General features: G+C 35.1%; 1 protein-coding gene across 5 annotated transcripts; it reads left to right on the top strand.

Moving 5' to 3' along the window:
• Positions 1-19,396: 19,396 nt before the first annotated feature.
• Positions 19,397-108,178, top strand: ANKRD13C (ankyrin repeat domain 13C). Of its 5 annotated transcripts, XM_027613640.1 has the most exons (15): positions 19,397-20,154; positions 38,764-38,805; positions 54,467-54,571; positions 59,849-59,934; positions 62,244-62,289; positions 62,770-62,805; positions 67,021-67,087; positions 70,637-70,781; positions 73,105-73,110; positions 75,720-75,851; positions 79,524-79,685; positions 94,043-94,122; positions 95,556-95,654; positions 98,587-98,687; positions 105,925-108,178. In XM_027613640.1, exons 1-15 carry the CDS (start codon positions 19,710-19,712, stop codon positions 106,053-106,055), a joined length of 1,683 nt encoding a protein of 560 aa, XP_027469441.1. In that variant the 5' UTR covers positions 19,397-19,709; the 3' UTR covers positions 106,056-108,178. The 5 variants fall into 5 exon arrangements, with proteins under 5 accessions (XP_027469441.1, XP_027469456.1, XP_027469448.1 ...); XM_027613655.1 differs by lacking the exon at positions 62,770-62,805; XM_027613647.1 differs by lacking the exon at positions 73,105-73,110.
• Positions 108,179-110,430: the final 2,252 nt, after the last annotated feature.

Genomic DNA, 110,430 nt, shown 5'->3' with positions numbered 1-110,430 from the left:
AATATTTAGAAAATCAGAGGGACCAGGGTAGGGTCTAGAGGCTGTGTATTAAGAAACTGATTCCTTAGTGTTTATCTCCTACTTGTTTGTACTAGGAGTTAGTAGGAAATTATACATGTTGAAAATCACATGTGAGTCAGTTTCATTAGTTACTGGAATAGCTGTTTACCTCATTCCTTTTTAGGTATATGTTGAGTGATTGCCCAACAGAAGCTGGCCTCTCTCCAGTCTGGAAACAGAGCTACAGACCAATGCTCCCTTTTTACTTTCTCATTTTCTCCAGCACTTTAGTCAGTAATCAGTGGTTGGCATAATACCTTTGACCCGTTTCCATCTTTATCCAAAGCATACTAGGAATAAAGGGCCACACTTTCAAAAAAGTGGCAGATCCTTGGACTAAACTGAACGAATGGTAAGACTTTCAGAGGTCCTTTGTGGTTATCTAGCGTAATTCATCAGGGGATTAGAATATAAAGAGGAATGATTGCTAATGGGTACAGGGTTTCTTTTTGGGGTGATAAAATATTCTAAAATTGATTTTGGTGATGGTAGCACATTTCTGTAAATATGCTAAAAAACATTGTGTGAACTGTATGGTATATGAATTATATCTCAATAAAGATGTTATTTTATTTTTTTGAAAGATTTTATTTATTTATTTGACAGAGAGAGACACAGCAAGAGAGGGAACACAAGCAGGGGGAGTGGGAGAGGGAGAGGCAGGCCTCCCGCTGAGCGGGGAGCCCTATGCGGGGCTCGATCCTAGGACCCTGGGATCACGACCCAAGACGAAGGCAGACGCTTAACGATTGAGCCACCCAGGTGTCCCTAAAGGTGTTATTTTAAAAAGAAGGGTGGAAAAAAAATAAAAAGAAGAATGGGACAGAGTTAAGAAGATACAACCTTAGCTTCCCAGTGATCAAAATCCAACTCTGACTTTGCAGTGACTTCAGTGTTGATCCTCCTTCAGTTATTAGGAGGCAGTTTTGAAAATATGATCTTAATTACTATAAAATAATGATCCAGCAAAATTTATTTATAGCCTTTAGAAACAAATGCTTAGAAATCTGAATCTTTATGCACTGTTTGAGCAAAGAAAGAAATTAACATTCATTCAGTGTCAGGTATTTTTCAGGCACTTCGACATATATTATTTGTTTAATTTTTGTAGAATTCTGTAGAATTATTCCTGCTTTAAAGTAACAAAGCAAGTGATAGAGTCTAGATTTAAACCTAAGTTGTCCAATTATAGGTCTAGTGTCCCTTCTATACTATCATAAAGGTACCATACAATTTGCTTAGCTGTCATATTTGGGTACCTTAAACAACCTTGTTAATTGTCTTTTTAATGTATATATTATCCATCCCTTAGTGATTTTAAGCACCTTACTGGCAGAAATAATTTTTTTTGATAGCTTTCATATCACCTTTTATTCCAAACATCTGGTCTAGTGCTGTGACCACATAAATGTTTATGATGATGAAAATGCTAGACCTGGGATGATAACAGTAATTTTGGAGTGATGATTAATTCAGGATATTTGGATTAATGCTATAACCTTATGTTTTGTATATGCCACTACAACCCTCACAATCTGCAATATTATGAAATAAAAATAACAACATTGGATTGAGGCAGACCACTCAAAACCTGTGCAATTCTATGGCCAAAATGATATTAAGAAAATAATTGGTACTTCAGAAGAAACTTTGGACAGCCTAGTCAGGCAGCTCAATATGTCTAGAAGCTACTTTAGGTAATAATAAATATGCCAAAAAGCAATAGAGTAGAAATGTCGGTGTGAAGACAATGAAAATGAAGAATTGCTTTGAACTAATAGGGTTGCTATTTCTCCAAGATGGAGAAAGACCCCCTAAAGGGGAAAACTTTGAAGGGCATCTCAATGGCTTTAAAAATGACACTTATCCTCAGTTGATAATTAGTATCGGAATTAGGGGTGGCGGTTTGCTATCCACTGAGTCAAAACTGGAATTTATTCCATAAGGTGTTGTCTTTGCTTACCAAATACTATCTAAGGTTGCAATAACCTTACCACATTCCTCCTTCCTTCCTGCACTGCCAAACTCCCTTCCCTCAAAAACCTACCAGTTGAGGTCACATGATTTGGGTTGTTGACGAATTGATTCTTGGTCAGGATATGGAATTTCATTGTATAGCTCAAGGGAACTCATACCTAATACTTGATTATTAGGCTGAAGCCCTTTTAAAAACAAATTTCCACATGTCACCATAATGGAACTTGCACGTATACATCTTTCATGCCAATTTTAGTTTTTTGCAAAATGTTTTTTTTTTAGAAATTACAATAATTAACACTTACTGAGTAATGATTATGTTTAAGGCACTGTTCTAAGTGTTTCACATGTATTCACTCTTTAATCCTCATAATGACTATTGAGATGGAAACTGTTATAACTCTCATTTTATTTTTATTTTATTTTTTTAAAGATTTTATTTATTTATTTGACAGAGAGAGACACAGCGAGAGAGGGAACACAGCAGGGGGAGTGGGAGAGGGAGAAGCAGGCTTCCCGCGGAGCAGGGAGCCCGATGTGGGGCTCGATCCCAGGACCCTGGGATCATGACCTGAGCCGAAGGCAGATGCTTAACGACTGAGCCACCCAGGCGCCCCATAACTCTCATTTTATAGATAAGGAAATTGAGGCACAGAAAGATCAAATAACTTGCCTAAAGTAACTTATCTTGAGCCCAAGCAGACTGGCTCCAGGGTTCCTATTCATAATCAACAAACCACCTACTATCTGAGATGATGCCATGTGATATTACTGGATTTGATCTGATGCAAATATTGGTCACTTTGTAAGTCATATCAGAATCTTATTTATAATTCACTGAGTAGGGTCATCTAAAGTACTTCTAAAGGTTTTATTTATCAGAAGATGAGAGATTAACTTTTTAGTTAATTCTTATATTTGGGATAGTTGGTTATTTTATTATTGTGGAACACATTGTTGAATCCTTTTTGAAGTGCTTATTATATATGACCTCTGGTGCTAATCAACTACTGGATGCACTTTCTGTTGGCTAACCTGTATTACCAAAGGGATTGATTAGCCCATTCAATTCTGGCTCAGTACCTATTTTTTTCTGGAAGCGTTTGGCTCACTTTGAGTTCTCTCTCTCTATATATATATATCTTGCTTATACAGAAAAAAGTACCTATTTATAGTTTTAGAAATATAGAAATTTAGAAATATTATAGAAAAAATTACCTATTTATATTTTTACAGACACACACTTATGGAATTAACAAAATGCACCTATATATTAATGTCCCCTATTTATATTTAAATCACTAAAACTTGTACATCTATTACATTCATTCTTTTATATTGAAAATACCATTTTGCACATAGTATATTAACCTTTCTTTTTTCAATATCATAACCAAATTCATGGGCTTTTTATACTCAACTTGTTTTAGTTAGCAAAATAAAGATTCTGATGCTCCAATTGTTACAACCTGGTGGCTGGAAATCCCCTAATGATGGCACTTTGTCCTTAAATACTACCCCTGACATTCTTAAAATTCTCTTTTCTGTCTAATAATAATAGACAAATAAAAAACAGATTTTAAAACAATTTCTTTCAATATCCTACAGATGGGGGATGTTGACAATGGGGGAGGCTGTGCATGTGTGAGGCAGGAGTATATGGGAAATTTTTGTATCTTCCTCTTATTTTTGTGGTGAACCTAAAATTTCTCTTAAAAAAAAGTCCTTAAAAAAAAGAAAAAGAAATGATATAAAATTTCTGACTTTATGTAGAAAACAAAGATTGTTAGCCTTTGTTATATTTAGGACTTATACGGTTATTTGGTAATAGTGTTTAAAAACTACTGGGTCTTACTGCAATGGTGTATATTGCATAAGAATATAATTTATACTATGATAAGAAAGTAAGACAGGATTTATTACCAGGAACCACAAAGACCAATATTTGTTATTTTTTTACTGTGTTTTTTTTTTTGTTTTTAGTTTTTGTTTTTGTTCTAGATTTTATTTATTTATTTGACAGAGAGAGAGCATGAGAGAGCACAAGCAGGGGGAGCTGCAAAGGGAGAGGGAGAAGCAGGCTCCCCGCTGAGAACCCCGGAACCCCGGGATCATGACCTAAGCCTAAGGCAGCCGCTTAACTGACGGAGCCACCCAGGAGCACTTTTTTACTGTGTATGCAGCTATTTTATGTTGAAAAGACTGAAAGTTTAAACATCACAGCAAATAATCAATATGTATTTTTAAAGTTTTTATTTAAATTTCAGTTAGTTAACAACAGTGTAATCTTTCAAGTGTATAATATAGTGATACAACACTTCCGTACAATATCCAGTGCTCGTCATAGGTGCCCTCCTTATTACCCATCACCTATTTAACCCATCCCCCCACCCACCTCCCATCTAATAACCATCAGTTTGTTCTCTATGGTTAAGAATCCGTTTCTTGGTTTGCCTCTTTCTCTCTCTTTTATTTTTCCCCTTGCTCATTTGTTTTGTTTCTTATATTCCACATGATTGAAATCATATGGTATTTTTCTTTCTCTGACAGATATGTTTTGCTTAGCATAATACTCTCTAGCTCCACCCACATCCTAGCAAATGGAAAGATTTCATTCTTTTTGATGGCTGAGTAATATTCCATTAAAATTATATGTGTGTGTGTGTGTATAGAGGTTACATAAAGGATATATAAAGGAGATATATATATATATATATATATATATATATATATATATATACCTCTTCTTTATCCATTCATCAATGGGCATTTGGGTTCTTACCATAATTTGGCTATTGTTGATAACGCTGCTATAAACATCAGGGTGCATGTATCCTTTGAATTGGTGTTTTTGTATCCTTTGGGTAAATACCTAGTAGTTCAGTTGCTGGATCATAGGGTAGTTCTATTTTTAAGTTTTTGAGGAACATCCATACTGTTTTCCAGAGTGGCTGTACCAGTTTGCATCCCCACCAACAGTGTAAGAGGGTTCTTTTTCTCTACATCCTCACTTATACCAGTTGTTTTTTTCCTGTATTGTTAATTTTAGCCATTCTGACAGATGTGAGGCAATATCTCATTGTAGTTTTGATTTGTATTTTCCTGATGATGAGTGATGCTGAGCATCTTTTCATGTGTCTGTTGGCCATCTGGATGTTTTCTTTGGAAAAATGTCTATTCATGTCTTCTGTCCATTTGTTAACTGGATTATTTGTTTTTTGGGTGTCCAGTTTTATATGTTCTTTATATATTTTGGATACTAACCCTTTATCAGATATGTCATTTGAAAATATCTTCTCCCATTCCATAGGTTGCCTTTTAGTTCTGTTGATTATTTCCTTTGCTGTGCAGAAGCTTTTTATTTTGATGAAGTAAAAAATAAGTTCATTTTTGCTTTTGTTTCCCTTGCCTCAGGAGACATATCTAGAAAGAAGTTGCCAGCCAATGTCAAAGAGGTTGCTGCCTCTGTTCTCTTCTAGGATTTTGATGGTTTCAGGTCTCACATTTAGGTCTTTCATCCATTTTGAATTTATTTTTTATTTTTGTATATGGTGTAAGAAGGTGGTCCAGTCTCATTCTTCTGCATGTTGCTGTCCAGTTTTCCCAACACCATTTGTTAAATGTCTTTTTTTCCATTGGATATTCTTTCCTGCTTTGTTGAAGATTAGTTGACCATATAGTTGTGTGTTCATTTCTGGGTTTTATATTCTGTTCCATTGATCTATATGTCTGTTTTTGTGCCAGTACCTTACTGTTTTGATCACTGCAGCTTTGTAATATAACTTAAGGTCCAAAATTGTGATGCCTCCAGCTTTGCTTTCCTTTCTCAATGTTGTTTTGGCTATTTGTAGCCCTTTGTGATTCCACCCAGACCTTAGGATTGTTTGTTCTAGCTCTGTAAAAAATGCCGTTGATATTTTGATAAGGATTGCATTAAGTATGTAGATCACTTTAAGTAGTATAGACATTTTAATAATATTTGTTTTTCCAATCTAAGAGCATGGAATGTCTTTCCATTTCTTTGTGTCATCTTCAATTTCCTTCATTAGTGTATTATAGTTTTTAGAGTAGAGGTCTTTCACCTCTTTGGTTAGGTTTATTCCTAGCTATCTTCTGATTTTGAGTACAATTGTAAATGGGATTGATTCCTTGATTTCTCTTTCTGCTACTTCATTATTGGTGTATAGACATGCAACAGATTTCTATACATTGAATTTGTATCCTGAGACTTTACTTAGTTCATGTATCAGTTCTGGCGATTTTTTTTTAAAGATTTTATTTATTTATTTGACAGAGAGAGACAGTGAGAGCAGGAATACAAGCAGGGGGAGTGGGAGAGGGAGACGCAGGCTTCCCGCTGAGCAGGGAGCCCGATGTGGGACTCGATCCCAGGACCCTGGGATCATGACCTGAGCCAAAGGCAGATGCTTAACAACTAACTGAGCCACCCAGGCGTCCAGTTCTAGCGATTTTTTTGGTGAACTCTTTTGGGTTTTCTATGTAGAGTATCATGTCATCTGCAAATCGTGAAGGTTTGACTTCTTCCTTGCTGATTTTGGATGCCTTTTATTTCTTTTTGTTGTCTGATTGCTGAGGCTAAGACTTCCAGTACTATATTAAATAACAGTGATGAGAGTGGACATCCCTGTTTTGTTTCTGACAGTAGAGGGAAAACTCTCAGTTTTTCCCCACTGAGGATGATATTAGCTGTTTTTTTTTCATACATGGGCTTTATTGTTATTATTATGATGGGTTTTATATCTAAACCCACTTTGTTGAGGGTCTTTATCATGAATGGATGTTGTGTTTTGTCAAATGTCTTTTCTCTATCCATTGAGAGGATCATATGGTTCTTATCCTTTCGTTTATTAATGTGGTGTTATCACATTGATTGACTCACCCTTGCAACCCAGGAATAAATCCCACTTTATCATGGTGAATGATTTTTTTCAATGTATTTTTGGATTTAGTTTGCTAGTATTGTATTGAGAATTTTTGCATACATGTTCATCAAGGATATTGACCCATAAAGTTCTCTTTTTTAGTGGAGTCTTTATCTGGTTTTGGTAACACGGTAATGCTGGCCTCATTGAATGAATTTGGAATTTTTCCTTCCATTTCTATTTTTTGGAATAGCTTGAAAAGAATAGGTATATACTTAAATTTTTTGCCAACATTGAGATACTGTGTATATGGAATGACTCAGTTTTTAATAAGCAAATTTGTTATACCAATAAAAAAGATTATCGTAATTGTAGGACTGAACTATACCCAATCAAAAGATTTTAATTACAAAGTGGTGACTCAGAGAACATATGTACTTGATAAAATCTGCGAGTAAAGGATCTTGGAAAATAAAGAGATGCTTCAGTGAAGTAACTTATGTTACATAAGTAAATTATGTTATGAAATAACATAAATTGGACATTAAAAATATAGGTATAGAAAACAACATGTATGATAAATAGCCATGGCATCAAACTGAAATTATATTCAAAATGAAATAATCTTTGTACAATGAACAGTAGAGCATTGAAAGGAACAAAAGCATATATCTAGGACTCGTTGAAAATACAGGAAACAGAATAATAGGAAATGCCTGCAGTATGAAAGGGCACTTGGAAAGATGATGTTTAAAAATTACATACTGATTTGTCAAAATGAAGCTGTGAATGTCATAATAAGTTTTGCTTAAGATTAATCTGAATGTGATTAATTCAGATTAAAACTAATCTGAATTCTTCTTTTCCTTCTGCTTCTCGTCCTCCTCTCCTTCCTCTTCCTTTTTAAATGATTCATCGTTACTTAAGAACTAATTAGGAAAAGCTTTAAGAACTAAGAATAATTGTCCTGTATTGTGTGTGTGTGTGTGTGTGTGTGTGTGTGTGTGTGTGTGTGCGCGCGCGCGCACGTGCGCGCGAGCGGGCATGCACATGGGCACCCATGCACATGCAAAAGGGTTGTTTAAAAAGTTTAACAAATATTTTTTTAAAAGATGCTATTATTTATTTATTTATTTATTTATTTATCTATGTATTTAGAGAAGGCAAAGGGAGGGAGAGATTTTCAAGCAGACCCTGAACTGAGCTTGGAGCCCAACAGGGTGGTTGATCTTATGACCCTGGGATCATGACCTGAGCTGAAATCCAGAGGTCAGTGCTTGACCAACTGAGCCACTGAGGCACCCCTAACAAATACTTCAATTGGTTAATCACATTTGTTAGTAATTTTTCTAATTCCTACTTCCTGAGATGAAACATTACAAATATTTTGCTTTTTGGGGCGCCTGGGTGGTTCAGTCCGTTAAGCATCTGCCTTCAGCTCAGGTCATGATCCCAGGGTCCTGGGATCAAGCCCCACACCGGAATCCCTCCTCAGCCAGAAGCCTGCTTCTCCCTTGCCCTCTGCCTGCTGCTCTGCCTACTTGTCCTCTCTCTCTCTCTCTGTGTGTCAAATAAATAATCTTTAAAAAAAATTTTTTTTGCTTTTTATTTTATATGTTATCAGTATATACACATGACAGTGAAAAGCCTCCCCAAAACATAAAAATAAGGGAAATAGTTATTTGATTTAAAATTAGAAATGATCACAGCATAATGTATAGACTTGTTGAATCACTTTGTTGTACAAGTAAACTAGTGCAACACTGTGTCAACTGTATTTCAATAAAAATAAGCAAACAAATAATTAATATATCATTAAAAGATATAATGAAATATAATTATATAAAGTAAAAAAAGTTGAAATCATCACATAAAATATTTGAGTGAAGATATGCAAAGTCATCTAGAGAAATATAATGGCTTCCTGGATCAGACTTGGTAATAATCACAGGGAATGTTTTTGTTTGTTTGTTTGTGTGTTTGTTTCTCTATTATAGTATAGTTCACACACAATGTTATATTAGTTTCAGGTGTACAACATAGTGATTTGACAACTCTAAACCTTATGTTATGCTACTGGTGTAGCTACCATCTATCACTATACAACGCTATTACAATACCATTGACTATATTCCCTGTGCTATACCTTTCATCCTGGTGATTTATTCATTCCATAATTAGAAACATGTGTCTCCCACTCCCCTTCACCCATTTTGCTTATACCCTTGCCCCATCCCCTCTGACAACCACCAGTTTGTTCTCTGGTATTATGGGTCTGTTTCTGCTTTTTTTGTTTGTTTGTTCATTTGTTTTGTTTTTTAGGTTCCATATATAAATGAAATCATATAGTATTTGTCTTTCTCTGACTTATTACACTTAATACCCTCTAGGTCCATTCATGTTGTTGCAAATGGCAAGATCTCACTCTTTTTTATGGCTGAATAATATCCCAGTATGTGTGTGTGTGTGTGTGTGTGTGTGTGTGTGTGTGTGTGTGTGTGTATCACATCTTTATCCATTCATTTATTGATGGACACAGGTTACTTCTATATCTTAGCTAATTAATGTTGTTTTCTTTGGATAAACAGTAGTGGAATTACTGGATTGTATGGTATTTCCTTTTTTAATTTTTTGAGGGATTTCCATCCTAGTCTCGACATGGCTGCACCAATTTATATCCCCTCAAATACTACACATGGATTTCTTTCTCTCCACATCCTCACCAAAGCTTGTTATTTCTGATCTTTTTGACTCTCGCCATCCTGACAGGTGTAAGACGGTATCTCATTGTGGCTTTGATTTACATTTTCCTGATGATTAGTAATGTTTAGCATGTTTTCATGTATCTGTTGGCCATCTGTATGTCTTCTTTGGAAATATGTCTAATGTAGTTCTCTGCCCATTTTTTAGTCAGATTTTTTTTTTTTTTTTTTGGTTTTGAGTTGTATAAATTCTTAATTATTTTGGACATTAACCCTTTATTGGATATATCATTTGCAAATATCTTCTCCCATTCAGTAGGTTGCCTTTTGTTTTGTCAATGGTTTCCTTCACTGTACAAAAGCTTTTTATTTTGGTGTAGTCCCAATAGTTTAATTTTGCTTTTGTTTCCCTTGCCTTAGGAGATACAGCTAGAAATATGTTGCTAAGGCCGTGTCCAAGAGATTACTCCCTGTGTTTTCTTCTAGGAGTTTTATGGTTTGAGGTCTCATGGAATGTTTTAATATATCTAAAGAGTTTTTTAAAAGGAACAAGTAGATGCACATGAGATTAAGGGATGGAAGTGTTAGTCATCCAGGAATGCAAAGAAAAATGAGTCACAGAAGCACAAGTTGGCCCTGACCATCAGAAAGCGTCATGTGCTGGTGAGGAGTGGATTATTACTCCTCCAGTCTTGTGAGTCTCCATCTGCCTCACAGACAGAATTTCATTCTTGTGGAAGAGTGCACATCAGCCTCTCAAAATGCAATGCCATTAAACATTAGAATCAAATACCTGACTCCTCTTATTCTGATTCCATGCTCACCAAACAGCCTTCTGCTTATTAGGCTTTGTATGCAGTTTGTCTATAGCAGGATGTGCTGATGGATAATTCTAGTACACTCAATCATTAATTTTAGATTGGAATTCTGATATATTAGTCTTTTATCCTTGACTCTCTCAAGTCATTCCTTGGAAAATGGACTCACTCTCAGGGAGCTGACAAAATTAGATTTCTTTACTTGTCATACTGATGACAAGCTCACAGACTATGGTGAATCCATCATAGTAAGTGCTACTAAAGAAAGCTCTTGACCGTCAGCCAACATTCTGCAAACAATAGCTCTTTGCATTCCCTGGGCCAAGTGTTCCTAACAGTCAAGGAACCAAAGTAGATTTAAATTTTAGCAATATGGGTCCTCAATAATTATATGATCACTTGACTTATTTTTCTTATTTTTCTACTCTTGAAGAGTAGAGTCTAGAGGCAATACATAGGAGAAGTACCTATGTAGAGGAAGTACATAGGAGAAGTACCTAACCCAGATATAAACAATACTATTTTGGAAGTTGCAAAGGTAGAATGTGAGAATAAGAGTTACCTGAGTGCTGGAATTAGAGAGTTTGAGAAATGGAAATAAATAAAGAGGGTGCAGTTGGAGTAAGGATGGCATCCTTATAATATCATACTTATGATACCAGTTTCACATACTTTCTACCATGTTCAACATGTTCTAGACTCAACTCTTCACTGGTATCCGTCTTTTCTTCTGTTAATGAAAATGAGGAAATGCTGAGGAGCAAACACTCTAAGAAACATCTTGAAATCAGGTAAATTTCTTTCTGCTATTTGGAGGAAGAGTGTTGTAAAATTAATAATGGTATCTAGAAAACTGATAAACAGGGGAGAAAAAGCTCAAGGAAGCAAACCCAAAGAAGTAAAGGAAAGTTTTATTCTTTTATTAAGGTAGAAATGCATTGATGTTTACTTATGGGGTTCAGAGTTGTTAGCAAATCACGATCTTTAGTTAGCAGCACATGGACTTTAAGGAAAATGAAGGAAAAGAATATACTGAGAAGAAAATACAGGTAACAATGAAATTTTCATTAGATTCCATAAATGCAAGTGCTAAGTACCAATGCATAATACCTACCATATAATGTCATAATGCCTACTATATTTATCAAATTTGAATTTATTGATATACAAAGCAATTTTGTGAAACTTGACATGTAAGGTTAAGTGTGGTTTGTGCAAGCTGAGGAACACTTGCTATGTATTTATTCTAAATAACAAAAGCAAGACCTAATTTAGGTGACAGGTGATGTTGAAACCAAACTTGCAGTATGAATGACAGAAGAGAACTTTATTCCAGGTAATGATTTCTAGTTTACACACTATGAGGTGGTAAGATTTATGATTTCACCTAGATATTGATTATAAAATAGGGTTCATGTTAAAAGTAAAATTATAAAATACTTCAAGAATGTTAAATAAACCAGCCCATCATTCATTAATCAATTCCCACAACAAATATTTATTGAGGGTCCATTGGTGTCAGGCACTGGGTGGGTGCCATAGATGTTACAGTGAATACAACTTAGTCTCTATACTTTTAGATTTTGTATTCTAATGGGAGACACAGACAAGTAAGTCAGCAATTACACTTGGTGAAAATAAATGTAAAGTGCTGAATTCCCTGGCAGTACATAGGAGAAATACCTAACCCAGATATAGATAAGGTGCCAGTGAAGTACTGACAGCTAATTTGAGATTTAAGGACAAGAGGGAAGAGTATGGATGACCTTTTGAGGAAGATTTTCAGGACAAACAGACTGTTGTGTACAAACTGAAAGTGCCAAGGTAAGAGAGGTGAATAGAGTCAATGAACCCATGATGATGTTTGTAATCCACATTCAGCTCTTTGGACTTTATCTAGAGCTATTAAACATTTTAAAAATATTTATTATAAATATTTGACACACACAAAAAGCATAGTAATATAAAAATCTGTATGTACACCAATAAGCTTAAGAAAGGAAACATAAATACCCTTCAAAAGGGGGGGAAATAAAAGCAAAAATTAAAAATACATGTTTAATACAAATACAACTACGATGGAATTTCCTTATGGATACTTAACTGAAGGGACTTTCTTCCTTCATGCTCCATAGATACCACTATCCTGAATTTGGTGTTATTATTCTGATACTTTTGGATTTGTACTTTAACTACATATACAACTCTAAATAACACAAACAAATGAGAGGTAAGTTTGCCAGATAAAATACAAGACAACCAGTTAAATTTGAGTTTCAGATAAAAATAAATAACCTTTTAGTATAAGTACGTTTCAAATATTGAATGGATATTTGCAATATTTCCCATGCAATATTTGGGACATACTTAAATCAAAAATCCCAACTTTGGCCAGTGGGATTGCTGATGGAAATAAGCTCTACATTGGACATGGTGAGTTGGATTTTCTCTTGAGGAATATTTAGGTTAATTGATACAGTATGTAGTTGGATGTATTCTAGGCAATAAAACAGAACCAGGAAGCCATAGACACAAACTTTATCCATCTATTCCATTTAATCTTTTACATACCTACTTATTTTATCTGAATCTCTTTCACTGAAAAACCCGCTCCTATCTCTATTCTCTTGTTACAAGCCTTTGTTGGTGATCTAAAAATAACTTCACTTATAAATGTTGCAATGTATCTTTTCACGTTCAGTTCATATTGACTTGTTTTCTCATTATGCTCTTGGCATCTTTCCTCTCTCCCCTGCATAAGTCTGTGTGTTTAATCTGTCTCGGAGGAATTCTTTCCTTCCTTCTGGAACTTCCACAGCTATTGGCTCTGGTTTCCTTGGCAACCTCTCCCTCTCTGATTTTTTTTTCCTGATTATTTAAGAGAAATATGACTAAATCACTAATAGTCGCTAGTCAGAAAGAGTAGAAAAAAAAGGAAAGTGCCCAACATTGCCTTGGAGAAAGGAAGTGGGAAGATTTAGAGGAAACAGGAAAATACTGAGACTTAGACAGATGTAAAATGTGTGAAGAAGGTATTGATCTACATGGTTTGTTATTTTCATTTTCAGTGCACTGTTAGGAATGTTGTTAGGGGATGCTCAAGACAATAACCTCATTAACCAGGCAGCTGTATCATCCACCCAACCAAAATTCTCCCAGAACTAGCTCAACCAATATGGAGTGTAGGAAATTATATTTTAGATTATTGTAAGAATATGAAATACAAGCCTTCAGGAAGGAGGGAAAAAAGATGTGGACGAAACTTGCTTTAATGTTTACATTAGAAATATATTAGTATACAGAGTAAGGAGGATTGAGTAAGATTAGTTAGCTACCAATTTTAGTTGTAGGTCTGTTGACGCCTTTATAAAATACAACCAGTGAGATTTTATTATTGTGTACAGGGCATTCTGTATTTCACACTGTGATATGATTGCTTTTATTAAATGAAGACGCCATGATGGGGATTAGGTGCTTTGTCTAAAGCTAATACAGATACATCCATTTCTGCTAAAATTCAGAAATATTCATTCTGAGAATAAGGCTTAATCCTCTAGTCATTGTTGGGTGTCAGTGAATTGACCAATATTCGGATTCTTAGCCACACCAGGAGGGAAATTAAGAAGAGGTAGTCTGTAGGACCAGAGTATTATCTAGTAAACTGGATAGTTGAGTTACAAATTCGAATTGTTGGATTGAATTCTATCTTGGTAACATTTGAACAAAAAGTAAATTTGTTGTTGAAGTTACTCATTACCTATTGATATTATTGATAATCACAACATATTTCATCATATTTTGTCCATGACACTGTGACAAGAGGCAAGTATTTTTTTTTTTTCCGAGTAAAATCTCACTTTAAGTCTGAGTGTGGTACTTTTGCTGACTACTCTTCTTTGTCTCCTTATCATCTTTCCCACCTATTTCCCATTATGAAATAGTTTTTGCAGTTTGAGAGGGTTTATCCCCAACTTGCTGGGTTCAGAGATGAGTACTGATTGGGCAAAACTAATTAGGGTAACCATCTCCCCCAGAGGAATTTGTTTAGGTAACCCAGGCCTGAGCCAATCAACACTCTTCTGGATACAGGGATTAGAAAGGGTCCTTTTTTGAATGTCAAGGGCCAGATGTCTGTGGTTGTGGGCCCTCCCTCCAGACCTGAAGGAGGGAGCACGTGGCCCTTGTTACTGCGGGCAGGCATCTTGTCCTTGGGGGAAGCTGGCCTTTGGAGGACACTCCAAACAGGAAGAGGCACACTGAAAGTCACCTAAAAACTGACATGTGGTTTAGACTGGGCCACTCTTAAAGACATATCTCTGCCCCTTTCCGTTATGTAAGTCAATAAACCCATTTAGTTTAAGCCAGTTTCAAGTGAATTTACTGTTATTTGTAAATGAAAAAAAAATCCAAAATGAAATATTTACTCTTGGGTCTTACATAAGAATTCAAGAGATTAGTAGTCAACTTCAGTGTTGTCAGATTGGGATTATTTATTTATTTAGCATCTCATCACTTAGTTTACAATTGTCGTGGTACATTGTAGATACTTTGCAGTTTTAGATTCTGACTGATTAATTCAACAGCTGTTTAATATTAATATTAACCATTCACTATTTAATTATCTGAAAGGCACTGTGCATACAGCAGTGATAAACATAGTTTTAGTACTCAGAGAGCTCAGAGGACTGGTTGAGGAAGCAGACAAGATATATCCGAGAGGCATGCAAAAGTTAAAATGGGAAATCAGAAAGAAGGCAAAGGAGGGACTCCTAATTCAGAATGGTGGGGTATTGGATAGGAAAGGAGAGGGAAGGTGTCATTAAAGAGTCCTAAGAAGGAGTTACTTTTTAAAATTTTTTTTTATTATTGAAGTGTAGATGACATGCCATGTTATATTAACTTCAGGTATACAGCATAGTGATTCAACAGTTCTATACATTTACTGAGTGCTCACCATAATAAGTGTAGTAACCATTTGTCATACACTATTATAATGTTTTTGACTATATTCCCATGCTGTAATTTTCATCTCTGCGACTTATTTATTTTATAACTAGAAGTTTGCACTAACTTTTCTTTTTGTGCTATGGACCTCTTCATCAGTATGGTGAAGCATAGAGACCCATTTTCAGAATGATGTTTTTAAATGCATAAAATACTTCAGATTGCAAAAGAAATAGCTATTAAAATATTTTTAAAAACAGAAATTTGATATAGTAACTGTATGTGAATCTTTATTAACTCATTAAAGAATAAGATCCAGTAGTGGACATAATTATTAACATAAGTTTGAGGTAGCGATGAGTGCAAATGATATTTTGAGATATCTGTGGCAATTGTAATGTGATACAGAAATATCTGTTTTCTTGTAATTGCAAAGGCACAAGTACTGCTAATACTTTTGTGGTTTGTGACCTACATTCACAATAGAAAGGCATGCTAAATTTTATTTAGAGGTTTAGTTCGATGTAATTTCCTGGACCCCTGGATTCTATGCCAAGTTAAACAACAACAACAACAACAAAAACCTTGTGCTAAGAAGAGAGAAAATCTAACTTTTGACAGGCTGAAGGAGGTATCTAGGTGAATGAAATCGAAATGGGCTTGGGACATATGGAACATCGTGTGCACAGGCATGGAAACATGAGAGAGAATGAAGGACTGTCAGCAGATTGTTTTGGTTAGAATGAGGAATGAGTTTGGCAACGCGGTAGGAGGCAAAGCTGGAAAGTTTGGCAGAGTCTCCTATCTTTGGAATGTGGGTTGATTATACATTATGGTGATTAAATGTGATCCTGTATTTACTGTGTTTGAAATCCTTTACAAATTCACCACTGCCTAGTAAATATAGTCCAAATGTCTTACAATTGCTCTTTGTAATCCAGCCCCAGCTTTCCTTTCTAGTCTTATTTGCCACCACTCTTCTTGTCACATATTATGCTCCAGTGACTGTCAAATATAATGCTGCATTTATACATACTATTCTATTTACCTCTACTAATCAGCTGGATGATCATTTTCTGTGCCTCAGTTGCCTCATCTGTAAAATGGGGACAGTAAGTACCTCATAGAGTTGTTGTCAGATTAAATAAAATAGTTGTTGAAACTTGCTTGAAGAAATGCCTGACACATCATAAGCTCTCAGTAAATGATAGTTATTATTATTATAATTATTATTATTACCTCTCTTTTTCCCTGTGCCCAATTAGCCAACTTCATACATTCTTTCATTTCAGACAATTACTTCCTTCAGAAAGATTTCCTGATCACCTGACTTTCATTTCCTCCAGGGAGAATTAATAACTTCCTCTTCTGTGTCATGTCAGGATCTCATATAATTTCAATTCTTGTATTTTTCACGATGTGTTGTACTCTTATATTTCTATATCATTTTTCACTAATTATACTGTTGAACCCTTAAAAATAAGGGCTGAATATTATTTTTTGATGCAGTGTTTGATTTTACTAGGGGAACACTTAGAGCTTTCACATCTATCCACAGGTGGCAACCACTAATAAGGTACTTTTAAATTCTGGATCCAGGGCGCCTGGGTGGCTCAGTTGGTTAAGCAACTGCCTTTGGCTCAGGTCATGATCCTGGAGTCCTGGGATCGAGTCCCACATCGGGCTCCCTGCTCAGCAGGAAGTCTGCTTCGCCCTCTGACCCTCTTCCCTCTTGTGCTCTCTATCTCTCATTCTCTCTCTCTCAAATAAATAAGTAAAATCTTTAAAAAAAAATTCTGGATCCAGTGATAAGACGCTTCTCAGATATAATGGTAGACTATTTGGTGTAGGTTTTAATAATAACAGGGTACTAGCCACTGTTTTTATACACATCCTTTATATGTTTGTGTTTTATTCTAAACTGGACCTTAATTTCTTACACTACACATTCTTCCTTGGGGAACTCAAAGACTTCTGTGGTATCCATTACTGTGTAATGATAATTCCTGAATTTTAACCCAGATATCTGCCTCCTAGGGTCATTTCAATATATTCAAAATGTATACCATCTAACTTCTTCTGGGTGAGCAACAAGAAGCTTCAATTCAATATGCCAAAACTGAACTAATTTTTTAAACTCTTACCTCCTCTAGCATCACTCTTACTAACTTGGTTCATGCTCTCCTAATTTCTCATCATCTGAATTACTGCATACTTCTTTAAAAAATAATTTTTTTCTGATTAATAAAAACAAATACTTCTCTGTAAAAAATTATTCAAGTAATGTAAGAAATATGTGATTTAGCAATCTCATCTTCCAAAGATAACCACTGTTCTCTCTGTGTGATGTATATATTCTGCCAGACTTTTACATGCATATACTAACACACTTATTTTTTGATTTATGCAGTGGTCTGTCAGTTTCCGTGCCTCCAGAATAGCCCCGCTGTAATTTATTCTTGATACATACTTTTTAAAGTATGGGAGAGTGAGTGACTTTTCTAAAAGGCAAATCTCATCATGCTATTTCCCTATTCAACATCGCCAAAAGGCTATCCATTTTTGTGCAATAAAGTCTAAATTTTTAAGAAGACATAAAAGTCCTGCATGACCTGGCCCTTTCCTACCTCTCTAGCTCTAGAATCAGGCTGGATTGTGCTACATACCATTTTGAAGCATTGGGCTGGTTTTTCAACTGCCGAGGGAAGATTAAAAATAGTATCACATGGAGATAACAGCATATAAAGTGCCAAGCATACTGCTTGCCTTAGAGTTAATAAATATTGGCTGTTGTGGAAGAACAAAATGTTTTTGCATGTATGTGTTCAGTCTCTCTTGCTTTCTGAGTAGGATCCTTTGAGGTGCTGATTAGGTAATGCTTGAACATAATTGGAACAACCCTCACCCCCCCCACACACACACAAAAGAAAAAAGAAAAGAAAGAAGGGCAGAAATAGTTTGATTTGAATAGATTTGAGAGAAGATGGGAAGTGAAAATCTGAGTGGCAGGGAAGGATGAAGAGAGGCCAGTTGCCAGTTCCCACAAGTTATTTATTTACTTGCGGGGGGGGGGTGGAGGTGGCAATAAAGTTTAAGAAAGAAGAGTTTTGACAGAAGCAACTGTCAGTGTAAGTAGGGCTTTGGAGAGAGAAATGGGTGAAAGAAGACCTTTAGGATATCTCGCTAACTCTCCTCCCTTCTAGTTCCCCACAGCTTTAGTTATTTGGTCCAGACTTTAGGGATGTTAGATTTAGGCTACTTTAGAATTTGACGATGGGTCCAGTTTGGCCAGGAACTAGCCCAGTGATATCCCAGTTACACAATTATTTGCCATCCTTTAATGTCCATACCCCTGCTTGAAACTCTGACACCTGCTTGAAATTCATTTATCTAACAAAACTTTGAGCGACCTCCCTTCTCCCCATTTGCTGAATAGCCTGTTTTCCACGGTCAGCCCCTAAACTACGGTGACTTTTCTGACACCCCAACACTAAAATTTGTCCCTATTTTGTGTGTGTGTGTGTGTGTGCAGTCCAGCTCCCCACATTCGTCGCGCAGTTGAAATACTGTACACCCAACTGTCTTGCCTCCTCTGCTGAGCTCTTTGGAGCCAGGAGTGGCGTTCTATAAAATTCCTAGCTCAGTATATGGCACAGAGTAGATGCTTAGTAAAATGGTTAGTGAACGAGTGTCTTGTGCATCATCTCCCTGACATCATATCCTGTGTGCAGTGGCGTCAGTTTGCACTACTCTGCAGGAGGCCCAGAGGTCCGAAGGTTTAAGTCATCGTTTATAACGTGCATCGAGTATCTCAAACGCAGGTTAAAAGTTTCAGACTGCACAGAAAAAGCACGGCCACCGCGATTATCACGTCCTTAGCTTGGGGCGGAAACACGGTGCCTGGGAGGAGCCGGCTCTGGGTTGCTCTCTGTGAGTGGAAGGTGCAAGGGAGGGAGCAGGCAGCTCACTTATCGCGGTGTTTCCTCCGTCCTCCCGAGGCAGCTCTCGCGAGAGAAGTCAGGGTAAGATGGCTGTGCCCTGTTTTTCCGTGTGAGGCAGGCGGCTGCGGCAGCAGGGACAAGGATCCTGGTGTCGTGGGCACCTGAGCTCTAGCTCCCCCCAGCGAGCGCGCGTCCCTTAGTGCCTAGGCGAGAGCCGGCTCTTCTTTCTCCAGGAGATGCGTTTGTCCCGGCCTCGGGGGCGCTCTGAGAGTTCATGCTGCGCTGGAGGCGCCTGGCCACCGCTCTAATCGCCTTGCGCCGCTGCAGCGCCAGCTCCGTCGCGGGCGGTGACCCTCCCGGATCCCCTTTCTGCCCCTGGCGGCGATGACCGGGGAGAAGATCCGCTCACTGCGGAGAGACCACAAGCCCAGCAAAGAAGAGGGGGACCTGCTGGAGCCCGGGGATGAGGAAGCGGCGGCTACCCTCGGCGGCACCTTTACGGGAGGCAGGATTGGGACAGGCGGCAGCGGCAAGGGCGGCAAAGCCTGTCATAAGATCTTCAGTAACCATCACCACCGGCTGCAGCTGAAGACAGCTCCGGCCTCCTCCAATCCCCCTGGCGTCCCGGCCCTGCCGCTGCACAGTTCCTCCGTGACTACCACCTCCCAGTCCCCGGCTCTTCTAGCGGGCACCAACCCCATTGCTGTCGTCGCAGATGGAGGCAATTGCCCCGCACACTACCCAGTACACGAGTGCGTCTTCAAGGGGGATGTGAGGAGACTGTCTTCTCTCATCCGCACGCACAATATCGGACAGAAAGATAATCACGGTGAGGAGTGCTCGTCCCTCTCTCCACCTCTCCTTTCCCGAACCCAGCCTGTGCCTCCCCAGGCCAGTGGAATCCTAGGCTTCTCTCCAGCCGACCTTTCTTTCCTTTCCTTTGCCCATCATCCGGGCCAAATGCCTGTAAATCATGACCGTTTCAGTAATAGCATGCCAGTGGTCAGGGGATTGGTTCTTGTGGGTGCGAAGGAATGTTTCCTCCTTGCCCACTTCAGAGTTTCCTCTGAGAAGCTGTTTATCTTTGAGACAGGCCTTCAACGTTTTGATTTTTGACAAAGAAATTTTAAATTGCCTCTTATCCAACCTGGCCTTCTTCCTTTGTTTATGGAACTGTTTCTTTTCTTTCTTTCCCCCTCTCCCACCTTGGGATCTCGAATTTTGAACATATAAATGGCCCACCTCCCTTCATTACTCAGGTACAGATTCCAACTTGACTGCAACTGGTTGTGATTCCTACCTGCCATCGGGTTGTCTGTTTCTTTTTCTCTGCTTTCATGAAACTTAGTTTGATACAAAGTGTCTACACTATACTTTTGAGATGGAATATAGAATGCTTTGGTTTCTGAAAGCCACAAGGTAGAAATTTGTTGGCATTTGATACCTAGAGCAAGTAAGTGACTTGAGTAGCTAAAATTTTGTTGGAGTTTTGAGTGTTTTGCTTGTTTTACGTAATTGCTAATAATGTTTCATCTTGATGACTGTGACTAAAAATAGTACTATGATTTTTCATAGTAACTTCATCATAGCCTATATGACAAAATAGAGTATCATTTATTATTCAAGGACTGTATTTCTACTTTCTTCCTTGACTAATTAGCTGAATTTTTTGTTTCTTTAGTTTTAAAAACATAATGTGATTGAGTTGACATATAAGCAGCAGTACATTTATTAATGAAAACTAAACACATATTTTCAACATTTAATAAGCCATTTTAAATTGGGTAATTGACAGATATAGCTCTGCTTTTAACTGAACATGACTGTTGTATACATTCAATTAGAACACACTCAACTCTGTGTTCAAAATAATATATAACATTAATGAAATGCTCGCCTGAGGAATAAGCTCCCTTAATTCCATTGGACTCCAGGCTTCTTATCTAAAATTAGGGCAAAAATTGAGATAAAAAAATAAGATTTCTATTGGTTGTATAATTCTCTAACAGCTGCACTTGTATCTGAATTTACAATATTGTAATAATATCACTGTCATTTATCATAATTCAAATCCTCAAAAAAGTACCTGAAAGCTGCACCCAGTTTTTCATTCCTACACTTATTTAATCATTTTACTGTTGTTGCAACAAACATAATCTTGTTTGTTGATGGTAATTATATTCTAACCCTTTGGGAAACAGTTTGTATTAGGAGCTGTGTTGTAGTTTCAGGTTATTCGTTGTTTATTAGGAAGTTTTTCAGAGTTGGCCTTCATAGTGGGTGTATGTATATATGTAGGTATGTGTGTATATATATATATATATATATATTTTCATAGGGTCATTACCTTTAAAATATTTACCTTGAAATATCTGTGAAAACAGATAAAAGTTTCTTTTTGAGAGTTAATTTCCTTTGAAAGAAGAGATAGATGAATATGACTGACAAGGTACAATAGGATAGTATTTTACAATTGATCCTCTTGGTTAATCACAGAAGGTACTGAATTATAGGATTATTGGGCTTCCATATTCTGTAATCCAACATTTTGGAGTTGGTTTATTAAAATACTCATTCTGTTCAAAGTAAATAGAATCCTAAATCTCTTCAACGCTTGTCCTTTATCCACTCAACTTCACTTTTTAAATTGCCTTGACATACCAAATGTTTGCATTTACTTAGCTGCCCTTGTACTGTTGATACCTCTGATGACTGTAACCAGTAGTTCACATACCTCTGGAAAGTGTCCTTGTTTTTTTTCTCTGCCATATATTCTCACCTCATGCTGTGAAGTCCCCCAGCAAGAGTAGGTTGTATTTAATGTGCTACTTCTTTAGTCCCTTTTTTTCTGTAGCTGCATAATTTCCCCATTACGTTCCTTTATTTCCTGATATTTTCCTAACCTGGGTACTTTATTTAGATTTTAAGAATATTTTTTCCTTCACATTACAAAAGATAAATGCCTTTTAAGTCACCAAACAAATTAAAGCTGTGTACTTGGATTGTTATGACAGGATAAGTGCATAGCAGATTCATACACTCATACAGGTGCATCGCAAGGCCATACAGTCATACCACATCATACCACATAGTTAGTTTTATATTCACCAGAGGGCGTACTTCTAGAACATGATGATGATGATGATGATACGATTTACTGAGTGTGTCAGCACCGTGTTAAATGTTACTTACATTATTACATTTAATTCTCACAATAACCTTGCAAAGCAGATTGTTTTATCCTTATTTTAAAGGTGAGGAAAGTGAAACCTAGAGATGTAAGGAAACTTTGCTAAAGTTGCATACTTGGTATAAATTGCAAAGCTGGAAACTGAACTAATAGCTGGGACTCAAGTCAGTGGTCAACCTCTGTAAATATTTCTATTGATTAGGACCCACTATACTGCACAGAAGTAAATTCTAATGTGTACTGTGGTAACTTACAACAAAGTTTTTTAATATATATTTTCCCATTTAGTCCTTATAGTAGCTTTTTTTTAAAGAGTTTATTTATTTATTTGACAGAGAGCAGAAGCAGGGAGAGCAGCAGGCAGATGGAGAGGGAGACCCATGCGGGGCTTGATCCCAAGACCCTGTAATCATGACCTGAGCCAAAGGCAGATGCTTAACTGACTGAGCCACCCAGGCGGCCCCTTGTAGTAGCCTTATGGAGAGATTTTGCCATTTACAACTTTTCAGAATTTTTCTGTAGAGTCCAAATCTCTGACTCTTCTTTGTTCTTTGGCTGTTTCTTTTTTTATGTAATGGCACAAATAAATGGGCTACCTCATCCACATGATAGCTCTTTAGATATTTGACAAGAGTTATCATGTACTTAACTTTAGGTTAAACATTCCTAACTTCTGTATCCATTCGTTGTACGACTTGGTTTATAAACTGCTTAGATGGCCCCTGAAATAGTAAAGACTATATAATTATGTTAAATAAGTAAATGAAAATTTTAATCATCTTCTTTCAATGAAACTCAGTTTGTTAATTCTTCCCTTTGAGGATGGTGCTCAAGACTAACCTTATAAGTAAAGACAAAAAGGAGACTCTATTGCTCTAAGCAATATACGTTTAGTAATTTATATTACTAAAAAGCACACACTAAATAATACAGTGCGAGAATATGTTAATTTTTTAATACTGCTTTTTCTCAAGTGATTGGCTATCTCTCCATTTTCTCTCTTCTTGCAGTTATTTTTTTAACCTAAAACAGGACTTTACATTTATTAAATTTTATCTTGTTAGTTTTGATCCTTTATTCTACCTAGCTGGAAAGCTTATTGAACCTTAATTTGGTCACTGTTTAGCTCACTATTCATTAGCTCTTTGAGTTTCCAGTGATCTCTGATTCGATAAACTTTTTTTGGAGTGCGTATGTAATGTATATTTACAAATTACTGACTTGAATAGGAGCAAGGATCAAGCTTTTTCTTTTGTGGTAAAATGTTGGTTGAGTATGATTTGCCTTTTCTGAGTCATCAGTTATTTTGAGGAATACTGTATTTGGATCCAAATGTATCTTTGAAATGTAAGTTAAATACAGTAATAGGTATAACGTCATGAATATACTATGTTCAGATATGCCAAATGATTATGACTCATTGTATATTTAGTAAAAGCATTTTTTTGGGGGGGTGGGGGAAAAGATACATTAAATGTACACAAATTTTATTAAACTTTATATCTTTAGTGTATTTTTAGTTCTATATTATTTTTTTCTTTAGTATAGAATTAAAGTTTAAGTCTAAGCCTCTCTTCACATTGTAAAAATTTTTCTGAATCACTTTTTGCCATTGGTAGTTAAAGTATCATGGTGACATGCTGGTTTTTTTTTTTTTTTTTTAATAATTCCCATGGTAATGAGTTTTACTTCTTTAGCACCTTTAAAATTGAGAGTGCTTATGAAGCATATAGAACACTTTCTTGGTTTTGACTGCAATTCCTATTTGTTAAACTTGTAATTTTGTTTTTTCCCTTGAGTTAAATATCCTTAGACGTAAAGTACTTTGCCTTGGACATTCGTCAGAAACTTTTAGATACCAGAGTGATGAAAGTCCTTGATACATGAGTTGCTTAAACCAGCCTTTCCTAGATGTGAGAAATTTCTGATGTGTTCTGAGAGATTTGGCAGTTTCTACAGCCTTTAATTACATTGCCTGGCATGTGACAAGCCATCTTCTCCATACAGTTAATTTTTATTTTTACTGAGTTGTAGCATAATCTTTGTGTAGCTAATTTTTATTTTTACTGAGTTGTAGCATAATCTTTGTATAGCTATTTCACAAGGTGATTACGAATTTCAAATGTGAGTTAAATTTCAGTTGAGAATATTGCTGCCAATGTTGGTAACTCAAGGGAATGGTAATGAAATGGTTAATACGTATAGCCTCTCTGCCTGGTGGCTGGCAGATTTCTTCAGACAGGGATTTTAAAACATCTTAATTTCAGAATGATTAAAAATATATGTTTGAGAATTGAGGCATTAGGATAATCTGTTTGGTGCCTATGTGGTAGGTTTATTTTGGCTTATTCTATATACATCTTTAAATTTCCTTTTGATATTATTTTCTCTGCTTTGTGTTTGTCACTAAAATCTTTATGATGGGTGGTGCAAGAAAATAATGCATCTTACGTCTGTTTGAGAAGTGACTATAAAGTTAGACTTTCCATGGCAAAAAAAAAAAAAAAAAAAAATTCTTGAATTAAGCCTTAGGTGAACAGTTTTGGCCAGGGAGGTTAAAATGATGGCACATCTTTTAAAAGAACAGTAATAGTTTTGTATTTTTCTCCTCTTTTTTTTTTTTTTTTTTTTTTTGGTCTTTTCTGGACTTTGTTTTTGAAAGGCAGACCTCAGTTTGTCTTAGAAAAAAAGTGAAGTAGTTTCTGGAGGCTTAAGATAATCCATTAAAGTGTCCTGCACCTTCACTTAGTATGAGGGTGTTTTGGCAGTGAAATCTGTCACTTCACTGATCTATCAGGGTTGATTCAGTTGATCTTTATGACAATGTGAATATGACCTTCCTCTCATCTTTTCCTCCATGTGCCTCTCCTAACAGAGTAGGGCTGTCCTTGCGTTAAGTGGATATGTTTCCTGATGGCATTACTATAAGTATTAGAATGTTTCTTCACACTTAGAATTGTGATGTGAACACATCTGCAGAGCTACCTCAGAAGAGGGTGGGGGGGGAATCCTCTTCTCTCCTTTCTGTACTGAGCTATAATAGGAGCAGGAATTCTGACCTTTTAACTTTGGCAAAAAAGGAAGCAGAAATGAACAGTTATTGACCATGTTCTGTTTTTTGCATCCTCAATAAGGTAGGAGAATTCTGGAGAACTTGAATAACAGAATTCTAGGCAGTCTGTCCCAAGTTAATGTCATTCTTGAGTCATAGAGATCTAATGCATAGTACAGTGTAATAGGATGCTTTGGGTTCTAGAAAATGAGCATAGTTCCTCAAAACTTGAGTGGGGGCTGGGCAGACCAAACAGTGGGTTCCTGTTCACATACTATTTATTTCATTGGGGGATAGATGGAAGATCAGTTTTAGAGCAATACTGAAGCATGTAAAATGGGGTAGGGAAAAGAGAAAAGGTCTTTTTCCTGTCTGAAAATTATGAATGGTGTTTGTTATCAGGATGTATGAGGTTTAACTGTGTGGCTTGGTTGAACTTCATCTATTCTTGAGCCTGTTACTCTTGTTGAAATTCCAAAGATTATCTGCCAAACTAGAAGGCTGTCTCTGTATTTGGACTTAGATCTAACTTTGAGACCATGCTTCTATACAAACTGGTTTTTATGAAATTATACTGTTTACTTAACTACTGAAATAAGTAGATATAATAATATCTACTTTGTGGGGCATTATAGTCTCAATTGGGAGACTGCAATTGAAACTATTTTAACTCCAAAGGCTAATATAATAGTAATATCCACAGATACCAGTATCGTACTCTCACTTGTGCTGTTAAGTACCTTTCAGCAGAAGACATTCTTGTTCTTGAGGTTTAGATAGTACTTCAGTTGCGGTTTTATCTGATACTTTAATTTATACTGCCTGTCAGTGTGCTAAAGGGTTAGGTTTATTTGACTCTCCTACAAGTCATCTTTAATCTACTGGTTTGACTTGGTTTAGAGTATTTGGATTCTTGGCTGTAGATATTTATCAGGCATGTTAATGCATGTGCTGTCTTACTCAGCACTATACTGAATTCTATAAAAGCACCTATGCTGTGTTGAATATCCTCTTAAGCATATATATCCTTTGGTTGGCTTTCATAGAGAATCATGTGGAGACCTGCCTGGGTCCGGGCTGGAATGCTTTTTGGAGAGTATAAACAGATTTTAACACTATTCTAATGGTTCTTTATAGTTATTTTTTTCTTTTCTTTGCTCATTCATTCCTTCATTTAACCGATACATACTGAACTAATATGTGACAAGTGTTTAGGATGCTGGGGTTACAGCAATGAACAAAGTGGCCAAAGTCTCTGCTCTCATGGAGCTTACATTCTAATGGGGGAAGATAAACTAATAAATAATGTGGTATGACTGATAATGATAAATATCATGGAGTGAAATAAAGCAGGGTAAGGAGAATAGAGAGGTCTGGGTGTACGGGGGGGAGGAAGTAGTAAGTATTTCATTGAGGCCAGGGTCAGGGAAGACATCAGGGATAAGAGAAATTTAAAGTCACCTAAAGAAAATTAAGGAACAGCTATCTGGCAGAACAGAGTTTCAGACAGAGAATAACAAATGTAATGGTACCATGTTCAAGGGGTAGAAGGAAGGCCAAGTGTGGCTGGTCCAAGAGGAAGAGTGGTAGGAGATAGGAGATTTGAGAGGTAGCTGTGGGTATAAGGTTGTAGAACTTTTATAGACCGTTGTTGAGAATTTTGGCTTTTACTCTGAGCAAAATAGGAAGTGAGGATTTTGAGCAGAGGAGTAACACGATCTGATTTTAAAAGACTCAGTCTGGCTGCTATATGAAGCAGAAACTTGGATGGGCAAAGGTCAGTTTAACATGCTATTAAAAGTGGGGGTAGCTTTGAAAATAATGAGAAGATAGAGCTGGTTAGGAGTCTATGATGGATGTAATATTATATGTGTATGTGGGTTTTAGTAGTATAGTACTGTTTATGAGAGAAAATACAAAAATTCTCCCTTTTTTACCTCTTGCTTGGATGGGGCTTGAAGGTGTCTGTAGAAGCTGGAGCTATGTTGGTTCTAATACTTAGAATTTCCTGTTTTCTCCCTAGTTAGGGCACAGGTGAAATCAAAACTATTTCTATAATAATATAAAGTCATTGCTTGCCTTTTTCACTATGCTGACATTTTTGCCGATGGCACAAAAGCAGTGGTGGGTAAAGTTTTTGGAACCTGAGTACGAATCAAGGCACCGAAACTGCTAGTATTTATTGCGTATTCACTGCCACATACTTGTAGTTAAAAGAAAAAAAAAAGCCAATTTCACTTAATGTCTTTGATGAGGCTATAGAAATGATTAATTTTATTAAGTCTTAATCTCAAGTACTTATCTTTTTGATACTTTTTGTGACATAATGTAGATTTTGCATGATGTTCTTCTGCATAATGAAGGGAAAATAAGGGAAAACATTTGTATAGTTGTTTGAGTGGTAAGCCAAACTAGCAGCTTTTGTCATGGAACACCGTTTTTACTTGAAAGAAAGGCTTACAGACAAACTATGGTTATTCCAATTTGGATACTTGGCAGAAATTTTCTGGAAAAAAGAATGAAGTGAGCCTGTGACTTCACAGAAAATAATTGGTAGCATTTGTTGCCAATTGAAAAATTCAAGCTTTGAATCAAAAATTAGAATTTGGGAAATTCGTCTTTGTCACACTAAGGTTGATAGTTTCTCTCACTAAGTTTGACAGCTTCCCAGTATTTAAAGACTTCTCTGGTCAGATTGGTGATATTACCAAATGTGTTTTTTTTTTTTTTTGTATAAAGAAATGTGTTGACATTTGGAAGATCTGTATAACTCAGTCAACTTGCATTTTTCAGATGATCAGTGCATGATGTTTCAAAATCATGCATCAGTAAAAGATCCATTTAAAGTGCAAGAGAAACGAATGGATTTCAGTGTAACTCAATAGAAAAAGTTTATTGATATGGTTTTGGATTTAATATTGCAGCTAACCTTTAAGAAATCACCACTTACTGAGTTTTGGTGTAGTTGCAAAGAACATCTACAATTATTTAAAAAGGCTATTAAAATACTTTTTTTTTTCAACTGTGTATCTTCTGAATCTAGATTTTCTTCATATACTTCAAACCAAAGCAAATTTCCACGATTCAGTGCAGAAATAATTATAAAAATCTAGCTGTGTATTAAGCCAGACATTAAAGAAATTTATTTTAATTTTTAAAGAGTTTAAAATAGCACACTCCTGTCATTTATTTTTGTTTTAGAGAAGTTTTTTTTTCATAAAAAAATTATATTGATATGTAATGGAGTTATTGTAAATGTAAAATTAATAAAGTTTTACAACATTTAATTACTAATATAGTAAATATCAACAGATTTGTCCATATAAATAATTAATCCATATAAAAGATCTTTAATAATTCTTAAGAGTATAAAAGGGGTGTTGAGACCAAAAAGTTTGAAAACTATTGGTCCAATAAAGATTTTAGAGTCATGACACACATTTCTAGATATATAATTTTAGGAAGTTACCTAGCTATTATTAGCTTTATTTTTCTTACCTGTGAAATAGGAATAGAATTTGTCTCACAGGGTGTCAGGGTAAGATAAGGTTTATAAAGTATATAGCATAGTGTAAGGCACATATAATAGATGTCCTGTAAATCTAGGCTTTTGGTTGATTTGCATACTTTAGCATTGCAGTGGTCTTAATGTTACTGGAATATTTTTTTATTCATTTGACAGAACAGAATTCAGTTTATTTACCAAATTAGAACCAAGGCATCTGATTTCAGATTTGTGGAAAGTTGGCAGAAGGTTATTTTAAGTTTTTAGTATCTTTTATGTAACAAATTAGCTGAAGCAGCAGGTTGAGGTCTTAGAAAATTGAGGGAATAGTAGAAGAGGATTAACTGGGACATTTGAGCACTTAGTTTCATGGTATTCTTGGCCAGTAAAGAAAATCCAGTGTTGGCTAGAGTGGGAGGGGGGTGAGGATGAAGAAAATAATGATGATTTGCATTTAAAATATTGAAATCAAAGCATGATATTTGGTATCCTTAATTATAATATGTATTTCTGATTATGTACTTACCTGTAAAATGAGAGGGATTGGATAGTTGAACACAAAATCATTTCTAGTTCATAAATCTTTTGAAAATGTGATTAATTTTGACTGGTTATAGTAATTTTAATTTGTTACTTCAGTAGGTACCGATGATTTTACCCTTTTTCCCCCCCAATTTTATTTTTTTAGAAGGGGGAGGGGCAAAAAGAAGGAGAGAGAGAATCTGAAGCAGACTCCATGCTGAGCACAGAGCCTGACTTGGGGCTCGATCTCACAACTGTGAGGTCATGACCTGAGCTGAAATCAAGAGTTAGACAGTTAACTGACTGAGCCACCCAGGCACCCCACCCTTCCATCTATGTATTCCTTGAGGGTTTAAGAAAACAGTAATAATCTAGGTGTATAAAGGCCTGCTTTCTTTACCTAGGTGCTCTGTCTAGACTTTGGTGGATTCTCCTTAATTTGTGTAATTTTTTGAAAAGTTACTATATTCACATGCTACAAAGTTATAAAAAGATATGAAACATACATTATAAAAATAGTTTCCTTCCTGGGGTGCCTGGGTGGCTCAGTTGGTTAAGCTTCCCACTGTTGATCTCAGCTCAGGTCTTGATCTTAAGGTCCTGAGTTCTGGCCCCCAGTTGGGTTCCACGCTGGGTATGGACCCTACTTAAAAAAAAAAAAAAAAAAAAGATTCCCTCCCATTCATCTTTACCCACTCAGTTATCCTTCTTGACAGCAACTGGTGTTATCAGTTCCTTGTTTTCTTCTTGTCACCGTTGTCAGCATTCAGAATATGGTCCTTTTTTCTTTTCTCCTGGAAAATAGAGAAGTGAAGAAAGGTAACTATTACTACCTTTTCTACTTTAGAGAAAAAAATGGGTATTCACAAATTTATGTGTTTGATTTTAAATGTCTTTTTCTTTTTTTAAAAGATTTTATTTATTTATTTGACAAAGAGAGACACAGCGGGAGAGAGGGCACACAAGCAGGGGGAGTGGGAGAGGGAGAAGCAGGCTTCCCGCGGAGCAGGGAGCCCAATGTGGGGCTCAATCCCAGGACCCTGGGGCCATGACCTGAGCCAAAGGCAGAAGCTTAACGACTGAGCCACTCAGGTGCCCCAGATGTCTTTTTTTTTTTAAATGTCAGATTTATATCTCTAATCTAGACTTCTCCCTGAAGTTCGCAGATTCTGTAATCATCTCTGCTTGGGAATCTTAGATATTTCAAAATTTACTTGTTTAAAATGTTATTATTTTCTACCTTATCCCCTCCCATCTGTCCACCCAGTCATTTATTAAATCACATCATTAATTATCTGGTTGCTCAAGCCTCAGTCATTGGGGTCATTTTTCTCACCTCCTCCTCCTGGCATACATATCTAACAGGTTATTTTGAATCATCCTACTTTCCGTCTCCACTGATTGGGCTCCATCGCCACTTTGAGACCAATTTTTATTTTTTCTGTGGAATACTGCACCAACTCATATCTAATCTCTTAATGTCCCCTTCCATTCCATTCTCTATATGGTAACAAGGGTGATCTTGAAATGTAATTTGTATCACGTCATGTCCCTGTTCAAGATCCTTTAATGCCTCTCCACTTAAAAGTAAGTTCATATTTCTTTTTAAAAAAAAATATTTATTTGACAGACAGAGACAGCACAAGCAGGGGGAGCAGCAGGCAGAGGGAGAAGCTGGCTTCCTGCTGAGTAAGGAGCCTGATGCGGGGCTCCATCCCAGGACCCTGGGATCATGACCTGAGCTGAAGGCAGATGCTTTACCCACTGAGCTACCCAGGCATCCCTAAGTTCGTATTTCTTACCATAGTTATAGAGCACCGCATGATCTGGCCCCTGCCTGCTTCTCTGATATAATCTTGTACAAATCTCTTTTTTTTCTATGTTCTGGCCATACTTGTTTTCTTCCAGTTCCTTGAATCTGTTGGGTTATTTCTGGTCTCTGACTGTAATGCTTTTTTTCTCATTCTTTGAGTTCTTAGTTCCTACTCCTTTAAGAGCTCATTTTAAACATTATCTCATAGAGAGATTTTCCTTCCTGAAAAATCAGAAGGTTATGTCTTTCATTATTATTTTTGATCTTAACTTTTTGTTATCTTTCTGAACACCTATCACAATCTATTTTGTTTCATTTTGATTTTTTTTCTCTTTTGTGACTGTAACCTCTGTGAGGACAAGAATTATTTCTAGCTTGTTAATGGTTGAATCTTTCATATCTAGCACTATGCCTAGAACATAGTAATGCTCAGTAAGTATTTATTAAGTGAGAGTGAATGGATTTTACTTCCAGGTAAAATTTTGGAAAGATAGCAGAACCTTTGAACTTCTCTTCGAATTATACATTGAAACAAAACAGTGACTCTAGAATCAAGTAAACTAAATTATGAGAGATGTTAATAACAGTAATGTGTGATTATGTATAGCAATTATATTGACTGACAGGTGTTCTATCCTGGAAGCAATGCACTATGACATGAAACCCTTACTGATTATAGCAGGGGTCTACAAACATAATTAAAGGGAAAGATAGTTACAGAGTTGTTGAATCACTATGTTATACACCTGAAACTAATGCAACATTGTGTGTTAACTGTACTTCAATTAAAAAATTTTTTTTTAAAAAGGGCAAGATAGTAAATATAGGCTTGCAGGTTGTACCATCTGTTGCATGAAAGTTGCCATCAACAATTGATAAACAATCAACACGTGGTTATGTTCTAGTAAAATTTTATTTATGTCATGTCTCTGAATTAGAGGATGAGAATGTGTCTAATATGGGAAACAGTTGGGTGCCTGGGTGGTTCAGTTGGTTGAGTGTCAGACTCTTGGTTTCAGCTTGGGTCGTGATCTTGGGGTGGTGGGATTGAGCCCCGCATCAGGCTCGGCGTTGGGCATGGAGCCTACTTGGGATTCTCTCTCTCCCTCTGCCTCTCCCTGCCCCTCTCACTCTCTCTCTTTCTGAAAGATATATATGGGAAACAGATGGCAGGAGCAAGTTTGTGCCCTACAGCAAGCCAGCTCCTTCCTTTTGCCTTCATTTACTGCTATCCTTAGGATTATAGCAGTAGCTAAATGAATAAATATAAATAAATAAATAAATAAATAAATAAATAAAGCTATTTCTAATACCTTATTGAATAGAAAAATTCATACCAAAGAAGCAAGTGGGCAAGAAAGCCTGTTTTAATCCACAGCTGGACTAACCTGGGTGATGATTTTTTTTAAGTTTATTTATTTTTTAGTGATCTCTACACCCAGTGTGGGGCTTGAACTCACAACCCCGAGATCAAGAGTCATATGCTCTTCTGACTGAGCCAGCCAGGTGCCCCTACCTGGGTAATGATTATTAAGGCAAAATAAGATATCCAGTACAAAGGCTTTTATAAGGAAGAAATTATTAGGAACATGAATAAATAGTTGCTGCAATTTTAGCAACTTTACTTATCCCCCACTTACCTTCTATTTATTTATTTTAAACAGCTTTATTGTGATATAATTCACATATCAAAAAACATTTGATCCATTTAAACTGTACAGTTAAATGGCTTTTGGTATATTCAAAGTTGTGTAGTCATCACCACAATTAAAAAGAAATCCTGTACCCTTTAGCTTTCACTTCCAGCCCCACTCCCCATTTCCCTCAGCCCTAGATAGCCACTAGTCTACTTTCTCTAGACATTCCATGTAAGTGGAATCAAACAGTATGTGGTCTTTATGACTGGCTTCTTTCACTTAGCACATTGTTTTCAAGGTTCATCCATGTTGTGACATATATCAGAATTTCGTTCCTTTCTATTGCCAAATAATATTCCATTGTACAGATGTACCTCATTTTATTTGTATAGTCATCAATTAATGGACGTTTGAGTTGTTTCTACTTTTTGACTATTATGAATAATGCTGCTGTGAACATTGGTATGTAAGTTTTTGTGTGGACATGTTTTCATTTTGTTGGGTATATACCTTTTGCTGGGTCATGTGGTAACTCTATTTACCATTTTGAGGAACTGCCACACTGTTTTCCAAAGTGGCTACAGTATTTTACTTTGTATGAGGATTTATTTCGGTTTCTCTTCCTTGCCAACACTTTTTTTGTTTTTTTGTTTTGTTTTGTTTTGTTTTGTTTTAGACATCCTAGTGAGTATGAAGTAGTATCTCATTGTGGTTTTGACTTGTATTTCCTAATGGCTAATGATTTTGAGCATCTTTTCATGTACTTACTGGCCATTTGTATATCTTCTTTAGAGAAAAAGCTATTCAAATCCTTTCCTATTTTTAAATTGGGATTTTAAAGTATTTTGTTGTAAGAGTTCTTTATATATTCTGGATATTATCAAGCATATAATGTGTAAAATATTTTCCCCTCTGAGTTATCTTTTCACTTTCCTGATGTCATTCTTTGCAGCACATTTTAATTTTGATGAAGGCCAGTTTAGTTTTGCTTTTGTGCTTTTGTGCTGTGCTTTTGGTGTATCTGAGAAATTATTACCTATTCCAAGGTCACAAAGATTTCCTCTTTTTTGTCCAAAGAGTCTTATAGTTTTAATTCATATATTTAGGTCCATGATTTATTTTGAATTAATTTTTATGTGTAATGTGATTGATCCGTTGATATATAGGTCTGTCTTTACACAAGTACATACTGTGTTGATTACTGTGGTTTTGTAGTAAGTTTTGAAATGGGATGTGTAAATCTTCCAGCTTTGATGTTCTTTTTCAAGATTGTTTTAGATAGTCTTAAGTACTTTGTATTTTTATATGACTTTTAGGCTCAGCTTGTCAGTTTCTTCAAAAAAGCTAGTTGGGATTTTGATGGAGATCATTTTGAAATTATAGACCATTATGTCAACTTACCAATATTTAATCCTTGAACTCAGGATGTCTTTCCATTTATTCAGGTATTATTTAATTTCTTTCAACAACGTTTTGTAGTTTTAGGAGTATGTCTTGCACCATTTTCCTTTTCTTTGTTTCCCATGCAGCAGCTATCTCTCAACTATTTGATTCTCTTTGTTTTATCTAGAATTTAGAATAGAGTCTCACAGGAAAAAGCTTAAATATCAGCTTGTTCTTTTAGCTTCAGAGTTTAGAAGGGCCTTCTGCTGTTCATTTTTTGAATGAATTGAGAGGAGTGGGGGCAGTCTGATTGTCCTTTCCCATACTAGATTTGAATAAATCTTCATTTCAGGATGGATGAGCAGCAAAAAAGTCATTTGATAGTCTTTGAAAAATATTCATTATAAAAGAAGTGTCATTATAAGTATCCTGAAGATACTGTTAAATAAAGTCTTGACAGTATAGAAAATTGAATGAAAAATGTAAAAAATTCATTTGAGAAAAAGCCTAAAGGAAGAGGAGAAAAATTTGAAGAATGAGGGATAAGCTATAGTTCCAGCAGCAAAAGACAGTCTTCCCTACCAGTTCTAGTAAAAAAGAAGGAAAGAAAGAAAGAAAAGAAAAAAAAATTGCAGAAAAGAACTTGACCCAGGTGGGAATTGTGCCCTTTCCTGAAAGAGTTTTCTAGTTGAGTATCAGACTGGTGAGGTTTGAGTCATGTGCTCTCCCTGGTTCATGTACTTAACATATGAGGTTTGTTAAAAGGAGTAGGGAAAAAGATTGCAAAAATAGTAACTGTGACGTCTGCTAAAAGAGAAGAAAAGGACTTTTATGAGACACATCTAAAGGAGATTGGGAAAAATTGAAAATTTGTTGTTGAGTTAATGATAAAAAAATACGAATGGCAAGATTCATTACTGATAAAATTGAACTTCAGGTAAGAATGATTTAAAAGCACTAAGAGAGTAATTATATTTCGATACAAGTTATGATCAATAGTGCTCATAAAATTATCTTTATGCAGTAACAGTACCAACGAAGAGAAGGCACAGAATTACAGATATGGAGAAAAGTTAAAAAGAACGAAGTAGAATTTCTGCCTGTAGTAATGATAGACTAGATTATTAGGACTAGTCTTCTTTAGAAGCAAATAAGAATAAAATATTCAACTTTAAGGGCATTGTAGATTTAATGAGGTAGGAAGGAATTACTGGGCCAAGATCTGGCAGAAGATGGAAATCCAAAAATTTGAGACTCGCATTTTAAGTTATTTTGCCCCAGTAGCTTTTGCAAAGCCAAAAGAAGTAGTGGAGAGGCTGAGCAGCACTTTTGACAGCCTCACTGAGCTAAGAGGACAAAAGATGGAGGTCAGGGCCTACCAAGTGTGGGATATCTCTTAAACACTCTGCTGTTTGGGCTGGTAACTTAAAAGAGCTACACCTTAGGAATAAGAGTGAACAAAAAGTAAATCAGCTCTGATGGAGGCTGGAGTACAGCTTTGAGTCATTTGTGAGGGTCAAAAAAATTGTCAGTCCCTGGATTAATGAAGTCTAGTACCCCCAGCCATATGTCAAAAGCAAATGAAAGTACCTGGAGGATTTGTTTCTTAGGCTTCAAAATTTTTATATAGAGAGCTCATTAAATACTATATCCAGTATATAATTAAAGATGACCAGCACTCTAAGGAAACTGAACAACATGAGTGAGAACCAGGGGTGGAAAAAAAAAAAAATCAGAGCTTCATTTATTGTAATTACTATTAGAGGCTTTAAATAACAATGTTTATTTTGTTCTTGGGGGATAAGAGAAAAGTTTGAATATTTTAGTGGAGAACTGGAAATAATAAAAATTGAAATCATGTATTTGAAAATGAACCAAATAGAAATTCTCAAATGGAAAAGTATAATAGCTGAAATTCAAAACTAAATAAATAGGTTTACTAACAGGTTTAGACCCTGAAGAAGACAGAATTCATGATCTTGGAAATAGGTTAGAAGAATATATCTATAATGAAAATGGAAAGGGAAAGAAATTTAAAAAAAATAGAAAGGGTGACAAGTTCTACTTTAATTGAACCCCAGGAGAGAAGAGAGGAAATGGAGCTAAGACAATATTTGGAAAGATACTTGCTGAGAGTTTTACAAAATTGTTGAAAGAACTGATTCGGAGATTCAAGAAGTCCAACCCAAGCAGAATAAAAAAAGGAATCCACGTTGGAGTGAAATGGCTGATAATTTAAACAAAACAAAACAAATGTAGCCAGACATGTCACATTACTTTCAAAGGAGGAGTAGAAAGTCCTATGGCTGGCTTCTCAGCAAAAAAAGGAGATCATAAGACCACATAGAGTGCACGGGAAAAATAATAGCCAATCAATAATTATATTGATAAAATATATCAATATTAGTAATATCAATAATTATATTGATAAAAAATACTCAGTACGGTATTCTTCAAGATTGAAGTCGAATACACATTTACACACAAAAACCTGAGGGAATTCACTTAAACCTTCACAAAAGGTAATCTTGAAGGATTTGTTTTGGGTAGAAGAAAAATGATTCTGATGGAAGATTAGAAATGAAGGAAGGAATGAAGAGCAACAAAAATGGTTAAGTAAATATTTCTAAATGAATATTGACTCTATAAGATAAAAATATAAACTTGTAGGACTAGATAGCAGCATAAAAGAAGATACCTAGCTCCCTAAAGAGTCTGAAATATTTGGAGAATTGAAGTTTGACTTTTTGGAAAATAGTTTATACCAATAACTTGGCAACTAGTGAAGTTTACTTCAATCATAATGTGAGCAAAACCTCTTTTCTGGGGACATGCTTCAATGTATGATTATTAGCAAAGTTTGCATATCTCAACTAGAATTCGTTATGAGGTATGAAAACTGGGGAGTATATGGCCTAGTCGCTAAGGGAAATCTTATTTCGGAAAAACATAATTATGAATTATGTCCCCAAATCTGTCTTCTTGTTGTTGTTGTTCCTAATAGTTAAGACAGAAAAATTTATTGTAGTCCAGGTTTTTTGTTTTGTAAAATTACAGAGAAAATTTAATTTTCTTTATTTATTTAGCTTCTAAATTTTGCACAAAATACTATCTTGCTGTATTTACAGCCAGCAATTCATATTCCATTGAGCTTTTATCAAGCAAAAGATTTTGTCTGTGTGTGTTAACCATTTTGGCAGTTTTGTCAAGTTAAGAGATTGGGGTCGATCATACATAAGGTTTTTTAAAAAAGTAGTCAAATCTTTTCTCTGTGACTCTCATGAATAAATAAATAAAAAAACATTTAAAAAAATCTTGTTTTATCCTGCATATGATTTTTTGATAAGTGTGCAGCTCATTTTATTGGCAAAAATTGTTTATGTGGTGCCTTCTGTAAAAATGCTAATATCTGAAAATTAGTATACATAAATTTATTCAGTAACTTTTTAAAAATTATAGGTTTGCTTTCTTTTATAATTGATGTTTTTAGGCTACTAGTGTGGCTTAGGGTATCATTTTGAAATTAAATTAATCATTATATAACTTCAATTAATAGGATATAGTCCAAACTTCATAGCATAGCCTATAATCATCATTAATTTATCTTTTGCTCATCTTGCCAATTTCATTATTTACTATTCTGTTTACCCCCACTAGTCATAAACATTTGTTTGTTTCCTAAATATAAACTGTTCTTGCATTTTAATGTAATTTGGGGGAATTGTTTTTAACATAGAATACTAGTCAGTGTTGCTTTGTTTGCCTATAAATTTCTAACCCTTTCTTCAAGACTCATTTCAATCTGATCCCTCTTCATTAGTTAATTCTGTTTGCACAGGCAAAATTAGGAGCTCTGTTTTGTGTTCCATTATCATGTTATACTCTCTTTTATTCTAATAAATAACAATAGCAATTCTTTATTTTTATATCAGTCTCTAACAGAAGACTTCTGAACAACTTGAGGACTGGGATTGGGTGTTTTTGATATCTGTCCCCAAAGATGAGTATATAATAGGTATTTGAATTGTTTGCTGAATGAACAAAGAATGATATGATAAAGAAATTAGTAGCAAAGGAGTCTGTGAAATTAATTGGAAGAAGGTATCTTGAAAGCAAACTGGTATCCTTTATTTGGTGGGCGATGAAGGGTGGGGAGTAGAAGTGTTTAGAAACCATGGCATCCTCTGACTTTGAATTTGCCATATTAGCAAGATAATTTTGCAGTCACATTATTTTTGCTTAAAATCTGTCAGTGAAATTTCTGAAGGAAATAAAACCACTTTTAAATAAAATTTCCTATGTTTTTATACTAATTTATTTATTTTTTTAATTTTAGGAAACACTCCTTTACATCTTGCTGTGATGTTAGGAAATAAAGGTTAGTAAATATTTCGTTTCTTATGTTTAACTTTACTTATGTAATTTCAAATTTAGTTAAAAATTTTTAAAATGAATATTGTTTTTTGAGTTTTTCAAAATTTACATGATTATTTTATTTGCTAATTGAGTTAGGATTCAGTATATTAAAAATAATATTTTCTTGGGCGCCTGGGTGGCTCAGACAGTTGGGCGTCTGCCTTTGGCTCAGGTCGTGATCCCCGGTCCTGGGATCCAGCCCCACATTGGGCTCCCTGCTGAGTGGGGAGCCTGCTTCTCCCTCTGCCTCTGCCTGCCGCTCCCTGTGCTTGTGCTCTCTCTCTCTCTCAAAAAAAAAAAAAAAAAAATCTTTAAAAATAATATTTTCTCATTTTCCATAGTTCATCTTAAGACTTAAGGGAAATCCTATACTAATTTTATGCTTTTTTTTTTTTTTTTTTAAAGCATCTTGTCTTAGCTTGGACTGCTTTTTTTTTTTTTTAAAGAATTTTATTTATTCATTTGAGACACAGAGATAGAGAGAGAGAAGAGAAAGCATGAGCAGGGAGAGAGGCAGAGGGAGAGGGAGAAGTAGGCTCCCCGCCAAGCCAGGAGCCCGATGTGGGGCTCGATCCCAGGACCCTGGGATCACGACCTGAGCTGAAGGCAGACGCTCAACCATCTGAGCTACCCAGGCGCCCCTAATTTTATGCTTTTTGAAACTGTTTATGGGCACCTGGGTGGCTCAGTCGTTAAGCATCTGCCTTCAGCTCAGGTCATGATCCCAGAGTCCTGGGATCGAGTCCCACATCGGGCTTCCTCCTCAGCGGGAAGCCTGCTTCTCCCTCTCCCACTCCTGCTGCTTGTGTTCCTGCTCTCGCTGTCTCTGTCTCTGTCTCTCTCAAATAAATAAATAAAATCTTTAAAAAAAAAAAAAGAAACTTTATTATTTTGTTATTTTATCAAGTATTTATAAACTTGTTAATTATTATAATCCCTTTAATATTCAAAGAGTTTATAAGATTCTTTAATAGGGATTGTTTTGTATATCTAAACTCAGAAGGCTAACCTTTTGTGTATTAGATGATTGTGAGAACTTGTTTATTCTTTAATTAAAAAACCATCATAGGTGATTTAAAAGATTTACTTTTTTTTCAATAATTTTTTATTGTTATGTTAATCACCATACATTACATCATTAGTTCTTGATGTAGTGTTCCATGATTCATTGTTTGTGCATAACACCCAGTGCTCCATGCAGTACGTGCCCTCTTTAATACCCATCACCAGGCTAACCCATCCCCCCACCCCCCTCCTCTCTAGAACCCTCAGTTTGTTTTTCAGAGTCCATCATCTCTCATGGTTCGTCTCCCCCTCCGACTTACTCCCCTTCATTAAAAGATTTACTTTTTAAAAAATGATTTTATTTATTTATTTGAGAGAGAGAGAGAGAGTGCGCGCACGTGCATGAGCATGAGCAGGGGGAGGGGCGGAGGCAAAGGGAGAGGGAGAAGCAAACCCACTGAGCAGGGAGCCCGGATGCGGGCCTGATCCCAGGACCCTGAGATGGTTAATTGTCTGAGCCACCCAGGTGCCCCTAAGAGATTTACTTTTTAAGGCTATTGATAGAAGTAAAAAAATCTTCCCACTAATCCTGAAAAGTGAGGATTTCAGATAGAGAATTGGCAACATTTTGATGCTGGATTTTAAAATTTTAGATGTGTTTAATAAAAATCTTTTAAAAACATACAGTCTTAAATTTTTAAACAGGGTAATGAATTTTTGTTAACACTTTTCTTTCTGGTGATCTAGAAGTAATATTCTGGAACATCTGTTATTGATACATAGTATAATACAGTTGGTATAAACATCTGATCTGAATATATGCAGATCCCGGGGGTGTTACCAGAACTTGCTTTGTTGAGAAACAAAATTCTTTCGTTAGTTTGGTTTTTAGTTTATACGCTTAAGCATATGATCTGCAGACTAATTTAATTTTGATTTTAATTTTGTATAAATTGGTGGCTTAAATATTTTTTAGTTCTTTTTTTTATTTAGTTATGCTTTTTTTTTAATACTTTCTTGCAAGGAATACTCACTTGAGTAACTTCTTTTTATTTTGATGTTGAAATTTTTTCTTTTTTTTAAATTTTATTATGTTATGTTAATCACCATACATTACATCAGTAGTTTTTTTTTTAAAAGGTTTTTTTTAAGATTTTATTTATTTATTTATTTTAGATTTTTTATTTATTTGAGAGGGAGAGAATGAGAGATAGAGAGCACGAGAGGGAAGAGGGTCAGAGGGAGAAGCAGACTCCCCGCTGAGCAGGGAGCCCGATGTGGGACTCGATCCCGGGACTCTAGGACCATGACCTGAGCCGAAGGCAGTCGCTTAACCAACTGAGCCACCCAGGCGCCCCACATCAGTAGTTTTTGATGTAGAGTTCCGTGATTCATTGTTTGCATATAACACCCAGTGCTCCATTCAATACGTGCCCTCTTTAATACCCATCACCAGGCTAACCCATCCCCCCCACCCCCCTCCCCTCTAGAACCCTCAATTTGTTTCTCAGAGTCCATAGTCTCTCATGGTTCATCTCCCCCTCCAATTTCCCCCCCTTCATTTTACCCTTCCTACTATCTTCTTTTTTTAAAAAAATGTAATGTATTATTTGTTTCAGAGGTATTGGTCTGTGATTCAACAGTCTTACACAATTCACAATGCTCACCATAGCACATACCCTCCCCAATGTCCATCACCCAGCCACCCCATCCCTCCCACCCCCCACCACTCCAGCATCCCTCAGTTTGTTTCCTGAGATTAAGAATTCCTCATATCAGTGAGTAACTTCTAAGTAAAGAGAGATTTATTAAGAGGCTACATATTATAGAAACTCAAGAAATGAGTACTAGCTATATCTCAGGAAGAGAAATAACCAAGACTATATGAGTAATCAGCCATTCTCCCCCACCTCCCCCACTGCTGTCTCTTTCTGCCTACCCGCTTACCTACATCTGTCTATCTCTTATGGCGTGTCTGCTGTTCTTTATATATATCATAAATTACATCTATTATATATAACAGTAAGAGGAAGACAAAGCAAATGTGACAAAATGTTAACAACTATTGAACCTCGGTATAGAGTATTTGAATGTTCATTGTGATCATCTTTCTGTTTTTCTGTATATTTGAAATTTTTTATAATACAGTATTGAAAGAAAAACAAATGGTACTGTTATGCTTTATCATAGATTTACATTAGCCTGTCTAGATTATGTTTCACAGAACATAAGTTTTATGGCATACTGATAAATGTTGAGAGGAAAATAGTATTTCCAGGTCAAATCAATTTGGAAAGTAGTGGGTTAATAAGTATTAAGCAGTTTTTTTATTGTGGACTTTCTTAGAACTTTAATATGGTAATATGCATTGTGAACTTCTAAGTTGGGGCAGGTGTTGGATATAGTTGTTGTTCCCCATAGTTATTTGATTTGCTTTTTTCCACATCTATCTTGAGAGACTAGAGTTCTGTGGAATGTATTTTTGGGAAACAGTTGGTTAGATGATTCAGGATCTGCAAATAATACCAATATTCGATTTTTCTGAGTCCTTTCCATGTAGAATAGGTACAACAGTTAATGTACTGATCCATTTACTTTTTTTTAGCTACATACTCTTTTTTGCTTTTTTCTTTATGGCCTTTTCATATTTTTGAGATTTGGTTACACAGGAGCAATATTGAAATGTGTAGTGGAAGATGAAACGTCTATCTTATTAATCCTGTAAATTAATTTTGCATTCTTCTGTCTTGCATTTTCCACTCTTCTGTCTATGGCACTCCATCCTCCTTTATCTTCTTCCTTAGATAAATATACCTTTATTGATTTCATTTTTGAAGGAAAACTTGCTATTTGTATACTTGTTTGTAAACACAGTAAAAATACCCAGGGAGCTCAAATAATACTTGTTGATTGACTTAAAAAGGGATATCCTAGGACTTTTACACTATTATTTACTTTTCTCATTCATCTTAATAACCTTATTTTTTCACCATTAAAGTCTGATTTTTTCCTGAATTTCTGGGTGTGTTGAGCATGTTAGCCTTCTAGACTGGGAACTTACTGAATTATGGATTTGAGTTGAAATGGAAAGAACATTATACTTTAAGAAGAATTCAGGAATCTTTAGAAGATGAAATAGAAAAGTAATCTTTACTTCTTATCCTTTTGGTTGGATATCAGAGAAAGATTCATGAAACCAGTTGCTGCACCTTTTAATTCATTCTTCTGGATCTGCAGTTTCTGTATAATTTTTTCCCTGAAACACCTCTAGAGTTAGTATGATTTCTTACTCTCATGAGTCTCTCCCCGGATGTTCTTTTGTCTTTGCACTGTCCTAATTATCCTGTTCTCTCTCTATTTTATTATATTTATAGCTCTTGCTTATTTGTATATGGTTTCTGTTCCTCATAATTTCATTTTATCCAGACTCCTCAAGTCCTAACTTCTTTGTGGCACATTTATGCATTTTTTTTAAGCCTTAGTGCCTGGTTGTTAACTACCTTGTTTTTTTATTACTCATTGTTAAAATTACTAGGAGAGGCATTTGATTGATCCTGCTTTTTTTTTTTTTAATGTATCAATATGTCATAGGTGACTGGCGTATTTATGATTATCCAACTTTTTTTTAGTTGCTTATTTCTGTATCAGTTGAATGGTGACAGGTGAGTGAAGGGCAGCCATTCAGCAGGGTTTATGGCATATCAGAAAACATAACTGACATGTCTAGCATATATATACATATATCTGTATGTATTATACTAATATTATCCCTTAGTTTACACAACTGGGATATTGCTTTAAATTGTTGTCCATCTTGCTTTTTAATAATTTTAAGTTAAAAATTTTAAATGATTTTAGGCCATTACTATATACTTATTGAAACAATTGAAATAATACAGTACAAAGACATAAAAAAGTATCATCTCTTCTACTTTTTTTTCCTGATGTAATTAATATTAATAGCCTAGTGGGTATCCTTGCACCCCTTTCTCTTTATTTATATAACTCAGGGGCTTAGTTTGTTTTTACTGAAGTTGAATCACCATACATAGTACTTTGCTATATTTTTCTTTTCCCTCAGAAGTTTATCATGAAATAGTTCTATAAGTCTGTAGATATCTATCCATGTTTATGTTCCCCTAACTTCTATATACCTATACACATACACACTTGCATAAAACCCCATGATGGTAGGTTTCTTGGAGAATCCATTTTATTTATTTTAAAAAATTCTTTTTAGCTGGGCTGTCATCCTCTTTCCTTGTTAACCTCCTTCTTTCTTTTTTTTTTAAGTTTTTATTTAAATTCCAGTTAGTTAACATACAGAGTAATATTAGTTTTAGTTGTAGAATTTATTTATTTATTTATTTATTAAGATTTTATTTATTTATTTGACAGAGAGAGACACAGTGAGAGAGGGAACACAAGCAGGGGGAGTGGGAGAGGGAGAAGCAGGCTTCCCACAGAGCAGGGAGCCCGATGCGGGGCTCGATCCCAGGACCCTGGGACCATGACCTGAGCCGAAGGCAGACGCTCAATGACTGAGCCACCCAGGTGCCCCAGTTGTAGGATTTAGTGATTGATCACTTACATACAACACCTTGTACTCATTACAAGTGCCCTCCTTAATACCCACCACCCATTTAAACCATCCCACTGCCCACCTCCCTTCCAATAACCCTCAGGTTATTCTCTATAGTAGAGTCTCTTATCTGCTTTGCCTCACCCCGCCAACCCCCCATGTTTATCTCTTTTCCTTCTGAAATTCCACCTGAGTGAAATCATATGGTACTTGTCTTTCTCTGACTTATTTCTCTGAGCATACTCTCTAGCTCCATCCATGTCATTGCAAAATGGCAAGATTTCATTCTTTTTGATGGCTGAGTAATATTCCGTTGTACATCTTCATCCATTCATCAGCCAGTGGGCATTTGGGCTCTTTATAATTTGGCTATTGTTGGTAATGCTGCTATAAACATCAGGATGCATGTACTCCTTTGAATCAGTATTTTTGTATCCTTGGGTAAATACCTAGTAGTTTAATTGCTGGGTCATAGGGTAGTTCTATTTTTTAAATTTTTGAGGAACCTCCATACTGTTTTCCAGAGTGGCTGTACCAGTTTGTATTCCCACCAACAGTGTAAGAGGGTTCCCTTTTCTCCACATCCTCGCCAATACCTTTTGTTTCTTGTGTTGTTAATTTTAGCCATTCTGACAGGTGTGAAGTGATATGTCATTGTAGTTTTGATTTGTATCTCCCTGATGATGAGTGATGTTGAGCATCTTTTCATGTGTCTGTTGGCCATCTGGATGTCTTCTTTGGAAAAATGTCTATTCACATCTTCTGCCCATTTTTTTACTGGATTATTTATTTTTTGGCTGTTGAATTTCATACATTCTTTATATATATTGGATACCAACCCTTTATCAGATATGTCATTTGCAAATATCTTCTCCCATTCCGTAAGTTGCCTTTGAATTTTGTTGATTGTTTCCTTTGCTGTATAAAGGTTTTTATTTTGATGAAGTCCCAATAGTTCATGCTTTGCCTCAGGAGACATTATCTAGAAAGAAGTTGCCAGCTGATGTCAAGGAGGTTGCTGCCTGTGTTCTCCTCTAGGATTTTGATGGTTTCAGGTCTCACATTTAGGTCTTTCATCCATTTTGAATTTATTTTTTATTTTTGTATATGGTGTAAGAAGGTGGTCCAGTCTCATTCTTCTGCATGTTGCTGTCCAGTTTTCCCAACAACATTTGTTAAATGTGTTTTTTTTCATTGGATATTCTTTCCTGCTTTGTTGAAGATTAGTTGACCATAAAGTTGTGGGTCCATTTCTGGGTTTTGTATTCTGTTCCATTGATCTATGTGTCTGTTTTTGTGACAGTACCATACTGTTTTGATGACTGCAGCTTTGTAATATAACTTGAAGTCCAGAATTGTGATGCCTCAGCTTTGCTTTTCTTTTTCAGTGTTGCTTTGGCTATTTGGGGTCTTTTGTGGTTCCATACAGATTTTAGGATTGTTCTAGCTCTGGGAGCAGAGCTAGATACCAACTCTGCTGTTGGTATTTTGATAGGGGTTGCATTAAATGTGTAGATTGCTTTGGGCAGTGTAGACATTTTAACAATATGTGTTCTTTCCATCCATGAGCATGGAATATCTTTATATTTCTTTGTGTCATCTTCAGTTTTTAGGATTGTTTGTTCTAGCTCTGTGAACAGAGCGAGATACCAACTCTGCTGTTGGTATTTTGAAAGGGATTGCATTAAATGTGTAGATTGCTTTGGGCAGTATAGACATTTTAGCAATATGTGTTCTTCCCATCCATGAGCATGGAATATCTTTATATTTCTTTGTGTCATCTTCAGTTTCTTTCATAAGTGTTTTATAGTGTTCAGAGTATAGATCTTTTACCTCTTCGGTAGATTTATTCCTAGGTATCATATGATTTTTGGTGCATTGATAAATGGGATTGATGCCTCTTTTTTGTTGATTTCTCTTTTTTGTTGCTTCATTATTGGTGTATAGAAATGCAACAGATTTCTGTACATTGAATTTGTATCCCAGGCTTTACTGAATTTGTGTATCAGTTCTAGCAGTTTTTTGGTGGAGTCTTTTGGGTTTTCTGTATAGAGTACCATGTCATCTGCAAATAGTGAAAGTTTGACTTCTTCCTTGCTGATTTTGGATGCCTTTTATTCCTTTTTGTTGTCTTATTGCTGAGGCTAAGACTTCTAGTACTGTGTTAAATAACAGTAGTGAGAGACATCCCTATCTTGTTCCTGACAGTAGAGGGAAAGCTCTCAGTTTTTCCCCATTGAAGATAATATTGGCTGTGGTTTTTTCATATATGGCCTTTATTATGTTAAGGTATGTGCCCTCTATCCCTACTCTGTTGAGGGTTTTTATCATGAATGGATGTTGTACTTTGTCAAATGTCTTTTCTGTATCTATTGAGAGGATCATATGATTCTTATCCTTTCTTTTATTAATGTGGTGTATCACATTGATAGATTTGTGAATATTGAACCACTCTTGCAGCCCAGGAATAAATCCCACTTGATCATGGTGAACAATCCTTTTAATGTACTGTTGGATTTGATTTACTAGTATTGTGTTGAGGATTTTTGCATCCATGTTCATCAGGGATATTAGCCTGTAGTTCTCTTTTTTAATGGAGTCTTTATCTGGTTTTGGAACTGGGATAAGGCTGGCCTCATAGAATGAGTTTGAAAGTTTTTCTTCCATTTCTATTTTTTGGAGTAGTTTGAGAAGAATAGGTATTAACCATTCTTTAAATGTTCAGTAGAACTCCCCTGGGAAGCCATCTGGTCCTAGACTTTTGATTACTGATTCAGTTTCTTTGCTGGTGATTGGTCTGTTCAAGTTTTCTGTTTCTTATTGCTTTAGTTTTGGTAGTTTATATGTTTCTAGGAATTTATTTCTTCCAGGTTGTCTGATTTGTTGGCATATAATTTTTCATAGTGTTCTGTTATAATTGCTTGTATTTCTGTGGTGTTGGTTGTTATATTTCCTTTCTCATTTGTGATTTTATTTATTTGGGTCCTCTCTCTTTTCTTTTTGCTAAGTCTGGCTAGGTATTTATCAATTTTATTAATTTTTTCAGAGAACCAGCTCCTGGTTTCATTGATCAGTTCTATGTTTTTAGTTTCTATATCATTTTTCTGCTCTAATCTTTATTATTTCCCTTCCTCTTCTGGCTTTAGGCTTTGTTTGTTGTTCTTTTTCTAGCTCCTTTTGGTATAAGGTTAGGTTGTTTATTTGAGATTTTTCTTGCCTCTTTAGGTTAGGCCTGTATTGCTATATACTTCCCTCTTATGACTACATTTGCTCTATCCCAGTGTTTTGGACCATTGTGTTTTCAGTTTTATTTGTTTCCTTGTATTTTTTTTTTCTCCTTTAATTTTCTGGTTGACCCATTCATTCTGTAGTAGCACATTCTTTAACCTCCGTGTATTTGTGGTCTTTCCAAATTTTTACTTGTGGTGGACTTGAAGTTTCATAGCGTTGTAGTCAGAAAAGATGCATGGTATGATCTCAATCTTATTTATTGAAGCCTGATTTGTGACCTAGTATGTGATCTCTTCTGGAGAATGTACCATGTACACTTGAACATAATATTTTGCTACTTTAGAATGAAATGTTCTGAATATGTATCTGTTAAGTCTGTCTGGTCCAGTGTGTCATTCAAAGCCAGTGTTTCCCTGTTGATTTTCTACTTAGATGATCTGTCCCTTGATGTAAGTGGGGCGTTAAAAGTCCCCTACTATTATTACATTATTATCAATGAATTCTTTTTTTAAAAGATTTTACTTATTTATTTGACAGAGAGAAACACAGTGAGAGAGGGAACACAAGCAGGGGGAGTGGGGGAGAAGCAGGCTTCCTGCTGAGCAGGGAGCCCAGTGCGGGGCTCGATCCTAGGACCCTGGGATCATGACCTGAGCCAGAGGCAGAGCTTGATGACTGAGCCACCCAGTGCCCCTCAATGAGTTCTTTTATGTTTGTTATTGTTTTATATATTTGGATGCTCCTACATTAGAGGCATTAATATTTACAGTTGTTAGGTCTTCTTGTTGGATAGTCCCCTTTATTATGATATAGTGCCCTTCTTCATCTCTTGTTACAGTCTTTGGCTTAAAATCTAGTTTGATGTAAGTATTGTTACTCTGGCTTTCTTTTGATGTCCATTTGCATGATAAATGTTTCTCTATCCTTTCACTTCCAATCTGCTGGTGTCTTTGGTCCAAAATGAGTCTCTTGTAGGCAGCATATAGATAGATCTTGTTTTTTAATCCATTCTGACACCCTGTGTCTTTTGATTGGAGCATTTAGTACAATTACATTCAGAATAATTATTGGTACATATTAGTGCCATTTTATTACTTGTTTTGTCATTTGTTCCTGGAGATTTTCTCTGTTCCTTTCTAGTCTGTCATTTTGGTCTTTCCTTCCCACTCAAAGAGTCCCCTTTAATATTTTTTGCAGGGTTGGTTTAGTGTTTGCAAAGTCCTTTAGCATTTGTTCATCTGGGGAATGCTTTATCTCTCCTATTCTGAATGATAACCTTGCTGGATAGAGTATTTGCTGCACATTTTTCCCATTCAGCATGTTGAATATATCATGCCACTGGCTTCTGGCTTCTCAGGTTTCTGTGGAGAGATCTGCTGCTAACTTATGGGCCTTCCCTTGTAGTTAGGGACTTCCTTTGTCTTGATGCTTTTAGGATTTTTTCTTTATCATTATATTTTGCAAATTTAATTGCAGTATGTCTTGGTGTTGGCCTGCTTTTGTTGATTTTGTTGGGAGTTCTGTGTGCCTCCTGAATTTGGATATCTTTTTTCCCTCAGGTTAGAGAAGTTTTCAGCTCTTATCTCCTCAAATAAACCTGCTCCCTTTTCTCTCTCTTCTTCTGAGTCTCCTATGATACAAGTGTTACTACATTTGATGGAATTACTGAGTTCCCTAAGTCTACTCTCATGTTCCTTTGCTCTTTCTTTTTGTTCAACTTCATTATTTTTCATAATTCCTTTTTTTTTTTTTTAGATTTTATTTATTTGAGAGAGAGAGTGAGCAAGAGAGAGCACAAGCCAGTGGAGGGGCATAGGGAGTGGGAGGAGCAGACTCCCCACTGAGCAGAGAGCCCCATGTGGGACTCAATCTCAGGACCCTGGGATCATGACCTGAGCTAAAGGCAGATGCTTTTTTTTTTTTAAAGATTTTATTTATTTATTTGACAGAGAGAGAGAGCACGAGAGCAGGAACACAAGTAGGGGGAGTGGAAGAGGGAGAAGCAGGCTTCCCGCCGAGCAGGGAGCCCGATATGGGACTCGATCCCAGGACCCTGGGATCATGACCTGAGCTGAAGGCAGACGCTTAACAACTGAGCCGCCCAGGCACCCTAAAAGCAGTTGCTTAACCAACTGAGCCATCCAGGTGCCCTATTTTCCATAATTCTGTCTTCTGTTTCACTTATTCATTCCTCTGCTTCTTCCATCCTTGTCATCATTACATCCAGTCACTTTTGAATTTCAGATATTACATTTTTCTTTTCTGCCTGATTGTTTTTTAGTTCTTTTTATTTCTGTGGTAAGGGTCTTCCTGATGTTTTCTATGTTTTTCTCAAGCCCGGCGAGTATTCTTATAATTGTTGCTTTAAATTCTGTATCAGGCCTATTACTTATATTTGTTTCGATTAGATCTCTGGCTGTGACCTTTTCCTGTTGTGTTAGAAAATCCTTTTATGTTTCCTGCTCCCGTGAGTAATGGCTTTATGAAGAAGAGGTCATATAATGTCCAGGGTCTGGTGCTTCAGGAAGTGCCTCTGGTGTGTGCTGCCTGCACTCTGCTGCTGCGTTTTCTCTGCCCTTTCCCTCAGGTCAGTCCTCTGGAGAGGCTCTCCTTGCCTGCAGTGGACAGTGTTTGGACCTTGGCCAGAGTGTGGCAGGTTTTAACTGGGCATGCTCTGGTCTGCTTGTTAAATGAGACCTGATGCTATTTCCAGTAGAGTTGAAGCTTTGCAGAACTCTATGGTCAGTAGACGTGGTGTGTGTGTGTGGGTTTGTGCTGGCCTTCTGTGGGGAGGGGCCTGCTGTGCTGGTCATTAGGCACACTTGCCTGAGAAAAGCAGCACCAGCAGAGCGTGGTGGGGCAAGATCTGGTGTAAGCAGGTTAGGCAGCCAATCTTGGCACTGTGCTGTTTACTGAAGTTGGTTTCTGCTGAGGGGCAGGGGAGGGAAATGGCTCCAGCCAACTCCTTTGTCCCCGGAGAGGGGAGTCCATGTCTGCTGCTCTCAGGGAAGCCCTTCCAAAAAAGCAAATAATTTACCTTCATGTGTCCTAGGCATTTTTGAGATCCCTGTTTTCACACTGTCTGTCTCCAGGTTGCTTGCCTGCCTGGAGCAGCACTATGCACTTTGGGCTCTATCACAGCCAAGCCTGCTTACTTTTAAGATTTTATTTTTATTATTTATTTATTTATTTATTTATTTAGAGAGTGTGCACACATGAGTGTGGGGAGGGGCAGAGGGGATGGAGAGGTAGAGAGTCTCAAGGAAACTCTCACTGAGTATAAACCTGATGCAGGGCTCAATCTCAGGACCCAGAGATCATGACCTGAGCCGAAACCACGAGTTGGATGCTTAACCACCTGAGCCACCCAGGTGCCCCCAGGCCTGGTTACTTTTAAAATTTCAAACTTTAGGGACCCGGTGTGGCGGGGACCTGTGCTGGTCTTCTGCATAAGGGTCTTTACTGCCCTGGAACCAATGCAGGTTTGACCTAGAAGGGCAGTGGTGCCAGCATTCAGGGGTGTGGTATTTGGAGCAAAGCAGGCTAAACAGCCACTGTCCAGTGTCCGAGTTAGCTGCCCTCAGCAGGTGCGTCTGCACTTACACTGAGGGGCGGGGGAATGAAATGGTGCCCGTGGGCTCCTTCGTCCACGGAGAGGCAGTGCTGTCACAGATGTGCTCCAGGAAGAGTGAAGTTTCCCCCCACATGCCCTAGGTGATCCTCAGATTGTGCCGTCTTCCCAGGGGTTGCTTGCCCGCCTTCTCTCCAGTAGTAGGGCAGTACCCTCAGGTCTCTCTGCCAGCCAAGGTCAGGGACCTCCAAAACTCATCTTTGAGCCCTGCTGAGTGCAAAACCCCATGAGAATCAGCCCCTCTCATTTTCCCAGCCAATGGCTTTGGGAAAGTAGTCTCCTTGTGCTTATCCCTGTGTGCTCCACTCTCTCACCTTTCTCTGTAACCAGGGCTCTCTTCCCTCCCAAGCATCCATGATCCTTTTCTCTCTCAAACGACTTCTCTGCCCTTCCCACCTTCCTTGATGTGGCCTTTTCTCTCCCTCTAGTTGTGTAGTTTGTTCTGTCAGTCCTCAGGTCAAGTTCTTTGGTATTGAGAATGATTTGATGATCACAATGAACATTCTGTTACTCTCTCCCTAGGTTCAGTAGTTGTTAACATTTTATCATATTTGCTTTGTTTTTCTCTTAGTGTTGTATATATTATTTTTGCTGTATCATTTGGAAGTTCATTGTAGACATCATGACATTTTACCACCAAATACCTTAGCTTGCATCTCTAAGAATAAGGACAGTCTCTTTCATAACCACAATATCATTATCACACTTTTTTTTAAAAAAGATTTTATTTGTTTGACAGAGAGAGGGAGAGAGCACAAGCAGGGCGGAGCGGCAGACAGAGGGAGAGGGAGAGGGAGAAACAGACTCCCTGCTAAGCAGAGAGCCCAACATGGGGCTCGATCCGGGACCCTGGGATCATGACCTGAACTGAAGGCAGATGCTTAACCGACTGAGCCACCCAGGCAGCCCTATCATTATCACACTTAAGAAAATTAATAATATTGTTATAATCTCTAATATCTAATTATATTTTAATTTTTCCAGTTGTTCCAAAAATTTCTTTTATTTGTGCTTTATATTGAATCAAGAACCAGTTAAGATTTACTCATTGCATTTGGTTGTTATGTCACTTTATTTTAATCTAGAAAAGTTTTCCTGCTTGTTTTTCTTCCTTTGTATTTCACTTTTTGAATAGCGTGCCCAATCAATTTGTAGAATGTCTCCCATCTCAGATTTGCCCGATTATTTTCTCATGATGTAATTTAACTTGTTCCTTATCATGTATCTTTTCTGCAAATTGAAAATTAGGTATCAAGGCTTGATTTGATTCAAGTTAAATATTTCTGGAAAGAATACTGCATAGGTGATGTTATGAACTTTATGTTACATCACATTAGAAACATGTAGTGTCAAGTTATGACACTACTAATGCCACCACGTTTAGTCATTTGTTTAGGCTGATGATCTCCAGTTATCTTCACTAGAGAGGAACATTTTTCTCTTTATAATTAGTAAGTGATCTTGGGATCTTACTTTGGTATCATGTGAATATCCTGTTTTCCAGCACCATAGCATTTTACATAGTGGCTTTAGCATTCATTGAGGACATTTGCCTAAATCAGTTATCACTTTGGTGTTGTAATATACTGATTTTCAAATTCTACCATTTCTTCTACATTTATTAGCTGGCATTTTTCTGTAATTGATTGTTTTTACTTTAATGTGTTATAACTAATCATTATTCTTTTTGATGCTCAGTTTCCCAAATTTGGCCAGTAGCTGCCCATTCGGCTTGGTTCCTATGTCCTTTGGATATGACACTATTCTTAAAAAATGGCTGGCTATTACTCGAGTGGTATAGATTCATTCTATTAGTCAGTCATTCTCCCATGATGGATATTCATTTAGTTTCCAGTATGTTTGCTATTATAAACTGCTAGAATATACATTCTTATATATATATATATTCTCTTTCCCTCTTTTTTTTAGGGGGGTGGAGAGGGAAAGAAGGTTGGGGGGAAGGGCAGAGGGAGAGAGAATCTTAAGCAGACCACACCAGCACAGAGCCCTATGCAGGGCTTGATCTCACGAAATCAGGAGTTAGACGCTTAACCGACTGAGCCACCCAGGAGCCCCTCTTGTATACCTATATTGTTATATACTACTGTAGACTTTCTTAAGCACCTTTGTGAAATTTCTATATTTATTTTACTTTATTCTAATAAAACTTAGTATAGTTATTCCTAGTGCTATATGCTGGTATAGTTACTCCTTCTATAACTAGAATTACATTCTTCTTCCACCTGTGCTCAAGTACGTGACACTGTCATAACACCCTTATTTCCTTCAAAGCACTTATCATTATCTTTTTTTTTTACTTATTAGTTTACTTATTTTCTTCTAACAAAGGATGTAAGCTCTCTGATAGCAAGATGTGTCTTTCTTCTCACTGCTTATATCAAGGACTTAGTGCTTAGAAATGGCATATAATAGGCACTTGGTAAATATTTGCTGAATGATTGATTGAATGAACCATTCATTGAGGAAATTTAGAATGGCTAAACATCCTAAATTTCCATGAGCCTCAGTTTTGATTTTTTTTTGTCTACTAATATACTTTTTATTTCTAATTTTTAAGAAGAGTAACCTCAACCTGTAGAAGAGTCTATACCGTAGACTTCTTTTGATTACCAGAAAGACTGTCCAGATTTGTCCTTGGAATCATAAACAGATTTTTTCCTCTTTTGGGTGTTTTCCTGAAGTAAAAGAATTGTAACATTTGAAAAATAAGGGTTTATGGAAAAATTACTGGTCCTTTTTTAAAGCACATTTTTTTTTCTGAAATAAATTAGGAACCTTCCATTTGATATTACATACATACAAATCCTCTTTTGAGTTTTATTAGTAGAATTTTGATGTAAATTACTCGAGGGGATCCTGCATTGGTGGAAATATTCTCAAAATACTCTTAGGAACAGTTATTAAGGAACATAGTACTTCTTTGGAGAGACACAATTTATTTTTAAGCAATAGAATGGATACTTCTTGAATCTTAGGAACTGAAATAACCTTGTTTAGATATATAGGGCTTTTAAAAATTTTTCTTTATGGTACAGTGTTTATATTATAGATCTATTTATATTACATTGGTTTCTTAAATTTCTAAATGATTTTTATATTTAGAGATTCTAAAAATTGCATGATGTTTGATATTATTACCACTTTATGTTTCAGAATGTGCCCATTTACTTTTGGCTCACAATGCTCCAGTAAAGGTGAAAAATGCTCAGGGATGGAGCCCGCTGGCGGAAGCCATCAGCTATGGAGATAGACAGATGAGTAAGCAATATAAATTATTGTTTTTCATATAAACTCTAAAAATATAAAATGTATTTGATATAATTTTCATTTAGTGTAACTTTCCATAGTATGAAATATTTGTAGTTATTTATAAACTTATATGTGAATTATTCATGACTTAGGAACTTAGATATTGGGTAGTACACAAAAAGAATTGAGGAATCTTGTTTAAAAGTATATTGTTTGTAATTTTTTTTTCTTTTACAGTATTCTGCTCTACTGATATTCTTCCATTGTTTTATTTATTCAATATGAAGGATTTTTAAAAGCACTGGGGGAGGGGGGTGGGGGAATGGGTTAGCCTGGTGTTGGGTATTAAAAAGGGCATGTACTGAATGGAGCATGGGATGTTATACGCAAACAATGCATCATGGAACACTACATCAAAAACTAATGATGTAATGTATGGTTATTAACATAACATAAAAAAAAAAAGCACTGAGACCTGATTGTGCTTTCTGGCAGCTACTTAATTATATGGAACATTGATTGGAACTGAAAATAATCACAGTGTGTTATAACAATTATCTTTTTGCTTTAATTGGTGGGAATAGGCTTTGCTGAAAGAGAGAAGCAAGTCTCTTTGTTTTTGTCTTTCAGAATTTCAAAAAAAGTCACATGTTTTCTCACAGTATACAAAGTGTTCAGTTACTCTACCTTCCCTCCTCCTATTCCTAAGTTTTCTTTTTTTTTTTTCAACTTCATATACAGATTTTATTTTTGTCAAGCACATCTCAATAGTTGAAAATTTTATAAAATTTAAATCTGGATGAATGAGAATATTATCTTTCTGGTAATATCTTTTTACAATTTGAGGTTGAAAATAATTAAATCTCGACTTGTGGAAGGAACAGTAAAAATTGGGCAGTTTTATTAAAGAAATGCATTAAGATTGAACACTCTTAGGATGTTACATGGATTTAGTTCTATTTCATGCCGCAATTTGGGCTCTTATGTTTTAGCTTTATATGTAATACACACACTACATCTTTGTGGACTTTCTGCACATTTTGGGCAGCTTTTAGTGGTGAAGTTACATTGGGCTTAGGATTTAATGAGATAAAATTACAATGATTTAACAATTATATGAGTGTGTGTGTATATATATATTTGTGTGTGTGTGTGTGTGTGTATATATACACACACACACACACACACAAATATAGTTATTTGTATATATTTATTTGTATATATATATTTGCATATATATATACAAATATATATATATTTGTGTATACATATATATATATATATACACACACACAGACACACACAAATACAGTTATTCATTGACAGTTGTCCTTTTTGGGCAAAATCAAGAGACTCTGAGGGTAAGAAACCATACTAATCCTAGAATTATGTCAGGGAAGAGACAAAAAAATGTACAGATCTAACAAACAGAATAAAAGTTGCAGCAACCAGTCTAAAGGAACTTTCTCTGATGTTTCTAACCCATTAGCAGAATGGAGAGGAAACCAGATGGACTCCTGGGTTTCTGACTTACATTGAGACTTATGTAGCTTTCACTTAACTTTTATTTAGAGTCAGTGAATATTTATTGAGTTCTTACTATAAAGCATGTATGTATAGTAAGATGTGGAGAATGAAGACATGGTCTCTGCTCTTTAGGAACTTATAATCTATTGGGAAGGCCAAGAAACAGTTTTCTTGGAAAATCAGTTAGTGGATTTTAATGTAAAAGATTGAGGCTCATAGTAGTTGAGATCTGCTTTTAAAGTGATTTTCTTCTATAGAGTGATGTCTTAGATACACATTCTGAATAGTATTCCATGGCCAATCATTGTATCATTATATATCCATAATTATTCAGTGCTTTTTAAAAATTATTTCCCATCACATGAAATGGAAATATTTAACTGCTAACTTAAAGAACAGTAAATGTAACAACTCTTAAGCTACATATTTAGAAATATATGGATATATTTATAATGGTATTAAATGGGTCTGAAAATTACATTATTTGAAAAATCAGAGATAATCTAATACAATTATTACTGAAATATTATCTAATTAGCAAAATATAATCTGATATTATAAATTATTAGCAAAAACTGTGACCTTTTTATTTTTTGGTCTGATTTCTGCTGATGTTTTTGTGCTACAGAACAGTGAGATGATACTATATTTTTCAGAGGCTATTTAGAATTATTTCACTTGGTGTGGGGTCAGCCTGGTTGGCTTAGTCGGAAACGCATGTAACTCTTGATCTCAGGGTCATTAGTTCGAGCCCCAAGTTGTGTGTAGAGATTACTAAAAATGAACCTTAAAAAAAAAAAGAATTATTTCACTTTAGAGTTAATAAAATTTCAAGATTATGTTGCTTTTCTGCCTTATGATGGTTACGTGGTGAACAGTGATCATCAGCCCAGGTCAATATCAGAGAGGTATCAGTCTGGGATTTAATTAATTTGATGTTAGATTTGTTGAGTTTGAATTATTTATGGTATGTCCACAGAACCATCTCAGTAAAAAGTGGGAAATAATTATTCTGAAGCATAGAAGGAAGTGGAAGGCAGAAAATACAGATTTAAGTGATTCTTGGAGCAGGAGGGATAGTTCCAAAGGTTTTAGGCGCAACTAACTGAATAGTTTAAAAAAAGTACTTTGTTGGGCGCCTGGGTGGCTCAGTCGTTAAGTATCTGCCTTCAGCTCAGGTCATGATTCCAGGGGGCCTGGGTGGCTCAGTCATTAAGCGTCTGCCTTCGGCTCAGGTCATGATCCCAGGGTTCTGGGATTGAGCCCCACATCGGGCTCCCTGCTCAGCGGGCAGCCTGCTTCTCCCTCTACCACTCCCTCTGCTTGTGTTCCTGTTCTCGCTATCTCTCTCTGTCAAATAAATAAATAAAATCTTTAAAAAAAAAGTACTTTGTATGGGAAAAGAAAGAAAGAAAGTTAAATAAGTTGTGGTTTATTGGAGTTCTTCATTTGAGTCTTTGTATGAATTCTAATACCATCCAAATCCTGCAAAGCTAATTTTATCCTTATTATCAGTCATTGTTATGTGTTTCTTAACAGTATGGGAGTACAAATCCTGATTCCACAAAAACATATTGATGATTTTGTATAATTGCATTCTGAATGTTTGTTTCTGTTTCTGTAAGAAAATTTGAGTTGACATTTTTTAATGTAATGTAAATCTCTTTGTCACTATCTTTTTATAAGGTTTGGCCATTCTAATGTAATTGTTATTTACTGCATGTGTTCAATTTCAGTATATGTACCTGGTGAAAAATATGACTTCTGCTTTTCATTAAGATATCTTTTCTATTTATGAATTGAAATCTTTTCATTCCTTACATTCACAGAGGTTTGTTTGAATTTGAAGGCAAATTGCCTTCCTTGAAGGCAAGGAAGATTTATTAAAATACTTGAGCGTATAGTGGAGAAGAATTATAAAAAGAATTCTACTACATTTGGGTAATATAGCTTTGATATTAAGTTAAGTTATAACAAACATGAGGTTAGCCAGATTCATGTAAATTTGAATCTGGAAAGAACTTTAATGATTATCCAGGTCATTAGTTCTCAGACTATTTGGATTTCACAGACCAGAAAAAAATTGTATTTGAGGATTGATGTAGAGTAGCTAACGTTTCATTTTAGCACGTAAAAACTTTAAAAAAGTTAATTACTTTCTTCTGCGAACACCATTTCATTAAAAGAAGACATTTTGAAACCAAAATACCAGAAAGAATAGTCCTTAATTGAAAAAAGTATATAATTTACAAATAAAAAAGAAACCCCAACCTGGTTCCCAATTTTTTCATTTTACTGCATATCACTGGGAACTTGAACAGTTGGGCGCTGAAATGTAGACTTGTATTTGGAAACTATTGACCTAGGTCATAAAGCTAGTTGTAGGACTGTATGATGAGATGAGGTCCCACACCTTGGCTTCTAGGTCTCATCTCAGCCTCTTCTGTTGTTCCAGAAGACCATGAGTAATTTAAATTTGCTCTTTGATTTTTTTACTTTTTGAGATACAGTTATGGTTATGGTTAGAACTGTGGTTCAAAGTAAGAATAGATTCCACTGTTTTTCAGTTTATTCTCTGGGCTTTTCTTAATTTGGCCATTGTACACAAAACAGATCTGGTCCAAGCTTTCACTGCTGTCTTCTTTTTCTTTTTTTACCTTTTGCTTCTTATTCCACATAAGGCTTTAAGTAGTTTATAAGAATGCATATTATAAAATAGTAAAAATAATAGTATTAGTATTTTAATGTATATGAATATATATATATATATATATATACATACACACATAAGTATGTATGTATGTGAAAAATATGTCAGGACTAGGAGGAAGTCAGCATGTAGTGATGTACATATTTTTCCCCCAGTGCATATTTTCTGTCTTCTTATCTTTTGTTGGGCTTATTTCATTTGAGTCTAATATTTTCCCTTATTTCAATAAATGTTAGGGACTGATTTTTGGTAGTCAATTTTAGACCTTTATTCTAATAGGTAAAAATTATATTAATTGCAGGCACAGTAGTAAGCAATTTATATTGAGTCTTTACAGAAATTCCATATAGATTTTACTTTATTTTTACCTGACAAATGAAAAAAAGAAACAAATTTAGGGAAATTAAGTAACTTGTCCATTTACATGTAGCTAGTAATTAGTAAAGCTGTGGTTTGCACTTAGGCAATATGTCTAAATCTCAGTCTGAATATTGAGAAAGCACTATGGAGGGCTTCGGATTTTATTAGATTCAGAAGTTCTTTTCATGGGTAAAAGAGGATTTGTTTTTGTATTTTTTCTGCTATGTGGTGGTCTTTGAGAGGGAGAAAAGAACAGATACACCCAGTAACAATTACAAATAATTACATTTTTATAAAAGTAATATCCAATGGGATTTTTGAGATCTGTCTTTGAGATCTTTTAGATCAGTGTTACAACAGGACATTGAATCATCTGACTGAGATTGGTTAATCTTGGCTCACTCAGGTACATCCTCACTGATAATTAAAAACTTGGAAAACTAGTGTGAATATAAGTTCATGTTGAGATATCTCTTCTCAATTTTCCTTGGAGTTCATAACAGTTTTATTAAACTTATTAACTTATTTATAATGTTTATATCGATATATGTCTTTGTATAATAAACTAGTGGTGTTTTCTAACATGGCAAAAAAGGGGTTTTTTTGTATAAATTTTTTAAATTGAGCTATAATTGACAATCTAGCATGGTGAAATTTATTAAATTTTTTTTTTTTAATTTAAACTTCAGTTATGGCTCTTTTAAGGAAGCTTAAGCAGCAATCCAGGGAAAGTGTTGAAGAAAAACGACCTCGATTATTAAAAGCCCTAAAAGAGGTAGGCCTTATCTCTTTGCCAGTCTTGTACCTAAAGAGTAATTATAAGTTTACTTTTAAGCATTTTTTTTTTCATTTTACTTGTTAATGTTAATGTTAAAATAATACCTTAAAAGTTTGTGGGGTTATTTCAGTGTGCCCAGATATTATTTTTTGGTCCCCTGTAATAACAAACCAATTTGTCAGACAATAAATATTTCAAAAAGTATGTAATCTTATTTCTAATCATCTTATTCTTTTTTTTAAATTTTATTTTATTATGTTATGTTAATCACCATACATTACATCAGTAGTTTTTGATGTAGTGTGCCATGATTCACTGTTTGCGTATAACACCCAGTGCTCCATTCAGTACATGCCCTCTTTAATATCCATCACCAGGCTAACCCATCCCCCCATCACCCTCCCCTCTAGAACCCTCAGTTTGTTTCTCAGAGTGCATAGTCTCCCATGGTTCGTCTGCCCCTCCAATTTTCCCTCCTTCATTTTTCCCTTCCTACTATCTTCTTTTTTTTTTTTTTTTTTAACATACAATGTTTTGTTTCAGAGGTACAGGTCTGTGATTCATCAGTCTTACACAATTCACAGCCCTCACCATAGCACATACCCTCCCCAATGTCTATCACCCAGTCACCCCATCCCTCCCACCCCCTACCACTCCAGCAACCCTCAGTTTGTTTCCTGAGATTAAGAATTCCTCATATTAGTGAGATCACATGATACATGTCTTTCTCTGATTGACTTATTTCGCTTAGCATAATACCCTCTAGTTCCATCCACATCGTTACAAATGGCAAGATTTTTTTTTGATGGCTGCATAATATTCCGCTGTGTATATATATATATATATATATATATATATATATATATATATATGCCACATCTTCTTTATCCATTCGTCTGTTGATGGACATATTGGCTCTTTCCATAGTTTGGCTGTTGTGGACATTGCAGCTATAAATATTGGGGTGCACGTACCCCCTTCAGATCACTACATTTGTATCTTTGGGGTAAATACCCAGTAGTACAATTGCTGGGTCGTACGGTGGCTCTATGTTCAACTTTTTGAGGAACCTCCATACTGTTTTCCAGAGTGGCTGCACCAGTTTGCATTCCCACCAACAGTGTAGGAGGGTTCCCCTTTCTTTGCATCCTCACCAACATCTGTCGTTTCCTGACTCGTTAATTTTAGCATTTTTTAAGTGTAGTCTAATCGCTTGATTATTAAGTCGAGAAATGGTAAAAATCCTGTTTGAATTAAGCAATAATGATAAAACAAAATACCCTGATTATAATAGATAAATTTAGTCCTATGGAAGCACCATTTACTTTGAACTAGGAAAGCAGATAAAGAATTACTGTTTTCAATCAATAAGATAAGAGCTCTAAGAGAAAAGGAGGTAGATCGTAACTAAAGGCAATACTTTTCCTTTGTACTTTGGATTGGAAGATTCCCTAAGAGCTGAAGCCACTATCTGCTCCAGGAACAGCATTTTTTTTATATAACAAAACTCTTTTTGTCTGTCCTACATCATGGTGGTAAGAGCTGGGTGTGCTGACACAGAAAGGAAGAGAGCTTTGTTTTCTCTTATTTTTGTCCAGTGTATTTTTGATGTTTGAAAGAACTGTGGAACATAGACCTATACCTGTCATGTTAACTGTGTCTCCTCTGAAGTATGCTTTTTTGGTTTTATATCTCAAGAGATAAAGTTTTTTTTTAGAATATTTGATCACAGTAGTTTCCTTAACAGTTATAGGCTTTGCTGTCTAGCTTCTAATTTGTGAAATACAAACTTACATCTCTTATGATGCAATTTCATATTTCAGATTTGTTAACACTTTATAGAAAAAAGTTTCTATTTCAGAGTGTCATTTTCTTAGTCCATTATGAGGCTTCACAAATAGTCATTTTGGAAGTTAAATTTTATAACACACCTAAAGTTATTAGGTATTTTTACAGTTATAATTATTATTGTTATTTTGGTTATGCTGAGAAATGAACTATTTATTGATACCAGTTTAAATGCCTGTCAGTTTCAGGTATGTTTCAATGTGGTTAAAATAGCTTTGTAAAATCTACAGTTGGTGCATATTTTCCTTTGTAGATAAGTATAATAATGTGTGCTGTTGTAATGTTTTATTTTAAGTAATTTAACCGTATTTTTTCCCTCCCGTTCCAAAAATTGAAACTACTTTTTCTTGTCTATAGACTTTTAGTGATAATAGATTTTTTTTAAAAAGCAAAATATTCAACAGATATAAGAGCTGTTAAACTAAGGTGCATTCAGTAATTTGTATTTTGTTTCTCAGCTAGGTGACTTTTATCTGGAACTTCACTGGGATTTTCAAAGCTGGGGTAAGAGTGTGCTATGTTTTACTGTAAAATATGTACACATGCACAAATGCCAGTCAAAAATAGCTATTATATTGAAATGTTAGCAAATTTGATACTTGCTGTAAGGAAAATTAAATATATTTCATCACATTGAATGTAATGGTAATAAAGCCAACCTAATTAGTACTTTCAAAAGTCTTATTTTTAAGATTGAAAATTATTTTTTTTTAGCAAAATGAAGGCTTGAATATTGTAATAAATACAAGGAATTCTCAAAGGGAAGAGAATAATTATAGGGTTATTAGATTACTGAATTTAAGGAGGTTCAAATATAATACTTAGATCCCTGAATGACAAGAATTCAGTTAACATTATTTGATTTTGCATATTTTGTCATCTTTCAATCATTTTTGCCACTTTTATTATATACTATATAGCTACTTCTTAACATACTGTTTGGTTGCACACTGTTTCAATTATTTATAAAACCTTAATCCCTAGATATTTTGCAGTCATTTAATGATTTATCTCAACAAGGTAAGTTTCCCTGCTCCCTATTTTAAACCTCAGTCCATTTAGGGAGAAAACCTTCATGTCTAGATAGGAGTTTGATCCTAGTTACCTTTACTAATTAAGCAACTACTAAAACAACTAAATTTGGATTTTTTTTGAAGACTTAAAAACAATGTAGTCTATATATAGGCTTGGATATGATGAGCTTACATGCGTTTTTTAAAGCATCTGAATTAATTTCTGTGATATAAAGATATTTGAATGCTCAGTGATATTTATCCCCAAAATAATCATCAAACTAATCAGATATTGACAACTATAAAAATCACTGTTACTGTTCATGTGGATGCTTTCAAACCCTTTTCAAAGTTTATACAAGTGTTATGCGTGTATATACACACAGATACGTATATGTGTATATATCCTCAGAATTATTTTTTAATGGGTTCATGCCATTATATCATCATGCAGTTTGTCATTTTTGCATAATGTATCATGGGCATCTTTCCATATTAGTTCATGAGGAAGTACTTTATTTTAACAATTACATAATAATGTATAGCATGAACGAATAAGATTTTTGTAGTGTGTTTAATCTCAAATGTAAAGTTTTGATTTCTAATGTAATCAGTTTTTTCCAACATTGTTACAACACTAGCTTGTTAGGTTAGTTTTGGCTCCATCAAAATCACACATGATTTTTTTACTCTGTAGGCCTACCTTGCCTTTATGCTTTATATATCATTGAGTCCAGGTGTTTTAGAACACTGAGAGAAAAAGAGGTTTGTGATATCTTTGTAAAATAAAAAAACTCCAAGTCAGATTGGTGTAAAGCCTAATACTATTTTTTTTACCTATTTTTCTTTTTTTCCATCTGTAAAAACCCCAGGCCTGCTTGGCAATCTTATATTCAAGGTCGTCCCTTGAGTATATTGGCTCTAACTGATTCTCAAGAAATTGTTAGTGGTTTAAATTCTAAAATAGTCAATTTATCTTGCTGAGCAAATGTTTTAAAGTATTTTAAAAGTAACATTTCAATTATATGAAGAAACAAAAATGGATGTAATCACAGCTGAAATTGTACATATATCTGTAGTTATAAACATTATAAATGTTGCATAATCAAATTCATGACATAACCACGTGGTATTTGTTGAAAATATTGCTTCTTTGGGAACTTGACTTTGATGCAGAAAAGTTAGCACATCTGTTTCATTCTTGATAAAGGATTTTACTGATTTCATGTCAAAACTACTAGCACCTAATGGTAGATGCCATGTGTTATTCTAAAAACTAAGCTCATTGACTAGATTTAATTTAGACACTTTGGATTAAAAAAACACAGGATAATCCCTGTTGTTGGATTTGATTAGTAAGCTTTTTTCTAGAGTTAGGCATGTTTCTTTCCATTGTCAAAACCCCTAATACTGGGAAACCTGGCTGGCTCAGTCGGTAGAACATACGACTCTTGATCTCAGGGTTGTGAGTTTAAGTCCCATGATGGGCATTGGAGCCTACTTCAAAAATAAAAAAAAGAAGGAAGAATTTATAAATTCCCTTTGCAAACATAAAATGCTAAATAAACATGACACTTTGTTTAAAAAATGACCCTGATATTAAAAAATTAAAGGGCAACCCAGAAATAAGGGGAAGTTAGGAAATACTGAGACCCAGGATTAGGTTTAATTAGAGGTAGTGGAGCATGCACATTCTTTCTCATAGTGTTATATTTAGTGCTTGGCTGAAAATAGCCTCAGACTTGGTTAATAGCAAGTAAACGAAACTATTCCAGCTTAGGTTTTTAGATACAGAAAAGCTTTAAATTGGAATTAAAAGTACTGGCTCCTATATGATGTGGCAAATCAGATATCTTTCCTGAGCCTCAGTGTCTTCCTTTTTAAATGGGGATAATAACTGCCCCAATTATTGCAAGCTTTTGTTTTGATGTGGATGAAATGAAACTATGTTTTTGAAGGAAGCCCTTTATATCCTTACTGTGAAAGCATTAATTTATAATATCATAATAATCACGACTTCAAATTTAGCTTTGTGTATATAGCACATTCAAACAGAAAAACTAATAGTCTTTTAAAGTTTCTTTATCTCATAATCTACAGAATATCCATTCTGTATTTGAGACTATTATTTGTGTATTGTGGATGGAAAACTTTAGGTTTAGAAACTGTTCTTAAGATCAAGGTGTAAATGACAGCAAAACCAAAATTAAAATATAGAGACTCTTCTTTTTTCAGTTCAGGGAATTATGCTACTTTTGTAGTGGTGTGTTAAACTCTCAGATTATCCTGAGATAACTTAAGATATAGAGAACCTGATTGTTCAGTTTATATGAGGGAGGAAAAAAATCATCACAGAATTGGGAAAATGCAAATTGCTCCATTTTTGGAATGTATTAAAATCTAGAAGAAAGCTTTTTTTTTTGTCTATGATACTCCTTTTTTCCTTTTTATTAGCTTTTGCTTCTCAATCTCTGTATCTCTCTCTTCCTGCATGTCTGATTTTTGATAAGTATTGATATATAATTCTAAATTTTGTTATTGCAGGTTACCATACTACTTCAAAAGATGCAATAAATTAAGTTAAATTAACAAATTAGAGTGCTGTCTTTTAATTATCTTTTTCATGCTCTACTAAATACTTAAGGACAGGAAAACTAGATCTTGATTAAAGAGCATTAAAGAAGTGCTTTGATCATTTATATAAGATAAATGCTGTTACTGCTGTTCTCAACTTCTGTTGTTTCATATAAGGAAAAATTTTTATCAGATAATAGTTACTGAGCCATCAGAAAGAATGAAACCTTGGCATCTTCAACGACGTGGATGGAAAGACAAATACTGTATGATTTCACTCATATGTGGAATTTAAGAAACAAAACAGATGAACATAGGGGAAGGGAAGGAAAAATAAGATGAAAATTGAGAGGGAGGCAAATTATAAGAGATAGTGAACTCTAGGAAAGAAATTGAGGGTTGCTGGAGGGGAGTTGGGTATGGGGAAGGGATAATTCGGTGATGGGCATTAGGGAAGGCACTTGATGTAATGAGCATTGTATATATGCAGCTGATAAATGGACTGAATTCTACCTCTGAAAATAATTTAAAAAAAAAGAAAATGACTTCTTATATTTTTTGACTAGGGTAACTGTTAGTTGATATTCCCTTTGGGCAGTAACTTTTCTTATTTTTGTACAATAAAATGTCTAGAAAACTGTCTTTAATGCTGAAAATCATTTTGGATTATATGACCTCTAAGAATTTAAAAAAGACATTGATATATTAATATACCTTTTATGTTAATTAGGGAATATTGATGCTTTTTAAAAAGTTAACTAAAAAACTAGCCTTTAATTTCTCTGAAGTTTTTGTTTCTTTCTAATCAAGGTTGACTTATCACTCCTTTTTATAACACTGAGTTTTGTAAAATATGCATGTAGTATATCTTATACACACACACATTCTTATATACATATGTATATGTGATGTGATCTTGATTTCAAGTATTTTGGGCTTCACATTTTTTCTTTTTCTTCTTTTGTATGTGGTAGCTTTTTGTAGCCTGTATGCAGATTTATTCATCAGTAGAATAACTTGTATTTCCCAAAACATAGCAGATAATAAATCATAAAAAATTTCAGAATATGCTTGTGTTATGAATGTGGACAACACTGGATGTAGAAATCTGTAGGTAAATGGTGTGATTCCATTTCACAGATTTTGAAACTGAGGTAGAGTGAGTTTAACCAAGGTCACATATTTGGAATTCAAACTCAAATTAGACTATTAGCTCTAAAAATGTTTTTTTTTAATACGCATTACTTTCCTGCTATTTAATGAGGTTATATTTAAAGGATCAGAAAGGATCCAGGTTCATCGGGTTACCCATTCAGGATGGTTTAGTTGTCATAAGGCACTTTTTTCCTCTATAATAATGTACTACAGTATGTACCCAAGAGTGGCACTCTATTGACTCTGCTATTCATGTGTGTGTTTGTGGGTGGGTGGGCAGAGTGGTGAACTATATAGCAATTACAGTTAAATAGTAGATATTTAAAGTTGCTCAGAATTGCTTTAGATATCATTTTTAAGTGGAAAAATACTATTTTAAAGGAAATTATTAAAATTAATAAAATGTTTAAGTTACTCTTTTTCTAATTAAGAAATTTGTAATATCTCAGAACTTTAGGTAGTTATTTTTTATCTTTTCTTTTAAAAAATACAGTGCCTTTACTTTCCCGAATTCTGCCTTCTGATGCATGTAAAATATACAAACAAGGTATCAATATCAGGTAAGGTGATTTGATTTTTTTCTGAGTAACAGAAAATTGAGATATAGAGGAAGCTTTTCTTTCTATATTAATAGGTTACATTTAGATGTATTATTTTATAACTTAAACATGCTATAATATATTCACAATATTTTATCTTATTTGAGACATCCTATAGAGAAGGAACGAAAGATAAAATCTTGACTAAATCAAAGGTATTAATTCTTATTCAACTGCAGACTAGAAGGCAAACAGAGTGAAGATCACAAAGGTCTTAAAATGAGAGGATTTAAGATGATTATCTCTCTGATCCTGACTTTTTAAGGAATAGGGAGACACATAAGGAAGACCCAATTCTTGTCCTTTTTTCTCCATCCCTCTCATATGCCTCCCTCCATTGTCTATCCATGCATCTATCTAATCATCTGTTCCGTCTAGTGAACACTCTAAGGCTAATTTTAATTTAATTTTTGTTTTGTTTTGTTTTAATTTTGTTTTTTTTCTTTTTAAAATTAAGATTGATTTTTGGATCTGATGGGTATTTACTCATTTCAGAATTTTACTTTTATCATTCTTTATATCTTAAACTTTATATTAATATAGGTGTATTTATAAATTATGCATATGTAAGATGTATATAATATTAGTGAATATGCCACCTTTTATATGTATATTAGTGTATTTATAAATTATATATATATCAATAATTTTATAAATCTATATCTCCCCATATCTCCAGGATATTAATTTGGACATGTAAGGGTCTAGAACTGGAAATATCTTGAGATGATTTCGTAAAATCTCTTTGTTTTATAGATGAGAAAATTTAGAGAGGTAAAGTGATTTTTGTAAGAGCATATTGTGAATTAATGGCTGGGCCAGGACCTCTGATTTCCTGTTTGTTCTCACCATGTCACAAAGCGGAAATTTTAGAAAGTCAGCTCTGAGATTTATTATGAGTTATGTTGAGTTATAGTGAAGAGGTAATCTTTAGTTGAAAGTAAGTTCTAGGGTAATTGTTCTCAAGCAGTAGAATTTGATTAAGGTAGAAGTTTCTGGTTTTTGTTTTTAAAAAATAACCTCTTCACATGTTTCTAATTATGGAAGTGCTTATGTATATTAAATTCATGGTTAGATTCATTATAGAAACCTTGCAAAATACAGAAAAATATAGAAGAAAAACTAGGAAAGGATTTGATAATGATGTAGATTTATTTCTGCAGCCTATTAACATTATATTATGATTTCATAAAAAATTATTCATCAATTTAACAACGTTTAGGTGCTTGCCAAGGGTAGTGGATAACTTGGGAGAATATTATTATTTTCCGTATCTACTTTAAAAAAAAGGTTAGTTTTAGTTCTGTTTGAGTCTTAGGTTTAGGAAAAGAAGAAGCTTCTTTTAAAAAATTATTTCACATTTATATATGACTTTTAAAAGTAAATGATATGAATATTACATAATAAATATAGATAATAAAACCACAAAATGGTTAAAATAGAGACTATAAGAATAAGAACCTGAGGGAGAATAATTGTGTCCGAGAATATAGAGTAAGGGGAAGCTACTGTAATTTAGCAAGACACTCAGACCTGGGACTTACAAGCAGCTGAGGATAGAGGAGAAATGTGATAGGTTCTAAAGCTCTCGTTACCAAAGTTTACCAGATTAATGGAGAGGCTAGGTTTTAGGATGTATGGCAAAGGGTTTTTTTGCATAGATGAGAAGAATCTAATGAAAAAAAAAATCCATTAACATTAAATAACTTTCAAGTGTAAATATCATGAGACAATTAGTTTTTTTAAAACATCACTTCAAATGAAACTGATTTTTAAAATATGTTCAAAGAAATCTTTAAAGTTTACTTTTATTTCATGACAGCCATGTGATCATTTAAAATATCTTCTCTGGTGTCAAGGAGAAATGAATAGTTTAGTGGAAATGGAGACAGGAGGAGATTGTTCTGTTTCATTCCCTCTTTTATGTGGGGTGTGGAGTTCCCTGGTAGCTGAAGCTTGAAGTCCAAATAGACCACTTACATAAAATGATCTGTTCCTTTTTGATACTATCAGTAGCCTACATCTTACAGAGCGTAGGGGATGAGCCTCTTTTGCTGGCATTATTTTCTCTTATTCCACATATACAGGTTTAGTAGTACAGGCACTGGTAGTACAGTAGCAGACCCCTGGAGGTGGACCAGGAGTTAGAATTCAGCTATAAAGCAGCAGGCAGGATTCACCCCTACAGGAGTTGGTGACTTGCTTTTTTTAGGGCTTCTTGATTTCATTCTGTGGGGGTGTATACATTTTATATGGCTCAGAAAGGAGGCCCTTGTACATAAGGTAACCTTACTTCCCTGTTTGCTCTTGGTTCCTCCCTGTTGTCCTGGCAAAATTTTAATGGTATTACCTTCACTTTTAAAAGGTACTAGTTTTGTTGATAAATTGTATGTAACCCCAGTTATTCTTTTGATGCAGCATATAAAATATATTCCAGTTCTCAGATTTTTCTATGTAGGGAAACCAAGAATGCTCATTTCCTTTGCCTAGTCTGGGATGAGAATTGAATAACTTAATGAAGTAATGAATTCTTAAAAACTCAGTAGCTAGGGTTTGTGGTCAGCAGCTCTTAACAGCTGTGTTAACCCATTTTTTAAATTAAGTACTGTGTTTTGAGCAGCCAGTAAGAGAGATCCTAATGTGATCTCCTGTAAAGCCTAGTGAAAGATTGAAGCACTTTGGGGTGCTTGTGAAGTTTTCCATTCTACTATGTCCCTAGATTCAGCAAGCAGTGGTTTTGGAATTTAGTTGAGACCAATCCACTGGGCTAGACCATGCCAGGCCTTGGTTACCAAAGAGTACCTTAAACACACAAGTGTGTGAGTCCATGAATCTTTGGCACATGAATGATCCATAAAGTTTTTAGGCTATGGAGATGATGGGAAAGAGACTGCTAATCTGAACCTGGGAAGTCAAACAGAAGGGACAAGAATTTGGAGTAAGTTAAATGATTTATCTAGTTGAAGGATGAAGCAAGGTTTGGTATCTGTTGGCTAGGCCTAAGGCATAGATGTAGATCAAAAGAGCAAGACTGGACACACAGTCTTTCACCTGAGAATGTGGTCCATCCATTGCTGTATCCTCCTTATATACTCTGCTGAGCTAGCAACATGGTCTTACTGGGATCAAAGAATGTTAGACAAGTCTGGTTTCCTTTAATGCCCTGCACAGTTGAAGTAACTTTTATGGAGTCACTGCAGCAAGAGCAATGGTAGGGAACCAAAGTATAGTTAGGGAAATATTTGAACAATGTGGAAACAATCTTTTCCTTGTTGGATTAATTAAGTATATATTCAGGAAATGAAATATAGGAAAAGTGGAATATACATTTAAATATTCTTTCAGTATTTTTAAATAAAATACTTTAGCTTTTACTATAAGTTTGACTTTGAAATATGGTGTTAGCATCTTGGTTTGAATTTAGAAGCAACAAATCTTGTTAAGTATTTAATTGTGGAGTTTTATCAAAATTTTATTTGTCAGGATTTCTTATCTACCCATCTTTCACAGGCTTGACACTACTCTCATAGACTTTACTGACATGAAGTGCCAGCGAGGGGATTTAAGCTTCATTTTCAATGGGGATGCGGCACCCTCTGAATCTTTTGTAGTATTAGACAATGAACAAAAAGTTTATCAGCGAATACACCATGAGGTGAGCATGTCGTCTTATCAGTATTTCTCTAAATGGTTTTTTAAAAAATGTCTATGTATGTAACCAAGCCTCAGTGTAATTGTTTGAAAAGGCATAAAGTATAGGTGAGCTGGTTCATTCCCAGTGCTTTCATTTCTTTACTTCCAGCTTTAAGTTGTTGTTGTTGTTGTTGTTGTTGTTTTAATATTCTGGTCTTTATCCTGAGCATTCCATTTAGACCGTTTGCTCATAATTCACTGATGATCTCCTAGTTAACTCCAACTTCTTTTAGTTCTCATTTGTAATTCTGATTTGTTGAACTGTGCTGGCCCTTTTACCATTTATTATTTTGCTGCCTTAGCTTCTTTTAATGTTGGCTGACCATCTCCATCTCCTTAATAGCAACATCTCTTTTGGCTGTCTGTACTCTTTTTTTGTACTCTTTTACTGTCCTTAACTCTTTGGCTACTTTTCTCTATCTTTTCCCTCTTAGAATACAAAAGTATCTTCCTTCTGTCACATCATATCTCCCTGTTGGTATTGCCTCTACAGCCACCATTGAAAAATCATTTATCCTTTGTTCCATGAATGTCCCTTTCCCTGCTATAAACCAAAGAAAAAGTTTTCCCTGTATCTGTATATCATTGATAGCCTTAGAAATGTTTTTAAATCAACATTTTATTTTGCCACTGTTGCTTTTCTTTTTTCTTCTCTTCATTCCCTTCCCTTCCCTTTCCTCTTCCCTCTTCCCTCCCCTCCCCTCCCCTCCCCTTCCTTCTTCCCTCCCCTCCCCTGCCTCCCCTCCCTCCCTTCCCCTTCCCTCCCCTTCCCTCCCCTCCCCTCCCCTCTTCTCTTCTCTTCTCTTCTCTCCTCTTCTCTTCTCTTCTGTCCTGGTGCCCAACACGGGGCTTGAGCTCATGACCATGAGATTGAGACCTGAGCTGAGATCGAGATGCTTAACTGAATCACCCAGGCACCCTGCTTTTCTTTTGTTTTTATTTTTCATCACTTCATTTCCCTACATAGTCATTCACCACATCCTGTGGCTCATTCCTTAATATCTCTCAGTTTAGAACTTCCTACTACCATGCCTATTGATGAGACCTTAATTATGTTCTATGTGTACTATTAAATAGTTTCCTAACTGGCAGTGAGCAGTGAAGATTTAGATTAGAAGAGGGGAAGCAAAAGAAGGTATTCCTTGGGGAGGAAACAGGATGAATAAAGTCAGGGAAGTACAAATGAGAATGGTCTGTTTGAGAGACAGAAAAGAGATCTGACTGTGGTGAAGGTTTCTGTTATTGAGCGTGGGAATGTGGTTTATGGAAGGCTTTAAAAGTCAGATAAGATAACAGGATCTTCTGTAGTTGGCAACAGAGAATCATAGATTCTTAAATAAGGTAATGATTTGATCCACAAGTAATTTAAGTGCTTCACAGCTTTTCTCATTAAATCTTTAAAATAATCTGTCAGAGCAAATAGTTTTGTTACCTCCATTTTACAGATTAGAAAATTGAGGCTTATGGATGTTAAATGCCATCTCCAAGATCACACAACTAGTATGTAAGATGGACTGGGAAAAGGGAGAGATTAGAGGCAGGGAACTTTATAGTTCTAAAGTGGAGAAGTGATAAGGCTCTTGACTAGGCTGGTACAATGAATACCTAAAGAAACTATGACTTACATTTCCAAGAATGAGAGATTGTGATTTGCTAATAGTTTGAGTGTAGTGAATTAAGAATTAGAAAGATTTAAGGCTAAATGTAGTGCTTCTGCCTTGGAGAGTGGAATGATGGTGGTGCCAATGTTAGAAGATCTGGAAATGTATAGGTTTGGGCTTTTAGATGATGTTAGTTTTGAGTCATTTGCTAAAATCAGTGTACTTGCTTCAACCCTGTCTTTATCAGACTTCTTGGTCTATTATTGGTAACTCAGTTCTTAAAATTTCCATTTCCTTAGGATTTGACTTTGGTCAATTGTTCTTTTCCCTTCTCTTCTTATCCTTCTTTGCCTGTTCCTTTTTCTCTGCCATCTCTTGAATATTGATGTACCCTCAATGTGGTTCTCATTTTTACAAACTGTCAGAATAATCTCTTCCATTTCTACATCTCGAACTACCTACTATAGGTTGATGATTCACAAGTATATATTTCTATCCTAGATAGATCTCTGAATGGAGACCTATATACTTAAGTTCCTAATGGATATCATGTTTGTCTCCCAGGTACCTCAGAATTCAGCTCATCTAAAACTTAATTCTTTTTTTTCCCCCTCCAAACTCCAAACCTTCCCTCTCTCCCATTGCCCTTCCTTTGGTGAATGACATCATCCTCTATTGAGCCAGAAAACTGTGAGTTATTTTTGAAATATTTTCTTGTATTCCATGTTTCCTAATTAGAGGACAGGTGTGGTCCTTTCTGTCTCCCTAATGCCTTATAATTATCTCTTTATAATCTTACCATTTCTGCCACAATTCAGATGTTCATAATCTCTCAACTGGACTGTTGTGAAAGTCTCATAAATGATCATCCTGGTCCCCTTCTTGTCTGCTTCTAAGTTATCCCACATATCAGAGATAGACTGAACATTGAAAGGAAATTCATGAAACCTGCCTTCCTTAAAGATACTTTAAAAGATCCCTATTTCCTAAAGAATGAAATCCAGATTCCTTAACATTATGTGGAACCTTCTGTGACCTGGCTTTTGCTCACTTTTCCAGCCTGTTTTCACCTTACTTTGTGAGATACCCTCATACTGAGCTCTTTACAGTTTTTCAGATGTACCATGCTATTTAGTGCTTCACTCCTTTGTTCACATTGTTTCTACTTCCTGGAATGCTCTTCTTGCACTTCCATACTTCTGGGGCACCTACTTAGTGTTACTTCCTCCTTTGCCAGGTGACCATTATTTTGTTTATGCTCCCGCTAAATCTGGTACTATAGAGCTTCTAATGCTATATTCATTTATATGGCTTTCTTCCTCTGCTCCCCGTAGTTCCTTTAGTTGTGTTTTCTGGTACCTAATATAGCATATCAGTACATTCCAGGCTAGAGTTTGGCAAACTCTTTCTGTAAAGGCAGAAATAGTAAATATTTTAGGTATTTAGATATATTTTTGGGCTAGATGGTCTCTGTCACAACTACTCAGCTCTGCTTTTAGTAATAAAAATAGGTATAGACAGTATTTAAATGAATGAGTGTGGCTTTACTCTAATAAAATTTTATTTATAAACACAGGTGGTATACTGGATTTGGCCTACTGGCCATAGTTTGCCAGCCTTTATTCTAAACTCTCAGATAATTTATTAAATAATTTGACCTCTTGCATATTAAAGACAACAGGATAGCTAACTAGACAACAAGTGAGCTAGAAGCATGGTATTGAAATAGAAGCCAGAGATTAAGGCTACTAGTGTAAGTATTAGCTAATGTTAAAGTATCAGTGAGATCACCAAAGGATTGGTATTTAACATATATGTGTGTGTATTTAATGCCTAAAAAATTATAGAAAAGGTAGATTTTGAACATTAATCCTCAAGGCAGGGAATAGTTGTTGTTTATCCTAATATACATACATAAATAATAACTTCAATAAATGTTTGTGGAATAAATGTAATTAACAATTGATCTTTTTCAATGACGTGGTTAGGAGATGGTCAGTCTATGATTTATAGAAGACTTCTGTTCCAAAAGTTTATTTGAAAAGAGGATTTTTGAAACTTAAGGCAAATTTTTTCATAAACAGTGTTGTATATAGTATTGTTCCATGAAATCCGATTTATAGTATATTTGAAACTAATGCTTAACAGTTCTATACCTATGCCAGCCAAAGTTTTTCTTTAGAAAATTGTGTTCAGAATTAGTTTGGTTACCGGGACTACATTTTCACCTCTTATAGCTTTAGCATTAATGTCAAGATTTTTCATTCTTCACTTGTAAGGGTGAAGGAAATGGCACTGTCCCAATCCCAAGGTATTACTGTTTTTTTCTGTAGACTCATAGATTCATAAATGGACTATATCTGGGTATGGGCCTCTTGGGAAGCTAGAAATCAGGAGGTATGGGAAATAGAGCCTCTAGTCATCCTAAAACCCTATGGACAATTCTTATTCCCCAGTCACCTCTCTAGTTTCTGCCTTTTTTCTCCTTTTTTTTCCCCTTGGGACCCTGTTGTCCTAAGTGTCAGAGATTCTCTTCTTGGCCTATTATAGAATAGAACCTCATTTTATACCTACTCATTCACCCTTCTGTGCCTGCTCATTTAGTCTTCTGTCCCTGAACCAAGCACAAACCTTTTTTTTTTCCTCATTTAAAAAAAAAAATTATATACCAGCAGTGGGGAATATGGAGAGGATAAACCTGAGACAAGACTAATTATTAAGTTTTGAAACCATGGGTTGATATTTTTGGATTCCCTATCTTTCTAATAAGGAATATAGATAGGGTCTCTTTTCTTCCTTCTCTCCTCTCCTTCCCTCCCTTTCTCCTTCCCTTCCTTTCACAAACAGCTATTGGGAAAGAAAGGCTCAAATGATAGTGATGGGTCTTTGGAGGAAGAAGAATTAAAGTAAGATTGATCTATATTTAAAGAAAACTTTGTTTTGTCTCAGACCTCCCAACTTAATTCTTAATCTTTTAAAATTGCTCTACATACTCTATATTGCTGTAATCGGTAATCCAGTATTGCTTCCATGACCTATCTCTAACAATGTAAGAGTACTATATTTCATGTGCCTTGTATTTATAGATTTATAATTAGTCATAATACTAACTCATTTAGAGATATGGAGTTAAAACTTCTGTAATTGGTTTTTAAAATAAGTAGCACTTCACATTTTTTAGAATCTGTCCTTTTTGGTTTTTGAAATCTGTAATATTTTAATTGTTGATATTTTCATATGTAGTATGAATAACCTTTGAAAACCTAGATTCTTGTATTTAACTTTTATCCCCACTGTAGGAATCAGAGATGGAAACGGAAGAAGAGGTTGACATTTTAATGAGTAGTGACATTTACTCTGCAACTTTATCAACCAAATCAATTTCTTTCACGCGTGCCCAAACAGGATGGCTCTTTCGGGAAGATAAAACAGTATGTATAAATCTTGATTTTTCAACTTGAAAAATTGTTCAAAATTGTTGCCAAGATAATGTGGTGGAAATGCAGGAAGAAGTAGCTTACTGAATTGTCTTCCAGTGGTTTATTCCCTCCTCCTGAATCCAGATAGGGAATTATAATGGTTGTTTACAGAGTTGGAAGATATTCTTACAGAAGCCAGGAGAGAAAGTTTAGCTCATTTGAATTTTGTTGAGAAAGATTCTTGCTGTCACCTGCTTTGTTATTTACAGGGAACAGTGTCTTCACATGGTTCCATTACATTTCTAATGCTTTTATTCCTTAAGACCACAAAGAGGAATACACTTTTGAATTCGTTTCCCTGGATCTTTTTTTTCTTTCTACTTTTAGCCTTCTAAACTATTTACTCACTCAATATCCGTTTCTCAGTATCCCTTATATATGACTAAAATAAGCTCACATTCCTAAAAAAAAAAATTAAATAAACTTTCGTTTCTATAACACTGTCATTAAATTAAATTTCCATGGATGTTCCCTCATTAGTGAATTGTAAATTCTTTCCATAATTCCTATTTCATCTGTCAGTAAGAGGTTATATAAGACTATTCAAAATATATTTTATAATTTTTAATTAGACATAAGAAGCATTTTATAAAGTTTTAAATAAAATTAAGAATAAGTCATCACATGGGGCGCCTGGGTGGCTCAGTCATTAAGCGTCTGCCTTCAGCTCAGGTCATGATCCCAGGGTCCTGGGATTGAGCCCCTCGTCGGGCTCCCTGCTCCATGGGAGGCCTGCTTCTCCCTCTCCCGCTCTCCCTGCTTGTGTTCCCTCTCTTGCTATTTCTCTGTCAAATAAGTAAATAAAATCTTTAAAAAAAAAAAAGAAGAAGTCATCACAGAGGTGACTGGCTGGCTCTGTCAGTGGAGCATGCAACTCTTGATCTCGGGCTTGTGAGTTCGAGTCCCACATTGGGTGTAGAGATTACTTAAAAATAAAATCTTAAAAAAAAAAGAAGAAGAAATCATCACATAGGTGAGGGCCAAGATTTACTGCTTTTAACAATTAGGTTTTAAAAATTATGTTTTATTACACAATAGAAATGAATATATTCTTACTGGAAAAACAAAAACAAGTTGTATTGGGGTTCTCTGAGGGGGAAAATCAGTACGAGATCTCTCTTTCTGTATCTCTGTATATCTACATGTAGATACATGTATATCTATATATAAAGATATGGACATAGAGAAGGAGGGAGGGGTGTGGGAGAGATTGAATTTATTTAAAGGAATTGGCTTATATGAATATAGGTGCTGGCCAGTCTGAAATCTTTAGAGCAGTCTACCAGTTTGGAAATTGAGGGAAGAGTTAATGTGGTCTTGAGTATAAAATCTGTAGCCTGGAATCTCAGGCAGGGTTTCTATGTTGCAGCCTTGAGGCAGAATTGCTTTTCCTTTGGGAAATTTGAGTCTTTGCCCTAAGACCTGCATTTGTTGGATGAAGCCTACCCACATTATGGAGCGTAATCTGCTTTATTCCAAATCTACTGATTTAACTGTTAATTACATCTAAAAAAATACCTCCACAGCAACATCTAGGCAGGTGTTAGACAAGACAGCTAGGCACCATAGTCTAGCCAGGTTGACACAAAATTAGCCACCACACAACCTTATAAATAAACCTGAAAAGTACCCCATTATTACTACTCAACCCCCAAAGTACTTTGTAGAGGATTATGCAGAGAATAAAAAAAGATCTAGAGGATATACAAATGCATAATCCTCTACAAAGTATTATGTAACTTTAGTTGTTGATATTTATTTATTTTTTCTAGTGTTACATTGTGTCTCTTGTTCTGCAGCTTCCCCCCCCCCCACTCTTTAGTATGTTTAGAAAGTTTTTTTCTTATCAGTAGTACCACTTAATTCTTTTTAGCAACTGCATAGTATTCCATAGGATGGATATATTGTAGTTTATTTATCTAGTCTCTTATTTGTAGACATTTTGAAGAATGACACAAATTTGTGTCCAGTTTTCTACTATTACAAATGACGTTGAGTTTACCATCCATTTACATGCCCTTGGATTGTCTGTTACAGATAACAAAAAATGGAATGGCTGGATTATGAAGAATATATACTTAAAATTTTTATTGATATTGGATTTACTTTTAATAAATGCTTTTTCATTATAAGATTTCAAAAACTGAGAATTATCTCCTGAGTATTTCTCAACCACAGATAAATTCTATTAGATGTAGGCTATCAACTTTATTTTCTAAGCCTATCTGGCAACAAATAGTATTATAGGATTCCCAGTTGTGAGCTCCCACTCTGCAATCCATTTGTTGGCTTGAAGTCTTACTTGTTTGTACTCTGTTCTTCTGGACAGCATTAGAAGGATCACCTCAAGAGAAGATAAAAATTGAAGCTGCTATTCATCTAGTGCTACCGCTAAGCAGCTCAAAGCTCTTGAACAGAGTCTAGGTGATCTTCTTAAATCTTTGACAGGTAAGGAGGGAGTCAGTAATACTTATGGTTCCCATTTTGTAGATAGAAACAGGTGCAGAATGCTTTACTTTTTGGTGACTGGTAACAAGGCCACCAGAAGCAAGGTGGACATGGAAACAACTCTACGTAGTTTTGGAATGCCAGAAAACAGTAAAATAGAGACCAAGTGATCTGCATGCAGGTAGAAATGGGAAGCTTGTTTTCAGTAAGTTACTGATCATGGTTTTTGTAGTAAGGTGTTTGAAACTGACAACCCATGGGTCAGAAAAAGGTGAAGGTTAATGTTGAAGGAGGTCTTAATTGAAAGGAAATAACAACGCTTTCCTTGATATCATTTATATCACTTAAGTTTCCTTATCCCGAATCCATAATGTAAACACTTAATTGTAATTGTATTGGTGAGCAAGACTATTCTGTCGTTCTCTTTTCTTTATTGAAAGCAGCAAGCGGGGCACCTGGGTGGCTCAGTCATTAAGCGTCTGCCTTCAGCTCAGGTCATGATCCCAGGGTCCTGGGATCGAGCCCCGCATTGGGCTCCCTGCTCGGCGGGAGACCTGCTTCTCCCTCTCCCACTCCCCCTGCTTGTGTTCCCTCTCTTGCTGTGTCTCTCTGTCAAATAAATAAAAAATCTTAAAAAAAAAAAAAAAAACGGCAAACAACTGTAACTTGAAGATAGATCTTATTAGAGAATAGAGTATTGGAGCAGGTAATTAATTCTAGTTGTGCTAGAGATTCCTATGTGAATTAGAATATTCCTTTTTATTCCACTTTTTTTTCTATCTATAAAATGGGAACAGCAGTTATCCCTGACCCTTCCTTGTTACTCACGATGTTTGACTATCAGCTAAATAAAGTTTTCAGATAGCTTTGTGCTACTTGGGAGTAGATTCTAAAGGAATACTATTTGGTATTTTTATTTAGATTTAATTCATTTGTGTGTTTTAAATTTTCTTTTACAAATGTGAAATGTGTAATTTATTTTTCAATTTAGTAGAATGTGTAAGATAATTTGATAAGCTCAGTTACCAAAGGACATTTATTTTCACCTAAATGTTAACATGTTTATGGAAAAACATATATTACTTTGAAACTTTATTTTTAATCTAAGATAAAGTTAATTTATTATTTTGAAATATTTGAATATTTTATTATTTTGATTATTTAATTTCGTTTTAGGAAAGAGTAGGAAACTTTTTGGCAGACTTTTATCTGGTGAATGGACTTGTTTTAGAATCAAGAAAAAGAAGAGAACATCTTAGTGAAGAAGATATTCTTCGAAATAAGGCCATTATGGAGAGTTTGAGTAAAGGTGGAAACATAATGGAACAGAATTTTGAGGTATAATATTTACTTCTAATTTATAACGTTCTAAGGAGAGAGAGGGTAGACTTCATTCCTGGCACTCATTAAGTTTATATAAGTACACTAAATACACTTATAGATTTTTTTTTTAATTTATTTTATTTTTTATTTTATTTTTTTTACTATACATCACCTTTTATTTTGCTTTGATAGGGTCTTTGGTGATTTTTTGTGAATGTATTCTTGGTCTTTGAGACTTCATTAATAGATTAAAATCATTTTATAAGTATGAAATCCAGTGTTAATTTTTAATCTGTAATCCAGTGTTAATTTTTAATTTGTGTCCCTTTGCATATCTTCTTTTTCCTACTTCACCAACTGAAATCTTGTGTTGCTTTGAAGGCCCAGCTAAAGATTTACCTCCACTATGAAGTCATTTCTAATCTCTATCTTCCCATAAGTTTTATTTAGGATGTGTATATTGAGAGTGTGCTATATGTAAAGAATTGTGTGACAGTAGGGAAATTGGAGGGAAAGTTAGGAAATACAAAGGTATATGAGACATCATTGCCTCTGTAATCTTATTCCCTAATAAGATGAATTGGATGGGGTCTTAAATTTATTTTTTATTTTGAAAATTTTAGATTTACAAAAAAGTACAAAGAAAATAGTACAAAGAATTCCTCAATACTCTTCATCAAGATTCCCCAAATGTTAACATTTAACTACAGTTGTATAGCAGTGTTTTTCAAATTGAAGGTGGCATAGGGACCCCTTAGTAGGTTATGAAATTAATTTAGTGGGCTTTGACCACCCTTTTTAAAAGAGAAAAAAATTAGGGGCGCCTGGGTGGCTCAGTTGGTTAAGCGACTGCCTTCAGCTCGGGTCGTGATCCCAGGGTCCTGGGATCGAGCCCCGCATCGGGCTCCCTGCTCGGCGGGAGGCCTGCTTCTCCCTCTCCCACTCCACCTGCTTGTGTCCCCTCTCTCACTGTCTCTCTCTCTCTCTCTCTCTGTCAATTAAATAAGTAAAATCTTAAAAAAAAAAGAGAGAAAAAAATTAGAACCTAAATAAAGATGTTAGAGTAAAACCAGAACACATGACATGTAGTGTGAGTCATTACTTTATGCAATAATAGTTTCAGGGATGTATGTGTTGTATAAATACGCATATATGTGAGTGCTGGTTTGAAGTGTCAAGTGTGAGTCAACAGTAGTAAAAAGAGTAAAGGTTACTATGGGGAGGCTTGAATCCCTTGAATGTTTAGTTTCTCCTATGGTATTGTGCCAGATTATGTTTAGGGATAGATAAACTTTGCAGAACAGTACGCCAGGTTCCAGCTAATTCATGGTAATGCTGTACGTGCCAGAAAAATATTTCAGTGTTTCAAAAATTCCTGTGTTTAGTGAATCAGCTATAGTGTAGTTAAATAAGTACAGGATATAAAATGTCTAAGACTCCTCATTAAATGTTGAAGTTGTGATTATGCCAGTGTAGTGTGAGCCTGTCCCCTCCTTCCAGATCCTCTTTGTACAGCTTTTTCTTTTGTCCATGGGATAGAGCCTCACAGGACTTCATTTTCTGGAAGTCTTCTGGTATTTACTGATCTCTTGATCAGTAGGAGATATAGGACATGATATACTCAGGAAATAGAAATGCAGATGAACTGAGAGAGGGAATGCTGAGCTCAGTCTTTGACAAAGCTGCTGCCCTCTCCCATTATTAACCAGACAAAAGCCCATTTCTTTGGACTTGTATTGTGATTTAAATTTTATTGGACTTGTTTTTTAAAAAATGATTTTGTTGTGGTGGGAGTTATTGCTACCTTTGTTTAAGTTTGGCAATAAACTATTTTAGGATGAATGTATAGAAACAAAACTTTATAGAACAGAGTTTCGTGGGCCATTTGCCATTTGTCTTCAGTTGTCTGATTTATCTACATTTAAGCTAACAGTACACAACATGATTTTCTTTAGGGCAGAGATTATAACCTGATGCACCTGAATTGTTAAAGGGGCCTTTAAATGGCATTTTAATCAGCAGTAGTTTTGAACTTTGAACTTAAAACATAGTTTAATTCCAAATGGGTATATAATGGAGCAAAATAATATGAAATAAATTAACTAATTAAGCTTTTCACTTCTCAGAAATCAAAGGAAACATTTCCTGTGTGAAGCATAGCCCCTTGAACTGTATAGTTCTTGATGAATATTTAAAATCAACTCATCGATTTCTACAAAAGATAAAAACCTTGGTGGGATTTTGATTAGAAGGATGTTGAATATATAGATCAATCAATTTTTACATAAAGGTCTGCTTTATTTTTCTGAATTCAACCTTTTATTTTGAGATAATTATAGGTTCACATACATAGTTGTAAGAAGTAATATGGAGAGATTCTATATACACCTCACACAGTTTCCTCAAATGGTAACATCTTGCAAAACAGTAATATAGTATCATAACCAGGGTATTTGCATTTATAGTCAAGATATAGAACATGTCCATCACCACAAGATTTCTCCTATTCCCCTTGTATAGGCACACCTTTTGCCTTTTTGTGCCTTCCCTGTCCTTTATCCCTGGCAACCATTAATCTGTTTCTCCATTTTTAAAATTTTGTCATTTCAAGAGTATTGTATAGAACCTTTTGAGATTGGCTTTTTCCGCCCCCTTCCCCCAGCTTAATTCCCTGGTAATTTTTCCCAGTTGTAAATCAATAGTTTGTTGCTTTTACTGCTGAGTAGTAGTCCATGGTCTGAATGTACCATAGTTTGCTTAACTATTACCTGTTGAAGGACATTTGGGTTGTTCCTAGGTTTTGGCCATTATGAATAAAGCTGCCATAAACATTCACATATAGGTTTTTGTGTGAACATAATAAGTCTTTATTTCTCTGAGATAAATGCTGTCTTTGGGAATGCGTGAAGCTGGCTGCTTGTGTGTGCGCTTGAGGGGTAAATGGGCAAAGGGATCCTTGGGGAGTAGGCTGTAGGACCCTGTGTGCCCCACTACCCTGGTAGCTCTAGAGGACAGTTAATACCAGTTGTCTGATTTGTCTACACTGTGTACTGTTCATACTTTAACCAGGGCCCAAGCAAGAGCACCTGGTTCTGGGGGTTCCCAAATGGACCAGGTTGAGCCAGCCACTTGCCACTGACAAGATCCAAAGGCAGATAGACAAGTGATGAAATAAGAAAGGACTTTATTTTGGTGAGTCCAACACCAGGAAGACAGCTAACTGATGTCTCAAAGACTATCCAAAGTGCTGAAAATACTACTGGGTTTATGTAAGGAAAATGTGGGACAAAGGTACATGGGTATGTGCTGCTGGACAGTAAAAGTCAGGTTGATCATTGCCTTTGGGTCAGTCATGCAAGGTCTTGCTGGTGTCAGGGCAGTTCTTACTGCTTGAAGGAGTAGTTTAGGTTTCTATCAAGGGATCCTTTGCCTGTAGGGTTTTTTTGCCTGAGTTAAAAGATAACTGGAAAGAGCAACTCAATTAGAAAGTACAGACTGAGGTCAAATGGAGGTAGTTGAAGTCCTTTTTCAACACTCATCTATAGAATGCCCAGATCCTGTCTTTGCTCTGTTCATTCAGAACTCCCTCCACAGTGAAGAGTTCACATCCCTCCCTTCTGGAAAAAAAAAAAAAAAAAAAAAAATTCTGTATTCAGGTCCAAGTGCAATCAAGAGTACAGTTGCTGTGTTGTATGGTAGTTAAATGTTCAGTTTTGTGAGAAACTTCCAAAATGTTTTCCATTTTCCATTCTTGTAAGCAGCTATGAATGTTTCTTTGCAGCCTTTCCGGCATTTGATATTGTCACAATTTTTATTTTACCCATTCTTTTTTTGTTCTTTTTTTATTTTATTATTATTTTTTATTATTTATTTTGCCCATTCTGCTAGTGTCTTCCTTAGCTCATGATGCATAACAAAATACCATAGACTGGATGGCTTAAACCATAAGAATTTATTTTTCACAGTTCTGGAGGCTGGGAAGACCAAAATCATGGTGCTGGCCTATTTGCTTCTCAGATAAGGGTTTTCTTACTGACTTACAGATGGCTGACTTCTTGCTGTGTTTTTAGGTGGGGGAGAGCACTCTGGTCCCTCCTTATCTTACAAGAATAGTAATCCCATCATGTGGGTCCCACTGTTATGACCTCATCTAAATCAATTTCTTCCCATAAAAATAGACTCAAAATGGATGAAAGACCTAAATGTGAGACAGGAATCCATCAAAACCCTAGGGGAGAATACAGCAACCTCTGTGATGTCGGCTGCACAACTTCTTGCTAGACACGTCTCCAAAGGCAAGGGAAGCAAGGGCAAAAATGAACTATCAGGACTTCATAAAGATAAAAAGCTTCTGCACAGCAAAGGAAACAGTTGACAAAACCAAAAGATAACTGACGGAATGGGAGAAGCTATTTGCAAATGACATATCAGATAAAGGCCTAGTATCCAAAACCTATAAAGAACTTACCAAACTCAACACCTAAAAAACAAAGAATCCAGTCAAGAAATAGGCAGAAGACATGAACAGAAATTTCTCCAAAGAAGACATCCAAAAATGGCCAACAGACACATGAAAAAATGCTCCACGTCACTTGGCATCAGGGAAATACAAATCAAAACCACAGTGAGATACCACTTCATACCAGTCAGAATGGCTAAAATTAACAAGTCAGGAAATGATAGACATTGGTGAGGATGTGGAGACAGAGGAACCCTCTTAACACTGTTGGTGGAAATGCAAGCTGGTGCAGCCATTCTGGAAAACAGTATGGAGGATCCTCAAAAAGTTGAAAATAGAGCTACCTTGCGACCTAGCAATTGCACTACTAGGGATTTACCCCAAAGATACAAATGTAGTGATCCGAAGGGGTACCTGCACCCCAATGTTCATAGCAGCAATGTCCACAATAGCCAAACTATGGAAAGAGCCCAGATGTCCATCAAGAGATGAATTGATAAAGAAGATGTGGTGTGTGTGTGTGTGTGTGTGTGTAAATATATAATAGAATACTACTCAGTCATCAAAAAGATGAAATCTTGCCATTTGCAGCGACGTGGATGGCACTAGAGGGTATTATGTTAAGTGAAATCAATCAGAGAAAGACATGTATCATTTGATCTCACTGATATGTGGAATTTAAGAAAGAAAACAGGATCATAGGGGAAGGGAGGGAAAAATAAGACGATGAAATTAGAGAGGGAGATAAACCATAAGAGACTTTTAATCATAGGAATCAAACAGAGTTGCTGGAGGGGTGGAGGGTGGGAGTAACTGGGTGATGGACATCAAGGAGGATTTGTGATATAATGAGCAATGGGTATTATATAAGACTGATAAATCACTGAACTCTACCTCTGAAACTAATAATACATTATATGTTAATTAATTGAATTTAAATTTAAAAAAAGTTTGCTGGAAGAGTAGTTGGGAAGTCCTGCAGTGAGAATGTTGAGGATAGCCCTTGGCACCTTGTAGGAGCTGCTTTTGCTGCTCATCTCTGTTGGTCAGCTCTCTTGAATTCCTTAGGACCAACAAGATTTTGCTTGGTTTGTTTTGTTTCCTTTTGCTTTGTTTTACTTTGAAGCCCTGTGCAGGGTAGGTGTTGTGATCTTGGAGAAATGTGGCTTAGGAAATTGGATGATACTAGTCCACAAGCATACACTTGGCAGAGGAGGTGGCAGAATAGCTCAGTGGCCCAGAGGAGGCCCCTCTGCAGAGCATTTTATTCTTTTTACTACCTTAGAGGCTGATAGCCAAAGGAGGGCCTTGGTGCTTGTTTATAATTTATGCCTATCTAATTTCTGTGAGGTGAGGAGACCTATAATGAAGATCACATTTAGAGAGATATTTGAAAAATAAAAAAGGAAAACTAGAAGCAGTGCTGAGGAATAAGCAGAAAGTGCAGGGGCTGTGACACAAGGTGATTGTCACAACTGAGCATTACATTTAGTTCTAAATTTCCTCCTAGCTAATGAAAAACTGGAAATACAGAGAATAATATAGTGTGCATTGCATGAATGGAAGAAATACAACTGTCCTTCAGAGATACATAGTTTCTGTGACTGGATGGAGGTGTTAGCTAATGCTGTGGTGGCAATCATTTTGCAGTATATAAATGTATCAAATCAGCATGCTGTACACCATAAACTCAATGTTATATGTCAATTATATCTCAATAAAACTGAAGTAAAATATAAAAAAATATATATATAATTACCTCCCTAAGCCCCCACCTCAAATACCATCACATTAGTGGTTAAAGTTTTAACACATGAATTTTGGAGGGATTTAAATATTCAGTGCATATTAGATAGTGAATAGTGCTGTCTCATTGTGGTTTTATTGCATTTCCCTAATGGCTAATGATATTTCAGTGTTCACCTTTTCATGTGCTCATTTGCCATAAAATATACAGATTTATATCCTCTCTGATAAAATGTCTCTTCATGTCTTTTGCCCATTGTCTAATTGGATTGTTTCTTTACTGTTGAGTTTTTAAAGTTCTTTATATATTCTAGATACTAGTTTATTGTTAGATGTATGTGCAGATATTTTTTTCCCTACTCTGTAGCTTAGTTTTTTCATCCTATTAAACAGGTCTTTTGAAGAGGGAAAGTCTTTCATTTTGATGAGGTCCAGTTTATCAATTTTTGTTTTATGACTTCCACCAAGTCTAAAAACTATGCTTAGCTCCAAGTCCCTTAGATTTTCTCCTATATGTTTTTGCTCAAAGTCTTATTATATTTCTACATTTTACATTTAAGTCCATGAATTAATTTTGTATAAGGTGTGATATACAGTCAAGGTTTATTTTTTTTGCTTTGGATGTCTATTTGATTTAGCACCATTAAAAAAAAAAAGAAAAAAGGCCTATCCTTCCTCCATTCAATAACCTGGAATTTTTATTGGAGTAGTGTTGAATTTGTAAACTAAAGTGAGGGGACTTGATACCTTAAAAATACTGAATCTTCTGTTTCATGAACATGGTATATCTCTCCATTTATTTAGATCATCTATAGTTTATCTCAGAAGTGTTTTGTAGTTTTTAGTATACAAGTCTTACACATATTTTACTGTATTTATTTCTCAAGCATTTAGTATTTTTTAGTGCTTCCATAAATGGTAATGTTTTTAGATTTCATTTTCCAGTCATTCCGTGATAGTAGATTGAAATACATATGATTTGTCTGTATTGCTAAATTAATAGATTAGGTATATAGTTTTTGTAGATTCCTTAGGATTTTCTACAGATATTCATGTCAGGTAATAAAGGTCTACTTTTTCCTTGCCAGTCTTTTAGCCTTTCATTGTTTTTCTTACCTTATTGTACTGGGAAGTAACACCGAATAATGTTGAATGAAAGTATTGAGAGCAGGTGATATGCCTTTTTCCTGACCTTAGAAGGAATTTTTTTTATATGTGTGAATCTTAAAAAATCATTATACTAATTTTCAATCTGGCATAAATAATTTCTTAACGATTACTAAAAGCCATGGCTATATTTTTATTTGTTAACTCTATAATCCTTGTAAGATTACATTTTTGTTGTTTTAGAATAAAGAAAATATGTATCTCATTATATATTGTTTGGACTTTTGATAGGGAAGAACTGAAGAATTACATTTGAGAATCTTTTTGGAGTTCAATTATAAATATTTAGAAGAAATTTAAAGAAAATAGTAATTCTGTCAGATACTCATCTATACGTATAATTTGATTTGGTTGAATCAGGTAAGGTGCAGGATGAAAGGACATCAAAATAGAATTGATAAATGTAATTATAAAAAAGATACAAATAAGCTGTGTGGTATTTTTGTGTGTGTGTGTTTTGTTTTCTTTTTTCCCCTGGACACAATTTGATAACACATGGAAAGCAAAATGAAACTGATAGCAGTTTAATTATATTCAATAATGGGCATTAAAGGAGAAGAAAAATATTTGAATGCATTTTGTAGATAATTTTAGGAATGTAGTTCTTTTAAACCTACATAAGCTTTTTAGGAAAGGTATATATAAATTAACATGCAAAGTTTAAAAATTGGTGTCAAAAAGAGCAAAGGGAGGGATCTTTTGAATTCAAGAAACATTTAATGATGAACTATGTTTAAAATTTTAACAGAGTTTAAAAAAAAATACCAGTATTGAAATTAGTGGCTGCTAAGTCATATTTGGTAATACAAAAACAAATCAATATATGCTTTATTAACTTTAAAGTCAGGGTGAAATATAGATTAGTTATTCAAATGTATGTCTTTTAATTAGTGACCATTATATACAAAGTGTTACGTTATATTGGAGAATAACAAAGGAACAAAGGATTCTACAGTGGCCTAATTTGAATGGAGTACTATAAACCTAAATTCAGTTTCTACAGTAAAAAACTGAATCCATAGTCACCTCAACAGGTTTTTCTTTCTTATTTGTGTTGGCTTAAAACATTGGAGTTGTTTTTAGCATGGGCATTATATTATTTCATATATCATTTCATTTATTATAATGGCCTAATGAGACAAGTATCATTGCCCCATTTTATAGAAAGGAAATTGAGGTTTAAAGAAATTAATCTATATGGAGTCGTAAAACTAGAAGTTTGTTAGGTTTTGATTTTAGGACCCTTACCCCAAGCTGTTTTTGCTCTAAGTATATTCCTTTCCAGCCTGCCTTTGTTATAATTGCTTCTTCCTGTATATTCACATGTTTAACCTGTCTTAGTAATTCTTTCAAAATATGGGGAAGTTGAAGTTGGAAAAGGAGTGGGGGAGCCTTAAGATATAATTCTGGGAAAGATGCTATCAGTAAATGTAGTAAAAAATCAGTATTGTGATGTTTTTAAAATTATGTGCATAGAACATATATTACTGAAGAAAATATTTTTGGCTTTGGAGCATTATTGAAAATTTCAAGAACCTAGAAAATACATATTTGAAGCCACATTTTAATAGAATTTCAGTTCTTAAAAATGTCTAATTCTTTTCAGAATGAATTTATATTCTTTATTGTAAATGAATAGCTTTGAGTGTCTTTTTTTTTTTAGGCAAATATTTGTTCTAATTTCCATAAGAAATAGCTTACAGATAGTATTTAGGAGGAATTATTTGCCATTTAACTAGTTTTGCCATGCCTCCTCTTCCTCTGCCTCCTTTCCAGACATGTTTTTAATATTTACTACATATTTTTGACAATATTTTTTATAATAAAATTTAAGTGCTCAGAAATTCTTAAGTCACTGATACTTGCTCTTAAATTTTTGGTGTTCTTTTTCCTCTTTGTTCTAACCAATTATTGTTAGAGCAGGAACCAGTGCCCCATTTATACCTTAGACATAGAGTCATTGATAAAAGCATTTATTGTGTGCCAACTATATATATAGAATACTGAGTTAAGGTCTATTAATGCTTATGTATTTTTTTAAATATATAAAATCTAAGTAGGAATACATATATACAAAATACATGAATGTCTTAAACTTCCAGAAACTTTTGCCATATAATAGAATAGGAGCAAACCTAACGATACATTAAAATATGTATATGTTTTATATACTTCAAGAAAAACAGGCATTAGAATTTTTGCACTTAAATTTGAAGAAAGGTTTGATGACATTTCAGTTGCAGAACCTGTTGACCTGGGCAAATAACATTAGAAAGTCATCTGGTGTCCTGCAGTAGCCTTCATGTCTTCCTGTTTTATTAGACAGCTATGGTAGCAGTGTAGAAGGAACACTGATGGATTTAGCTACAAATGTCAGTACATAACAAAGGGTCCATGAGAATAAACTAGGAAAGACTTTATTAAAATATAGTAATTGATACCATGATAAGTACTCAATAAAAGAAATTATAAATTAGATTCATTATAGTCTTTTTATAAGATGGGTAATGTATAATGTACAGTTTAGAAAGAATTCTACTAGAAACAGAACTGCTTAGAGAAGTTTATTACCTGAAAAAATAAACTTAAGTGACATACCACATCATGCCTGGCAAATGAGTCTTATATGTATGTATGAAATTATGCATGTATACATATATACATATGTGTATATGTACATTTATATATAATGTATAAAACCAGTTATAGCCAAATGTATGCAAATATTAACTAGACTGGAAGCAAGAATAGACAAATTTTAAGCAGTGTTCTGAAAGAGAAATTGACTGTGGCCTACTTAGAGATTTGGATGGAGGTGAGATTAGCCTTTGCTCTTGTTCTGGGTTGGAGCAGCAGTCTTAAATTTTTCCAGCCTCTTCCCTTAGAATTACAGGTTCTGTTAGCATGTATCCGTTTCCCTTTTGCAGTATCACAAGATACTGTTTTACCTAATATCTTGTTACAATATTTATGAGGGTCACTGACTACCTTTGAAGCCTGCTTGTCATTCTACTAAGCCATTGCCACATGCCATAGTATTATGGGTAGTATCCCATTATATATATATTAAACTGATATTGATTACTTTTTTCTCATATAAAAATCTGAGTTTTTGTGGTTTCTCTGCTCTATGGGTTAATCTCAGACCTAGTCTTTTTTGTCTTACTTCTCTGTTCTTAGATGTGACTCTCATCCACATGGTATAAGATAGTTTATTACCTGTTTATAGTATTCCAGCTAGCAGGAATAGTAATTCCTAATAGTGATTTGGAAGGAGAGGGCTTGCCTGTTTTGTTTGAGAACCCACACTTCACTCTGCTCACATCCCACTAGTTAGAACTTAGTAACATGGTAACACTTAGCTAGCTTCAGGGATGGCTAAAAATAAGTCTTTAGTCTAGGAAGTCATATGTCCAGACAAAAATTTGAATGGGAGGCTTTTTTTTTTTTTAACAATAAAGAATGGGAGAATAGACACTGGGTGGACAGCTAGTAGTCTCTAATGTCTCATTGATTAGATACATATCTGATGTTGTTTCTATTACCATGTAAATACTGGTAACTCTCACCCAAAAATACGTTTTCAATTGTGACTTCTCCTAATCATCAGATCTGTAGTGCTTTCATCTACTCCACTTGGATAAACATCTAAAGTTTAGTATGTTTAGGGGCTCCTGGGTGGCTCAGTTGGTTAAGCATCTGATTATTATTTTTTATTAACATATAATGTATTCTTTGTTTCAGGGTACAGGTCTGTGATTCATCAGTCTTACACAATTCACAGCCCTCACCATAGCACATACCCTCCCCAGTGTCCATCACCCAGCCACCCCATACCTCCCACCCCCCTCTACTCCAGCAACCCTCAGTTTGTTTCCTGAGATTAAGAGTCTCTTATGGTTTGTCTCCCTCTCTGGTTTCATCTTGTTTCATTTTTTCCCTCCCTTCCCCTATGATCCTCTGTCTTGTTTCTCAAATTCCTCATATCAGTGAGATCCTATGATAATCATCTTTCTCTGATTGACTTATTTCGCTTAGCATAATACCCTCTAGTTCTATCCATGTTGTTGCAAATGGCAAGATTTCATTTTTTGATGGCTGCATAATATTCCATTGTGTGTGTGTGTGTGTGTGTGTGTGTGTGTGTGTGTGTGTGTGTGTGTGCCACATCTTCTTTATCCATTCATCTGTTGATGGACATCTAGTAATTCTAGATGTCCGTCTAATTCTTTATCTCAACTCAGGTCTTGATCTCAGGCTTGGGACTTCAAGCCCCACGTTGGGCTAAATGCTAGGCATGGAGCCTACTTAAAGTAAGTAAATAAAAATAAAAATAAAATTTAGTATGTTTAAATCTGATCAATTTTATTCCTCCTTCCTATGTTCTCTGTCTTGAGTGGTGGAACCATTATCTACTACCATTATCCAAGCTAGCAACCTGAAATTTGTCCTTAGACTTCTTAGCCTTTCCTTACCCTATGTCTGGTCAGTAACAAAATCTTGAAGATTTCTTGAATCTCTTTTTCTCCTTCCATTTTGAAACAGCATGCCATTATCATTTCTCATTTGGATTACTGAGATAAGTTTGTAACTTACACACTGCTCTCAGTGATCTGCCTGAAATAGATTGAGCTGTGTAATGCCTGTGCTAAAATGTATAGAGTAATTACTACTTGTCAGGCACCATTTTAAATTAAGTACTTTATATTTAACAAATCTTTTGTGTGTGTGTGTGTGAGAAAGAGAGAGAGAGCACAAAAGCAGGGGGAGTGATAGGCAGAGGGAGAAGCAGGCAGAAAGGAGAAGCAGGCTCCCTGCTAAGCAAAGAGCCCGATGTGGGACTTGATCCCAGTAACAAATCATTTTTATCTTCACAAACCCTGTGAGGTTATATAGTTGACTAAACTGAGACAAAAAGGTTGAATAATTTGTCCAAAGTCAGTTAGTAATTGGTGAAGACAGGGTTTGATCAGTCTGGCTCCAAAATTTGTGTTTTAAAAAATACATTATATTGCTCAAAATATTTGTCCATTGCTTCCTGAGTAAAATACAATCTACTTGATGCACAAAACCCATCCAAACTACTTTTTCTCATTTCTGTCTTACTTACTTACCCCTGTATCTTACTACTTTCTCTTCATGTATTCTACTCATACTGAGTAGATACAGTACACTTGGAGTTTTCCAGTACACCACATGACTTTTCACACTATTGTGCTTTCCTCAGTCTCCTTCAACTGGTTATTTTGTTCTCTTTCTTTTAGACTCAGGTTCCTCTGTTCAGCAACCATGATTGCTGGCACTTATCTTTGGCTACCTCAATCTGGGTCAGAAACCCCTTCTCTGTGATTTTATGTCATCCTTTAGATCCCTTAATCATAGCCCCCATCACTCTGGATTACAACCCAATTTCTGTGTGTCTCTTTGTAAACTTTTCAAGAATGGAATTGTTTTCTTTCATACTGCCTGATGTTCAGATATTGTTAGGTCCGTTTTTTCCCCCAGATCTTTCTGATGCTATTCAAAGATCTCAATCATTTCTAACCAAAAAAATGTATGGCCCTTTTTGAGGCTTCTTTCTCTTTAAAGTCTTTGTATTGTGATATGTATAACAGTCTTTTGGCTTCCATGACAACTTGATGCTCTGGTTTTTCTTTTTTCCTTATATATTAATAACTGGCTCCTTTCTGTCCTTTTTTTCTCCCCCTAATGCATGTTATTTTTAGGACTTAGTGATCAACCCTCTGATTTCTCTTTTTTTTTTTTTTTCAATCTAGTCAGAGAATTCCCCTATCTTTAACTCTGACTTCTTCCCTTTTCTTTTTGTTAATGCCCTCTGGGAACTTCACAGTATGTAATCGTGACTGTTATTTACTGAATACTTTATTCTGTGCCAGGCATTATGCTCTTTCTATACGTTATTGCCTTGAATTCTTAACTATGAGATTAGGTGGTCATACATCAGGTGAGCTAAATTGACATAAGAAAATGTAATGCCCAAATTCCCACAACTATCAGGTAGTGGAGCTGGGACTCCAGCTCAGTTTGTTGTCTTCAAAATCCTTGATTTTTAACAGCTCTAACATCTTATAATATCCAAAACTACTATGAATGGGACCCTCTCCCAGTGTTAACTGTTTATCTTGTTATTTATGTCAGTCTTTCATTTATTGCACTTTTGTTCCATGAATTTGTCTTGGTAATTTTCCTTAGCAGTTTTTAATTTCTACTGCCACTCCTTTAGTTCCTTATTGCCAGTTCATCCTGTGGTGATACAAATTCATATTGAACAAAGACAACATGTAAGTTTTAAAATCTCACATGACCTTTATCACTATTGTTGATCTCCCTTTTGAACTTTGCTCTCCACTTCACATAAATTAGTCTACTTGTGCTTTTCACCATTAATTCTCCTTGTCTAAAATATTCTTTTTATTTTTTCATTTAAATCCGAGTCCCAATCCCTAGTCTCAATTTATTGTCCATAGAAGATTGCTTTTTTCCCTGAACTTCTGTACTACTCAGCTTTTTGTAAGCTCATTTGGCCTTTAATCATATAATACTTTATATTTCTGACTAACTGTTACATCTGTATGGTTTTTTGTTTTTTGGTTTTTTTTCTTTTTCTTCTTTCCAACTCTGAACTGTAAATTCCTTGAAGTCAGGGTTAGTTTTTATACTTCTCTTTAATTCCCATGTTGAACATCTGGCATAACACCAGGAACATCTTAGATGATTAAACCATTGAGTTAATGGATTTTTTTACTTTGATACTTGTCTGATTTGAGATTTAGAAAAAAATTGATAATCTTACCGATAGAGCTTAAATCACCATGGAATTATCTCGGAAGCAATTCCTTAAAGCATTATATTGAAGAGATTTAATTTAAGTACATTAGTAATTTACATAGTTTATTGCATGCTTTTATATCTTTAAAAATATGTCATTTTCCTTTTTTTCTCCCTCTCTTTTGCTCTTTGTTTTTTTATTTTTTGGCAGCCGGTTCGAAGACAGTCCCTTACCCCTCCTCCTCAGAACACTATTACCTGGGAAGAATATATATCTGCTGAAAATGGAAAGTAAGTTTTTTTGTTTTATTTTGGAAAGTAGGGTTTTTTTGTTGCTGTTTTTTTTTTTTGTTCACTGGTTTTTAGAAAGAACGCTTTGTAAAAATGTGAATATTTAGGTGTAAAATTTTTTTAGAAAGAATTTTTAGTATAGTTTTGTCTGAAGTAATTCTTTTATCTTGTAATATATGGATTAAGTTTGATGAGGGAGAGAAGCAACCCCAGTTACATTTGAATAAGTTGTGGAACCTTCTTTTTACATGCTTGCTGCCATTTTATACAACCCAAAAAACTTAACAGCACATTATTCTAAGAAAATACAATGTGAGGAATTTCCCACTGCAGTTGCTGGAGTTTTTCTATTATATGTGAACTTTTATATTTTGTTATTATCCTCAGTCTTTAGCATGGCGGGTAAAGCTGTTCACTGTTTTTCTACTCTTTGCCTTTCTAAGCTCATCCCCTGTCACTGTCTGTTTCAGCCTGTGCCAGACCTCTTCTCATCATCCTTACATAGACCTTACTTAATGTTATATGTATGACTGATCCTTACTAGAGTATCTATTACATTACATGGTTTGTATGTAGTAAATACTTATTGAATAAAAGGATGATGAGTGAACAAATGGTTTATTTTGAATGAATAAATAGATTTTTTTCTAGCCAGCCCTGGGTGGCTCAGTCGTTAAGCGTCTGCCTTCAGCTCAGGTCATGACCCCAGGGTCCTGGGATCGAGTCCCACATCGGGCTCCCTGCTCCGCGGGGAGCCTGCTTCTCCCTCTCCCACTCCCCCTGCTTGTGTTCCTGCTCTCGCTATCTCTCTCTCTCGGTCAAATAAATAAATAAAATCTTTAAAAAAAAAAAGGTACAGTTGTTTATAGAAATCTTTTTTCCTTTTGGTGGAGAATAAAATATCATCTACTTCCATGATTAGGAAGAAGTTGTCATGACTTTTTTTTTTTAATATTTAAGGATTATTATTACACTTTTCCAACTTCTCCCAAATATTTCCAGCTTATAATAGTCTATAGTTTATATAGAATTTTTTATTCTTTACTTCTTACTGGTCAGTGCTAAGAAATATAGACAGTAAAAGAGATTGAATTGAATAAGTGATTTTAGAGATACACAATATTTTTCAAGTTTACTTTTTCTAGAAATTTGCTTTATTCCTAAAAAGTGATTATTAAAATTATATTTAATATGAAATTTGTTGACTTTGATCATTTTTTCTGAACTTTTAGCTTATGTTATTTTCTTTTTTTGTTACCCCATCTCGTTTCTTACACGTCTTAAGTCCTTTTAGCATAATTTAAATTTATTTCTATACAGAGTAAGGAAAATTAATTTATTAATGATGTTATTAGAAGAGGACAGTTTCTTCATAGGAAGATGGTAGCATGTAGAAAAGGTTTCCTAATTTTTTGTTTTTTTCCCCATTTTAGAGCTCCTCATCTGGGAAGAGAACTGGTGTGCAAAGAGAGCAAGAAAACATTTAAAGCCACGATAGCCATGAGCCAGGAATTTCCCTTGGGAATAGAGTCGTAAGTTTGTTATTCACTATAGAGTCTATGAAAGAAACTAAGAAACCCTAAAGGCTGTAATAATATTTGCATCTGAGTGTTGCATTTGAGTCCTTTGAAATGAAAAAGCAAATAGCCATTGATTTGATAGTTCATGCACCCTTCTAGATAATTTCTATTTCACAGATTACTAGCATTTTTACTCTTTTAACCAGATAAATTTTTGAATAGTTTTTTAAAATTATAAAAGTAGTAAATAAATCCATGCTTATTATAAAAAAATCTAACAGCATGGAAGTTTATAGAATAAAAATGAGTTTACTTTTACCTCACTAATAGTTAATAGGTGAATAAGTGGGGTATTTTGGTCTAGATTTTTCTGTGTTTGCCTTTCTTTTTTTAATTAATTAAAAAAATATTTTATTTATTTGACAGAGAGACACAGCGAGAGAGGGAACACAAGCAGGGGGAGTGGGAGAGGCAGAAGCAGGCTTCCCGCTGAGCAGGGAGCCCGTTGCGGGGCTCGATCCCCCGACCCTGGGATCATGACCTGAGCCGAAGGCAGATGCTTAACGACTGAGCCGCCCAGGCGCCCCGGCTTTTTTTTTTTTTTTTTTTTTAATAAGATTGAGGAATAGTTTACATTTTGTTCTGTGAGTTTCATTTTTTCTTTTAAAAATGAGTGTATCTTGGAGTTCTCACAATAATTACATTCTTACCTCTTTTTCTTCTTTCCTTGGTATTTTGTAGTATTGATGTACTGTCCTTTATTTTATCATCCCCCTACTGATAAACATTTTGATTGTAGTTTGTCACCATTGTAAACAGTACTGAACATCTTGAATATATCCTTTCAAACCTGTACTCATCAGATGTTCATTTAAAAAAGTCCAATTTGTGGGGCACCTGCATTGGCTCAGTTGGTTAAGTTGGTTAAGCATCCGCTCTTGATTTCAGCTCAGGTCATGATCTTAGGATCATGAGAATGAGCCCCTCATTGTGTCAGACTCTGCGCTGGGTGTGGAACCTGCTTAAAATTTTCTCCCTCCCTTTCTGTCTGCCTCTCCCTCTAAAAAAAAAAATCCAATTTGGAGAGATGGGTGGAATGGGAGTGGTGGGTAGGGGCAGCTGACTGACAGAACTATAACTTCAGGCTCTCTCTAAAGTAGGGGATAAATTGAAGCACCAGGCTATTTTTCCTTCTTAGTTCCTTCCCCTTCTAATCTAGCCTAGTATATTAAAAATTAATTATCATGGAAGAAAGAAGGACTCATATTTTCTACAAAAGATATACATGTCTCATACTCCTCAGTAACCAGAATTTAGAAAAATGGGTAGAATGAGCTATACATCTCTCAATCCGTAGATTAGAGAGGAAGATTGATAGTTGTAAGAAGATGTGGGAAAGGCATTTAGCCATACCTACAAATCTGCATAATTCATCCTATCTTGGATCCAACTGACTCAAGAATCACCAGTTTTATGTTCTAATAAAGAAGAAAAATGTGGCTAATTGTAAGATGCTATCAATTTTATGAGTTATCCCAATTTCACAGTTAATATGTGAAAAAAATGGGTACATTAGAGTTTATAAAATGTGGCCTTTATAACATTCCTTCTGGAAAAAAACAAGAAACATAGTGTGTAAGAGCCAGACAAAATATTCATTCTAGAATAAAATATAGGTCAAAAACAGAAGAAAATTCCTTGTAAATGCTATGGAAAAACGTAAGAAGCGTGAAATCAGTAAACTAGGTCATTCTAGATGAGATGATAAGATAATAGAATGAAATGAAAAGATTATAAAGCTAAGGAAATAAGCACTAAATAACACTGTTGCAGAACAAATAAATTAGAAACAACAATGAACACAAAAGATGTGGCAGAAAAATAAAATTTGATAGCTCATAGTGAATTTAATGAAAAAAGTTTAAAGGAATTAGAGAAGCAGTATTTATGGAGGACAAAGAGGGTTCAACATAAGGATCATTGGTGATCTACTTATATAGAAAGCCTCCAAAATGTAACCAAAATAGTATTCAAAGTAGGGTAAAAATTTCTCTGTAAGGAAAAACTGAATCTGTAGCATAACATTAGGTTCTAAGAAAAATCTTAAGAATGATTAGTAACAATAAAATTATCCTGATTAAGTTATTGGACTTTGATTGTTAATAAAGAAATCCAAAGGCATTCAGGCAAAAAAGAGGTAAAAACCTGGCTTTACATTTTTTCACATCTTTACATTTCTGAGACAAAGAAAATGTGATCAGGTAGTATATCTGGCTAAGATGTCATTTAGATATCAAGGCAATTGAAGAAAACATAGAAGCATTCAAAAATATAGCAGCCATATGGGTCCATTTTGAAAGAAAAATACTACTACTTGAAAATGAAATCCATTCAACTAAGAGATGAAAGAAGTTACAGGCTAATGTAATACTGAATTCTGGCAGACATTATGAAGTTATAATTCAGAAGGAAAGAAGCATAAACTGAAATTTTATGCCAGCCAAATTTCCCTTTAAATATGCAAAAAAGAAACACTCATTTATGGAATCTGTAAGAAATCAAGGAATACAAAGAATGTAAGAGCCCTTCACACATATAAAATTGACCATGAAATTCAGCCACCCAGTGAGACTAATTAAAGAAGTCAGGAGTGTGTAGACTTCAGGAAGAACATGGGTATAAACCTTTTCATTTAAATACAAACCTAAAATCAAACAACTGTGGAAATTATGGCTTTACAATCAAATGTAAATGTTGTAAACTTTAACACAGTAAACACAGTAATAAAACAAAAAATCAGGAGGAAGGAGGTGACATTTCCTCATCCTTAACGTCTAGAAGTCAATACTACTGGGTTTGACGCATGTAGTTATAAAACAACATAAGGATATAAAGAAATCAGTTTGAAAAATGATAACTTTTTTTTTCTCCTTCCATTTTTCAGATTATTGAATGTTTTGGAAGTAATAGCTCCCTTCAAGCACTTTAACAAGCTTAGAGAATTTGTTCAGATGAAGCTTCCTCCAGGCTTTCCTGTAAAACTAGGTAAGAGAAAATTTACATGTAATTTCAGTGTCTATTAGAAATATGGAGCTATTTACTAACAATAAGCAATGTGTTTTGAAGGAAAATGATTTTCTAGTTGCTTAGATTTTTATAAAGTTTTTCTGTGATTACATGGATCAAGATTCATGTTTTACCAAATATGTAAAGTGCCCAGTGGGAGTTCTAATTCTACTGGATTTAAGTTAAATGTAAGGGATATGCAAATATTTCATATGAGAGGATATGGATGAACTCATAATGCACTATGATAATGTTTTCTAATGTCAAATAGGGAGACTGGATTTTAGCCCAAATTTTTAGCAGATTTTTGAGTTTCTGAACAGTGGGGATGTTTCTGGGATCAGCAGTCACTATTCATAGGTAAAGTAATACTCATATATTTTATTTTTCAGTCTTAAATGTTTAAACTTAACTTCATCTTAAGCAATGATCTTTAAGAACTTACTAGTAAGCTCCCATTTTTGTGCATATTTATCTAAGTAGATCAGAAAACTGGGAACAAGAGACTATTAAAAGATTCTTTAGGAGTTTAGGCTTAGATTTAGCATTAAGCTTGAGGAGAGCCTTTACTACCACCCATACTCTATTTGGATGGTATTAAATATGTCACCAAATATTTAATCAGTGCTTGCTGTCTGCCAGATGCTTTTCTAGCAGTGAGACAGTAAAAGTGTCTGCCCTCTTAGTGTTTACATTCCAGTGGGAGAGAAAAATAAATATATAGTAAATTTATTAACCTTTATTTAATCTCAGATGGATTTTATTTTTTAGTCAATATTACTGAAACCACATTTCAGAATAATTAGGCAGAATGCTTTTCTCACAGAAATAATGCTTGCATTGCTAAAAAGTAAACATGACCTTTTCAACTTTACAAACTTGGCAATAAGCATTTTGTGGGTTAAAGTGAATTTTAAAACATTTCAGAATGTCACTATAGATTCCCTTTGTGATGAAAAAGTACTGGAAACCCGGTGTCTACTTGAAGAAAATCAGCATGGATATACAATTATCTTTACAACACCAGAAATGATTTGAAAACTAAGGAATCAAGAGATGTGTGTTTGAGTTATGGGTCGGGATCATTATGTTATCATTTCTGCAGAAGCTAAAATCCCAGTGTAATTTTCTATAACCAGAAAATAGTTGAAGCATTGGACTCTCTTCTAGGTACTGTATTTAAAGTGCCAAACTAAAATAGTGGGCAGGGATTGAATATATGAGAGTTTCAAACTATCCCAGCATTCATATCTGTTTAAGTCCCAAAATATCTATTTAAGTCCTAAACCCCAGTCAAACCCCACAATACAATATAGATTTGTATGCAAAAGAAATATTTTGATTATGTGAAAAGGAAAGAGAAAGTCTACAATACTTCTTTGCAGGCATTTCTCTAATGTAGAACCACATTCTTAACAAGGGATTGATAATCTTTTGCTTGCATACTAAAGTTATTGGGAATTTATCTTTCTTTTGTCTTTTTGTCCTTCTTTTGAATTAACCCTGTAAAACTCTAGCCCTGGGTCTGTTTAATCATCCACCATTTCTGTTTCTGTGTTTAGGCTTAAAAATACAATTGAAGGGAAAATTATAAAAATTTAGAAACTGTTGTTAAGATAATTATGTTTTCATAATCAGCCAGAGCTTTAAATGCTAATTATGAATAATCTTTTCTCTTTTTGCTTCTCTTTCCATTCTACTCAAAGGCTAAATTTGAACCTCTTTTACCAGTCCCCAGCTTCTCCCACTACTTCCTTCCACAGTCTAAGCAGATGATTTTTGCTTCCTTAGTTACAAAAAAAGACAATCAGAAATGAGACCTCCCTATTACTCCCAAGCCCCCACAGAGACTTTTTTGTCCCAAGTCCCATCTTTTCCTTTATCTTTCCTATCTCAGTGGAAGTGGTACCCCTCTTCTTAGCTTGAATAATCTCTTCATTTGTACTATGGATCTGTTCTTGCATCTCTTTTAAGAACCTTGCTCTTTAAGTCTCCCCATATTTTTCTTTTATCTTCAAACTCCCTTCTCTACTGCTTTTTCTCTCTTAGCTATTGGGCTTTGTTCAGGTCTTTCTCCTTTTGAAATTCAACCAACTAAATAAAATAACCCCTTTAACTCTTCCCTACCCAGCACTTGCCTTTAATCTTTGTTTTTCATAGCTAGGCTACTTGAAAGTCTAGTTTTATATTTCCATTGTTACTTTCTATGTGCAATTTTTTTGTAAAGGAGAGAAGATGAAGAGACATAAAGGGAGACAGAGTTTTTCTACTTCACTTGAACTTCTAAAATGACACTAGAAGACTATGATAAATTTTTTATGTGCGCGCGCACACACACACACACACACACACACACACATATATATATAATATATAGCTAAAGAAGCTATACAAAGAGGTATATTCAAAAACACTAGATAAATGAAATGAAAATGAAATTCTAAAATAGTCAAGTAACTTACAGGAAGGTAAGAAAAGAAAACAAAGAAATGAAAAACAGAGACATTTAAAAAAATAAAATGTCAGACTTGTCTTAATATGTAAATAATTCCATTAAATGTAAGTAGTCTAAATAGACTATTTAAAAGGTAGAAATAGGCAAAACAGATTAAAAAACATGACCGAACTATATATTCTCTTCAAGAAACTTCCTTCAAATATGATATTGAAAGCAAAAGGATGGAAAAGGATGTTTCATTTAAACATTAATCAAGGATAACAGGACTAGCTCTCTTAATGTTAGATAAAGTAGATTTCAGAGCAAAAAAAATTACCAGAGACAGCTAGGGATATTATATAATGATAAAAGGATCAATTCATGAAGAATAGCAATTCTAAATGTCTATGCACCAAACAAAAGAGCTACAAGACAGGTAAAACAAAAACAAAGAAATGAAAGAAAAATCTACAATTATAATTGGAGACAGTTGATATAACAACTAGACAGAAAATCAGCATGGATATACAATATCTTTACAACACCATAAACTAAAGCACCTAATTTGCATTTACCCAACATTAGCTAAATACACATTCTTTTCAAGTGCCTGTGGAAGATATACCAAGATAGGCCATATCCTGGTCCATAAAACAAACCTCAATAGTTCTAAAAGAGTAAAAAAATCAACCATAATAGAATCATACTAGACAACAGTAGGAAAAGAAGAGCAAAATAAACCTAAAACCAACAGAAAGAACAAAATAATAGAGTAGAAAGAAATCAGGGAAAGACAAAACAATTCTAGAACGTCAATGAAGCAAAGAGCTGGTTCTTTGAAAAGATTGATAAAATCAACAAATTTGCAGCAAGAGTGATAAAAAGGGAGAAAACACAAATTATTAATATAAAAAATGAAATGGGCTAGCACTACGGGCCCTGCAGAAATCAAAAGGATAATAAGTACAATAAGGAATGAAAGGGGGGAGAAAAAGGCATTCAGAGCAGAAAGAAAGAAAGCCTTTGTTTGCAAGAGACATGATTCTATAAGTAGAAATCCCAACGATTTTACCAAAAACTAGATTTAATGAGTTCTGCAAGATGGCAGGATACAAATTAAACATATAAGAATCAATAGTATATTTCTGTGTACTAGCATTGAACACATAGATACCAAAATTTAAATATTAAGTACTTTTACAATTGCTAAAAAAAAATACTTAGGCATAATTTTAACTAAACATGTACAATATTTGTATGTTGAAAATTGTATAACACTAATGAAAGAAATGAAAAGAAGATCTAAACAAATGGAGAGATATACCATGCTCATTGATTGGAAAATTCAACATAGGAAAGATGTTAATTCTCCCCAAATTACTATACAGGTTTAACACAGTTCTTGTCATAATCCCAGTAATATTTTTTTTGTAGATATAGACAAGATTATTTTAAAATTTACTTGGGAAGGCAAAGAATCTAGAATATCTGTGTTAGTTTTATGGGAATGCCATAACAGAATACCACAAACTGAGTGGCTTAAACAACAGAAATTTATTTTCTCATTAGAAATCTGAGCTCTTTCTCACAGCCTTCTGAGGCTATCCATGCCTCTCCCATAGATTCTGACGATTTTCCTTGGCTTATAGAAGAATCACCCCAGTCTTTGCCTTCATCTTCACTTGATGTTCTTGCTGTGTGTCTCCAAATTCCCCCCCTTTTGTAAGGACACTGGCCATTGGATTAGGGACCACTATAATGACTTTTAACTTCATTACTTCTGCAAATTGCAGACCCTATCCGCAAAAAAGGTCACATTCTGAGGTACTAGAAGTTAGGACTAGAACATATATTTCTTGGAAGGGAAAGAATTCAACCCACAACAATAGCCAAAACAATTTTGAAAATGAAGAATAAAATGTGAGTAGTCTACTCAATTTCAATATTTATTATATAGGTATGGTAATCAGGAATGTGTGGTATAGGCTGAGGGATGAACATATAAATCAAAATAACAGAACAGAGAATCCAGAGATAGACCCTCATAAATATGCACAACTGATTTTTTATGAAGATGCAATAACTGTTCAGTGGAGGAAAGATAGCCTTTTCAACAAATGATGCTGGAGCAATTGGACATCCAAAGGCATCCAAAGGCAAAACAAGGAACCTCTACCTAAGTCCTGCAGTTTATATAGAAATTAATTGAAAATGGAACAGAGACTTGAATTTAAATGTAAAATGTAAAACTATAACATAGGAAATAAACAGAAAAAGCCTTAGGGATATGGGTTTAAGCAAAGACTTCTTAGACTTCACACCATAAGCATGATCTATAAAAAGAAAAATCAACGAATTGGACTTCATCAAAAGTGAAGACTGTTTGCTCTGTGAAAGACCAATTAAAAGAAAGAAAACATAACTTTTAAAACTCATCAATAACAGAACAAACAGGCCCATTAGAAAAGAGCAAAAGACACAGACATTTTACCAAAGAGGATATATAAATGGAAAATAAGCACATGAACAATGTTCAGTATTATTACCATTAGGGAAATGCAAATTAAAACCACAGTATCACTTTATACACCTAACAAAATGGCTAAAATAAAACTTGTGACAATACCAAATGTTTGTGCAGATGTGGGAAAACTGGATCACTCATTATGGGTCAAATTGATTTGTAATAGCCCCAAACTAGAAACAACCCAGCTGCTCATTGCACATTCTCTTTATCGCTTCCACTCTTACTATGTTTATTATTGGTATTCATATTGTTAAATCTACTGGATACTTTTCTGTTACCAAGATTTGACTCTGTTTTTGTAGAGTCCTTGTCCCAGCGAATGATAGTTTTTCTTCAGATTTCCTCTGACTTCTTTGATAAGAGTTCTCTCTTGATTTTTTCCTGCCGGTCTTGCTGCTCCTTCTGGAGCACATCTGTTTTAACTCTTGTCAGCCTACATTGTACTCTCATTACATCGGCTAAAACTTAAGCCAAAGCATGTTACTACTCTGCTCACAGCCTTCCATTGGTTTTCCATTTCATCCAGAGAAATAAATAGCCAAAGACGTTTTGATCTAAACCCCACGTGATCTGAGGGTCTCTCTCTCCCCTGACCCCTTCTCCTGTTCATCTTCCCTTCACTTGGCTGTTAGCCACACTGGTCTCTTAACTGTTCCCAGTATACACCAGACACTTTCTTTTTTAGGGCATTTGTACTTGTTCCCTCTACTTGGGATTTTTTTGCTCTAGACAGCTGTATGGTGCATACCTCCTGTCTTTGCTGAAAGGTCACTTTATTGAGGTTTTCTTAACGACCACCCAGTTAAGAGCTCTTACCCCAACACTGACAACTCCTTTCACTCTACCATGCTTTACTTCTGTCTGTATACTTAGTCACATATACTTTTTACTTCTTTACTAGGTCTCCCAACCAGAATATAATCTCCATAAATGCATGATTTTTTCCTCTTGTTCACTTGTTTTGTTCCCTTGTTTCCAATGCCTAAAATGGGTCATTAACTTTCTGAAGGATAGTAAATATTTTAGGCTTTGCGGGCCATATGGTTTCTGTCACAACTACTTAATTCTTGTTGGAAAACTAAAGCAGCCATAGACAATAAGTAAATGAATAGCATCCTGTGTTCGAATAAACTTTACTTAGGGACACTGGAGTTTGAACTTCATGTAATTTTAGCCACATGAAATACTATTTTGTGTGTGTGTTTTTTTAGCCATTAAAAAATGTTAAGATCTTTTGTTAGCTCATAGACCTTACAAAAACAGGCCAGGCAATGGGCCTTACTTTCCTGACCCCTGAATTAGAACAGCATTTGTTACTAATATGCACAAATGGATGATTCCCGCCCCCCTCCGAAATAACTGGGAACTCTGTAATCTTTATGTAGATTTTGTGTGTGTGTGTGTGTGTTTTCAGAAGAATATTACTTTCTGCAGTAAAATACTAGCCGTGTAAAAATTAATTTACTCTTTACTGCTATTCTAGACACTCACCTTAGCTTCCATAGAATCATTTCAGGGTTTTAAAGGAAGCTTTACAGTTGTTTATTTTGTAGGTGAAATCCCTGAGAACCATGAATTAAATGATTTATAGGAATCAGAATCCAAGTTTTCTGATTTGTGCTCTTTCTAAAAACTCATATTAGGGATAAAACTAAGGAGTGATTAAAGTGGCCATTTTTAATGTCAGCTTTCACTATAATTTCAGTAAGAAATGTATTTTATGTAAAAAAAATGTTAGGCTGTGTTGGCATGATATTACTCCAATTCTGATGAGACTTTTTATTGCATATATTTAAGTGATGGATTGTATTTAGTATTATAAAACAAAAGGGATTGATGTATTTCTCTTGCTTTAGAATGAAAATAAATCAGCTCAGAGTCAGAATAGTATATATGCTATAATATGAATAGAAACGATGTCAGAATGCAAAAAGTACAAATGTATGTGTCTCTTTGGCCCAAGAAAAACAAAAAAGACTGGTGGAATCTGGCATTATAATTTTAAGATTGGGAAGCAATGGGAACTTGTTTTTTTGATGTGATTCTTGATGTCTTGGTGTCTTTCTCTCTTCACCAATAAAAAACCCTTCTCCAAAATAGACACACTCACTATTGGACATATATTAGGATTTGTCAGGTCCTTGAATAATGCTTTTTTACACTTTAAGGAATATGGATATCTCTAATAGTATTTATGGTCTGTAAATAGATAAGCATTTTGTTTTACAATGTTATCATTGATTGTTCTCTAGATATTCCTGTGTTTCCTACGATCACAGCCACTGTGACTTTTCAGGAGTTTCGATATGATGAATTTGATGGCTCCATCTTTACTATACCTGATGACTATAAGGAAGACCCGAGCCGTTTTCCTGATCTTTAACTGACATGGAAAATGATCTCATCTAACCAAGGAAAGCAAGAGAATACAGAGACCCCAGTTGTAAATCCAAATAGAAGGGACAAATGTTCTGAGAAGAAAAGGGAATTACATTGAATCGACACATCAGTAATATGATATAATGAAATGGGCCTTTAAAAAGAACTTCAGCAAGTTTCCTGATGTGCCATTTTCAGTCTTTTTAAAAATATACATATTATAAGTGTAATAGTTTGACACCTTAATGCCCTGAGTACTTCTTATGTAAAACAGCTGTAAGTGCTGTGATTTGTTTTTAAAAATTTTTACACTTCTTGTTGAAATATATATGCATATAAATATATCTATATCTATAACACTCCTGGACCATTAACATAAATTAAATGTCTTAAGAGATATGAAGCCCTTTTAAACTTGTCATCTTATATTCAAGGTGACATTTATAAATATTCCTTCAAGCTTTGTTTTCATAAAATGTAAACTATGTAACATTATGTATAGTTCAGTAATTTGAATGTTTGTTCAATATAATGAACTAGAAGGAATGCAGTTTTCTGTAGATGAATGAACCAAATGGTAACCATTAAACAATTGCATTTATATGTTGCAATACATTTCAGAGGGAGCGTTCACTCTGCAGGGAATAAGGTACCTCCTTTAGCACCTTAGTGCAATTCATTGTGGTGCTATTTGTTTTTACCTGAATTCTTTCTTCAATGGAAAATGTTTGTTACTAATCTTCCTTTCATAGAACCTCTATTTTTTTTTTTCTAAACTTAAGTTCAAAAGTCCTTTTTGTGTTCATGATAAGGTATGGTTAGCATGCTTAAAGATATTCCTCTTCCAAATCTCAGCACTTTAAAAAACTCCAAATTTTTAAACTTGCTTCCTAGTAAGTGCACATCATTCTGATTATTTTGTTTGTTTTTAATGGAATATGGATGCATTCATGTCAGTTTTAAAAAAGCAACCCACATATTTTGGACATCCCTACATATTTAATGCTTTCAAAGTAAGGTAAAAACATTTTATATGCTAACAGAATATATTTGTTACAAGCTAAATTCCAGAAATGTACACAGGATTGACAGTTCCTACTGTTTATTTTTTTAAGTCACAAAAAAATATTTATTGATTTTAATCTCCAAAGTGAAATCATGCATTACTCATTTTTGCATTTAAAATCTTTCATATTTATTCCAAGATGGTTTGAAGGTCCAAGACTGAAAATAGGGAGAATAATGTATAACAGTCACAAAATGTTATGTTGTATTAAAGAGCTTAGCTAAAGAACTGTTTTTTTTAAATGTATCCTGATAAATGTGTCAAAATGCATCTGTCAAATTTTGTAGAATGACCAATAGTTTAAACTTTTTCCAGAATTTTAAATAATTTGAATTTAGAGACTTTTATTGAAGAGATGATTTATTTAAAAATCCAAAGCATCAACCATAAGAAAATTTTATAATAAACATCTTTAAAGCTGCATCTTCCATGCTGAAACATACTACATTGCATATGTTGGCATTTTATTAAATACATTTTATAATGAAGTAATCATAGTTAAAAATTCAAAGACCAATTACTACCGTATGTGGGTCTGTTGAATTTTGTGGAAGAGTTGGTAAACCCAGATTAGGTTTATTGAATAGAAGTTGATCCCTATTATTTTGGGAATGCTTGTTGATCATGTGACTTGGAGATTGAATTATCCTGTCGCTGATTATTTGAGGTGTGAGACGCTGAACGGCGGTGATCACTGTTGCTCGTAGGCTCCCTTACTTTATGGGAATATGGTATACTTCCCAGGAATACACTGCAGATTTTTTTCACACGTACAGACAACTTAGTGGAGAAAACATGGTAAATTGCAGCTTGGGATTTGTCAGTTTCCTTAAAGCTGTGACTATTTTGCTGGGGTACACTGGAGGTAGGAAGACTACTGAAAACTTTTGCACTTGGGATTGTTTTTAACTCTTATCTTTTTCTTTCGTAAAGAATAGATTATCCATTCCAAAATGTCTTTTATCTGATCAAAAAGGACAAGCAAATGTATCTCTTATGATGGTGAAAACAAGGAGTTAATTAATGCAAATAAACTTTTCACAGTATTAGACTTTTCAAAATGTGCCTTTTAATCCAACCGATGAATGAAGCTCTGTGTATGCTGTGTTTCACATAAGGAGATCAAAACACCATATATCTTGATAATCTCATGAGAACTTAGATTTTGCATAAGTCCATAAAATTTTATATACTTTCCATTTGTGATTGAAGAAACTGTTCAGACTTGGGAGACTGTACAATGGTCACCTTCAGTGGCCCTTCAGAAGTGCTCAATATTCCTGCCACTAGTACCGTATCAGTAGAAGATAAGATTCTTATCTTCAAGAAAATTCTTCCCTGCAGACAATTTGCCTCTGTCTGTAGTCATTCATTAACAGCGAACTGTCAAATTTCATAAAAGGGGAGCAAAAAGCAGATGCTGTGATTAAGTACAGGTACATATGATGGTCTGGAAATTAACACATTTCAGAGAAGCTGATAGGCGACAGAAGCTGAAAAACTACGTACAGCTGACCCTTGAACAACGTAGGGGTTAGGGGTGCCAACCTCCCCCCACCCCACCCCACCCAAGAATCCATGTTAACTTTTGATTTCTGCCAAACTCAACAGCCTACTGTTGACTGGAAGCCTTACTGATAAAGTTGATGAACACATATTTTGTACATTATATGTATTATATATTCTTACAATAGAGATGAATGTTAAGAGACTCGTTGAGAAAATACATTTACAGTACTGTAGTGTATTGAAAAAAATCTGCATGTAAGTGGAGATGCACAGTTCAAATCCATGTTGTTCAAGCGTCGGCTATAATTTCTTTTGCTTAGGACTGGTGTTGAGACTCACTGACACAAAAATGGGTTTTCCTAGTGTTATTCATGTACAATTGTTTATTCACACCTGGGGGGGTGATGGTAAATGATTATTTAGTGAGCCTTCTCCCCAGTTTTCACTAATTCTACGGCAGACAAAGATCCTGTTTTGAGTCCGCAAAAGGGGAGTAAATATTTTCAGGATATACTGAGTTAAGGAGTGCTTCCTGCTGCTCATTTGTTTTTATTTGCAAACATTTGAGAAAAATTTGTAGTAGAAAACTAGGTGAATAAGTCCTGCTACTAGCATTCTAGTCTTTAAAATTGAGTGACAATTATTGATTAGCATGGAGCACAATATGTCTCTACTGTTAACTCTAGCAAAAGGTACCTTAACCATGTTTTGCAAAATTAGCAAAATATGCATCCTTACCAAAATTGCTATACTTGAAATTATGGGATGTTTCAAAGATGACTGACAGTGAAACTCGCCTGAGATAATTGCACGGGAAGTGTAAATCACCTTGTAAAGACAGCAAAATTAAATTTGCTAAAAAGCCCATCATTTGTATACTACGAATTAGCAAAAACTACCCTTGTGCAAAGCATTTTCTGTCAGAAGTCTGGGGCAATAGGTGTCCTTGGCCACCATCTCACGCATTAACATTAACATTTTTCAGATCATGTGACCATCCTTAATAGTACCCAGTGATGAACTTTTAAAACGTTTATAGCTCAGTTTAGAATAGTACTTCCAGCCACAATGGCACCTAAGGTACAGAGAATTAGAATTTCACATTTGCCACAGCACCTAATAAATACCAAAGCAAAATCTCCTAAGGGTTTTAAAGGAAGGCACTTGACAATCATTCCTGAATTTGTGTTTTGCAGGTGAAAATGAGTAGGAGAAACTTTGTGTAATATAAAAACAAAAAAATAAACCCACCACTTACATGATCTGTACCTCCCACAGAGTTCTTAGTCACCAAGGGTGCCCAATAATGACTGGCTGAGGTGTCTGAAATAATGAATGTGGGTGGTGTAGGAATTTTGGAGGGCAGAAGGGAAGTATTTTATATAGAACAGGGATGAGATTCATTAGCTTAGAGACAAAAGCAACATAATTTCAATTCCCGTTTGAGAGATGTCTACCAATCTTCAAACAGCATGGCCCCCTAAGTATAAATCCGACGCCCAACTGGAGAAATTGGTAGTTTTGCTAGAGAAGTTGGTGTGTCCTGCTGATACCAACAGAACCTTACTCAATTCTAAGATGCAACACCAAGGCTAAAGAAAATTTTTACTGTTCTGGTGGAAGTCCAGTTTGATTCTCTTTCCCCCAAGCATGTAACCTTTTTCTATGTTCCATATAATATATAATCACTAGCAGGAAGCTTACCCAAAATCCACCTTCACAAAAAGGAAAACATACCTTCTCAAAGCCGTATCTGCACACAATTTTAGAGCTTCTGCTAAAACATTTCCCCAAATATAGTTTT

Source organism: Zalophus californianus, chromosome 4 (genome assembly GCF_009762305.2).
Source record: "Zalophus californianus isolate mZalCal1 chromosome 4, mZalCal1.pri.v2, whole genome shotgun sequence".
Lineage (NCBI taxonomy): Eukaryota > Metazoa > Chordata > Mammalia > Carnivora > Otariidae > Zalophus > Zalophus californianus.
Note: the sequence above shows the minus strand (reverse complement) of the source record. Positions and strands in the feature narration are given on the sequence as shown.

Coding starts and splice junctions, on each gene's coding strand:
- ANKRD13C (XM_027613640.1), top strand. CDS start 19,710: ATGACCGGGGAGAAGATCCGCTCACTGCGGAGAGACCACAAGCCCAGC. Junction 67,088..70,636: donor AAACAAGGTATCAATATCAG/GTAAGGTGATTT, acceptor CATCTTTCACAG/GCTTGACACTACTCTCATAG. Junction 98,688..105,924: donor AGGCTTTCCTGTAAAACTAG/GTAAGAGAAAAT, acceptor ATTGTTCTCTAG/ATATTCCTGTGTTTCCTACG.